Source organism: Prunus dulcis, chromosome 7 (genome assembly GCF_902201215.1).
Source record: "Prunus dulcis chromosome 7, ALMONDv2, whole genome shotgun sequence".
In the NCBI taxonomy this organism is placed as follows: Eukaryota; Viridiplantae; Streptophyta; class Magnoliopsida; order Rosales; family Rosaceae; genus Prunus; species Prunus dulcis.
The window spans coordinates 13,677,797-13,820,012 of record NC_047656.1 but is presented as its reverse complement, the minus strand read 5'-3'; the positions used below and the strand labels follow the sequence as shown (position 1 = coordinate 13,820,012).

Genomic DNA, 142,216 nt, shown 5'->3' with positions numbered 1-142,216 from the left:
TGATTTCTCACGTTTTACTTGGGTCAATTTTTTTGCATGATAAGTCAGAAGCTTTTAATTCCTTCTATGTTTTGTACAAGTTAATCATGAATGAAAAATATGACAGTAACTCTTGTATCATGAGACTTAGGACAGACCATGGAACGGAATTTGAAAATCAAGCTTTCTCTAAATTTTGTTGTGAAAAAGGAATAAAACATGAATTTTCTGCTCCAATCACTCCCCAACAAAATGGGGTAGCTGAAAGGAAAAATAGAGTCCTTCTTGACATGGCTCGTGTCTTGTTGAAAAGTGCCAATTTGACAGATCATTTTTGGGCTGAAGCCATTAGTACTGCATGCTATACATCTAACCGTGTATTTTTCAGGCCACATACCAAGAGCACTCCATATGAAATCTGGAAAGGGAAGAAACCAAATGTGAAGCACTTAAGGACTTTTGGTAGTAAATGCTACATTTACAAAGACAGGGAGTATCTTGGAAAATTTGATGCAAGAAGTGATGTTGGAATATTTCTTGGATATTCTATGAATAGTCGAGCATATAGGGTGTTTAATAGTCGCACTAAAATTATGATGGAATCAGCTAATGTGGTTGTAAATGACACTTTCATATTACAGGTTGAACCAAGCAGTGAAGATACAGATCTAGAAACTCACGAACCTGTAGGTGGTACTGGAACTGATTTTGAGGATTGTAACCAGCATTTCAATCCTGTGATACGCAGACCTGGTGCTAAACAAGTTCAGAAAGATCACTCACCCTCTGATGTTATTGGAAATGTTAATGATAAAATGAGAACTCGACAACAAGTTTGTAATGAGGTAACCAATTTCTGCTATGTATCCTTTATTGAACCTAAGAGTGTAACTGATGCTCTTGCAGATAATGACTGGATTCTGGCTATGCAAGAGGAATTAAATCAATTCAAAAGAAATGATGTGTGGTACCTTGTTCCACGTCCCAAAGACACAAATGTAATTGGTACCAAGTGGATCTTTCGAAATAAGACAGATGAGAAAGGGCAAATCATGCGCAACAAAGCTAGACTTGTTGCCCAAGGTTATACTCAAATTGAAGGTTTGGATTTTGATGAGACCTTTGCTCCGGTTGCACGTTTAGAATCTGTTCGATTGTTGCTATCCATTGCATGCTATCTTCGGTTCAAGCTTTATCAAATGGATGTCAAGAGTGCGTTCCTAAATGGAGTTTTACAAGAGGAAGTCTATGTGGAACAACCTGCAGGTTTTCAAGATCCTATCCATCCCAATCATGTATATCGTCTGAAAAAGGCTCTCTATGGACTCAAACAAGCCCCGAGAGCATGGTATGATAGACTGTCCACACATCTTCTTCAAAAAGGGTACACACGTGGTAGCATTGATAAAACCCTCTTTGTCAAAAGAACCAAACAGGATTTAATGGTTGCTCAAGTATATGTGGATGATATTGTTTTTGGATCTACTTCTGACATACTTGTCAAAGAATTCCATGAGGTAATGCAAACCGAATTTGAGATGAGCATGTTTGGTGAACTAAATTTTTTCCTTGGTTTGCAGGTCCAACAATTCAATGGAGGCATGTTCATATCGCAAACAAAGTATGCCAAAAACTTAGTGTCCAAATTTGGTCTGGAATCTGCCAAACCCATTCGGAATCCTATGAGCACAAGCACCAAACTTTCCAAGGATTCATCTGGCAAAAGTGTAGACCAAAAACTATACAGAAGTATGATTGGCAGTTTGTTATATTTGACTGCCAGTAGACCAGACATCTCTTTCAGTGTTGGACTTTGTGCTCGCTTCCAATCCGATCCCAAAGAATCACATCTACTTGCTGTGAAAAGAATTCTTCGCTATGTAAGTGGCACTACAACCTTTGGTGTATACTACTCATTTGACTCAAATGTTGAACTTGCAGGCTATTCCGATGCGGATTGGGCAGGGAGCATTGATGATAGGAAAAGCACAACTGGCGGATGCTTTTACATAGGCAACAACCTTGTCTCTTGGTTTAGCAAGAAGCAAAATTGCGTCTCTCTCTCCACGGCCGAGGCCGAGTACATAGCTGCTGGGAGCTGCTGCACACAGTTATTATGGATGAAACAAATGCTAAATGACTATGGCATTCATCAAGGTAAAATGGTAACGTTTTGTGATAACATGAGTGCAATTAATATCTCTAAAAATCCAGTTCAACACTCTCGCACAAAACACATTGATATTCGTCATCATTTTATTCGTGAATTGGTGGAAGAGAATGTGCTCTCGCTTGAATTTGTCTCTACTGAAAAACAATTAGCTGATATTTTCACCAAACCTCTAGACAATCTACGGTTTGAAAACCTTAGACAGTCTTTAGGTATCTGTGCTCTAGATTAATTTAGTGTCTAATGCATGCCAAAGCGTCTTCCATGTTTTATGATATATTTATATTACTTTCTGTTTCTATAAATCTGTCCAGATTGTGGAAGGTTTGTTAAGTCATATCAATCTTGTAACTGTCTGAAAGTATTTGATGATCTTAGATTGGGCTCTAGCACTGCATTATCTTGAGAACACACACTCTCAGCTTCACGGAAAGGTTTCTATTGTCTTGGTGCATGATAAACTTCATTAAATAATCTATCCATCTAGCTTTTTTACTTTTGCGCACGCACACTCTTTTCTTTGAAGTACCTTGAATATCTCCTCTCTTGCACTTGTCTATCTTTGGATTACCATCACACTATTGTACGTAAGCTCTTGATCAGTTTAAACAAAAAAAAAATGTGGTGACTTATCATTGCTCAGTAACCAGGCCTCTTATCTAACCAACGTCGAGGTTCGATTCAACAGGCTGTGATGGTTTGCTATCCTTGCTTATCTTTGGAGCCTTCATGATTCGGGTCAGTATTTCCTTGGGGTACCTCATCACCCAGTTGCTTATGGTCATCTGACTTGAGCACACTGATTGACCATCTGCTACATGGATCATGTCGAAAGCTCAATAAAGTGAGCCAGAAAATAAATAAACAAAAAAAAAAAAACAATTCAAATCACAAACAAATTGATCATCATATACTTACTATGCACTCAGTGGATGTGCTATCTTAGGTGGGATTAGTCTTGGGTGGACATATTCTTTGTGCTTAATTGAAAAGAGTTCACTTCACACCTTTGCTTCTTGACGGAAGACTTATTTGGTGTCTTTTATCTTTCACCATGACTGTGGTATGCCTCCTATTTTATTGGTGAGTTTGTGTGTCTCGTGTGATGTCGTGCTTTTGTCCCTGATATGCTTTGCTTCACATGCATTTAAGACAATGATGGGTTTGCTGCTTCTTTCTCTCCTCACTACAAACTTGGCATGTTTATGAATGGAGATTAAGTATATCTACAAGAGAGTTTTGGTTTGCATCTACAGTTCATTTTATGTGTGAATTGTTTTGCTCTTTTTTTTTTCCTTTTTTTTTTTCTTCTTGTTCATTTGTTTTATGTGTTTTTTTTCATTTTTTTTCGTCGCCAATATATATATATATGGTGCGTTTCCACGCTGGTTGTTTAAGTTGTGCAGCCTAGGGTTGTCTTCCTCATGAGTTAGATTTGATCTCCAGCACCCATTGCCACTACTCAAGGGTTCTTGTCTTTCACTACTCACCTTATCTTAGCTCCGTCGCCTCACGCTGGTCACCACACAAAGCCGCCGGCCTTCCTCCTCCTCCACTGCCCCTGACCAGTGACCACAGCCTATCTCATTTCGTGCGCCACCGATATGCTGCTAACCCTCATTCAGTCATCACCCCTGGTGCATCCCGATCACGGCCTTCCTCCTCACGGCGCTCGCGTTCAAGCTCTGCTTCTCGTGCTTCCCACCATCCTCCGATCTCTCACTTCGTGTCTCCGGCGTGCTCTACCCGCTATACTGATGTGGTCTGTCATCGTCCCCTGCTAATTGAATATGACTTCGATCTCTCTAGCTTTGGCTCCACATTCGTCGAGTTTCTCACTCAGCATCGTCTCTTGCCGTTAGTTCGTGGTCTGCCGCTGCCCAACTTCTAGATTTTTCATGAATTTTATGCTAACTTTCCCGATGTCTCCTCTTCCTCTGCCTCTCTGTCTGGAATTGTTGTGCGTGTGAAAGGGATTTCTATTCCACTCAGTTTCCACTTTATTTCGGCTGTCCTTGGTCAGGCTCTTATTCGCTCTGGCAATTCTTGTGAGCCGGTTCCAGATTTCCTTCCTTGTCATCAGCTGGTGAATCGACTCTATGTGAAAGTAAGTTGGAAGGCTGCTCATATTCTCTTCCAGCTTGTGATTGAGCACTCTGTCAGTGTTGAGTTCTACATCCGTGAAAGCCTCATCGCCGTTGGTGCTGCAAATGCCACTGTTCTGACAAGAAGTCTTGTTCTACCTAGGATTATCACATCTTTGGCTACTCATGCTAGTGTCCATGCACTCTCTACGGATGATATTGGCTCTTCCAACACCATCAAAGTCAACAATCATGTTACTTTACATCTCAGCTCTCACTGTACTTCTGGTAATTTCTCCATTGAGCAATAGGCTCTTTTGGATTCACACTCTGCATCCCATCAAGTGACGCATGCACTTCTTCACCGCATCTGGGATCGCCTTGACACTTGTGGTGAGCTGCTGCTGGCACTTGCTAGGCATATTTAGCCACCTGATCCTCCCTGTCCTACTCGGGCTCGCAGCCTCTAAGGTTCATATGTTCTGCTACTGGATTTGTTCATCCTTTGTAGTTATCTCTGTGTTCCTTCGGATTTCCTAAACAAAAAGAGGGAGAATATTTTGTGTTACATATGGGATTTAGGGGGAGTAACTTGACTGTCGAAAGTAGAAACATGATATTTAGGGGGAGATAACTTTTTGTTTTGTTTATGGGATCAGAACGTGTAGTGGCTTGCTTAACCTCCTAACATATGAAGGATTGTTGTTTAATTGTGTCAAGTTCTGTTTCTTCTTTTTCAATTCTATTATGCTTCACTGATAATCTGCTTGTTGGTGTGTAGAAGTTACAAGAACTGGATGTTTATTGGGCATAGCAAATTAGGATGTGTAGGTTCTTCTTGTAAAAGTGTCTGCAATGTAATCTAGTGTTTTGTCTAGGAAATGCCAAAGGGGAAGATTGTTATTAGAAAAATTGTATTGGCATTTCCTAGACTCTAGCATAGGTTGTGAAGTAGTGTGTGAATAATGTTTACTGGAAGTTTTGGCGCAACACATCCGACTCCGAATTTTCGAAGCATGACTTGATCAATATGAGAAACTTGATTTCAGGTAAATAATGACATAATCATGCATTCACAATAGGATTCCTAGTTAAAGTTATTTTCCATGCCATTATGATTTAAGTTAAAATATTAGTGTTTCCTATAATGACGTGCACGGTGATCATCTCATAATTAACTTGTTTTAGGAGATATTATTTCTCCACAAAAAAGTAGTTGTTTGGTGTCATCACTTAAAGTCCATATTGAATCAAAGCTAATATTCATAATTGAATAGTATTTGGTCTCCTGTTTTGACGTCTTTGACTTGAGCCCATATTGGATTAAACTTGATAGTCGTAATTGAAGAGCGTTACGGACTCTTGTGTTACCATCTGACTAGGGAGAATGAGTTTTGCATAAAAGAAGTATGCCTCTCTTTTGAAAAACATAGTTTTTGACATACTGTTTTTTGAGCATATTGATTTTTTAATCAAAAGTTGTTGCGCATATTTTTCTGATAAGTCATCAAGTGCTTCTTGTTTACTTGGTGATTTATCAAATCCTTTCATCATTCATATTGCATTCATATGCATGTCGGTGACTTATACGGTTGAGAGCACCAAGACCGTTGTGGCGTTTATCCTCTGGCGAGCTTGAAGCAATTGCGACTAGTTCAACATAAGGAGTGTCGAAGATCATCCCGTGACAAAAGTTGAGTTACGAAGAAGTCCATAAACTTTATCTAGATTGCGTCTATGATAAGTATGTGAGTACTTATTGTAATCTTCATTCTATAGAGGATTTCTTTTTGGACTAAGGAGTCCCGTGAATTTTTCCCAGAGATGAAAATTTACCACGTAAAATAAACATCTACATGTTCCTTTACTCTAAGCTCTGCATATTTCAGGATTGATTAGCCATATCAATCCTTCTTCAAAAGTCTATTTTTATTTATTGTTAATAACCTCGAATTAGCCTATTCACTTTCTTCTAGATATTTTTAGTCATCTTATAAATAATTTTATATCCAATCCTATAAATGTAATCATGTGAATTATACTAGTTCACTATGACGGTGTGCCTGCGTGTGCCACTTGAATTTGAATCCCTTCCTGATTAGAGAGTCATTTAAATACTTCGCACCAGATAAGCAACACTTGTACGTCTCTACATTCATTCCACGTGCAATTTTTTCATCAAACTTCGCAACAGCTTAAAGTTGCTTCAAAATCCACCAATTCCTATATTATATATATATATATACAGTCCTGATCTCTTGGACCCCTGTAGTCCAAGAGATTTATGGTCACTCACCGTTGGATGTAAATTCAACAGTTGACTTGAATCGGGTAATAATCATTTATGTCATATTGCATTTATATACATCATTTTGAACCATTGGATTAATATCCAACGGTGGGTGACCATAATCTCTTGGACTCCTGTGGTCCAAGAGATCTGGACTGATATATATATATATACCATAATCTCTTGGACTCCTGTGGTCCAAGAGATCTGGACTGATATATATATATATATATATATATCAGTCCTGATCTCTTGGACCCTTGTAGTCCAAGAGATTTATGGTCACTCACCGTTGGATGTAAATTCAACGGTTCACTCATTTATGACTTGAATCGGGTAATAATCATTTATGCCATATTGCATTTATATATATCATTTTGAACCATTGGATTAATATCCAACGGTGGGTGACCACAATCTCTTGGACTCCTGTAGTCCAAGAGATCGGGACTATATATATATATATATATATATATATATATATTGAAGTGGCTGCAGGCCGCCTTAAACTCAGGGAAGACACGTGCCCTGCCATTCTAATCAGCCAAATATGATAAATATGATTAATGACTGTCTAAATAGCGGAAAATTTATTTTAAAATGAAACAAGAAAGGATAGCATAAACATTTCCATCATCCAAAGACCACGTGGTCCCAAACATCAATTCACTCTTTTTCGTGACGACGGCAGCTGCCCTTGTCGTCCTAAAATTCCATCTCCAAAACCACTCATTTAGTTCCTTCAGCGGGACGAAACCAAAATGATAAGAAAGACAGAGAAACACGACAAACAAAATATTTGGATGCAGAAAGAAAGAAGGAGTATGTGGTCATTGACAAATCCCATTTTCTAAAGGCATTGCCATTACGTGGCCAACCATTTTGTTTTCGCCTTGGAACAGATTGAAAATCAAGCTACCAATGTTGATTGTTACGGCTAGCAGTCTGGCTAGACATGGCATGTTATGTAGTTTGTTATGTCTTCTCTGCCCCTTCCTCAAGTTATAATAACGTTTGTAATAATATTAATTGCTGGGGTTTTCTCTCTTTCTTCCTTTTTGTGAACTACCTTCATCGCATTGCTAGCTATGAGTGCTAGATAAAGTATAAAATACAAATAGTTTCAGGGAACACAAATGATTAATTCCAAGGTTTGGTTTTTAAGCTACATGAGAGAAGCAAATACGTGGAGGAATGTCACTTCAATTAGGAAAATGCTTAATTGCTTATCAGACAAGAATTGATCAACTACTCACATTAGAAAGGGCTGAGCCATCTAGCTAACACAGAAAAACTTGCATGGAATTAGTGGTGGGCATCGAGACCGGAAAATCGGAACACCAAATCGCATTGGATGGAAAAAAACTAGAAACCAGTTGTGTTGACTAAATTCAACAAACCAGTGCTGAATCGGATTGGACTGGTTCAAATTGGTTCCTATACCAGTTTCACACCTTACAAAACTGGACCGGCTGTGTATTTTTTAATTTTTTTTTTAAATTATTTAAGTCCAATGCTAAATTTCTAATCTCATAACTAATATTTCATCAAGCCCACATTCAAAGCACCTCTCTTTTCTAGGCCCAATCATCTCTCTTTGTATGAAATTGGGTTATTTGTGAATATTTGAGCCCAAAAAATAAATTTTCAATTGGAATTTGTAAAAAAAAATTAATTTGAAAAATATAAATAAAAAATCGGATCCAAAACCAGAAAAACCAGAAATTGCACCATAATTGGTTTAAACCGAACTGATTGATTTCATAAATATTTTTCACCAAAACTAGATTGAACAGTACCAATTGAATATTACTAGTTTCGATTCGGTTGTAAGGTGAAAACCGGACCGGACCATGCCCACCTCTATATGGAACAGCTATATATGTTCTATTGCCTCTCATAATGTAATGAATCACATAAGGAGAGATAAGAGGAATATAGGCCCGTGACATGCCAATTCCTTCTATAAGAGTGCTTTCACACACTGTATCCTACCTTTTTTTTTCTAGCTAAAGAACTATTTTTTTTGTTAATACAAGGTGATAGTCTTAGGGGTGTAAGTTGGATTGGAAATTCCGCTTCCGATCTAAAAATTTTCAATTTATGGCGAAATCAATTCCAACATCAGAAAGTTACAAAATCCGAAAATTCCACAACAAAAAAAAAAGTTTGGAATTGGAATGTATATCAAGATTCTGAAACTTCCGAATTTCGAAATATATTGGGACTTTAAGTTTGAACTACACATAATGACTAATTTCATGTTGAACTAAATATGACTTAATGATCAAATAGACAATGTTGAGTAATTTCATAATGGATAACGACATATAATAGTTTTTGAGCTTTATGTATGATTTTCAATTTTGAGCCAATTTTAACCTTTCATATCATTGGACGTTTAAAATTTTCAACTATTTTTTGAAAATTTCCAAAAAAATTTCCGAAATATGTTTATTCCGACATTTTACGAAAATTGTGATTTTTCCTAATCGGAATGAATGTTGAAATGCCAAAAAAATTTAGAACGGAATTGGAAAAGAATTTTCACTCCGAAATTTTTTGAATTCAAATTGAAATGCCTTGATTTCGATATGTTCCATTAGAAAACCAGCCCTAAGTAGTCTAAACTACAAATGGAGGGGGTTTTTCACACACAACTACCAAAATCTCATGGGGGTTCGAACCTGAGACAACTATCCTGCAAATCAAAATTATTTTTCACTAAACTAAACACCGTTAATGCTAAAGAGCTATTCTTTTATACTTTTCCACATCAAATTTATTAGAAGGAACGACTCACCATGTTTACTAATTGGTTGAATATGGTCACGAGAAAAGTGGCAAAATTAATGATAAAAAAGATAGGGAAAATGTCAAAGAAACCAATTGGAATATTAACTGCGGAAAAAAAGAGACCACTAGTATGGGTCCATTACCAAATCCCATTTTCTTAAGACACTATCCACACGGCTGTTTTCTCATGTTACTTATCATTTTGGAACACGTCCCAGTCATTTCGTTTTCAACTTTGGATCAATATGGTCAGTATGTCTCGACATGGATATGGTTATAAATGCTCAAAACCAACAAAATGGGAAAGGAATATGTTATCCCAATATTCACTCACAACAAAGATGAAGATGAAAAAGATGAAAAAGATATAGTGTATTCCGCAGCAAGGTGGGTTTGGTGGTCTAATTGTGTTCGGCAGCCAATTCTCGAATGGTATTTGGGTGTTGTGTGATAAAGTGTATTAGGATGTATTATGAGTATTTTTGGTGGCTAAATAGGGTGTACTTAGTTAATTTTACATCTTGATTATAATATTAGGGTGTACTCAATTAATTTTAAAGTTCATTTAACAGAACTCACAATTTTATTCATCTTGTTGACATGAGCTATATTCCTCCTTATTAAGATTATGATTTATTTCATAATTAAGTTTGTACAATTGACTTATTCTGGTGTAACTTATTTCTTTATTGTAAACACAATGTAACTCTATATTTACTTGGAGAATAAATGTAAGAGAAAGTTTTTCCAATCTTATTTCCTTTCAACACATCTTTCAATATTTTCCTAGAATATTGCATGTGAAATGAATGTAGAGACGTACAAGTTTTGCTTATCTGGTACGTACGAAGAACCTTATTGTCATAAGATAAACTAATGTAGACCATTACCGTCTTATCCAAAATTTGGCACTATTAGTTCACGTTTATCATCTTCAGTGTCCTTTTGTGACAATCAACATTACAGTTTGTTTCGAATTTTAAACGACTCTCTAATCAGAAAGGGGTTCAAATTCGAGGGAAGGAGGCTGGCACACTGACATATATCTAACTAGTATAACTCACATTCACGAGTTTAATCAGAAAAGGGTTCAAATTCGAGTGGAGGAGACGGGCTCACCGTTATAACCAACTAGTATAACTCACATATCCACGGGGTTGGGTATAGAATTGACATGACTAGTTTACCTCATTCTCAATCGTGAAGGTGTTTGTATCACAATATTCAAGGTGCATGGATGGATTACAATGGATGTATAGTGTCAGTACTAATCCACTATAGAAATGCAGTTTTCTGTAGTGAATACTGTGAAGAAATGATTACGCAAATACGAATTAGACAGCGCCAAAGATAATGATAATTTGATTGAGCATATTTCAATATTTCAATATTTTTTATTTAAAAAATATTTTAAAAAGTTGCATTAGCAACACATCTAGAGCTACACTGTGAGTGTGACCACATCCATGAATTCTGAATCATTTCCCATGGCCTCCAAGGCCTCAGCCAAAAGACAAACTTCAATATCAATACTGCCTTCTTCAACCCCAGCAAACACTGTAATCTTCCCATGTGACTTATTCCCAGCACCGCTTCTCACCCCAACCGGCCTTCCCCAGCCAAAGTCATTGCCATACACATTGAACCTCGGTGAGCTGCTTGTGACTAAAGCATTAGCAGCCATGTTGTCTTCTGTAAGCAACTTGGGCTCTTGCACCCAACACTCCAAGAAGCTTCTCAGTTTCTCTTCTGTGTGCAAAGCCACCATCTTGTTCATTTCCCATGCCACAAAACCAAGCCCACGTTCCAGAACCTCCCCAGCTTTCATGGTCACTGTCCCGGCCTGAACTGCATTGCCAAAGTATTGTTGTGGCAATGGCGGCTTCATTCTTGGTCTAGCACCTATCAGCAACCGGTAACTAGTTTCTTCGTCACTAGAATATTTGCTGCCACGTACTATGGACCGCCAAAGATGAGCTAAAACTGCTTGCAGAGAAGAGATTTTTGTATTGGTGTTTTCAATCTCAATCTCAGCACTGGCTTTTGCTTTCAACTGAGCAACTTTTTCCTTTGAGAAGCAAAAGACTCTTTCTTTTAGATTATTCGGTGTTGGGATATTGTCGATGAATTTACCAAAGACTTGATCCTCAAGTTTCGAGAAGGGAATTCGAATGGGACGATTGATTTCATCCGGAAACCAACGTTGAAGAACAGGGGATTTTGAGACATGATCAGAAGAACCGCGAGAAATTTCGGACCAAGAATTAAAGAAATGCCAAAATGACGTCCCGTCAACAACTGTGTGGTTGATGGTGCAGCCTATGAAGATGCCATCCGCAAGCTCGGTTACTTGAACTGCAAGTAAGGGCTTGGAAGTTCCTTGGAAATTTTTAACTCCGTTTAGAGGAAAGAAATGGTTGACAAGATCTTGAGGAACATAGAGAGAGTCTTTGACGTCAGAGAGAGTGACGCCATCAGCTTTGGCATGGACAAACAGAACCCCTGCGTTGTTACAATTGATGAAGAAGGACAAAGCGTTGTCTTCGTCGTGTTCAATGGTGGCGAGGCGGCCGGCAAGTGGTGGAAAGAAGTCAAGTGTTCGTGAAAGGGAGGCTTTGAGATGTTGGATATTTTGTGAAAAGTTTTTGGGTTTGTGAAAGAGGAGGCCTTTTTGGATGGGATCAACAAGAAGGAGCTGGAGGTCCCATGGAGTTAACTCAATTGCTCGAGTATTATGACTTGCTGCTTTTACTGTATTTGAGGAGATGATCCTGATGCCTTCCATGTTTTTTTGCTCTTATTTCTTTGTTTTCTCTTGCAGAAACGGAGGGGTAGACCTAAGTTATATATATAGAGGATAAGAGGCACACAGAAAGCCACACATTTTGACACACCATTATAACACAGAAAGCCACTCATCCCACGGTAAAAAAATTCATCTGGCACCAAAAATAAGGATTTATTATTGTCACCAACACATTGTACGAGGGGTTCATCTTTCTGCGCGGGGAGGATGAAGTGAACTTTATTGCCTTGAAATGGACAGGAACTTTGATCGAAATGAATTTCTAGGATGCGTTGTCGTTGACTTGACTTGTGTTTTGGTAAAGTATACGAGCGCATCCCACAAGCTAAAATCAATTCCGTACACTAAAAATAATGTCCACAAGTTAATTTTTGTTTTCCAAATTTTATCCTTATTAAATGTATTAAATTTTTTTTTTTACAACTTTGTTATCACTTTATTAAAAAAATTAAATAAGAAAAACTGCCGTTTTTATTTCAAAGACAATGGTTTTTTTTTTTCCACAACAAAAATGATGTCACTTCCATGATAACAAATTTATAGTCATTTGATGAAAAGATATGTTGTAGTTATTATTTTTCAGGTATTTAAATGTTAAGATAAGCAACAACAAAAAAAAGCATAATAGTAAAAGATAAATATCAATAATACCAATATCCATTGAAAATAAAAAATAAAATTTTAAAATTGAAAGTGATAGAATATTTTATTCGAAACAACATATTCATAGTAATTTTCACAATAGTTAATTAAAAAACATTTGTTTACAAAACTAGTTGTTATATAAAAAAATAAATAAACTAGTTTTATTAAGAACGTCTATTTTCTCTAGGAAAAAAATTAACACTTAAAATATAAAATAAAATAAAACTAACCTTTAGAGTAAAAAGGTGGTAAGAAAAGGTGACTTTTTTTTCTTTCTCTAAACTAACTTTTTTTTTATTTGATTTTTTAACAAGGTGGTAAGAAAGTTTTAAAAAAAACTACCCTTGTAAAAAAGTCAATATATTTAATAAGGGTAAATTTGGAAGACAAAACTTAGCTTGTGTGATGCATTAATGACATTGTTTGAAGTGTAAAGAAAGTTACACATGTCAAGAAGAGAAGGGGTCCAAAGGAAAATGTTAGAGAGAATGTTGTTAGCATCCCCAAATAGTGGTTGACTCGCATATAATATGGTGGAGGAAAAAAAATCACAATAACTTGGGGACAATTTAAAAGCCCCATAAAATATGTTGAATTGTAAATAGGGGTAATTTTGGAATCTGAAAATTACAATAAATCAAAGTTCAAACTTGATTAGGTAACTTGCTGAGTTGGATCCTAATCATTGAGTTTTATTTGTAGAAAAATAAAGGAATGGATTGCAGGTAAAGCAATATGAGTTTGAAGAGGGAAAGCTAAATTTACTATTAAAAAAAAAAGATCAATGACATACGTTGAGCTCATAGAAGAGCCACCTCAAAATATGTGCTTAACCATCTATAACAAAATAGTTATGTTGTCCACCTATATAATAACAAGTGTACAAACTATATCACGTGACCACCAGTGTTTTAACCAAAAAATAATTTATATGACTTTTGCAATGCAAATTCACTTTTATTTTTTTAGATGAAAAAAAAAAAAAAAAAAAAAAAAGAGACTCCCAAGGGTGAAAAAGTGAAAACTATGGCAAGCCAGGCCCTTTGAACTAAGGGTGGAACTCCCTTCAGGGCTACAGTGGGCTGTAGCCCAAGTAAGCTTTTTGTTTTAAAGAATAGACCTATAGCCCATCACCTAAACTTTCTCACTTTGAGCGCTACTTCCTCGCTGGGCCCTTTTGGAAATATGGGTGGCTGCTTTCTTTTTTTATTCCTTTTTTTCTTCTTTCAATATATGCCTTGGCAGTTTCCCGTTTAATTAAGGATTCATAGTTTGAAATGATGAAGTATCCTAACCTAGTTTGACCTACTATGCAATAATTATCCTAGTCAGTCTTGAAAACAAAAATTTGATATATGCGATCAAAGTATCTGCAACGTTTATATTTGGTGCTACCAAAGTATATTCGATCGTTCAAACGCACAATAAAGGTAAAGTTCTTAGCCATAATTCTTCCATTTAATCTTTTTCACTCAATTGCCTTCATTGTTCTTGTGTTTACAACTAATATATATGTGAAAATTAATTATTTTTTTTCATTTAGTTTTTATAAAGTAAATTGTTTTGTTGTTGATATGTGTTATTAGATTATAATGTCACATCAAAATCAAGCAAGTAAAAGAGTAAAAACTATTCATTCATTCTTCAAGAAAAAAAATGATGGTAATAAATTAGACAATGACAAGGCTTCACCATCAACTGAGCCACCTCATCATACATCTCCCGTAGTTGAACCTAATGAGTTTGATGTTACTTCTTTGAAACGAGACCCTAGGAAACGTATTCAAATATATGAATACCATATTAATCAACGTGATGAGGTTCGACGTGCTTATATCAAAGTTGGACCTTACTAACCAAAACTTTCAGAATATCTGAGGTCTCGATTTGGATCGCAGTATCGTCGATTTCAATATTCTTGGTTCTCCCAATTTTCATGTTAGAATATTCCCCTTCAGAAGATAAATTCTATTGTTTCCATGCTTTCTTTTTGGTGGTGGTCATCCTGCACTAACTATTGAGGGGTTTAGTAATTGAAAAAGAGTTAATGATGGAAATAATTGTTTATTTTTGACACACATGGGAGGTTCATTTTTCATCGCATAATACTTGTGAAAGATGTGTGGAGGATTTGATGAACCCATCTCAACATGTCGACAAAGTTATTAATCGACAATCAAAGAAAGAATTTTTTGAAAAACTAGTTGCGGCTCAAGACAACAATAGAGTGTGTTCGGTGGCTTACGTATTAGACATGTGCTTTTAGGGGGCATAATGAATCTTTGGATTCTAAAAACCGTGGAAATTTTATTGAAATGGTAAAGCATACAATGAAGTTTAATGATAAGGTGGCTGGAGTTGTTTTAGAGAATGCACCAAGAAATGCCAAATATACCTCACCCATTATTCAAAAGAGGGTTTTAAATATTCTTGCTAACAACGTGAGAAAAAAAATTAGTGAAGAAGTTGGGCATGCTGCTTTTTGTATCCTTGTTGATGAATCACAAGATACATCAAATAGAGAGAAAATGATTATTGTTTTAAGATTTGTTGATAATGACGGTTTTTTACGAGAACCTTTTTTTGACATTGTGTGGGTTGAAGATCACTTCAAAAATAGATCAAGAAAGTACTTGATTTTCATGAATTATGTATTGATAAGATGAAAGATCAATGATATGATGGTCCTAGTAATATGCGGGGTACATGGAATGGGCTACAAGCATTATTTCTTAGAGATTGCCCATATGCGTATTATGTACACTGTTTTGCGCATCAAATACAATTAGCATTAGTTTCAGCATCAAAAGAAGTGGCTGCAATTTGGTTAGTCTTTTCATCCTTGAATTCAATTGTCAATGTCATTACTGCTTCTCCAAAACATCATAGTGAGTTACAAGTTGCTCAATCAATGAATATTATAGAGTTGTTGGCTGCTGGTGCACGAGAGACTGGTAGAGGTGCTAATCAAATTGGTACATTCCATTGACCTAGAGCTACTTGGTGGAGTTCTCATTATGATTTTATTTGTGATTTGATAATTATGTATGATGCAGTTTGTACAGTTCTTGAGAATACGAAGAAAGATGGATCCACAGGCTCCTTACATGGGGAAGCTACTGGTATCTACAATGCGATTAGGCAATTCAAATTTGTATTCATCTTGCATTTATTGCAAGAAATTATGGGACTCGCATATATCCTTTGTCGAGAACTACAACATAAGTCTCAAGACATCGTGAATGCTATGAACTTAGTCGGTACAACAAAAAGTGTCCTTCAGAAGTTGAGATTAACTAGCTGGAAAACTTTTATTGGGAAAGTAGATTTATTTTGCAAGAAACATGACATTGATATGCCTCATATGAATGCTTAATATAAAGTCGGAACAAGACGTTCTTGTCAACAAAAGGACAATATTACAGTTGAGCATCACTACCATTTTGACATATTCAATGATGCAATAGATTTTCAATTGGCTGAGTTGAATAGTAAGTTCAGTGAATGGGAAATGGAACTTCTTATTCTTAGTTCAGCTTTGGACCCTAGCGATTCTTTTAAATCATTTAACATTGATAAAATTTGCATCCTTGCAAAGAGATTTTATCCTTAAGATTTCACTCCGCAAGAGTTACATATTTTGAGATGCGAGCTGAAACTTTACGAAACATATGTACCTCATCATCTTGTACTTCAAAATGTGTCTACTCTCTCTGAATTATGTCAGGGATTAGTTGAAACAAAAAGGTCACAAAGATATCATTTGATTGATAGATTGATCCGTCTTGTGCTAACTCTCCCTGTTTCTACGGCTACTACTGAAAGAGCTTTTTCAGCTATGAAACTTGTTAAAACAGCTCTTCGTAACAAGATAGAGAATGAGTTTCTAGCAGATTCTATGATTGTCTACATTGAAAAACAAATTTGCTAACAATATCGATTCAGATACAATAATAAAATATTTCAACTCTCTCAAAAATCGCAGGGCACAACTTCAATAAGTACACTTTTAATTATTATTAAATATATAATTTAATATATACTTTTAGCGTGATTTATATAATTTAATATATACTTTATTTTAACTAAAAATTTTAACTAACCCACTCATAAAAAAATTCTGAACTCCGCCCTTGCTTTGAACTTGTTGTAGGTTATAAAAAAAAAAGTTGATGGGGTTTGTATCGTTGTGTCAGATGAGATGAGTGGAGGAGGAGACTGCAGGGTGTGGCCCGTGGTCCTCAGCTGAATGGTGGTAAATGCCACATGATAAAACACCATGGTCATTTTACTCTCTCTCATCACGAGCTTTGGAGTGGACGGGCATGAGCACATTCTGTACGTACTCTCATGTTATTGGCTCAAATCTCAAGTCCCACGTGCCCGTCGTTTAGATCACGTGGTCAGTGATCTGTGGTCTCTCTCTCTCTGTCTCTCACTCATACAACTAACAAGTGATATGCTTTTGCCAACCCTAAAGTCTTATGCTTACCAGAAACAACCATCAATCAAATTACTATATCTACAATACGATTTTAAATTTACTGTCTCAATATTCTCTTCAACTTGCAATTTCTTCCACTTGATTCATATATATATATATATATATATGTCAATTTCACACACCTCATTAAATGGAGCAAGGCTTGTGTTGTTTTGAATGGTGGTGGGATTATTTTATTTGATAGCCAAGATGGTTTCATTTATCTGCATTTGCACCTGCACCTCTTTTGGTCTTTACTGGTTTTCTCATGCACTGATGAACTCAGAGATCCATGTATAGGTGCAAGTGTAAGTGCAGACAAATGCCTTCTTGGTTTTTTCTCAGCTCTAAAGGTGTTTGAAGGATAAAACATTCCATTTTTGGGCTATCATCTGTGCTCCATATCCATCTAAGGTAAGAAATTGATACTTAATAACTCTGTCCTCAATCTCGATTCCGTTCTTGCTGTTTTTGGGTGCTTCTAATATCCATTTGTTGTCATTAAGAAAGAGTAAAAATAATCTTTCCATTGAGATTGTTTGTGTATCTGATGAAATGTTTTTTTCTCTTTTTTCTTTTCCTTTTCTGAATGTTCTCAATCTGCTGTTTCTAGTTTGCTGCATGCCTACAAATTAATATGTCACGCTGTCTGTTGGTCTTTTTGAAACTTGTCCTTATAACAGATGTTTATACAAAATGATGAAAGTTTGAAGTTGTTGCTGTTTCTTTGATCGATCGTGTATAGTATAGTGTGAGTTGTGTTCTTCTATATCCGTACTAGTTTGGTTGGTTAAGCTTTAAACCTATAATCTTTATTATGCAGTTTCAATTTTACGAGCAAAAACATTTATGAATGTATTTTTCAAGATGCTTGTGCTTCCTTTTCTGCAGTCGTTAGGTTGAGGATCACTGAACTACATGAAGCCACAAACACTTCAAATCTGACATTTGATGCCCCAAAAAAGAAAGAAAAAAAGTCCGTGACATTTGAACTAAAATTGGTAAAATATCTCACATATAGACAAATATCAAGATCTTGTCAACAAATCTTTATTGGCGGTTTGCAACATATATATATATATATATATATATACATATATATAATTGCTACAAATACAGTAACAAAAACCACAAACAAGCTTCTCCAACAAGAAGAAAAGGAGAAGAAGAGTTGCATATAAAGACGGATTGGTTTCAATTGCCTCAGGGTATACACGACTTGTGCTTCTCTTTTTTTATTTCTTTCCTGCTAAAGTACATGATGACTTGTGCTTCATGGTGAAAGTTAATTCTGGTTAATTTGTTAGGTTTCTGTCTTCGGACTTTTTACTTGTTTTAGCTGACTTGTTCGATTAATACTGTGGTTTGAGTGTTAGTTTCTAATAACTCTCTTTTGGTGGTAACAAAATGATCTTACACACCAAAAAAGAAGCAATTAAAAACACACAACAAGAAAAAGACAATGACAGGAATTAAAGATACAGAGCTGACAGATGTTGGTTATGTTATGCCCAATGGGGGAGGGTCCTGGTGATGGTGTCCTTTGTTCCCCATGATTTCATACTCATATAACTTTTTAATTAATAGAACAAGGGATTAAACGAGAGTAGTTCTTCAATATCGATCATTGGGTATATTCATATATAACTAGTAATACAGTGAACTACTGGTCAATCAATTTATTATTTGATTTGTGAACTGGGATACTTCAAATTATACAAAGCCCTGCTGCTGTCCCTTTATTTTGTATGACATAATATAATATCTTAATTTAATACCATTTGCATGATAATTAATGAATGTATTCTCAAGAGCTATTTACTAGAACTCTCAAAGTCATTGTTTATGATTGAGTCCCCAAAAATAAAAACAAAAAAAATCACTCAGAATTCTACTTGATCTGTGATCTTAATCAACTACACAACGCATTAGAATGTTTGGTAGAAAAAGAAGATACATTTCTTGATAGTGTAATGTATATATATATATATATATATATATATATATATATATATATATATATATATTCAAAAGTTACAGTAGGAAATAGTCGAAAAGGGAAGTTCATTGTTGGGCTAAATTGTAAGAAGGTAGTATCAAGACTCTACTTGACTATTCATATCTCGTGTAAATCACAATTTGACACATATATATAAATAACTTATTAAAAATATTAATTAAAATAATTTCTACACACGTGATGGCAGATAATTATAGTGGACAATGGTACGTACCATTTCGCAAAAAAGGTATTCTTCAAGGAGTGTATATATACATTATGGTTCCATCCAACAAGAATTCACGCATTCAATATGATTGAATCTATACTATAGTAGAGAATGGTGTACTTTTCACATGTAACGACATATCAATTTATACTCTAGTAGAGAATGGTGAACCATTTGATCACATGTAATGTAATGTAATGTGAATTCGCATTGTAGAGATAGAAACACTGCTTAGCTCCTCCTTATATATCAATCACAGTTTGACACATGCAAAAATAACTTCTTAAAATTACAAAAAGAAAAATTTATGCATACATGGCAGACTGTGATTGATTTGTAAGGAGGAATAACTCTTTACACGCAAGGAACCAAGTATTTTCCGTAAAGAAATCTCATGGATATTATTGGGCCTGAAAACTGGGCTTTCATCCCTCTTAAACACAAGCAAATCTCTTATATCATCTGGGCCTGCAAATTGGGCTCTTATAGGTCACGCGACCGACAAGTCGTCCAGATAAACTTCGAAACGGCACCGCGTATTACGTCCCCTCTTTTACTTTCTAGGGTTTCCAGTGAAGCCAAACGAAATCCCAACTCGCAGTCACAGAAGCCAAACTTCGGAGCCAAGAAAAATGGGAGGCAAGTGCCCACACAGAAGCGTCAAGAAAAGGAGATACTCTCACAAGACTCACCGCCGCGCCAAATTCCTCGTCAATGATATCCTTTTGTTTTATCCCTCAATTATTATTTTTCCTTTTATTTGCATTTTCAATTTGTGAATTGTGAATTGGTTCCTTGACTGAGAATTTGATCACGTGATGATATGGTGTATGATAGTCTGAATAAGGCAGATGAGCAGACGAAGCCATTGCCTCCTGATCAAGATCTCCCTGGGATGGGTCAATTCTACTGTCTTCACTGCGAGTAAGCTTTTCTATTCTTTTTTTTATTTTTTTATAATGAAATGGCCCCAAGAACAGCTTTTCTATTCTTTCGCTTCTTGATTTTCAATGTAAAAAATGTTTATCTGTGTCTGTTTGGTGGCTGAGAACAGAACAGAAAAAAAAGACCCAGCTTTGAGATTCATATCCAATACTAGTTTTTATTAGCTGGGTTTTGTTCCTTTTTCGTAAAGTAAGTAACTTGATGTTGAAATTGCAGCCGGTACTTCAATAATGCGGCGGTGAGGGATGACCATTTCAAGACAAAGCGTCACAGGAGGCGTGTAAAGCTGCTGATGGAAGCACCACACACCCAGCTGGATGCTGATTTAGCTGCTGGGATGGGTATGCCTGATAATGGTCCCAAGCTTATGTCTTTCTGAGCTTTCTTATTTTTGCTTTTTATATTCCTTGTAGCTGAAGATACATGATACATGCTGATGTCGTAAGAATGGTCTCTCTCTATAAGAAGATATAGTTGTTACTTGTTTGTGAAGTACAAGTGCACGATTTTTCACCAGTTTTCATCTTGGTTTTTTTTATGGTCTCTTCTGCTTTTCTGGTATCTTTCTTCCGGAAACTATCCCAGTCGATAGTAGGTTCTGAGGTCGATAGGCATCACTTTCTCAATTTCAGTAAACCTGTGTGAGGGCAGGGGTGGATGTAGCCAAGTGGATCAAGGCAGTGAACTCATTTGGTTGCAAATGGGATCAACAGTCTCATATTGTCATTTTCTTGAGGATTACAGTGCATGATATTTACATTTGGGGGATGTTTTGGCATTCCAAATCTCAACTCCCTCACTCCTCTACCACTCACAAATGAAGAGTGCATGATGTAATTTAAGGGTGATTTGGGCACTCCAAAATCATCGCCCTTTACATTTTCCAGCAAATAGGGAAGTAGCCTTAGGCTCATAACCCACCCTCAGTGCAGACCAAATCCTTTAACTCCTTATTTGCTAGAAGCTTTAAAGGGAGATTGAAAGTATATGGTTTTTAGGTTCTCTGGTTGTAGTTGCCGTAATTTCGAGCATTTTTATCGATTCCCAAGTCCATGAATGCCCCATTCAGATATGGAGTAATATAACTCTTATCTCATTAAGCTGGAAACAAATGCATCCAATTATGTACTTCACATTCCTCATATCTTGTCTTGTCTTGTCTTGCACCAGTATTGTGCTGCGGACTCTCAAGTTTCTATTGCCTCTGTTTGCCATTAGGCAATGTAATGGCTATCGCTATTTCTTCAATTAAGATTCCCTACTTCCCTATGATTATATGCAAAGTATTTGCCCATTGTTGGCCGTTATGAAATGATCCTAAGGTGCATTACAAATTGGAATTTGCATTTGACAGAAATCATCTTTTGCCCATTTTAGTTTCCATCCGAATCATCAGTTTTCTGAGATCTGAGATGCAATTTCTCACTAAATGCGTTCCATCTCTCTGGCCGCCTCTTGCCCTCGAAGTCAAAGCTAAAGGTTTGACCAATTTTAATTGATTGGGTGTCAAATGGTTGGGTTGGGTCAGGTTGGCCTAATGGGTTAGCCCAAAGGTGTATAAATAATAATATCTCAAAGAATGAAAAACGTCCAACTTCTCTATGCAGAAAATCTGCAAGCCAACAACGTAGGCCAATTGAATACACTGCTTTGGAATTGTTTTATTCATCAATGCTTTAGTGAAGCTACACTCTTTCTTTAGACTAACTTTTCACCTAGTAGTATTTGTTTTTCCAATGTTAGAGGATTCAAATTCAAATTCCGAAGCCCGAATCTCCCTCCCTCTCCGCAACAAAATCCCACTTGCTTGTTTTTTATGAAAACAAAGAAATTTACAACAAAAATCCTCTGAGGATCCCAATATTCCAGAAATCAAAACAAAATTAACTGTCAATTTAATCTTACTACCCAAACCCCCTTTTTCTTTAGGATTGATAGGATGGGTAATGTTAGGGACACCAAATTTGAATTTCTGATGATGTGTCAAATCACGTGTCATTAATTTTAAGTAATCAAATTGTCACATGTATTAAAAGTAATTTATCATTTGATATAATAATTATGAAGAAAAAAAAATACGAGTGTAACCTAAAAACCCAAAAATTGATTGTGTTATCAAACCACCAAAGCACCACCATATTCCCAACCATCTAATCTCCAGGCTCATGGCCGTCTCATCATGCATAATGGAATTGGAGAAGGGCTGCCTCAGTTTCATTCCTGCTACGCCACCAGGTTGCTAATATGCCTATATACATGGTCATAGTTCCAAATGAATAGAAGATGGGGCCGCTTGGCGTAGAAGCTGAAGAATTGCAAGCTTTAATCGCCTACACCCAAATGAACAAGTCCACCAACATGTGGCAAAACCCAAAAATTTTGGATGAAGAGGGTAACATATGAAGAACTTTTAATCCAATATGGTTCCTATCAAGGTTTAAAATATCAATGGTTTAGGTCCCGTTTGGGATTGCTTTTTTAGGCAAAAGATTTGCTTCATTTAAAGTTAAGCAATTTAAGGTGTTTGGTACTTTTGACAGTAGCTTTTAAAAGCAGACTCTGGTTGCTTTTCAAAGCTGCTTTTAAAAGAAGTAGAGATGAGCCTTTAATGAATTTTTTAAATTTCCAAAATACCATCATTAATTTTAAAAATGACACCACTTCCACCTCCACAACCACCACCTCCACAACAACCACCACCACCACATCCTCCTCCACCTTCGCCGCCACAACCACCACAACCACAACCTCTTCCACCTCCACCTCAACCTCCACTATCACCACCTCCACCTCCTCCTCTTCAACCTCCAGCACCTCCATCACAACCACCTCCACCTCCACTTCCACAACCACCTCCACCTCCACTTCCACAACCACCATCCTCACCACCACCACCACCATATGATTAACGCATAACGCTTTCAACATCATGTATATTTTAGTCACTATTCACAGGTACAACAGTTTTATATTAAATTTTACCAAACAGTTTTGACACTACTTTTTATATTAACAGCACTTTTAAAATATTGTTGACAGCATAATCAACTTTTTTTTAAAAGTGACTGCAATCCCAAACTGGTCCTTAACCATAAGGTGTGGTGCGGTTGGCAAACTACCACATCTAGCTGGTAAGCTATCTAGTGTCTCAATAACAGGGGTTTGAAATCCGTTAAAAACACTTTATGGCTAGAAACAAGCCGAACCCAAAAGTGTATAAATAATAATATCTCAAAGAAAAATGAAAAAACATCTACTTCTCTATGCAGAATATCTGCAAGCCAACAACATAGGCCACTTGAATACAATGCTTTGGAATTGTTTTATTCACCATATATGAATATTTCAATAGTAAAAAAGTGATCTGTCAATACATAAAGTGTTAGATGAGTGGCTTTAATCAGTCCCAACCACTACCGGTACCATAAGACCTGCGAGGTTGATTATATCAACTGCACCCAATGTCTTTGTCCGACCAGCTCCAACAGCAAATGATGACTTCTTCTTTTTTTGTCTAAACTCTCGCACACTATACGGATGTTATGACTCAAATCCAGACAACACTAATCAAATCCAGACAACAAATATTAGTGGGTCCTTTGCGTAAATGACTATAAAGAATTCTAAAACACAACATATTTAAAAGTAGCTTGACATTATTATGGCTAAGTTGTTTTTGTGAATCCCAGACAACAAGCATGGGCTCATTATTGTACTAGCTCCTCTAGTCAACCAGAATTTTTATTTTTATTTTTTCATTTTCAGAGCAAGATAGAGTAATTGAATTTGAACTACCGTAAGCAGCCCAAGCATTGAAAGTAAAACTTTTTTTGATAAAAAATGAAATCAGTTCACTCGGGTTCAATTCAAATGCTCTGTCCAGTGTCCATAGTCGCACTTGCACCCTTTGTGTGTGTCCTTTCAGTCTGAGCCCTTTTCAGAAATGGAGAACAGCCTATTGTTGTATTTCCAGCTTGAAGAGGATAATCATAAGCTTCAGGTATTTCTGTCTCTTCCATTTGTTTCTCACCTTTTCCATTTCTGTTGCAGACAAGGAATATGAACTTTGCTATGAGTAATAGCAGTCTGTTATTGTTCCCACTATCCCAAAAAGAGAGGATGCAAACAAAATGATTCAGGTCAATAAATAAAGCAAGGAAGACTTTAGACTCCAAAACAAATAGAAGGGGTCACAATATGGGCCACTGCCATCAATCTCTTCTGTGGAGTAATTTTTCCGCGTCATTGTATAGGTGTTATCAATCCATCCATGTTACCCTAAAATATAAACCCATTACGCATTCATATCCTTATTTTCTTTGGGACAAAGAGATTAGGTGTGTCCACTCCCACACATATCACCCATATATCAAAACACCAAAATCTTTCTATGATCCTGTCATTTTCCAATGCCTTATCCTCTCTCTCAAAGGCTTGTCCACTACCAGCCACTGTTTTGAAGTATTAATTTTCCCTCCACCTCCTGGGTCTTTGTCTATTTCCCATCTTTATTCAGTTTTCCCTCCATTGATGTTGTCTTTAAATTAATGCACATGATGGGCAACCACCATGTGAATGAGCTCTCAATAATTCTGTCCCCCACAAGCTCTATCAAATATGCATGCATGCCCTGTTGAGATCAAGACTGGACTATTTCACAAATCCGTTGGACCAATCATGTTCAGAGTTTGGATAGTGACATGTAATATATAATCAAAAGCCTAACATGCCATTCATCCTAAGGTCTACATCCTGAGGCCGTCATACCCATTTTCTTTGCGATCAGTGTCTGAGAGTGATGGAATTCTAACATATCCTTCAGACATGCTCAAATTGCAAGGCAGCTGATCATTGTTGTGACTTGTGTGAATAACAATTGGCTTCCGGGCAATATTGAATTTGGCAATTAAAGTTTGCACACATGTGGGTTTCTAGGCCAAGTTTTCATCATGTTCCCAGAGGTATAAGATTGGCATCAATGTTGTCAGGGCCCAACATCTTTCACCAGTACAACATTGATTGGAACGTGAGGGGCTTATAGCTCAAGTAGTTAAAAGTACTTACCTTTATATCCAAGACCTAAAGTTCGATTTTCTCCTCCTCAAATATCCCTTGGATAAAAAATTAAATATTTAGAAAAAAAAACATTGATCCAAGACCTAAAGTTCGATTTTCTCCTCCTCAAATATCCATTGGATAAAAAATTAAATATTTAGAAAAAAAAACATTGATCGGACCAGGTACTTTATGCGTACATATGTACCTATCGAGTCTTTTCACCTAAAAGCTTAAACCTTGAGAATAATGGTAAATCAATTATCACAGAGGAATTTCACTTTTTAAATCGTTTGGACCACAACAGTTGTCTAACACCATCACTTGTTTGAAACATTGGGTACCATGTTATGATTATTTCTTAAGAGCATAAGTGAAAATGCACAAGGGTGTAAATTATCTATTTCAATCTTGAGGGAAGTATTTGTCATTATCATTTTCTTCAAAGATTCATAGGGTAGAACATATATGGTAAAAATAGGGGGAGTAAAAGAAAGAAAGATAATACATATACTATACCAGAACAGAAAAACAAAAACAAAAACCCAAAAAAATCAGATGGGGTATACGGGATATACTCCTCTTTACTGGCGTGTGGCTTCACCTTACTTGCCTTCTCTATCTTCATCATCTCTGGGTTTTACTGAAGAACTTGAACCTGATGCCATTCCAATGGCCTGGGTGTGTGTGAACCGTTGTAGCTGTATCATGCGCGCGTAACACCCATCCGGGTAATTTTTCAATAGATGGGAGTGAGATCCTTGCTCTGCCACTTTCCCATCATCAATCACTGCAATGACATGGGCATTCCTGATAGTTGATAGTCTGTGTGCAACCACAATTGTGGTTTTCCCTGAGCAAGCACGATCCAGAGCCTCTTGAATAGATCTCTCAGACTCAGCATCAAGTGCACTTGTTGCCTCATCAAGAAGCATAAGCTCAGCCTTCCTCAATAAGGCCCTGGCAATAGCAACTCTTTGTTTCTGTCCTCCAGATAGTTGAACTCCTCTCTCCCCAACAAATGTTTTGTACCCTTCCGGCAATGCAGATATGAACTTGTGAGCATTGGCCATATTTGCAGCTTCAATTATCTCAGCCTCAGTTGCTGACTCGTGCCCATAAGCAATGTTTTCATATATGGTTGTAGCAAAGAGGCATGGCTCCTGAGGAACCACGGCTATGTGCCTCCTTAGGGACTTGAGATTGTATTTTCGAATGTCCTTTCCATCAACCATAACTCGTCCTGATGTCGGGTCGTAGAACCGCTGTATCAGTGCAATGACTGAGCTCTTGCCACACCCACTAGGACCAACAAGGGCAAGAGTTTTGCCTGCTCGGGCACGGAGGGAGAGGTCACGGAAAACAGGGACATCAGGGCGAGTAGGGTAAGAAAAGTCTACATGCTTGAGTTCAACTTCTCCACGCAAACGATCAGGGACAACAGTAGCATCTGGATCATCAGGTTCAATTTCAGTTTTGCGGTCAAGGAGGTCAAAGACTGATCGCATTGCTCGACCACCTTTAATAAAGTCAGGTGCTAGTGTTAGTGTTTCTGCTGCCCCATTAGCAGACACCATCAGGACCATGAAAACTCGGATTGTCTTTGAGAAATCGGAGATTCCATGCTTTACAAGCCAGGAAGCATACCAAAGACCTAGAGCATAGGAACCGTAAAGTGCAAACTGAGCTATCCCAAAACCACTGCCAGCAATCTGGCCCTTCCAAAAGCACCGGCGTAGGGGAATCTGGAGGTTGCTGGAGAAAAGACCAACAATTTTTCCCTCTGAATTGAATGCAGCAACAGTCCTCACATTGGCTATGGCCTCCCCGGCCAGTTGGGTGGCCTTGGCATGTGCACCTTCGAGGTCTCCAGAGAAACCCGTCATGAACATTTTCTGTTACAGACTCAATAAAAGAAACAGCAAATACAGGAATATGTCAATGGATAATCTATCGTACAACAGTAAAATATGCCTTAATTTAAATTTGAGTATCTTGTGTTTTCCCTAATTAAAATTTTCTAGTCTGAATGTCATGGCCAGAGTCCAATTAGTTTCCTAATAATTCTACCATAGATAACAAATAAATTCCCAATCTCTGTACATTGTCACCATGCATGCTTGAAGAACTATTTAGGAAAAAAAAAAAATTACCTGCAACACTGTGGCTGCAACAACCACAGGGAAGACAGCTATAAGGACAAGGGCAAGGCGCCATTGCAAAACAAATCCTGCAGTGCAAGCAACCAGCATGAGTGCTGTGTTCTGTACAATAACAGAAATCCTGTCTCCAATGGCTGATCTGACATTGTTGGCATCAAGAGCCAGCCTTGCTGCAATCCTGGCACTCTCATTTTCCTCCTGATCAAACCATGCCATTTCATTTTTCAGAACTGCTGTCAGCATTTTCTCCCTCACTCGTTTTGTAAGGTTTTCTCCCACAATATCCCAAAAGAAATGTTGCAGTGTGTTGAAGAGAAGTGCAGCTGATGAAAGTCCAATTAACAAATAGCAGTACTTATTAATCTGTTTGATCATGAAGTCATGGTCCGGATTGTAGTAGACACTGAGGACAGCACTTAGAACATATGCAAAGAAAGCACTAAGAGAACCACAAACAACAGACCCAATTGAACCAACTAAAGCATAAACCCATTCAGGAGAGTTCATTTTAGCAAGGCGCCAGAAGGAACTAGCTTGCTCCTTGAAGGGAAGTTTTTCTAGCCGGTAATTGGGATACGAGGCATCAAGGGAGAGACTAAAATCAGAAGTAGAAAAGTCTGATAGCCGGCGTGAGTATGGTGATCGACCATATGAGGAATTTCGGGCAATTATAGGTGAGCTAACAGAGTTTCTGGCACTAGAAGGCCTGAAAAATGAAGACCCACGATAAGTATTGATTTCTCAGCTTAAAAACTATCCATTTACAACAGAGATAAAACAAATGTGCAGTTGCTTAGTCTCAAAAGACAATAAAGACTCCACAATATGTACCTTGCACTGCTCTTTCTGGCATTGTTGAGAGCAGTTTCATGTGCCATCTCTTGCATTCGGATCAGCTTGGCATATACACCATTTTCTCCTTTCGAAATGAGTTCATCATGGGCTCCGATTTCAGACACAGTTCCTTGTTGGAGTACAGCTACAAGGTCAGCTTTGCGAATGGTTGATAAGCGATGGGCAATGACAAGAGTTGTCCTGCCAATCATAAACCGGTCAAGGGCTTCTTGCACCAGCTTTTCTGACTCAGAGTCCAATGCACTTGTTGCCTCATCTAAGAGCAGGATTGCTGGGTTTTTCAGCATTGCCCTTGCTATGGCTATTCTCTGCTTCTGCCCTCCAGATAGTTGCAGTCCTCTTTCCCCTACCTGCCATTTTCAACTTATTATTAAATTTGTATGATAATTTTACTCTCTGATGTTCATTTTTTTCCAACAATTCTTATCCTTCTTATTTACTCCCAAACACAAACTACAGAAAGAGATTAAAATTCAACAGCAGCTTGGGGTTGGACTTTCAAACTACGAATGAATTAAATGAAAAATTCCTTCTCAAACAATAAATCAATAGTCCCCTCTGCAATCCCACTTGTATGTTCAATTTATTATCTATTTTATTTCCATCAATCACCATCATCAGGCACTTCTCATTTTCCATTTTCTTTATATTTTTTTGTCTTTAATCATATAGAAATAGATTATTTCTTAGATTTTGTTAAGTTATAGAGAATAATGGAACCCCTTCTTCCCTTCCTTATATATATTGTTTGTCTTGTACTTCCTGTCATTTAATCTAATAAATATTCCCTTCTCCTTTATTTAGTCCATGTTTCACCATGGATATGCAAAGGCCTATTTATTTCTGCACATGCAGTGTTGACTGCTGCATGTTACTTTCTACAAAATGCAGACATGACCAAACGCTTCCCCACATTGACTTTAAAAAAAAAAAAAACCCAGCCTAAGATAAAGTTAGGTCTTGTTGGTTGACCAAATCAACCAATGCATCTTTAATGACATAACAGAAGCAACTATAGGCCATTAGAATTTCAACTAAATCTGGCCCCCTTCAGTTCAGATTCATAATGAAAATTTGCCCTCAAGAATTATAGTAAATATTTACAGTAATTATAACAAATGGTATATTACTATCTTAATTAGCTAACCTGAGTATCAAAACCGTCAGGAAGTTTGACAATGAAAGAATGGGCATTGGCAACTCTGGCAGCTTCTTCAATCTCAACTTGGTCTGCATCAGGCCTTCCCAAAAGTATATTTTCTTTAATGGTGGTAGCAAACAGAGCTGGCTCTTGGCTCACAAGCCCTATTTGCTGTCTCAGCCACCTTAGTTTCAAGGTCTTTATGTCATGCCCATCTAGCAGAACTTGTCCTGCACAGGTTAAAAGAGCATTTTCATTAACAACACATTTCGAAACGAAAACACAAGCCCACATGGAAATATATGAACTCAGGAAACTTCTACTGGAAATTTGGAACAAAAAAAATGAAATTGGTGGATAATTTACCTGAGGAGGGATCATAAAATCTCTCAATGAGGGAGACCACAGTGCTTTTACCGGAGCCACTGCTACCAACCAAGGCTATGGTCTTTCCAGCCGGAACATTCAAAGAGAAATTGTTGAGGATGCGAACATCCTGCCTTGATGGGTAGGCAAAGTCTACATTTTTCAGCTCCACTAGTCCTGTAACAGACTCTAGTTCCAAGCCTGCTTCACTATTCCGGTCCATGCCCGGTTTGTGATCAATAATTTTGAAAATCTTCCCAGCTGCAACTTTAGCCTTTGCAAAAGCACCCATGCTTGGGGCAGATTGTCCTAAAGCCCTGTTGATCAAAGAGAACTATGAGCAAACAAAATTTAATTAGTAAAACCTTTTGAGAAGAGAACACATGTAACATGGTACTTACAGTCCACCTATCATGACAGCAAACATGGTAGCTATGGCAAGACCTCCATTGGTGAAATGATGCCTAACAAGATAACCCCCATACCAGAGAAGAAGTGCATAGCAACAGAAAACAACAAAGTAAGTTGCTCCAAGTCCCATTCCTTTAGAAAATCCACTCTTGTAACCAAGCCTCTGAGCCACCTTCAATGCTGAGGAGTATGTTTGTAGTGCTCTTGATTCCCCAACGAACGACAAAACAACTCGAATTTGAACTACAGTCTGCAATTTTGTTAAAAATCAGCTAAACCCATAAACAGAAACAGGTCAAATTTGCCACAAATGAAGTGAAAAAAGTTGTATTCTCCTTAGTTTCTAGCAATTGAAACTCAGAGGCATATATGAGATAATAGGAACTTGGATTTACTGACCTGTTCTACAGTGTGTCCTGCTTGTGAAAGAGCTTCTTGGCTCTTGCCTGAGAGCTTGCCTAATGTGGTGGTATGTATGGCTCCAATTACAGCTATTAGAGGAACAACAGCAAGGGTGACAAGAGCTAATTGCCACACAGCAGTGAAACCCACCACAAATCCAGACACAAATGTTGCCATGTAGTGAATGAAATTACCCAACTGCACAAACAAAGCAGAAAAGCAAACATGTTAGCCTGAAAAAAAAAAAAAAAAAAAAAAAAAAAAACCAAATGGGAACCAAGTGACCAAAAAGAAATTTTAAGCAAAGTTCTGGGCTTTGCTTCACCTTCTCGCTAATGGCGTCTTGGACCATCACTGCATCGGTGTTAATGGCAAAAACGACGTCGGAGGTTCGAACCTCTGTATCAAAGTACTGAATATCCTGGTTCAGAGCAGCTTCAAGGTACTTGATCCTCATTTTAGTTGATTGACGTTCTCCCGTCCACATCCAGCAAGAAATCTCTGCAGCAAAATTAGCAAAGGTCTTTCAATTACATAAATAAAACCCAGAAATGAAAAACCAAAATGAGAAAGGCAATTGAGCTAAAGAGAAGAAAAGCTCACCTGCCCATGAAGATGCCCATATTGCAGCTCCAACCACAAGAAAATACAACGCATACTGCAAATTCACAAAGACACAGACAAAAGAGAATGAGGTTTGATCACATTCAAAGTGTTAAGAACATGAGATAGTGAATTATAACAATACCTTCAAAACCTCTTGCATCATCTTATCCATGTCGTTTGCATTTGCACCAAAAGAATTAACAAGATCGGCGAAGAAACGAAGAAAGATAGGCAAAGAGCAACCATGCACGATTGCTCCAACAGACCCAATTGCCATCAGAACATAATCCAACCCATCAGCAAATCTGAAGAGCTGTCCAAACCCAACTGAGGGAAAAGCCTCAGGCTTTTCACCACCACTACTATTACCTCCATCACCACCACCACTAGAGTCTTTTTTGGGCTCAGAGCTCTCCATTGCCTCTCTTCTCTCTGCCTTGTTCACAACTTCTTGAGCTTCCTGGTCCTCCACTCTCGGTTCTCTGTCTAGAGCTGCTGCTGTTGTTGTTGACGGTGTTGTTGGCTTTGATGGGTTGGTTTTAAATGGGTCAGAAGAAGGCTCAGCGTCAGACACCAGCTCAAGGCCTTGCATTTCGGACCATCTCCACTGCTCAATCGTCTTTATCCCCTGAGAATCTTGTGACATTTGCAAAATTCGTAGCTTTATGAGCAAACCAAACTCTCTCTCTCTCTCTCTCTCTCTCTCTCTCTCTTCTCTGTCTCTCTCTTTATTATCTCAATCTACCTGGTGGCTTTTGAGCTCATGTCTTTGCTTCCTCACTTTTCCAAATTTATTAATTTTTAACCCCCTTTTGGTTGTGTTTTCTTCTGCTTTCACTACGCTCATATTTTGTTGTTTTCTGAGTTTTTCGTGTTTCTGTTTCCATTGGTGCTCAGTATATCTCGTGCTTTGGTGTGTTACGGTTGGTGGGATTGCTTCACTTTGCTTCTTCTGTAAATATAAGAAACACACTAAACACCACACACAGTGACAGCTTGGGTAAATTGAAGAGAGAGAGAGAGAGAGAGAGAGAACAGAGGAAACAGAGGAACAGAGAGGGATTTTCCACCCGACAAACAACACTGTGTGAAAACTTAAAGATGGGGTTTTTTGACCAAAACAGATTCAAAGCAGAACACCCAATAGAAAAAATATTTTTAAAACCCCCAATTCTTAAATTTTATTTTTATTTTTATTTTTATTTTTATTTTTATTTTTCCAATTTTAAATCACATTGACAGTTGATTCTTAATTCCCTTCTTGCTTTGGCTTCTTCTGCAAGTTAAATTGTAAAAGCACGCACACGAAAAAAATTTCCCTTTCTTCCAAAAGTTCATACCTGCCCTCCTCTCTGTGTCTCTCCTGTAAATCCGGCGTTTTTTGCTACTCACTGTACCCTTCACCACCATAAATAAATAAACTTGATTAATTATTTAAAAGCAACCCAAACAGACCCTCCACTATAAATAATGAAATTATGGTTCCATTATTATTCATTAGTTATAGCAGTGAAGTGGTACATTTTCTTTGAATGTTGACTATGGAAACTGTGGACGGTGAGCTAAGTTTTTGTCAATGTAAACTCTGCTCTTTTGCCATAAAGCTAGCTGCTTTCATTGAAAAAAAACCTCTGCTAATTCTGCTGAAATGAACCCAATTTGTAATTTCCATGTTTGCCTTGATTTTTGAATAAAAAATCAAAGTGGGATTTCAGGAAATTGTCAGCAAGTGGTGGACAAATCTGAGGATACCTCTAATCTTTTCAGAAATGACAGCGAATTATTGGATTTGTTTAGGTCCAAGTATGAGCTTCTGTTAAGTTTGCAGTCTAAGTAGTGATTAAACTTGAGCCACTGTGTTCAGAGACTTTGAGAATTCAGAGAAGAGAGAATTTAAAAAAAAAAAAAAAAAAAAGAGGTGGGTTGGCTTCTAATCACGCTTTGAGTTTAATAAATGAACTCGGTTGTGAGTCAGCTCCTTTTTTAGCTAAAATACAATAAACTGACTGCCATCTGACACTCTGAAAATACCTTGGAGTTGCAATTTTTTAAGTGTTGTTTTTGTACTGGGATTGTGACCAAATTTGAGAAATTTTATCTTCTTTTTTTGTTTGACTGATGAGAGAAATTTAATTAGAAATGAGAAATTGTTGTGAGGGTTATAAATAAATTTTAAAAAAAAGAAGGCATTTTAAGGAATAAAGGAAAAGTGAGTTTTGATATCTTTCTCTCTTTTCACGCTTACAGTACTGTCTCTGGCTCCCCCCTCTGCAAGGTTCTTTGTGGCAAGCCTAAGTTTTTGCCTCCACCCACGGGCGTTTGTCGAGTAATGTAACTCCTGCCTTAGAAAATGCCACTTGTGTTGCAGTTTTTCACATGTTATGCCATTCACCCATGGATTCTGAGTTTTCTAAATGTCACACACAACAAGGATCCCTTTGATTTGCTTGACTTTTATTTTAAACGTGTCACTTTGTTACAAAATCAGATTTTTGCATGGAAAAAATTTGGTGACGAAAAGATTGATGAGCAATAAGATTTTGGGGCCGGGGGGAAACCTACAGACAAGGAAGGAGGAGATAAAAAAAAACTGCTAGAGACATTAGTTTAGGCGTTAGTTAAGTTAGGGTTTTTTGTTTCATTTTTAATTAAGCGTAAATTGGATTTTAATTTTAAGAATGATATGTCTAATGAGATAACATGCGGGGAAAAAAAAAATCAAGTAAATCATGACAAAGAAAATCATAACAAGAGGATCCGGATCCACACAACAAACAATGATGTCTACTTCTTTTCTTTTGTTTAGTGGATGAAGAATTTAAGTTATTGCTCACAATGAGTTATGTTGCATCTAGATTAGTTATGATTATGTTATACCTTATGATCTTGCAAGAAAGATGATCTCATGATTCTATAAGAATTCATACTTTACATTCACACTTTTCTTGTGTTAAAATTTGATTGTTTGTATCAAATATTAACTTGGCATGTTTGTATCAAATATTAATTTGGGATTTTTGAGCATATGAAGAATCCGATTTTTCAAATAAATTTCTTGCTTTCATTCTACTCTATATGTGTGTATGTATAGTTTCATTTGTGTAATATGTGTAAGTTTAGTATGTTATCACCCATCTCGAAATTTTTTTTGAAAAAAACGAAGAGTTAGGGAGCCGTTAATGCCATGAACTGGAAAAGACTGAAACCCAACCACAGTTTTTAACATCTGGTGAACTACAAATATGGAAAATAGGTAAACTTGATGGACACGCTAACTTTGTCTCATCACGATTGACATTCTATTTAATGGCACACACCTAATCAATCAGTTGGCTCATTTTAATTAATGCGGACCAGCTCTAAGCACAACAAGAATTGAATGTATGAAACATTGTCATATAAAAAATAAAAAAATAAAAACTTGGGTTGAATATCGTTTCGGTTCATGTGTCTTGTTCCAATATTTAGTTTGAGGTCGATAAATTTAGTCGTTGTATTTTACTCTATTAATAATTCTGCTTTTTTTTAAATAAAAAAAATTTTAACGTTAATTTACTTTGATGTGTGTACGTGTCGCACGTGCACATTATATCAACCAAATTGATTAAATTTAAAACACATGGATCCAAAGCCAAAAGCTAGGGCTTGTTCATGAACCCTTAATTATTAGTGTTTTGTGGTCTTGACCATAACACACAATGAATGTATCCTAGGACTAGAATAAGGCAGAGGCACTACAACAGAGGCATTGTCATTGTTATCCTAAAAATATTGATTAGCATCCAATTAGATTCTTAGGACTAAAATGAATAAACAAGGCTGTTAAACTTTAGGTGTAAAGGAAAAGGGTTGGTGAACAAACTTCAATATAAAAGAGAGTTAAATTAAGACTAACTTTGTTGATGAAAAGAGTGCATATTTTATTGGTAAATTTTTGGGGGAGCCCCAGTGAGCATCAAGAAGTCAAATGAAAACCCTCTCTCTCATTGAGAGGTTATTATTATTTTGGGCAAAGGGGATGACCATTTTTCAGTCTTCCATTCCAGCCTTGTTCTGATGGGAAAGGAGATTAAAATTTTAGGAACCCCAAAACAAATTTACTCAAGTGCCCACTCAAATACTCCTCTCAAAAGTGATGCATGTGGCCCTCATTATGCCATTTGCATTGTCTTTCTTGTGGTTAAGTGTGCTTAATTTCAGGATTATTTTTTAATTATTGATATCATGAGGATCTTAATCTACAAGTTAGGATGATTTTCCTTGGGTTGTGGATACAATTACAACCACAAGAGGGTCGTATTGGGAACTTGGCATTTTGAGGGCTCTACATGTGTTAAAAGTGCACCAAACCTTTGGCCACATTGTATTAGTTATTTTCTATTATCTTAAGGCCCTAGCTAATACATCTTTTATTCGAAGGTCCCATCGGCTATTTACTATGGATGCAAACACTTTCTTTGTCATATTGATAATTTTCGAACTTAGATTAATTAGTTGAGTATCATATTTCTATAGTAACGACTCCAAACTCGTTGAATTTTTCATTTATACGAGTGTCATTGGTTAGGGAAAGAGTCGAACAAAAAATCTCTGAGTGTAAAAGTGAGTACTCATAATCACTTGAATTACAAATATTTTACAAATTGCAACTCATTTTCTAGTACTTAGACTTTTCAAAAGACGTCTAATTTTCACCAAAATAAATGAAATTTCCTAAAATAAATGTTATGTGAACTTCTCCCTTTTTTATATAAATTATCACTGCATGTGGACCAATTTATTTTTTTTGGCCGACCCACGTATATCGTCCTTTTTGCATGGAAGAATTAATGAATAAATATGCTCAACTTTATTTTTTAAATTTTGAGCTGTAACAACAAGCCCAGAACTGAGTGGTCAATTGACCATTCGCTTTTCAGTGTTTGAAATTGAAAATAAAGGATAATAGATCGTCCAGTCATATAGAAAAAGAAGAACAAGAAACTTTGAAAAAGTTTTGAACTTCTTGAGCAGTGCAAATTCATTGAAGATGGCTGATAAAAGAGATGGTAGGGAACTCCTTGGGCATGCGATAGAAATGGGGAACAATTGATATTTTTATCTCTTTAAATTAGGAGTTATTTTTATCAATGTGTGGAGGGAATGAAAAGCTTTGGAATTGGAAAATGACTTAATTGGGTCCACCTATCTTAGACTCTCATCCATTCCTAACTCCTAAGTTTGACTTCCAATATACTACTGACATTGTTAATTTTGTGGTTAAATCATATTTATTTTGAATTAAATGTTTATATTTTGAGAAAAAAGAGATTTCATTCATAATTCAAAGAGTTTCATATATAGGACATCACAAGAACAGGACCTCGTTAAAACCTTTCTAGAAAAATCACGTGGAAGAAATCTCAAGATAAAAAAGAGTATCACACATGTCATGAATTAACATAAGAATCCAATCCAACTCACTAAACCATCACAAATAACCAAAACAAACTACCAAATTACTAGAAGGCCATGTTTATATTGGATACCTGTTTTGCACACATTTTAATTTTGTCCCGATCAACTTTTATCTTCAATGATTAAATTTTTATTTTTTATACATAAAACAGCAGTAACAAATGTAAAAGTTATGTTAAAATCTTAACAGCTCAAAGTGGCAATCTAATAAAAAAGGTTTGGTTTAGGTGGCAAATTTTACCAACAAACATTGGCATGAATGCAGGAAAGGTTGGGGGAGACTGTAAAAGTCCAAGTGTTAGGTAGTGAAACCCCTTTCAGGTCATAAATAGACTTTGAATTGGGCGATACAAGACTAGAATTGAAAGAATTTTTTTTTTATTAAAGAAAAATAATAGTTTTATTTATTTTATATTACTTACTTAATATTAATTCCTTAAGTTTTTATTATTGAAACTACTCTTTTTATGTTTCATTAATTTAGCTTAATTTTTCTTCAAAATTCAATTACAATTATAGAAAGAAACACATAATCCACGATGATCTTAGTGTTGATTACGTGATCAGTGTTATAAAAACACAAGTGCATCTACTTAGTGACCAACATCTCTCCGTAAGAAGGGAGAGAGAGAGAGAGGGTTATGTTAAGGGAAAATGGAAATTTAAAAACATACAAGAAAAAAATGCAGGGTATATTGAGCAAATTTTGGTTAAAAGAGAATGCCTTTATAGAAAGAAAAAAAATGCCCTCAAGTAGCTTTCTGTGTAATATGGCATTATAGGACAAATAAAATACATGAAGATGGTGTTTGAAAATAAGAAATGCATGATGGGGTGCATGTCATGATGATAATTTGCTAAAGAGTCCCTCTCCTATAGTTGTGTTGTGCATACGATTATGATTGATTGCTTCCCAACATATCTATCGACAACGCAATATTGCCATATCCACCAAAATTAGTTAAAGCTTTTGAATGTTTTGTTGAAGAAGGACGGAAAAAGAGAAATCTTATCTGCATATATAGCAACTTCAAGTCTTCAAGAAGGTATTACTATTTCTGGTCCAAAACAAATCCACGTCCCACCCGTTTTTGGGGAGAAGCAAACTATAGCCATTTGTTTTGAATTTGTTATTTCTTTGGCAAATACTTTGTTTCTTTGACTCCTCTAAAAAACCGTTGACAAAACACATCGACTATTAGAAGCCTCAAGGTGACTTCACACAACCGACTTATAAGAAAAACGCACCTTGTATATTAGCATTCTAACACACAGTTTACAGTTATATTTGAACTTGCCTCTAGTGGGGAAGTTGAAAATGCAAGCAAGAGAATATTCCAGGTTGTATAGCAAACCAATGGCCATTGTTTTAAGCTGCCTCTAAAGAAGCCCACCATGGATAACTCAAAAGGGGATTTAAATTTTAAAAAAAATATATAACACAAAGATTTTATTCTTATTATGATATTAGAATTGCCACCCTCTACCACACTACCACTCTCCATTCAATAATGCAAAAAGCAAAGATTTTGTATGACAAAAGGATCCACATTATTATTACCAACTCATTTCAGTTGGTTTGTCACCATTTGCAATTTTGATTGGTGACCATTTTGAGCTCATCCCCTTACTTGTATATGTTTATACATTGTTGTCCTTGTATTTATTTGACACTTTGTGGAAATTTCCCACCTCCTTCTAGATAAGCTTTTGATTTAAGATGCCAATTTATTCCCAGTACTACAATTTTAATTTGTTTATTAAAAGTCCCTGTTTGGGGAGTGGGAATCTGACTAGAAAGTATCCCTGCATCACATAAAAGTCTTTCTTTTCCCAAAATAGGAATCCTTAACGGTAGCAAACCTTCATCAAATGAAACATAATTATACTATTAAACAAATTTGATTATTTTTAATTAGCATGTTAAGTGGCTTCCACAATATCTCCTCCATGCTTTCATGGCCTGTCCTTGGCACATGCATTAGGTATCTTAATCAGACTTTATGTCTTAAATAATGGGTTTTAAGAGTAGAATGTGTGTTATTAATATTATTTTGTTGTATTTTTTTTTTGGGGGTGCAGGGAGGGAAATATGTTAAAAATTTCACAAATAATAGAAGTTGCAGATCTGTATTCCCACTTTGACAATGCAGAAATGTAATTTATACTTCAAATAAAGAGAAAAGAAGACTGAGGTGTGCGTATCTTTTTGAGTAGTGTTTAAGTCTTCGACAAAGTATTAATTATTAGTTTTTTTTTCCCCCATAGAAGATGAAGGGAACACACAGAAAACTGGGGAAGAAGTTTACTGATGGAAGATGGATCATGTAGATGGCCATTAGGGCCAAAGTATTTATAGTGGCACACCACAACCAAAATAATGAGATAAAAACCCTAAGTTAGGTGAGGTTTAGGAATTAATGGTATATAATTTGAAGAATGACCAATTAGATAAATCCATGCGGTGCCTTTAGGTTGATTTGATCCAAAACATGGATGAGATGAACGGGTATGATGAGAGTTGATGTAGGGTGGGGATTTGGGCAAAAGACCAAATGACAAAAAGAGTGTGTTGTGTTGTAATGATGAAAAATGATTTGTTCCATAGTGGGTGTTGGCTTGGCTTCCATGTGTGCATGTTAGTGATCATACATGCACAGCACCCACTTTGCATCTTCCATGCTTTGCTCCCTTTGCTCCCTTTGCCCTTTTTGTCATTTTCATCTCTTTCCTTTTTTCCCTCTTTCTCTCTCTCTCTCTCTCTCTCTCTCTCTCTCTCTCTCAATTATTTTCCCTCTTCTTTTCTGAGAAAATTAGCATTGCTTGTAAATTATAAATTTTGAACACATTCTCTTTTTGTCAAAGGCATCACACGCTACCCAATTTTGATTGTACGGCCATGGCATGACTTCTTCATTTGTTTAAGCCTAAGGTGGGCCAAATTGTTCAGCTGGGTGTCACAACCAAATGTTCTGTATAGTTATTAGGCTCTCTTTTATTGATTTGTATTCTGATACACGTAGCATTTTATGATCCTTGGACGAATATATAAAAGGAGGGAGATTTTGGAGCTAGAATTACAGCTATCAAAATCCAACCCAATATCAAGCAATTGAAAGAAAAGAGATCTTCTGGCCCTTTATTCATATGCTGGACATGTGAAATCCTACCTAACCCTAAAATTGGTGAATCACAGATCACCATACAGCAGATGAAAAGAAAGATTCGACTATAGGGGAAGCAAAAGCTTTATTTAGGAAAATGATGTTTGATAATGCCAAAAGCAGACGCATCAATACGTTATGGAAGACATGTCTTGATTGAAAAGTTTGTCATGCGATTAAAATTAGGCAACTGCTGGTACTTTGTACCTAAAGGGATATCAAAATAACATAAATCTTAAATGGGAAATTTTATTTTTAACCAAGGTGGCAAGTCCATAGTGCAATAGCCATCCTAATTGGGTATTGTGACCTCATCAAAATGAGAGTTATTTTATAGGGCTGGACCAGAAGAAATTCTTTGGTGTGACAGTTGATCATATTATCCAGCAATCTACACACACAAATAAGAGGATCCTATGTATTTCGGTCCCACATGGCCCTACATTGGTCCTATTTTAATGTAAGGGTTCTTAGTTGTGTGTGGATTGAAGGATGACGTGATCCATCTGTCGGATCAAAGAATTTCTCAAAATTAAAGCCCCAAAAAGAGTGTTAAATTTTCAACATTTTAACTTAGTAATATGCAATAAAGGAAATAAGTCAAAGCATTGTTGTGAAATGGACCCCAAAGCAAGTTAATCCAAAAAAGAGTGATTAACATCCGTGGAGCCAGAGGGATTAAAAAGCTGAAAAGATTAGGTCAAGGAGGAGGGAGAGAGGGAGGAGTAGGATGATATACATGCCATGTTTTTCAAAACGCCTCAGTGAATGAGAAGAAAAAGAGGGGGGCGGGCTGACTGCTTGGTGCATGTGAGGTTGAATTATTGAAGGTACTTATAGCTTAGAGCATGGCATGTAGCATCAAAACGTCAAAAATGCTAGCATCTAGCATCTGATGTCAAAATCCTATTGAGGGGAAGTGTCACATTTTTTGAGACCTCTCGGACCCCCATTTTCTAGCCTTTGGAATTAACATTTTACCTAACATGTGGTGCTGAATCTCAGCCTCTAAAGACTTGGCCAAAGATAATGGAAAGTATAAATATAATTGAAATTTTCGAAAATGGAATCCAACGAGACGTTTCGAGTTGATTGGTACCTGTGATTAATGGATGATTATGTGCATTGAAAAAGATTAATTTGGACTGAAGAAGATTTTGGAATGATTTCATGATCTAAAAATAAAAACAGATAATTTGAGTTCAACCCATGTCAGGAAACAGACATATATTCATTTACAGAAGAACATGCATGGGTTGACATAGTTGTGCCAAACCCGTTAACATTGAGCCCTTTGTCAGAAGCCCAGTACCTTACACACCAAAATTCATTGAGAGCCCCATGTAAATAATATAGTAGAGGACAGCAAATACTAATCTCTTGGTCAAATTAGGGAGGCCTTAGGAGCTACAAAATTCATATCATGAGCTGTTATTCTTCTATTCTTTTACTAGTTTGAATTATTGTGCGAATCGGTTGAACCAAGGATTTGAACTCTTAACTTATCATAATTCGGACTCATTTTTCCCGACTTCCTCCCAATTAACTCCATAGACTAAAAGTTGAAGTAGCTTTTGTAATTTTCTCTTTTTCCTGGGTGCAGGTGAAACTTTGAATTATTGTCGAACACTCTAAAAAAACACACATACATACGTACGTGAAGAAAGAATTATGTGTGGACAAGAAGACTGGAGACATGGGAAGCAAAAGTTGCTCAATCTTGAAAGTGACAAGAGAGGGCCGAGGTTGTGGAAATTGTCAGAAGAGGAAGGGGGTTGGGTTGATAATGTAAGTAAATATAATGAATATAATGGTGTGGTTGCTAAAGGAGGAGCATTCACACAGTCCGTGCTCTCCTGTCTCTCAGACTCAGCAAAACACTCCCTTCATCTTCAGTCTTTACTCTTTCATTGACCATTTTCAGAGTTTGTTTGCCCACTGACCGCATTGTCAGCTTTTATGCTTGTGAAAATTGAACATTATTCTTCTTCTCCCAAGTCCCAACTCTTCATTTATTTGTACCACTTTTTATTTACAGTGCTTTGGAGGACCCATGCACGGTCCATGGCTTCAAGTTTTAATGGGCTCCCAATTGTCTTACCAGATGGACCTATTTGTTTGCCACAACATTGGCCCAAGACCCGTCGGTCAATTTGCCATAACATCTGTAAGATGAGAGCATGGCAAGAGAGAGCTTAGGGTATTTCTACAGTTACATCCATGAAATGCCAATAGAATTGTCACACCCCAATTATATATATTTTTTTATTGGAAGTGTGAGGTAAAAGAAAAACTAAAACTAAAAGTTTAAATATCAAGAAACATGAGAACTGAATATAAACTTCTATTTAAACCAAAGTAATTTACATTGTTATTTTACAAGGTAAATAACAGGAAAATTAACAAACTTTTAACTTTTTTTTTTTTTTTTTTTTTTTTTTTTTTTTTTTTTTACAACAAAACATCCAAAACTATCCAAAACTCGTTCTTCTTGTTTCACGTCACAAACTAAACTTTAGATTCAAAACCTGCAATAGATTCAATAAGGGGTGAGCACTACATGCTCAGTAGGGGTCCTATGTATGTGATTAGTGAGATTTATAATGTACAATTTATGCAATGCATGAATGAACTTCAATTCTACCAAACCCGTTAATCTATATAATAAAGCAAGCAAGTCTTCATGTCCCATACCATGCATTTTACCACTGTGATTCCGAATGCCCTATTATATAAACTAACACCCATCTCAATTATCCCACAATTCCCCTTTTGCTAGTCATCTTGTCTAAACCATTGATCTCCAAGCCCAAATCACCTAATCAACAATTTTACTGCCGATTTTCTAATCTACCGTGCACACGAGCTCGCCTAAATTTGGTCCCTACAATGGTCAGACTCAACTAAACAAAATATCCTTCCCATTACCCTCTTTTTCATAATTTCTTTATCAACCCAAGAATTCCAACCACCACCAATAACATATGAACATGTTAACATTAATCAAATCATAATGATAATTGACAGCATGTAAACACTCAATATCAAGGATAATAATCAAATAATATTACGTACCAAGTATAATATAGTGTTCACAATATTTAATTAACAGTCCGATCTCTTGGACCACAGGAGTCCAAGAGATTGTGGTCATCCACCGTAGGATATTAATCCAATGATTCAAAAAAGTTTCTTAAAAGGAGTGTAAGAGTGAGTGAACCGTTGAATTTACATCTAACGGTGTGTGACCATAAATCTCTTGGACCCCTGTAGTCCAAGAGATCCTGAATGATTTAATTAAATCAATTTATGTAAAGCCTCCACAGAAAAACCCATACCTCAAATCCAAAGCTATTGTATAACTCCCGGTCGCAAGTTCAAACACTTTGAGCTTCTTCAAAATCACTTTTTTTTTTCTTTTTCTACGAATTTGAGGAAAATAAAGCAATTTAAGTGAAGAACTTATGATACAAGAAGTTTAAGGGAGTGCTATTTATAGGAAGCTAAAGTCGGCAAAGTCCAAGTAATAGGTATAGATGAAAGCTAAAATTGTGCCACACAGCTACTCTATAGTTTCTAGACTACTTGGGTGGCTTGAAAGTAGTCTGCCACACCAAATATAGCCTTGTAGAGTGCTTAGTGAGCACTGTCAAATTAAGGCTATATATAAGAATACACACTATGCTTACACCTCCTGCTTAAATATTCCACCTCATGCTTTAACAAGATTTCAGAACTATATGCTTGCAACACGTCAATTTTGAATAGAATGCTTAGTAAAAATAAGGGCCTTCTAAATGCTTTTGTAAAGTGTAAAAATATATAATAAATATTACATAGGGCTGATATGAGTTAACATAATGAAAGCTATGCAATAAAATTTGATAAGGTAGGCTATCTAGTTTATAGCCAGGACTCATATCACATGGCTTGCCATAAAAAAAAAAAAAAATAATTATTATTATTATATAATATGCAAACATTATATATATATATATATACTTTTTTTTAGTACAGGGTTTCACAAGAATTCAAAAGAAGAAGTAATGAAATCAGTAAGATTATCTATGTTTTGAGTATTTACAATAACTCAACAACACGAGAGAAAGGAATACCAAAAATAAGAAACCATATGAAATTTCAGGAAGACAATAAAATGAATCTATTTGTGTTTGTTTATTTACACTTAAATAGCTTGATTTTGAGTAAAAGACTCATTAGTTTAGTGATTTAGAGGAAATGCTTCACCAAGAAAAATGTCATGGGTTTGAATCCTAACATTCGTGTAAATTTCAGGAAAACAATAAAATGAATCTACTTATGTTTGTTTATTTACACTTAAATAGCTTGATTTTGAGCAAATGACCCACTAGTGTAGTGGTTTAAAGCAAATGCTTCACCAAGAAAGGTCATGGGTTCGAGTCATATCATTCGTGTATTGTGTGTGAGTTTAGTATGCTATCGTCCTTCTCAATAAGAAAGGTCCTAAAAAAAACTTGATTTTAAAATAACATTAGATCCTGCTGAGTTTTCATGTTACTAATTTTATATCTCAATTGACATCATATGATCAACAAAAAAATTACATAATGACCAATGACTAAAGCATGCACAAAATATATGATATTTACAAGAATACTTTTATAACGGGATAACACATGAACAATAGAGTTGTACTACCATAATAGGACCATCAATATAACTAGATATCAAACTAATGTTAACCTTGAGAGCAACTCCACCCGTTTGCCCTTAGCCATGGCAAGGGTGGAGCTAGGGCAAGCACTATTCACGTGAATAGTGCTTGCCCTTGCAAATAGTAAATTGTGTCTCCACCCGTTGCCCTTAGCCATGGCAATTACTATTCATTTTTTTGTTTTTTTCACAAATGTTTTAATAAAAATAATTAATTTAGATAATATTTTTGGATAATATTTTTGGGTTCGTACATATCAATATTTATTATAAAATTCATAGCTCAATCGGAAATTTTTTTGGTATTTATAGAAAAAAAAAGAGTATTTTTTTTAAAAAAAAATTCAATTTTTTTCATTTTTTTATTGCACAAAAATTGGCTGCCGTTGGATTGGAGAAAAAAAAAATCTGATCGGAGAGCTCAGAGTGCGACACGTGGACTTTTAGTGGTACTGTAGCTGGTACTGTAGCACTGCGGGCACTGTAGTGGTACTGTAGCGGGGCACTGTAGCTAGCTGACGTCAGCGTGGCGTCAGCAACCGAGTTTTGGACCTGGGGCTGGTTTGGCCTTCGGGCTGGCCCGAGTTGGTGGGTCCCCCACCAAACTCGGGCTTGGGCTGCACGCTGGAGGGACTTTTTTTTTTTTTTTTCTGCCCTTGCCTCGGGCTGGGCTCCATCAGTGGAGCTGCTCTGAGGAGTGGAGCGGGTGGCGCAAAAGGGTTCTTCTTCTTGAGGGGCGGAAACGCACATCTTTTTTTTTATTTTTTTATTATAAATTTGGACCCTTTGAATAATAGACCCAGGGGGTCGCATTCACTGCTCATGTTCAGGGTCGGGCCTGCTGCTTCTAAAGAAGCCCACCATGAATAACTCAAAAGGGAATTTAAACAAATTAAAAAAATATATAACACAAAGATTTTATTATTACTATGATATTAGAATTGTCGCCCTCTACCATTCAATAAGGCAAAAAGCAGGGATTTTGTATGACAAAGGGATCCATATTATTATTGCCACTCATTTCAGTTGGTTTGTCCCCATTTGTAATTTTGATTGGTGAGCATTTTGAGCTCATCCCCTTACTGGGGATGGCTATACCTAGCAAAACACTCCCTTCATTATCGGTACTGCCTGCAGCTCATCTATATTATTCTCTGACATTCTATCACAAATCTAGTGTTTTCTTGCAGGTGCTGTTTGTGCAAATAATTTCACGGGAGAAGATTCGCTTCTAGATCCCTCAACCTTCGACCTTCCTTCTCTCTCTTCCTCGTTTCCTGTAAAAAAGATTGGAGTAAATAAACCACACCTGAGGGGTGTTGGCCAAAGGCCCTCCAATGCTTAAGTTAGTTCCCAATGCTTAAGTTAGTTCGAGTGTTTGTAGAAAAATAATAGCTAAGTAAAGGGTACGGAGTTGTATGTATGGTGTGAACTGGGACGCCGGAGTCGTGTGTGATGGCCGGAGCCGTGTGGAGAATGGAGAGTGGAGAGGGAGCTTCATGTATTTTTCTCGGATATTAGGAGTAGGTTTAGATGTACCTTGAATGATGAATGAGGTCGTCTATTTATAGGAGCGTCGGAGCTAGGCTTTTGTAGAGAATATGCTGAGTTTATTCTCTACCCAAATTCGTAGGGATCGAGTCGGACTTAGATAATATATGAATTAAATGATATTATCTTCTTTTATGAAGATAATATCTGAATTAATGATATTATCTTCTCTTTATTATGATAATATCCGAATTAATGATATTATCTTATTAAATAAAGATAATATCATATTAATTCAGATATTTATCCAAATTAATTAATTAACCAAATAAACTGGTTCAATTAATTAATTTTAAGAGATAATCTTCTTTTCCACGTGGTGTGCTGTGATTGGAGACGAAAATATTTGCTCCCACAGGTACCTTTCCCCTTCTCACGCATAAAGATAAAGATGGTGTCAATTTGTCAATCTTCTCAAGAAATCTTGTCAAAGGATACAAATTTTGTTTGCACTAACCAAAAATGGTGAATCACAAATCATACATCCAGCAGAATGGAAAGCAAGATGCATCAATGAATCATGTTATTAGGAAAATCATGCCGAAAGCCATATGAATCATTGTAAAGTGTGGTTACCATTTCTGGAGCCAAAGAGATTAAAAAGTTGAAAAGATTCGTGACACTGAATTATTGAAGCTTGGTAGCATTAGAGAGCATGGCGAGTGGATCTAACGTCAAAATCCCAAATGTTCTATGGGAGGACGTCTCACATTTTTGAGGCCTCTCGGACCCCACAACTAGACAAACTTTAAGAGAAGTACCTGCAGTGCTGCTTAGTTTTAGTAGTATTGAAATAGAACAATAAAACCTTGACTATCATCAGTACCTGCTGCTCAATTCCATATCCTCTCTGAATCTAAATCATGAACACTCCAATTGCAATTTTCCTTGTATCCTTTTTCATCTTTCTTGTCAACTTGATCAGGTTGAAAACCAGCAATAGAAACAAAGGAGTCTCTCTTCCCCCAGGCCCGACCCCATGGCCAATTGTTGGTTGTGTACCAGAAATGTGGAGGAACAGGCCAGCATATAAATGGGTGCATAGGGTTTTGAAAGAACTCGACACTGACATTGCATGCATAAAATTAGGAAATGTTCATGTCATCCCAGTGAAATCACCAGAAATTGCCAGGGAGTTTTTGAAGAAAAATGATGCAGTTTTTGCATCAAGACCTGTCACAATGGCAACTGATCTTTTAAGCAGCGGGTTCTTGACCACAGGTGTTGTGCCTTGGGGAGGCCAGTGGAAAAAAATGAGAACAGTTTTGATTGCTGACGTGTTCAATCGTTCTAAGGTTCAATGGCTACTTGGTAAGAGAAACGAAGAAGCTGATAACCTTGTTAAGTTCCTATACAATCAGTGCTCGTCCAATCCCAACGGTTCGGTGTTGAATGTGAGAACTGCAGCTCAATTTTACTCAGGAGGTGTGATGAGAAGGATGATTTTCAACACGAGGTACTTTGGCAAAGGGAGAAAGGATGGAGGGCCTGGCTTTGAAGAAGAGCAACACGTTTCTGCGCTTTTGACTATACTCTTGCATGTGTACGCTTTCTGCGTATCGGATTATCTTCCATGGCTTAGAGTGTTTGACATAAGTGGCCATGAGAAAAAGGTAAGGGTTGCTTTGAAGATCATCAAGCAATATCAAGACCCTCTTATAGATGAGAGGTTGAAAGAATGGAGAGATGGAAGGACGAAGGAGACTGAGGACCTGCTTGATGTTGTCATTTCACTCAAAGATGCAAATGGACAGCCCTTATTGTCAGGTGAAGAAATTAAAGCTCAAATCACGGTGAGATATATTCTTACTTACCATTAATTTTTTTAAGTAGTATGGATCCTTAATTTGTCGATGTTTTTATGTTTATTTTTAGGGATATGATTTCCCCAATTCCATTTTCTCCACTTACACTCCCTTTTATTTTTTAATACTTTTTAATCAATTTGTTCTTTCTCTTTCTTATTTTACCGTTATCCTACATTAATTTCTTTTTACTTCACTTTTATATTAGTTCTTTTTCTTTATACTTAATTTTCCAATTTGCACTCCATTTTCAGTATTAAAAAAAAAAAAATTCTTTAATCGAGTAAGAAATTAAGTTTTTTTTTTCCCCCTTTAATACTGAAAATGGAGTATAAGTTCGAAAATTAAGTATAAAAAAAAAAAAGAAATAATATAAAAGTGAAGTAAAAAAGAAATTAATGTAGGGTAAAGATAGAATAGGAAAGAGAAAGAACAAAATTTATTAAAAAGTACTAAAAAGCAAAAGGAAGTATAAGTGGAGAAATTAGCTCCCTTATTTTTATTTATGCAATAGTAAGGGAACAAAGATTCAAAACAGGACTTCTGTTGCATGATGAATGCTTTTAATCACTTGAGCTATAAGCCGCTTGCTAATTTGTCAATGTTTATTGAGCTAAAGTTGTGCTTATGAATACTGAACTCTAAACTCCAAACGCTGAACTTGAGCAACGAGGAGCGCTGAAAAGAAAAGCAGATGATGCTATTTCTGAATTTTTCATGTACGAAGTAAGAAACCAACTTATATGTACATGTTCTTGTGCATGATCAGGAACTGCAGCTTGCAACAGTGGATAATCCGTTCAATGCAGCGGAGTGGGCTCTATCAATAATGCTCAACCAACCTGAGCTGCTAAAAAAGGCAGAAGAAGAACTAGATAGGGTAGTTGGAAAGCAGAGGCTTGTTCAAGAGTCTGATGTCCCCAAGCTCCCTTACGTAAGGGCTTGTGCAAGAGAAGCACTTAGGCTGCATCCAGTTGCACCATTCAACCTCCCCCACATGTCCAGCACAGACGCTGTAGTCGCAGGCTACTTCATCCCAAAAGGGAGCAGTGTTCTGCTAAGCCGCTTAGGTCTCGGGCGCAACCCGGAAGTGTGGGAAAACCCACTGAGATTCGACCCAGAACGACATCTAAAAGGAGATGCTGATCAACAAGTGGATCTGGAAGAGCATGAGCTGAGGTTCATTACATTCTCTACTGGACGGAGAGGATGCATGGGGAGTGGGCTTGGGACTACCATAACTATCATGCTCCTAGCAAGGCTTTTGCAAGGGTTTACTTGGAGCATGCCACCCAATGTGGATAAGATTGACCTCACTGAGGCTCTCTCCCTCTTCAAGGCCAACCCTTTGTTTGCACATGCTAAACCTCGCTTGCCTGCTTCTCTCTACATGGTTTAGTTTCACCCCAGAAGTGTAGTCAGATTCCAGCTCTACCATCTGGGAATGGATAAATAAAAATAAGGAAAACTTTGTGCTTTGAATAGTTTTCATCTTCAAGTAAGTGGGAGATTTCAACAAAGTATAAGAAAAATATACCAAGACTAATGCAATGTATTAGTAGAGCTCAAAGCTTTACAGAATTAGAGGCTTACATCCAAAAGCCTATCTTATGGGATGAGCTGAAAATGGTCGCCGATCAAATTGCAAATATGATAAATTAATTGACTAGACTCCGGATAATTCAATCCATGACAGAATTCTATTAATTGAAATTGGAGCCAAGCATATTGATTGCCATCGCCAACAAATAGTAGAGAAACTCTAGTGTAACATGTTGCTTGCTTCTTTTTCTCTATCTCTCTCATCACATGATTAATCATGCGATGAGAAAGATAAAAGAAACGGATACAAAATTGTGTGTGAAGATATATAACACTGTCTTCCATGCCGACACTTATCAACATATTGTAAACATGAATTATTCTTGTGATTCTTTGTTTATCTACATCTATTTAGAGCACCTTGTAAGACAATTTATTATCTTAATCCTGGAAATATGATCTTCTAATCCTAAGAGGACTCAAGTGTTTTAATTGATTATGGAATAGAACTCAAGCTTCGTATAATCACCTGTATAAAGCTTATTAAAGTAAAACACAAGTATTAATAGAATTCCTAATACAATATGGATTGAAACAAACCTAGTCTAATGCGAAGCTTCTTGATAGGCAAGGTATTCGAGTGATGCATGTATAGGGGTCCCTTCCTTTGCAGCAAAACGTACTCAAAAACAGACTCACTGTATTTAGAGAAAAAAGAATTAAAGAGCAGCATAAGAGAAGAAGATCCTCTACAGTTGTCATGGATAAGCAAGGTTAGTATTTTAGAATAAAAGCTTAGTAAGGATTTACACACCTTCCATAACATTGGGCCAAGGCCAGTAGGCGATTTAGGTCCAAGTAAGTTTTGGGCATGGTTCTCATCTCACTGGATGATGCTAATGTTCCATTCCATCTTCAATTTAAATCATTATATATTAATTATTTTTCCCAAATTTTTATTTATCGATAAGAGTAGTTTAGACTCGTGACCATTATTGCATTTCCTTTAAATCATTATATATATAAGATATGGCTTTATATGATAAAAAAAAATAGATACGAAAAATAAAATTGCGCAATGATTGGTTGCTTAATAGTACCTTATCAAAGGATATAACAAATTAAAATGACATGATGCAAAACCTTCAAATGGGCTCACGACAATTTATTATTATTATTATTATTATTATTTTGCTACATCCAATATTCTCTTTTGGTGATCAACTTATAGGCAGCCTAAACCTAAATTATTTAGGGTCACAAACTTTATGACATTCTTGTTGAGTTGGCCAGCATTCCTGGTTAATGGCGCAACACCAGCATTGTTGTCGCTGATGAGTTACTGCACATTGTTCTGAGCAAAACGTCAGTTTGCTCCCCCATACTTTCACAACATCACCTCTCACCCTTAAACTCTCAACCACATTGCTTTGCTTGCTGCTAGTCTCCCCAATGCTGCTTTCATTGCCTGTTTATAAACAATGTCACATGGAAAAATTAATTAATACATAAATTAATAAATAAATCTTGATTTGAGATGTTAATTAATCTTGGTTTGACAAGCATGAAAGGGAGATAAATCATGTGCTTACATTCAGAAAGAGCCAAGAGGGCTATGAAGACCATGCAAAACAGAACCAACTGCACCTTGATTGCCATTGATGATTTGTTTGAGAGAGTGATCAAGATGCAAACTTTGTGGTGATATGAGGTCAAAATATTGTTGGGTTTTTATAATAAGATTATTTAAGCCTCAATTTATTAGTGAGGATCCATGGTGATAGCATAGAATCCAACAACACTAGAAAAGTAGTGAGCTAATTGGAACTACTTTAACGTTCTTAAGTCTAATTACCTTTTATAGTCAATCAAATTTAAGGTCCTTGTTTCTTTTACTTTTGGTTAGGTGAAGGGTTGTGCATGCATCTAGTACAAATCCAATCCCCTCCACTTGTAATGGTTTTACCTTTTTTTTACAGTTGAATGCAATATTAGATGTGGATTACATGGTTACAAATCCAATCAAATCTGATTCAGTGTGTTTTTACCAAATCTTTCACATTTCATTCATACATAATTCCCTTATGGCATGTTCACTTATTTATAACGGGAGAAGTCATGAATGAGAGAAATCCAGAATAATGAAGATAATTATCGAGTATGAGATCAACTATACCCTCCTAATCAAACCAATTCCTATAGAAAATTCTAAGAGTAATGGCTTTTTTATTATTAGAAAATTATTACAGTTGACATCAGAAAAAATAAAATAAAATCTGTGGTGCAGCGCACAGTAAAATCTGTGGTTGAGAGGTTGGTGATCATTCTTTTTTTTAGTAAAATTAAAGAAAAATGTTCGTGTGATAAGAACATGAACATACATTGAGCAAGAGCCAAGAGGGTTATGAACACAACGCAAAAGAGAGCCCCTTGCACTCTGATTGATTTACCAGCCTCCCTTGACATACACAACTTCTTAAATCGTAGGGCAGTTTCAGAAGAACTCAGATTTCAGTTACTATTGAACAATCTACAACCTACAGATGTTAGTTTATAATTTTTTTTTTTATTTTCTAGCAAACGGGCATCCATGGTTATATAAGTACAGTACATAGCACTTTGGTACGGCTGCAAATATTTTTAGTTTAACTCCATGCATTATGCATATTGCTTTACATATGGGACATTTTGTCAGGCATGTTATCTTACACGCAACATAACACACAAAATGTGCTCGAAATGTTCTTAAATACAATAAAACACAAATTATTATGATCAATTCCTGATTTTATGTGGGTTTCTTTTACATTTTAATTCCTTAATGTAAAGTAAATGCAGGAATCCTCCAAATTGGAATTCAATTCGTGATTAGTAAACACACCATAAATGCAATAAAACACAAATTACATAGTTTTTTTAGTGCCGCAAACTTATCATAATCCTAATTCATCTGTCTCACCCTCCCTCACCACTTGGACTCAGGGCGGAGAAACATGGTATCTTCCGGAGGTGCTAGAAGCGTATATACTTTAGTACGGAGTGTTGAGGGAGAACATTATATATTTCCCAAAGTTTTTCATGAATTGTAGAAAATGTTCTTAAAATTACCATCCAAATTGCTTGACCTAACCTAAGGGCTTAATTGTAGTTACTCAATTGGCTCCTTAACACAGATAAAGTAAAGCAGAACGATCAAAGATTCATACAAAAAGCCTTCAAATGGGCTGCTGAAAGTTTATTATTGTTTTATTTGTGCAAAAACTGCGCACCAGTACAAGTCTCTGAAATTAAGTTGATAACGAAGAGCAGCTGCCTGAGCTCAGCTAAGGTAGCTAGGGGTGGCAACCTTGGTCACATGCTTCATGAGTCTTCCAGCAGGTGTCACGGTGGAAGGCGCAACACCACCAATCCGACCCTGGTGGTCCGCTCTTACCTACTTGAATGCAAAATGTTAGTTTGCGTCCCCTTATATCATTGCTCGCCATTATATTCTCAACACCATTGCTTTCCTTGCCTGTTTAATTATCATATGTTGTCACATGAAAAAAGAAAAAGTAAATAAATATAAATAAAATCTGTAAAATATAAGAAGTAAACTTGGTTAGGTGTTGATCAATCTTTGATTTGACAAGCATGGAGATGATAGATGCTTACATTCAGTAAGAGCCAAGAGGGCTACGAAGACGATGCAGAACAGAACCAGCTGCACTTTGATTGCCATTTGATGTTTTGTTTGAGAGAGAGTGATTTGATGCAAACTTTGTTGTTGTGGTGATATGATGTCGAAACATTGTTGGGTTTCATAACAAGAAAATTTATTAGCGAACATTCATGGTGAAATATTAGAATCCAACAATACTAAAACGGTTGTGATTGTCTTAGTTCATCAGTTTCTTTTGGGTTACGGTCAATCTGATGCAAATCCAATATACTTGTCGTTTTACCATTTGTAATTGAATGTCTTTATTTACTAAACATTCCCCATACAATTAAGCCCCGTTTGGTAAGTTGGATTATGTAGTTGGATAGGATTCATAATCCTAGTCAAATATTTGATGCCCTAAAAACAACATGGATTGGATTATTTCTAATCTTACTAAAGTCAGATATAGTAAGATTACTACATTAAATTGATGTAAAATGTTATGAAGAATTTCAAAGTTATGGCAATAGACAGTGCTAAGTATTGCTTATAATAGTACAAGGGAATCACAATGACAGCCAATAGCCCTTCAAGCTCTGCATAGGCCAATTGGATTAATGAAACTTGAGTCCATATATATAATAACAACATTAAATCAAATGGATCATGAACTGAACCAAAGTTAGAAAGGGGCAATTCTTTTTCTATTTTTATTTTTATTTTTTTTAAAACCTTCTGTTGACTGAAAAAAGGGACAAATCTAAGGTATAAATGCATGCATGAGTTAGAGTTCTAAAGTTGCATCCGTGAAATGCCAATAGAATTCAAAAGAAAAACAGGGAGTTTCACATCACTATAGAAAAGAAAGTACCAAAAAAATAAGTAACCATAGGAAATTTCAGGAAGACAAAAAAAAATGAGTCTACTTGTGCTTGTTTATTTAAACTTGATAGCTTGATTTTGAAATAATCTTGGATCCCCCTGAGTTATCATGTTACTAGTTTTATATCTTAATTGACATCATATGATCAACAAACAAAGTGACCAATGACTCAAGCATGAACAAACGTTATGATATTCACAAATGTACTTTTATAAGAGGATAACGCATAAATAATAGTTGCACTACCATAATATAGGACCATCAATAACTAGATATCAAACTTATCATAAGTATACATCATCCTTAGATCCATGTGAATCGAACCTAAGACATTCTTTCCAACCAAGTGGAGGCATCAAGATTAGTCGGTAAGCATTTCACCAAAAAATAAAGGCTAGTTGGTAAGCATGATTTATTAATTAAGCTAGCTTATTAGGGGTGAAAAAGAGAGTATATATTGTCTGTACGTATAGCTTTATCACACCACCCCATTGTTTCATTTCACATCTTACACTACCTTAATTAGGGCTAGCGTTGAGATTGAATACCTTCATTAACGTACGGTACTGCCTGCAGCTCACCTATACTATCATTTGAACTATGAATATTCCAATTGCAATTTTCATATTCATTTGCATCCATTTTTATCTTTCTTGTCAACTTCATCATAAGGTTGAAAACCAACACCAAAAACTGTTGAATAACAATCAGTATAAAACCAAATAACAAAATAATAACAAATCGAAATATGCTTTATATAGTTGTCATGTGTGAGAATGATAATGCTGTTCAAAAATTGTCTTTTCTGATTCGGACAAATTGTCAATATATAGAGGTCTCCAATAATTACATTAATAACTGTTTTACAGATTCGAATTTCAGATAATGATTTTATCTTAAAAATAAATTTATAATTAATAAAAAGAAATTATTAATTAAATCAACAAATGCCCAAGGCCCATCTTTTGACAATTAAATATATATATTTATTACCCATATATATATTCCAAGTCCAAACCATGACGAGGCCCAACTTTGCTTTCACTAGGCTCATACCCTATTTAGTATTTTTAAAGTGTTGGTACTTATAAACCATGAAAGGAAATAACTCCCTTCCAATGTATGACTAAATGCAAGTGTATTTTTTCTATACAAACTCTAACAAAAACAAAGTAGTCCCACTCCCTCCAGGCCCAAGCCCATGACCAATTGTTGTTGGTGTTTTCTTGCACGTACCTTCATGCATCATTTAGAGATAAAGATGGTGTCAAACTTATCCAGCAATCTTGTTAAGGACACGATTTTTTTTTTTGCACTAATTAAAAATGGTGAATCACAAATCATACACCCAGCAGAATGAAAAGCAAGATTTGGACTAGTGAAACAAAGGGTTTATTAGGAAGACGTACCATATGCATAATCATGTTATGGAAGACACCATAATAAGCAAAATCATTGTAAAATGGACCCCAAAACAATTGTGGTTAACATTTCTGGAGCCAAAGTGATTAAAACATCGAAAAGATTAGGTCATGGAGGTTGCTACTGGATTATTCAGAGAAAGAAATGGTTGTTATTTCGTCGACACAGGTCTATCCTGGTGGCATTTGTCGGATTAGACCTCTGCTGACGAAATGTCGTTGGGAGAGATCTAATCTGGTAAATTTTGCCTGGATAGACCTTTGCCAACGACATTTCGTCGGGAGAGGTTTTAAAAATAAATAAATAAAAGTTTAGTATCTTTAGGTCCAATAAATTTTCGTTTTAGTAATTAAATAATATCTTAGCCTTATTTAATTACTTTCATATGTAATTATGTTTTAATTATTATTTCTATACTTAATAATTAAATATTTTAATTCACTTCATAAATTATATTACTTAATAAATGGTAAAGATTTTTTTTATTTTTTTATTTTTTGTTTAATCCAATATTCAACTACTAATTATTCCCTAAGTAAATAATTATTAAAACATAACTACTGAAAAAAGTAATTAAAAATAAAGATTTTTCTATTTAACGGGTATAGCCGGGTGGCTATACGTTTAAAATATTCTATTTATAGAGTACAGCCACGTGGCTATACTGTTAAAATATTCTCTTTATATAGTACAGCCGCACGGCTATACTGTTACAATATCTAAGTATAGCCGCCCGGCTATATATGATTAAAATTCTATTTATGAAGTACAGCCTCACGGCTATACTGCTCATTTCTACAGCGATACTCTTTAAATATACTCTTAAATATCCTTTTTAAAATTTTCTTTTTTACTAATTAAATAATATCTTAGACTTATTTAAATACTTCCATTGGTAATCATGTTTTAATTATTATTTCTTTAGTGAATAATTAGTATTAAATATTTTAATAAAAATTCTAGAAATTTGGTTTTGGTACCCCAAATATTTTAGTATTTCAAAAATGGATTTAGCTTTAAGTCACAACGTGATTTAATAATATCAACTACTTGTTGGAGTTTGATTGAAATACATGAACTTGAGTCCCACACTAGGAGAGGTTTTAAAAAAAAAAAAAAATTTAGTATCTTTAGGTCCAATAAATTTTCGTTTTAGTAATTAAATAATATCTTAGCCTTATTTAATTACTTTCATTTGTAATTATGTTTTAATTATTATTTCTATACTGAATAATTAAATATTTTAATTCACTTCATAAATTATATTACTTAATAAATGGTAATTTATTTATTTATTTATTGTTTAATCCAATATTCAACTACTAATTATTCCACTAAGTAAATAATAATTAAAACTGCCTAAGCTTCTAAAACTGCCCGAAAAAAGAGGTTCAAGTCTCCTGCAAAGAGGATTAAATTTTCCAAAAGGAAGGATGGTTCTCAAATTATGCAAAGATCTCAAATTGTGCAAGGAAGTGAATCTTTGCAAGCTTGTCTAGGTTCTCAAACTGGCCAATGTTCTCAACCTGCCTAAACTTCTCAAACTGTGCATGGATCTCAACCAAGTGCAAGTCATCACACCATTTTGACCTTGGTACAAACAAAAAGAGGTTCAACCTTGGAAGGATTTGTTGGATGGTTATCAACCTTGGAGATTCTGATGATGTGCAAGTATTCAGTGTCTTGTTAAAATGCCTCTTATCAAGACCTTTTCATTCAACTTTTATTTTGCAGTCCAATTGTTAAGGACAAGTGTTAAGGACAAAACTTTCAAATGGGGATTTTGATTGAACTATTATTTTGTAAGTCCAAGTATTAAGGACAAACCTTTCAATAGTATCAAGTACTGGTTTTCATTTTGATCATAGGTCCATATTGAAAGTAATGTTATAAAATGTGAGGATTTGATGGATATTATAAACGGTGAGGATTTGATCAATGTTATAAATTGTTACCAACTTGGTGCATTTTGATCAATGTTATGAATTGTTTCCAAGTATTCATTAGATAAGTTGATTTATTAACTATTGTTTTCGTTGTGATTTGTTGATTTGTTAACTATTGTTTTCGTACCTTCTAGGAAGTGTTGGAGGTACTGTTGTTTTGGTAATTCTTTTGATACCATTACAGAAGTACTAGAATCCAAAAATTAACTCCCACACATTGTGTTCAAATACCATATTCATTAGATAAGTAACAATACATTGTTACATACAGTTGCAAAATCAAACCATGTTCATCCGTCATCAGATAAGTACCAATACATGATATTTTGCATACAGTTACAAAATACAGACTTCTAAAATCAGCCTAATTCCTCCATCACCAACCTCTAATGGCCAAATTTTGCAGCAACTTTTACAGAAATTGCCAAAACAACAATATAATTACTAAACCCCAGGAAAGAATAAGGCAACCCATTAACTTTCTTTCTCTTGATTGACAACGCCCAACGTCTTTTTCAAGTTCCTTCAATTTTCTAAGTAGCCAAGTCACCAGAGCCTTCTCTCTAGGTGGAAATTCAACATCCACCCAAACAAAAAATCCACATCCTTTTTTCCTTTTTGCATCAACCATTAATAGCAATTAATAAAAAATTATAACACAATTCACAGACTTTGAATAACAAAACTTACCCCTGATGATTTTGGACAAACATGGAATCTTCAAAGTCGGTTGGCCTTAATCCACGAAGTTTGTAAGCAAGTTATCTTCCCACAAAAGCAACGCGGTGCCGCCACATCCAACTCTTTCCCTCCGTCAATTATTTCAGGCCTCATCTTCAATTTTCGTGGAAACCCAACCTCTGCTTTCTAGGGTTTTATCTTCTTTTATGGGGAGGAAGCAAATTTGGGGGTTTTTTTTTTTTGTTTTGTTCGCGCCAGGCAGCTAAGATCAATTTGGGGTTTTATCTTCTCTGTTTTTAGAGGTGGGGTCCATAAGTAAACGTCACAACCTCAGATTGGTGAGAAAAGTGTCAGCTTAGCTGAATTGACCAATATACCCATGCCACGTCATCATTTTAACAGAACTTGGGATGACGTTAATGGAAAGTGATTAAGTGACACACAAAACCTTGGTTAAGGGGGCAAAGTGGGTCACTTTGACTTTAAGAGGGTTTAGTGGGAATTGACCAATGTTTTAAGGGGTACTGTAGCACTTAAGCCTAAAAATAAATGCAAAGACTATGCACTAGTGCAATTTATTTATTTTATTACAAGCGATAGTCTAAACTATAGGGGAGGAAGATTTCTCATGCACACACAACTATGATGCCATGACGATTCGAACCTAAGATCTTTGGTCTACAAGTCAAGGCCCTTTTTCCACTGGGCTATATCTTTTTGGCATACTAGTGCAATATATTAGTAGAGCTCAAAGTATAAAACAATTTTAGTCTTACGTCAAAAGCATGAGCTGAAAATGGTCGGCGATCAAATTGCAAATGGTGACATATTAATCAATGGGGAATGCTAGCAACTTTCTCTCTAACCTTCTCTTTTGGATATTCTCCCTTCTCTAAAATATTTATTACATTTGACAATGCATCTTTTGTTTCCCAAATTTACCCTTATTAAATGCATTGGACAAACTATCTTTTGTTTCCACTTTGTTAAAAACTTAAGAGAACAAATTTAACGTTAGTTTTTTTTTTAAAAAAAAAAATAATAATTTATGTTTACTCTTTTTTCGGTGAGTGTAGGGGGGATGGGTTTTTGGGTATGGAATCGAAGGAGGAGAGAGAGTGAGAAGTACAATGCATAGTGGAGTTTTGGATTGGAGAGAAATGGTGATGATTGGGTAAGGATGGGGGCGTTGTTTTGGCCAAGGGAGGGGACTAGATTTTGGGAATGAGAGAGAGAAGGTGTAATGGGTTTTTTTTTTTTTTTTTTTTTCCTGTTTCTTTTTATCTTTAAACTTTTTTAATCAATTAGAATGTTCATTAATATAGAAATATATTTATCTGTATTTTTTTTTTAAAATTCCATACTTTTTAACGGTTTTATTGAAAAACTTATTTTTGGAACAAAAAAAGTTTTTTTAAGGGAAGTATAATTCGTTTTTATTTTCAAATATTTATTTGATTGAATTTTTAAAGACTTTATATAAGTAAGTGACTTTTAGGAGGGGTGTATCCAATTCTAACTTTTAAAGACCTTTTGTAAGTAAGTCTTTAAAAGTTAGAATTGAATACACCCCCTTAGTGTTTATTTTTTAAATTTGATTGTTTAAGTTAAGTTGTAAATTGAAGGAAATATAAAGTTAATACATTTAATAAGGGTAAATTTGGGAACAAAAGATATATTGTCTAATGCATTAATATCATTGTTTTAAGTGTAGAGAAAATGACACATGTCATTAAGAGAAATGAGAAGATCCAAAATAAAAGGTTGCTAGCCCCTTAATCAATTGACTAGACTTTATTTAGTACTTTTTTTTAATTAAAAAAAACAATTACAGTGGAAGAAAGCAATAAAGAAGGGAAATTAGTATATATGGTATAATTATCTTAATTATTATATTTTGGACCGAACTTTCTGAATAAGCTCCCTTCTCAAAATCTTTCCTGCAGCAGACTTTGGCACACTGTTTATAAAAGTTACTCTCCGCAATCTTTTGAATGGTGCAACCTGCGGAGGGAAAAGGAAGGAACCCATCAAATATCTAGAAAACTGCTAAAATCTCTTTTCTGATAACTGTTGTAAATATGCTTAGCTGCCTGACACCTTACCTGCTTCTCAATGAATTTCTGAATGTCTTGCTGGGTTATCGAGCTGTTGGGTGCACGAACAACATATGCAACTGGAACCTCACCGGCTTTCTCATCAGGATATCTGCAGCATGAAATGCTGGGTCAAATCTCATGAAGTAGTATTTCAAAGTTATGGCAGCTGAGAAATAGTGCAATAATTGCTTACGGGATCACAACAGCATCCAATATTTCAGGGTGAGAAAGCAACAGCCCTTCAAGTTCCGCAGGGGCCACCTTTGCATACAGTTAAGTAGTTTCATGAAGGTATATATATATATATATATATATATATATCATATATGCACATTTATTTTTACAAAAAGCGTTATTCTAAATTACTCTTAACGTACAGGGAGGGGATCGAACTTGATATAAGAGTGCGAATACGCTGTCTTAATTAACTGGCGTAATCCACATCCACTATGAAATATTCTGAGTAAGATTAAAAGAATACCGATATATAATTAAGTTACCTGAAAACTGTAACACTTGATGAGCTCTTTAATTCGATCCACAACAAACAACTGCCCCTCCTCATCAAAATAGCCAAGGTCTCCAGTGTGCACCCAACCTTGTTCATCTTTAGTCAACTTTGTGGCTTCTGGATTATTATAATAACCTGAAATAGTTAAGCAATTTATTGTTACAGATGCCACATTGAAATAACAAAATAAATGCAGACGGTCAAGATATATATGTTAGGTCAACCTTGCATCATATTGGGTCCTCTGACCAATATTTCTCCCAACTGATTAGGTGGAAGAGACTTGAGGGTATCTGTACTAACTATCTGGGATTCTATTCCTGAAGCAAGAATGCCGCTTGATCCAGAAAATCGAGATCCTTCTCTGAAATTCTCTAGTGAAACAATCCCGCAAGTTTCTGTCAAACCATAACCCTGCCACCATACCACAACATGATTTTCAATAAACAATTCAGGGCATATTTGGTGGCTCCAACTGGATTAAACTGGTTCAATTAAATTGGATAGTGTCATATTCGATGTTTGGTGATCTTATAAATGCTAAGACTGAATTTATTAAATTGAACAACAGTCTAATATATTGAGTCTTACAAGTTTCAATCAAGTTCAAGGGAGCCACAAAACGTTAAATAACACAATAATGAAGAATTAAAATGTTAATTAAAAATTAATCATGAATACAAACAAAAATATTATCATGTATTATTGATGGAGGAGTCCTTTTTTATACAATTTACCTGACCAACGACAGCCTGTGGAATATTCTTGGCGCACTCCTCCATCAAATCCTTCCCCAGCGGCGCCGCGCCAGACGCGATGAATTCAAGCGACGACAAGTCGTACTTCTCCACAACGCTCTGCTTCGCCAGCGCGATCATCACCGGCGGAACGACGAACAAATGAGTGACCCTGTACTTCTCCACCGCCTTCAGCGCCCTGTCGATCTCAAACTTCGCCATCGAAACGACGGCGTTTCCTCGCCGCAGCTGCGAGTACGCGATCACCGAGAGCCCGAATATGTGAAACATCGGGACGATGCACAAGAACACGTTTATCGGCTCGCCGTACCGGTCCTGATCCGCTGTCACCATCAACGACGTCGTAATGAAGTTCCGATGCGTCAGAATCACTCCCTTGCTCTTCCCCGTCGTCCCGGACGAGTAAAGCAGCGCCGCCACGTCACTCTGCTTCACACTAATCGCCGGTAAATTTGAAAACGGATCCGGATCCTCCGAAATTTTGACCAAATCGGAAAAGTAACGTACTCTTGGATTTGGAGCCCCGATTGAAGATCCTAATAGGATCGTCGGGAGATTGAAGCCCTTGATCTTAGGCCAGAGTTCGGGGACGGTGATGACGAGCTTGGGGTCACAGTCGTTGACTTGACTTGAGAGCTCGGAGACGGTGTACTGAGGATTGCAGGTGGTGGCAATGGCGCCGATTGCGACAATTGAGAAGAAGCAGACGGGGAAGTGGATGGAGTTGGGAGCGAAGATGAGGACGACGTCGTTTTTCTTGATGTTGAGGTTGAGCAAGGCGTGAGCGAGCTTAGAGACTAGGGATTTAAGTTGGAGGAAGGTTAGAGTTTCGGCGGTGTCGGAGTCGGCTAGGGCAAGGTTGTTGAGGAAGGAGGTGGAAGATTGGAAGAGGAAGGAGGTGAGGGAGAGGTTGGGGTCTGTGGGGAAGGGGAAGGGGACGGGAGGTCGGGGGGAGGTGTAGGTTTGGGTTTTGGGGTTGAAGGATTTTGGCGCCATGGGTTTTTGGGGGCTGAGAAATTGCGGGAATCTGAGAGTATCTGTTTCTCGAGAAAGTGTGTGGTTTTTGTTGTTATGGATAGAGTTAGACGGTGGGTCATGAGGACGATGAGGTCCATTGAGGAAGGAAAGTTAAACTATTGACTTCCTCTCTGCAATAATAGTAAGAACGTTTTGTGTTTTTGTTTCTTTTTAAAATTTATGTCAACCTTCAGAATAAAAGAAATGTTTAATAGGAATAGTCATAATCTATTAAACCGCAAAAAAAAATTTCTATTATTAAAATGTTTAAATATTCTTCCGAATTTGAGTTTGGCCTGGTGGGAAATCCTTCTCTTTGCTAAGCTTTGATTTCAATTTTGGTTCCTCTCATTCTATGTTTCTTCAATTAGGCAACGTATTAGGGTAATGCAATGCTCTTGTAGCCTTCATGTATTTCAATCCTTCATTCACCAATATATAGCCTGTATAAACACAATTCTGAGCCCCCAAAAAAAAACCTTGTATAATAATTATGATGTCAAATAAGTTTTTTTAAATAAAAAATTTGAGGCCAATTAGAAAAGGTGTTTAAAATTGTTATTAAATTCCAAATAAATCCAAATCATGTACCCAAAATTGAGATAAATAAAATCCGTGATCAAAAAAGAATTTTAATTTTTTTAAAAGAGACTTTCAATCCCACTGCTTATGGAGCTCTACATGGGAGAAATTTTAGTATGTATTGAGTACACCACATAACTGATATACCATCCAATACATATGAATGATACATCAATCACCACGTTACGCCACTCATATAGTGTATTCAGAACATGTAAAAATTACTTCCAACATGATAACCTTACACAACATTTTCTCAAATCTAATACGACCCACAAACAACTTGACACGTATTAAAGTAGCAAACACAGTAACCTAATAATCCAACTTAACAAACCCGAACCCAACTTGATAGGAATTCGGGTTCTGTCAGACCGTTGAAAAATGTGGGTAGCTAGGTTCCAAACAAGCACAAGCATGTCAAGCATATATTTTTATGCATCAAAATTCTCATATCACACCATCTTGCTAGACATAAATCTCTATCAACTTCTCTCAGGCATGCAATTTTTGCTCAACATTCATGTCTTTTAGGGCCTAATTATTAATTCACACCAGACATAGGGCATGTTTGGTATGCCTCATTATGCCTCATTGAACTGAACTATGTTAAATAATACTTAAAATCCATATTTGGCAAGGGAGGTGATTAATTTAAATGAAACTCTATAGTCCAACAGTTAAAAAAAACCCGGACTCATGTGTCTAATATAAAGAGCCTGAAATTGGGTTCGCAAAATAGCTAGCGTGTTATTTTGAACACTCGAGTCTGATGGATTTCCTTATGGCTTGAATCAAAACCACACTACCACAGACACAATCGACGGATTGTGGCAGAACCCAATGCCCAATTTGATGCTTGTGATAAAAATTGGGTAAGTTATTATTTGGGTTGCAAAAGTTGTTCTTTTCCATTTGTAATTGCTTGGTGAGGTCTGAAATTGAGTAAGATTTGATTTCCAAAATAGCAGAGGAGGTATGCATTTTTTCGAGTGGGTGGATAATGAAACTTGTTCAAGAGGAAAACAAGTGGTCCCTGGCTTGCTTAAAAGACTTAGAGCAACGGAGAAGGAAGGTAGAGCGAAGGAAGACTCTGTAAAGGATGGAGTGCAACTTTTATTTCGTTTTGCCACCACCCACCAAGAGACACTTGTTTGTATGAATATATTGACACGATTATTACACAGTTATGATGGGTTGAGATTGAGTCCAGATGATCTTGATCACATTTCAACCTTGTCACTTGAGCCAAAACTCACCAATCTCTCTTTGACAAAGGGACGATTGATTGGGATCACTAGTTACAAGTTTGGGCTCGAGTGGGATTGAATCTCTAAGAAAAATTAAAGATAACCAATACATTATCTGATCTGCAACTAAATATAAGAAATAGGAGGGTATCCGTTATTAGTGGCAATCTACAAGCAGGAGGAACCTATGAGGGTTCATAAAATGCATAAGTAAATTTAGGTTTTAGTCATAAAAAAAATTTTACTTCTGGAAAAAGCCAAATTTTTTTCAAAAAGACAGAAAAACTTTTCAACTTTTAAACTAAAGACATACAAATGTAAATGATTCATTAGGAAATCCAAAAATAAATAAGGGCAATTTTGTTAATTTTGGCTTTTTAAAAAAATTTCTCTCTCCTTTGGTTTTTTCCAAAATCTCCCAAATGCATATTTACTTGAGTTAAACATCACAGTCAATTTGATGAAAATTAAATTGGTTTATTAATGTCTCAAAGGAGAATACATCTTCAAGCTACCTTTGCCGCTGCCGATGCACAACTTACGCTGATGTCTCTCATAGTTTTGCACTGACTCGACTACTCATATCGGAGAAAATTGATCTTTATGCTCGTTGAACATTTCTTCAGCATCTGAATGCATTGAAATATGATTGAAAGGGATGAACTAATGATCAAAACCAATATTCAAAAGATAAGATGACCCAACAATTGGAGCCCCAGAAAGCAGCATATATACTCCTTTTGGGTAAGTTAACCAGACCAACTCAGTTTGTAACTAAACTAATCAATACAACAAAAGAAACATGAAACTGAATATCTAGGTAAGAGAATATTTTTTCATCATCAGCTTCCTAGCAACCAAACATAACACAAACCAAAACAGAAAATGGAAAATACTGATTCTCAATTGCAATTTCTCAGCTTCTCATTAGTTTTGTCTCTGGAAATTCAGATATCAAGGCTGGTCTACACAAATGGAGGTGATGCCATTTTGGTGTTAGCATCAAATGGCATTCATTTTCTCTGGAAATGGCCACAGGACCATAATTCTAGTGGAGTGGTAAACAATGACATGCTTTATAATTCTTTCCTATTAGATTTCTCCTATCTTTCCTTTTGAAATTGAAACCGAAGCGGTAGTTGGTCATTTGATTCTGATGATATTGATTGAATACATGCAACTCCCAAGGTTCACCCTAATTTATGCTTAGCAATCCCAAGATGGGTGACTTACTGGGAAGTTGATCGTGAGTTCCCAAAAACAAAACCGTGAGGGTAGGGGCTCAAAACGGACAATATCGTACTACGGCGGAGCCGATCCGGGATGTGACCCAAAAAATGTCATTCAAGTTTTAAAAAAATCGGCCGCCTAGGTGGGTTTATTTTATTTTATTTTAATAAATAGTATAGCCGCGCGGCTATACGCCTTAAATAATATTTTTAAAGAGTAGAGCTGCGCAGCTGTACTCCTTTTTTTAAAAAACAAAAATAGGAGTAGTTTAGAGCATTATCCATTACTATTAGCCGCCATTACCCGGGTCTCTATTGTGCCCTTTGATTTTTTACTTATTACCCATATAAAGAATTTAGCATTTTCCCATTTAATACTTGTATTATACACGTAAGCATGTATTTTTCAATAATACTTTCATTTTCCGTACACGTCTTAAAGACTCGATAAAATACATATTTTATAAAATAAAAAAAGCAAACATACAATTCACGTACGTATATATTTTTTTTCATGTTTAATACGTATGGTTTTTTTCAAAATTTTCAATGATACACACCAAATTTTCACATATTATTGAATAAAAATAATATATATTAAAATATAATATAGTGGCCGAACTTTTCAGTTGTAACTTGCCAAAAATTTTCCAAATAAATCACATACGTATTTTTCCTGTTCTGTGTTTTACTAACTATGAAAGAATGTGAGAGGCTAAAATTATTTCTTACTTGTTGTAACAAAAAAGCAAGATGGTGATCTTGAAATCTTTTTGCCAACCAGAACAACAATTTCAAATAAAGATGTATAGGTTATAGTAGTAAGAGGCGGTAATAATTATTATTATTTTTTAAATAGAACAAGAGATTAGGCGAGATTAGCTCCTCAGTATCGGTCATCAAATGCACAAACATCCACAACCCTCAAAGAAGGGACCAACACATTCCGGGAGCCCTCCGCCAGTCCCCCTGATAATAATTTTATCAATATAAAAGAAACATATAAAGAAAACAAGAACAACAGAGGGACCAAACAAAAACCCTACAAAAAAGAAAGACAGTGACATAAAGGCACAACATGTGGACTCAAGAAACCAAAACTCTGAAAGAGTAAACAAAAAGAGACTAAGTAAAACGGTAACTGGGCATGCCCAGCTATCCCGATAGCGAAAAGGCAAAATAATTGAAGGTGCAGTGTCCCACCATGTAAAACCAGAGCCCAGAACACCGTGATTTACCAAAGCGTCAGCTCCATGATTATCCTCACGAAATATATGAGAAATCTTAAACAACATGTGCTGGATACGATGCAAGAAATTCTGCCAATCAACCCGCAGGTGCCAGGGACCAAATGAGGAGAGCAAAAGAATTGAGTGACTAATAACGAATCAGTTTCAATCCAAACATTATGCGAAGCATGAAGCCAAGCAAGCTTAATGGCCTTGATGACATCTAAAACTTCAGCATGTACGGCACTAGGGACATCTAAATTGGAGCAAAATGGCCCAAATACACAACCATGATAATCTCCAAATACACCACCTCTACCTGCTTTACCAAAGTCACTTTTGTGAGTGCCATCAGTATTAATTTTGACCGAACCAAAGCAAAGGGGGATGCCACGTAACCTCAATAATTTTGGGATTGGGGCTGGGTCTACAGCGCACCCCAAAAGAATGAATAGTACACAAGTCACGCACCTTATTCGACATATGACCCTTGACCAGAGTACTAGAGGCACACACATGATTAATAATGGTACGACAAGCAGTAGAAACTATAGAAACCTTCTCCTTAAATCCCAAATTAGCCACATAGTAGTTCCAAACATAAGAAGCCACAGATCCATGAGCCAGGGCCTAAAATGAGTAGAGGAGCCGACATAAGAGCATCTCTAGCGTAAGATCAAAACTGGGGGAAAGCCCCCTCTGGCGAGCCCAACAGCGCTCCAGCGCGAGAGAAGCAGCCCGGGCAACTGCTGGGTCCCACCAGCCCCGGCAGGTCCAAGGGCAAGTTCCGCCTGGGCTTCAGCCCAAGTTATGTGACTTCAGCGCTGACGTCATGCTGATGTCAGCACACGGTAACTCAAACTTTTTTTACCGTTGGCGCGTGAATTCCACGCGCCAACGGTAAAAAAATAATAATTTCCGCGCGCTGACGTCAGCCCTGACAGAACCCAACCGGCAAGTGCCACGTGTCGCGACATGGATGCTCGGATGGTTTTTTTCCAGAAATACGACGGTCCTTTTTTTTTGACTAAAAAAATTCGAAAAAATTCTGACATTTTTTAAAAAAAAAACCAAAAAATTATGTATTTTTTCCCTATAAATACCTAACCATTTTATTTACTTTCCACACCAAATCTTCATACAATTCTTCTCCATCCCCAATATTTTTAACTCTCCACTCACATTATTCACTTTCCACACCAATTCTCCGTACAAACTCTTTTCCTTCCAATATTTTTTACTCTTCAGTCATATTTTTCTACTACTTTCCATTTGTATATATATATATAAAAAAAAAAAAACAAATGGCATCTTCTGTCGAAACCGGAGGCTCGTGGTCAACTTAGGAAGATATTGTGTTGTGTCAGTCTTGGGTGAATGTTAGTCATGACCCTATCACGGGCAATGAGATGAAGTTCCATCATATGTGGAGCAAAATTCATGAAGAATTTTGTCAAAGATCCGGTTCCATTCGGACCAAAATGGCCTTGTCTAGTAGATGGAAACTTCTGAATAAAGAGTTAGGAAAATGGAGAAATGCCTTGACAAAAGCAAGGGAGAACATTCGCAGCGGTCAAAATCTATCCGATGAGGTAAAATATTTATAATTGCCATTTTAATAAATTTAATGTAAATTTTTTTTTATTGCATATTCTATTTTTTTTCTCACATAATCTTTTTTTTTTCTTTTTGCATTTCCAATTTGTCTATATTTTCTTGCATAATCAATTTTATTCTTACATTTCAAAATAGTTTATATTTTCTTGCATAATAATTTTTTTTTCTTGCACTTCCAAGTATTTATTTTTAATAGATCATACAAGCAGAAATGTGGTTCGGTGCCATGGGGCAAGGCAAAAAAAGTTTCGTGCATTTCCAATGTTAGGAAGTTGTGAAGGATTGTTCGAAATTCAAAATTATTCGCATCGGTCTAACGGTTGTGTTGAATGAGACGCCGCTCCACGATTCACCATCAACCGATTCGCCATTGGACTCCCCAATGAAAACGGAGTCATCACTCCCACGTCTACCGAGACCTGTTGGGAGAAAGGTGGCAAAGGCCAAGAGAGGGGGCACGAACAATGAATGTGTACAATTATTGGAGCAAATAACTAAGAACACCTCACTAAGAATTGAGAGAGACTTGAAAAGAGATGAAGCGGACAAGGCACGAGAGAAAGCATTTGTAATTCAACAGCAGCAGGCACAAGACAAAGACATGGATGATAGAGAGATGAAAATCATGGCCATGGATACGAGCCATATGTCTCCTGAAACAAAGGCCTATTGGAAGCATAGACGAAGGGATGTGATGAGAAGAAAACTTGTTCATGACGACGGACCTAGCAATACGGATTGGTTAAATGATGAAAACCATTAGGTTGTATTGAAACACCTTTGCCATATGTTGTATTGTTGTATTGTTGTATTGTTGTATTGTTGTATTATCCTTTAATTTGTTGTATTGTTTCCTTTTCATTAAATAAAAAAAGCATTAAATAATATGACTATTTATTAAAAACATTTGAGCATCAAAACAAAGATTAATTAAAAACAAACTTTAATTTATTGCAAACAACACACAACACAAATCATACATATAAGCATAATAATAATAAAAAAGCATAATTCCAAAAAACACCATACACAATATAAAGCATAATTAAAAACAAAGCACTAATCTTGACTTCATCCATTGTGATTGCCTTTCATCTCCCACAGGTGCTCGATCAAGTCAACTTGACGTCTCTCGTGAACATATGAAGACTGCATTTCTTGAAAACGATCAATCATGGGGTTGTTGAATCGACCATCCCGAACTAACAGTTCGGGCTCCATTGGTAGTCCATTTGGTCCCATCGACCTTTCATATATTATTGTCGACGCCGTATTCATGGGATTGGGTTCAAACACCTCTGGAGCATCGTAGTCATACTCATCCTCCACAATCATGTTGTGGAGGATGATTCAAGTCATCATAATACTCCGCAGCACCTCCTCATCTAGCATCCGAGCAGCACCCCTAATAATTGCCCAACGAGCTTGCAAGATACCGAAACACATTTCCACGTCTTTCCTGTAACCTTCTTGAAAGGAAGCAAAGCTTCTTTCCTTTTCAGATTGGGGATTCGGAATTGTTTTCACGAATGTCGTCCACCTAGGATAAATTCCGTCGGCAAGGTAGTACGCACCAGAGTATACGGTATTGTTGATTTGGTACGTGATATGGGAGAATGACCTCGCAATATCTCGTAAAACACCGGGGATTGACCAAGGACATTGAGGTCATTCTGAGATCCGGCAACCCCGAAGAAGGCATGCCAAACCCAACAGTCGAATAAAGCTACGGCCTCCAAAATTATACTTTTTTGGCCCTTTCGATTCCCGTACTCTCTTTGCCAAGCAGTATGACAATTCTTCCACTGCCAGTGCATGCAATCAATGCTTCCAATCATGCTTGGGAAACCTCGAGCCTCTGCTTTTTTTAGCAGCCTTTGCAGGTCCATCGACGTGGGTTTGCGAAGGTACTCCCTCGTATACAAATTTTTCATTGCATCACAGAATCTCACCAAGCACTCTAGGATAGTTGATTTTTCCATCCTTGCAATCTCATCCACCTGCTCTGCAGATGCCCCATAAGCAAGCATCCACAGAGCAGCTTTAAGTTTTTGCTCCGGGATAAGACCCAAAACTCCAACAGCATCATGCTTTTGAATGAAGTATGTGTCGTAATTACAAATATCATGCATGATTTTTTGAAACAAATGTGGCTGCATTTTATATCTCTCTTGAAACTTATGACCAGGATATAACGAATTTGGGATAAAGTAATCCTCCAAGAGATTCTTACCCCGAGACTCCCTACGTCTGTCCACATTTAAGGCACGAGGACGATGGTGTTGCCTTGATTGATTAAGCATACACACCACTGCTGCAAGCATTTGTTCCTCTTCTTCATCGGCGTCCCGATCTTCTTCAGCACGTCTACGCCGGATTTCTTCCCTTTCTTTCAGTTGCCTCTCCAACACCCTCCTCAAGTTTGACATTGAGAGTAGAATGTGTTTTGTAAAATCTGAGAAATGAAGGAATAGATAAGAGATGGTGTGAGAGGTATGAGTTGATGGTGTAGTTTTATAGAGGGATTCAGAAGATAGAGATGACACGTTGCACAATTTTAAAGGGTGAAAATCTTATCTGAAATCTAAGATTATAAATTTAAAAAAATATATGAAAATCTTATTTGACAGAGATGACACGTGACACAATTTTAGATGATGAAAATCTTATCTGAAATATGAGATTATAATTTTTTTTTAAATATACGAAAATCTTATATGACATGGGACACGTGGCACAATTTTATAGGGTGAAAATGTTATCTGAAATCTGATATTATAATTTTTTTTAATGAATATTCGAAAAAACAAATGGAATAAGACACGTGGCAACCGAGATTCTCATCCGAAAATCTTTTCTGAAAAATAATGGACACGTGACAACCAAAAATCTTATCCGAAAATTTAATTACAAAAGATTATCAAAATTAATGGTTTAAAGTATAAAAAAAAATAGAAAATAAAGTACGATGAATAATATTTGCCCTGGACTTGCCCTAGACTTAGCCCTCATGGGTGGAACCACAAATGGCAAGGCTGCCACTATTCATGTGAATAGTGGCAGCCCTTGCTTGCCCTTGCCCTAGACTTAGCCCTTAGAGCAACTCCACCCATTTGCCCTTAGCCATGGCAAGGGTGGAGCTAGGGCAGCCACTATTCACGTGAATAGTGGCTGCCCTTGCAAATAGTATTTTGTGTTTCCACCCATTGCCATGGCTAATAGCAATTACTATTCATTTTTTTGTTTTTTTTCACAAATTTTTTAATAAAAATAATTAATTTAGATAATATTTTCGGATAATATTTTTGGGTTCGTACATATCAATATTTATTATAAAATTCATATCTCAATCGGATAAAATTTTGGTATTTATAGAAAAAAAAGAGTATTTTTATAAAAAAAATTTCAATTTTTTTCATTTTTTTATTGCACAAGAATTGGCTGCCGTTGGATTGGAGAAAAAAAATCTGATCGGAGAGCCCAGAGTGCGACACGTGGACTTTTAGTGGTACTGTAGCACTGCGGCACTGTAGCGATGACGTCAGCACCAAAACGAGGGCTGGAGCTCGGGCCAACCTTGCCCTCGGGCCAGCCCAAGTTGCTGGGTCCCACCTTGCGCTCGGGCCTGGGCTGCGCGCTGGAACACCTTTTTTTTTTTTTTCTCCCCTAGCCTCGGGCTGGGCTGTGCCACTGGAGTTGATCTTATGGGTGGAGTTGCTCTAAAGAATAATCGCTAGAGGCCCCGGAGTAAAGTGCAGAACAAAAAAAGTAAACATAGAACTCCAGATGGAACAAGTAAATGGGCAGTCAAAAAATAAAGGATTAATATTCTCCGAAGTCATCCTGCAAAACAAGCACATAGAAGCAAGGGCAATACCACGCTTTTGAAGAAAATCCTCTGTGAGAAGCCTGCCATGCTAAAAATGATTTACGGGGCTCAATTTCCAATTTAACTTGCACAGGGAACCTGAGCAAACTTAGGCCATGTGAATTCATAAGCATCCTTAGCAGAGTGGTTTCCAGAGGAGGATGGCACCCAAACTAACAAATCACCTGCAACAAGATCTTGAAAAGAAGAAATAGCCACAATATTGTCAGAAATACTTGGAAAATGCAGAGTTAAGAGGGATGGTAAGTGCCAGACCCCATTGCCACGATACTTGAAAAACCAATTCACCCATTTGCGGCCTCAGAGAAGGGTGAAGACCAAAATAATTAGCCAAATGTTGACCAATAAAGATATCCCACCAAAAATAAGTGCTTTTACCATCTCCAAAAAGAGAACGAATGTTGCTTGAGTATATGAGGCTAAACATGCTTGAGGACAGGCCAAATAGAGGATGGGACTAAGTTGAGCGTCCCAACGTTTTTTAAGCAAATGGTGGTAGTAATCTTCATGTAAAGTGTTGTTTGAAAAGTGAAGCAATTACGAAGACTGTGAGATCCCACATCGACCAACGGAGAGGGGGGGATGTGCTATATATGGCACACCTCGCATCCATCTAACGGGAGGCCTTTTGGGGGCTCACTGGCTTCGGATTCTTAGGAACTCCGAAGTTAAGCGAGTTGGAGGCTGGAGCAATCCCAGGATGGGTGACCACCCTGGGAAGTTGCTTCGTGAGCTCCTAGGAACAAATCCGTGAGGGGGGCGTCGGCCCAGCCCAGAGCGGACAATATCGTGCTAGTGTGGAAATCTGCTGAGGCAGTATGGAAACTTAGACGAGGCCTTTTGGGAGCTCACTGGCTTCGGAGTCGTGGGAACTCCAAAGTTAAGCGAGTGGGAGGCTGGAGCAATCCCAGGATGGGTGACCACCCTGGGAAGTTGCGGGCTGTCGAAGCTCCCAAGAACAAAACCGTGCGGGCTGGTGAGAATGTAGCCAGGCCCAAAGCGGACAATATCGTGTTACGGCGGAGCCGGTCCGGGGTGTGACAGAATGGTATCAGAGCCACTCTGCCGTGGGGTGCGAGTGTGCCGACGAGGACGTCGGATCCCTTAAGGGGGGTGGATTGTGAGATCCCACATCGACCAACGGAGAGGGGGTGATGTGCTATATATGGCACACCTCGCATCCATCTAACACGAGGCCTTCTGGGAGCTCACTGGCTTCGGAGTCGTAGGAACTCCAAAGTTAAGCGAGTTGGAGGCTGGAGCAATCCCAGGATGGGTGACCACCCTGGGAAGTTGCTTCGTGAGCTCCCAGGAACAAATCCGTGAGGGGGGCGTCGGCCCAGCCCAGAGCGGACAATATCGTGCTAGTGTGGAAATCTGCTGAGGCAGTATGGAAACTTAGACGAGGCCTTTTGGGAGCTCACTGGCTTCGGAGTTCGTAGGAACTCCGAAGTTAAGCGAGTGGGAGGCTGGAGCAATCCCAGGATGGGTGACCACCCTGGGAAGTTGCTCCGTGAGCTCCCAAGAACAAAACCGTGCGGGCTGGTGAGAATGTAGCCAGGCCCAAAGCGGACAATATCGTGTTACGGCGGAGCCGGTCCGGGGTGTGACAAAGACCACTCCAATTCAGCATGCAATTATCTACGATAAATAATGTATGCGGTAATAGAATTTAGTAGCACCCGAGAGAATGAGGTAGATCAAAGGCGTACATTCTCATGAAAAAAAAAGAAGAAAAAGATTGCCTCTTGTTAGGTAATCTTATATTTAAACTTTAGCAGATTGCTTTTTACAAAATAATGGCTGAGAATGCTAATGCTTTTGTAATTTTTTAAGTTTATGTGAAATTGATCTCAGACATCTGTAATTGTAGAAGAGCTTCATAATTGCAATTCTTGTCTGAAAGTATTCTATCTTTCACAAAAAGAAAAGGAAATAATTCAATATGAGGTCTCTGAATTCTGAGCCAATTGATCTGGATGATGATTTATAGTTTTTTTTTTTGTCCTGCCTATGCATTGGGAGCATATAAGGCCATCTCCAACCATAGGGGGGCTGTGTGTGGAATATTTTGGGCTGATTGATAAAATGGGGTGGTATTTGGCCCCAGATTCCAGTCCGGGTGGAACTTGTCTGGGGCCCAATTTGCGGCAACGAATGAGCCACGTGAATATTTTGGGCTGACTGATAAAATGGGGTGGTATTTGGCCCCAGATTCCAGTCCGGGCGGAACTTGTCTAGGGCCCAATTCGCGGCAACGAATGAGCCACGTGAAGGACCATCAGACGTGGGCCAAGGCTGTCGTCCACTTCCCATGCGCCACCTGTCAAGCCCACAACAAAGTATCTGTAGCAATTCAACTAAAAAAAATTCTCTGTAGTGTCTACAGAATATACACTCCCAATAATCTTATTAGATATTCTTCTGAGTTCTGGCTGGTACAGCAACAAAAGCTTTAATGAAAGGCATATAAACATGGAAGAAAGAGACAATGATGAAGAAGGTAAGATTTTCGCACAACTATCCGGATCCCCTGGGCTATCAATGAGTAGGGTCTGTTACCAACGTACTAACAAGGAATTTGAGGTTTCACTTGACCTTCAGGAAGCAGAAAAGCAGTTGGAATTGGAGTCCAAACGTGGCGGTGAGTGTATATATAGACCAAGTTTAGAGATTATGCACTAACATGAACTAAAAGAAAACTCTAAAGCGCACATCTCCTCTGTTGCAGATGGTTTCATTGCAAGATGAGCAGGTCAGTTCCAAGTTCTTGGTTATCTGCAATTTTGAAGTTGTTTCAGATTTTGTCTTATTGAATTTGTGAACAACTCTGTCCAGGTACCTATATCACACAACATTTACTGGAAGGAGTTATCGATGATTGTGTATGTCTCGGTGGCTTTTCTTATTGTTCACATTGTTAAGGTAAGCTATTTTACTATGTAGTTCTGTATAATTAAATAAGCTTTTCAAAAGATAAGATCATCACTAGAAATGTAGTCAAGTTGGATCTTTCTAATTCCTCTGCATTTGCAGGGGACGCACTATTGCTTTGAATTTTTGTTACTCAATGAATCTATCTGAATCTTTATGCAGACATCACTAGCAATGTAGTCAAGTTCGATCTGTTAGGTTTGCTATGGTCACACATCACAACTGAAATGAAATTATAAAGCTGATTATGGGTGCACTTGGAGTGAAATTAGGGTTTAGAATCGGTTTTTCTACTTTTTTTAAAAAGAAATAGTATAGCCGCGCGCCATACTCGGTTTTTCAAATGTATAGACGATCGGCTATACTCCGTTTTCCTATTTTTCAAAAAAGAAATAGTATAGCATCGCGGCTATACTTGGTTTTTCAAAAAAAATTTTAAAAAATAGTATAGCCGGACGGCTATACTCGGTTCCCCCAATTTTTTTAAGTAATAGTATAGCCGGCCGGCTATACTCGGTTTTTGTTTTATTTAAAAGAAATAGTATGGCCGGGCGGCTATATTCTGCTTTTTAATTTTTTGTAAAAGAAATAGTATAGCCGGGTGGCTATACTGGGTTTTCTAATTTTTTTTAAAAGAAATAGTATAGCCGCTCGGCTATACTCGTTTTTTCCAAAAAAAAAAAATTAAGAAATATTATCGCCTCCGTTTTTTTCAAAGAATTAGTATAACCTCGCGGCTATACACGATTTTTCTAATTTTTTGAAGAAGAAATAGTATAGCCGCTTGTCTATACTGGGGTTTTCTATTTTTTTTGTTTTCTTAAAACACATAAGATATTTAATTATAATTGATCAATTTACAAAGCACTTTACACATGATTTATGTTTTTGCAGGATCACCAACAAATTCTCCTTATGTCCTTCATTCTAAAAAACAGGAAGACAATTATGAGGCAACTGTAAACAACGAGTCGGATGAAAGCGATAAACTTTCACTTTTATCATTCCCTTCAAGTTTAGGATACTTTTCTCCTAGGTCAGTTAATCAAGGATCTTGTTGAGGGGATATTAGGGTTTATATACCTTAGGTTCTTGCCTACGCAATTTCCAATTCATTGACTGGCTATATATGCAGTCAGATGTAGTTTATGTTTTTTTTAATAAAAGAAAAAATTATATGTTTTATGATATAGATTATATTTTTATTTGAGGAGGAATATGAATCATATTATAAATGGTGTGGTTTGAAATTTTCTCCAATTCTCCATATTGCCTCAACATGTTGTTGTATTATTACTTTAAACCTAAACACGAACTGAAATTTATACAATCTCCTGGCCTGTTCCTTATGCTAGACTCATTGTGACAAATATTTCTCTAAATTTTTATTAAAAAAAAGGTGAACAGTTGAAACTCTAAAAAAGTTATCATGCACTCATACTCCGGAGACATCCCACCGAAAGCTCAGCCCAGTTTGTCCATTGATATTGAGCTCAACCCGACCACCTGGACCTAAGCTCAGCTCCGTCATTTGTACTTTAGCCCAGCTCGACCAAGAGGTATTTTACCTCACAAATAGAAATCCCCCAAGTCCCCAGATGAGAGTTTTGTGTGGGGAATTGCATCTTTTGGACAACTCCTTTTTGGGACCTTGGTTCCCTTTATCCCCACTTACGTTTTGTGAATTTGGTATGCCATCTGCATATGCCAAAACTTGTATATGTTGCTTGTGTTTGTTATACCAAATACCAATTGGATCATGTTTGTGAAAAAAAAATGGGCACATCAATGTGCACCTAAACTGAGGCAAAAATCCAATATAATCGTATGCAATTCCATGTGCTTGCCAATCTGAAACTTGACCCATGCATATGCAATGCCTTTGGGTTTCAAAAATAGAAATCCATGAGATTCTGAAGGTGAAAATGAATCTGCCAATACTTCATCAACCAACTCCAACCCCCTGCCTTCATTCCGTGAGTGCCATGCTTGACAAAATTTCATGTATGTTGGCTAGAATTGTTAAACTCTGCTGCATTTAGCTTCATATAGGTTGCTTAAGCTGTATGAAAGATACGATTTTGCATTAAGATTTAGAGTGTGAGCTTACATAAGCTAGGAAGCCTATATGTTGGTCACTGCAATAGAAGCTGGTATTCTTTTGGCCACTAATAATCTCCAATTGCAAGACCCCGAAGCTATAGCCATTAGATTTTTTAGAAAACATACCGCCCATGGCATACTCCGAGACATATAGCCATTGCACAATCAATTGAGAACTGACGAAATTGCTTCTTTGTTTATAGTCTTGAGAAAAATTATACCAGAAAAGTTAAATCTAAACGTCATGCAATGCAACTAATTTTTAGTTAATTATGAACACAAACAAAAAGGAATTGGAGTCAGTTAAAATTGCAAGGTTGTAAATTGAAGTGCTGGTACACCTCAATTTACCAACATGTTAATCCCAATGTTCGCTAAATCACTATGCAGTAAGGGGGCACGAGCTTAGCGCCTAGAGGAGTAATTGGAGCCTATGTGAGTGCCTATGCTTTTTTTAATAAATAATTTAGTATTATAAATTATACATTAAACAAATAGTATAATATTTTTTTAATTTAAAATATTAAAATATTAATTTGTTATTTGTTACTTATTAGTGGTTACTTTAGTGATTTCATAATGCAAAATCCATTTAATGTCGTATTTTTTGAAGCCCAGTCCCTTCTCTCTTGCCCAGGCCCTTTTCTAAACCCTAAACTTAACACGCAACCTCTCGTCTTTTTCAATCTCATCGTCGTCTCTCTCTCTCTCGCCTCATATCACCATCGTCATCTCGTCCCAGACCTTGGAGTTCCAAAATGGCATTTTCTTTCTTCTAGGCGCTTCAGAGCCCGCCTAGACTGCCTAGACCGCCTAGCTCCCGCCTAGCGCCCGCCTAGGCCATTCATTCAGATATGAGTGACAGTGTGTTCAAAGATTGAACTTTTAAAGAAGATTTCCGAGAATTGGAAAAGAAAGAGATGATGCTTACATTGTTCCTACAACCTTGTGAGTATTTGCCAGACTCTGCGTGCCTTAAACAATACGTGCCAATCCAAAATCTGAAAGTTTTGGGTTCATGTTCTTATCCAAGTAGAGAATGTTACTGACCTTCAAATCTCTATGTATTACTTTCAAAGAAGTATATTACATAGGCTTAATTATTTGAATCTGTCAAATGATATGAGTGCATATGCTATGACTAATATTACATTTTCTACAGAGTATACACTCCCAATAATCTTATTAGATATTCTTATGAGTTTTGGGTGGTACAGCAACAAAAGCTTTAATGAAAGGCATATAAACATGGAAGAAGGAGACAATGATGAAGAAGGTATGTATTCGAATATAGTTAAAGAGTATATCCAGGCGGCTATACCTTGTTAATATTTGAGGAGTATAGCCGCGCGGCTATACCTTCTAAATATTTCAATTAATGTATTTAAAGAGTACCTCCGCGCGGCTGTACTTTTAATATATTAGTGTATATTTAAGGAGTATAGCCGATAAATATTCGACTATAGCTGCAAGGTGATACTCGTTTAGTATATTCAAATATTTAGAACGTATAGCCTCAAATATATTATGTTTTAATTATTATTTATTTAGTGAATAATTAGTATTTAAATATTTAATTAATTTCATAAATTACTTCATAAATAGTAATTAATTATATTAAATAATTTTGTAGAATTTTAAAATAGTTTCAATTATTTAAAAATTCCTAGAAATTTATTTTTGTATTCTAAAAATAAAGTTTAGCCTCCAAACCCTAAATCCAAGTCTTGAACCAAAAGCCATAGCTTTTGGGGACTGTTACTATTGGTAATGGAGGTGTTTTGCCAAACATTCATCACCATGTTGCTGTTGAAGAAGATTGGTAAAAGGAAAGGAGACAATTGATCTGCCTCTCAAGAATTTTAGAGTTGCTTGTGGGGACGATTTGTTGTAAACATAAACTTTGGGAATTTTGGCTAAATACAGAATCGTAATGATAATTTTGGTTTAGTAATTATCTTTGCGGAGTGAGATTGACTGGTGTTTTTTGTGAGATTTGTGGCATCATTGCTATAAGAATTAGCCTTGACTCAAATAATTTCTCTTGAAAAAAAAACAATTACAATTATGCTCTGCCTGAGGCAACTATAAATCCATCTGGGCTTGGAGCCATTGTGAATTGTATATACAGTTCAATGTTTCTATCAGTGTACAATTGGTCTGAAACTCAATAACCAAACTTCTTAAATTGACTGCTCCTTCTCCATCTTTTGAAATTGATGCTTTCATTCTTTTGAGCAACTATATCTGGAAGCTTTCTTTCATGTATGTCACAGACTCTCAATACAAATATACACGAGGGAATTGTTTATCAATCCTGAAAAAGATGCAAAAAATTTCATGTTCTTCCCTTCCAACAATGACAGAAACAATAATCAATGGAACCCATCACAGAGCCTTTTTGAGTTCTTAGTGATCATTAAAAGGTTCCCAACCCTTAGCAGTATGCAAAACTGAATATTATGACCCCACTTTCAACCTAACCCTCTTCGTCACGCAAAACCAATCGAAGATCAGGAATGTATCCACTTTCTTTTATCAAGGTTAACAGAGAATTTAAACTTGCATAAATTATGTCTGATTGAAGGTGTGATCTGTCTCCGGCAACGAAACAATGGACCTGGCTTTTAACAACAATTCAACTTACTCCAGGAGGCTTTTCTAAACCCTTTTCCCTGAGCCGTGTTCTTATCTGCCTGACCTCCATCCATAGATCTGCTGCAGCATATATATGGCTCCAGCTAACTTCGTGGCAGAATGAAGTTGACAAGCATTGAGCAAGGCTCTCCACACTGATACATCTGCTTCAACAGGCATTGATTCAAAGCTGGGCCTCTAAATCTAACTCTTCCTCCTCTTCTCCATATCCCTCCAAGACTAAGTTTTATTTAAAGTCAGGAAAAAAAATATATAAAAAAATATAAAAAAAAGGACCCAACCCGCCTAGGCGGAAATTTTTTTATTATTATTAATATTTGTTGGACGATTTTTCGAACACTTGGATAGTAACTAGGTTCTGTTTTTATCTTATCCAAACCCTGAAAATCCACCAAACTTGCGCCGATATAGCAGATACTTTGATTTTTCTCCTTCCCGTTCAACTCAAAGTTGACAAACTCAAAGAGCTTCTCAGGGGAAGCAATGGCGGTGCCTCTCTTCAACCTCGCCCCAATCTTACCGACTCCGAGTCTGATTATTTCACCCTCCCTCTCATTCTCAAATACAAATTCATTCTTCGCGCAGGGGCGATGACTTTCGGCAAGCAAAACACGTTTCTGGAGTCGTTTGGCCTCCTCGACCAAGCTTTCCTGTCCGGCATCAATTTCTTCGACTCTACAGAAATGTATCCAGTGGTTCAGCGAGCCCAGGCTCAGGGTCAAGGGAGGAGCGAGGAACGTCGTTTTGGCCACCAAGGTTGTAAAGTAGATCTGAGAGTATCAGTTCATGCTAACAATGGTGTGCCAGCTTGGTTTTCACTTCTATTGTGTGAAAATTTGTTCTGATATTACAGGTACCATCCGGGAAGATGACTTGGATACGAGATGGCCCCAAGTTTTTGAATGCTAAGAATATCACCGAGGCCATTGACGGTAGGTTTGCTAAAGCAAACAGCGCAAACAGTATGTAATTTTGCTTCTGTTTAAACGCTTCGTGTTATGCTGTGCTGAGTGAAGAGTTTATGTAATGTTTAAATGCAGCTTAAGTGTTTTCGAATTGCAGACAGATTGCATTGATCATTGGCCTGATCGGTTTGTATGTAGATAAGTGTTTTCGGATTTTGCTTTCACATTACTCTAAATTTGCAGATTGACATGAATCTGCCCCTCTGGGGGAGAAAATGATGGTCATACCTTTTCACGGGTTTTGTTTCAATGTCATGTTTACGTCTTATTGGTATGATATGCCCAGTGGTTACTATTACTAATATATTTTTAAAAGTCAATATATTACTTTCGATTAAGTGTATGCATGCATGCTTGGGTGTGTGGGTATATACAAGCCTGTGTTTCTGCATCTGTGCCATAGCAGTTCAGTTAATGAATGTCTGCAGTACTCCTTGTTCTAAAAGGAAAATTATTTTGAATATTATCTCTAGTTCCAGCATTTGGTCTCTTTACTGCATGTTGTATTTATCGAATATTGCCTGTCGCATGTTGATTTACTAATCTGCTTTTTCCATTCACAGGATACATTGATATTGCAGGGAAGTACAGTGTGTGAATAATAGTATTGGAAAGGATGTTTTTGTATTCACTTGATGAGTAATACAATGAGTAGTACAAAGCTTATATACAGAGTATGATGCTAACTAGAGTAAGTAGATGTGTGATTGAATACAAAATCAATTAGAGTTAATAAACAAAGTCAATATAAAGATAAATTAGGAAGGGAAGCCTTTGATTGATTCTGAGGAGTTGACGATGGAGCTACTAGAAGAGCCTTATTTGGCAGCGGCAAGATTGCTGGAGATGAGGCATTGATTTGCATTGATTGCTGTGGTTCCCTTATACGCCCCTGCAAGATGGTGGCGCCATCAACAACACCAATCTTGGACCAGAGAAGTTGAAAACGGTGGCGAGACATAGGCTTTGTGAGGACATCAGTGAGTTGATCAGTGGTGGAAACATGAGATACCTGAAGGAGCCCACGAGTGACCAAATGACGAACAAAATGAAAATCAATGTCAATGTGTTTCATGCCAGAGTGGAGAACAGGATTGGCACAGTAGAAGGTGGCACCAATATTGTCACAATAAATGGCAGGCGTGGAGGAGGGCATAATACCAAGTTCGCGAAAGCAGGGATTTGATCCAAGCAAGTTCAGTGGCGGTGCAAGCAACGACACGGTACTTAGCTTCGGTGGATGAGTGTTTGCAGGAGCTCCAGGAAATGAGATTACGGCAAAGATAGACAACATAGGCTGTGGTGGATGTTCGATCATCACTATCCTAACTCTTTTAAGCCTACCCGGTTGTTGCCTATAAAGCGGAGGTTTAATTGGAGGAAGGCCACAATGACTCCATTTGTCTATTGAAGGGATGGGGTGAATCACTGGTTCATAAGCCTTCATATAAGTCTCAGGCTTATAACAATCATCCACATCAGCAATTGGGTTTTCACATCTTTGAAATATTGATGAGATTGCATGGGGACATGGTATTCCATATAAATTCCACCTCCTACAATAGCATATCTTTGCTCTAAGGTCTACAACAAATTCTCCACAAGAAATGTGGCTCACTTGATACAATTTCTCACTAGCCAATCTAGGAATGCATTGTGATGAACCTAGCTTGTTCTTCTCAATTATCTTGAAGATTCTAGGCCCAACAGAGTATCTCAAATTCTTACATGCAGAGCTCCTACTAGCCATCCTAAGCATCACATACACCCTTATCCTCTCCAAACAACTCAAAATTGTCTTATCACTTGCATCTAGTATGGTTGCATTGAAACTTTCACATAGATTATTCAACAAAATATCACATTTAAAATGTAACTCGAAGTGAGATATGCTCCAATTTTTTGCAAGTCTCCTCTTCAACCACTTCTAAGCTTCCTCATCCTCATTTTCCATCTTCTCCATTTATACTTCCCACTAAGGCAAAGTTGTAGCTCTTGCTGCAGCCCATAATATATGTTTCAGAGCAAGACCAATAAGTGATGCCCTAAAGTTATTGTACAGGTGTCTCACATACATCATGTGCTCTACAGTTGGAAGTATTATCTCAATGATAGGTACAAGCCCTTTTTGTTTGTCACTAATGACTACCCAAGCTCTTCCATTTGTAATCCCTAAATCTTCAATAAGCAAATTGAAAAACCAAATCCAAGAGTCTTTACTCTCAATATCAACCACAGCATAAGCTACTGGGAAATAACCATTATTCCCATCCACTCCAACAGCCATCAAGATCTGTCCAAGATAAGGCCCTTTCAAATGGCAGCCATCAACACCAATAACAGGTCTACAACCCTCTAAAAATCCCTTCTTACAGATAGCCAAGCACACATATATCCTCTGAAACACTGTCTCACCCTTCACAATCCGAGTTTTAATTACGACTGTACTACCTTTGTTTGCATTTTTCAATTGTTCTGCATAATCCTACAACCTAGCATTTTGTTCTTTGTAAGTACCTTCAATTAAATCTCTGGCCAGCTTCTTTGCCTTATAAACTTGAATTTTTGTGATATTTATTTTGTAATCTTCCAACACATCTTCTTAAAATGATTTCAGATCAAACTCTAAGTTGCGCTTGAGCTTGTTTGCATCTGTCACAAAGCCAGTTTGATGTGGTATACCTAAGCTTGTCTATTCTTCCACATTGATGTTCTAGCTCAAAGTTTTTATTGCAAATGTCCCTTCCTCTGTATCAATCTTTGACCTATATACTTGGAAAGAACAGCCTTCCACACATTTTTCCTGAACTCGTCTCTTGTCGTTTTTTTATCAATTTCACTTCCCTACCATGTATAATTGCATGCTCATTGATAGCCTCTATCAGTAATTTTTTTGTTTGCAAACTTCATTCCCAATCTAAACTTAGGATTTTTCAAATCCACATATCTTCTATACCGCTTAAACTTTGGTAGTTTTTTCTTTTTTTCTACCTTTACCCTCATCTTCAGTCTCACTTCCAGTGTCAAATTCTGATGTGTTAGCACCATCTGATGACACCTCTCCTGGAGGCCCATGATTAGTCCCCTCATTTGCAACATTCTCTCCAACAGTTGGCCTGACCTCTGCCTCATTTTCACTGAACTCATAATCATTGTCTTTAAATTCTGAATCATCATCTTCATTTGGCAATTCTGCCCCTTCATCATCAATTGTCACATTTGCCCTGCATCTTCATTTAGTAATTCTGCCCCTGCATCTTCATTTGCCACTTTTGTCCCAACATTCTCAAAAGTCTCCTCATCTTCAATATAAGCCACCTCTTTCACTTGATAATTATGAGTCACATATCACAATTCTCTGCATATGCATCATAGTCATAGTCTTCATTATCCAAACTAGGCCACTTAACATATGCTTGACTTCTAACTCCATTACAAATTTCAATCTCACTATAGTATAACACAACAACCTTATTGGATGGTATGTGACCAACCATTTCAACCACTATAGTATCTGATGTAACAAGCTCCAGTCCACCCTCAACATTTCTACACTTAATTTCCAAACTTTGCTCAACTTGAGAAATGTCAACATCATACCCAAGATTTCTCCCAATTTTTATTAAATCTAATAAGGACAGAAAATCATCTACAATATTGTCCAAATAACAGACCTTACCCTTTTTATAAACCTCATTTTCAAACCAGCCCCCATGATGTAATTCTAGAGTGCACATTCCATTGGTAGCTGCAAAATTGAAACAACAATATGTTAATTTAAAGTTATAGTTTTGTTGTTAATGCTAAGGACAATAATTACTGAGTTGGGTGTGAAGCAGACAACCAAGGAACCACAGACATTTAAAAAAATATTCTGCAATCAATGTAGCAAACGCCAAATCCACATGGAAAACAATCCCTTTACCCTTACTTTAAACATAAAACAACCAAAAAGGCGAACACAAACACAGAAAAAAGAATCTTTTACACATAAAGAAACCACACTTCCAGACAAGGACAACTCATCCATTTCCAAACAAAAACAATATAAAATGCATTACAAAAGCCCTTATCGTATTTGGGAGTCTTTCTACCCTAACTAAATTCGAACTCCACTATCAACAAGTAGTGAATTTCCCAAAATCCCCAAAATCAATCCCTAACCCTAACTCCCAAATTCGAACTCCAAAATTAACACTGAAATTATACACTAACTTCACCAATTCAACGACTCGCATATTACTACAGCATCGACCAATTCAGCAAATTGCATAAGAATCCTTTTCGGTCCATGGTAATCGCCTAAAATGAGAGAAACATCGACCAAAGTGTAGGTATTTTGCTTATAAATGATAAAGCTTCTCAAAAAGTCGCATATATCCTTCAAAACTCAGTTACGTGGCCATCGCGTGATCAGAAGTGACAAAATCTGTCACAGATGGACCATCTTGATACAAAATAAAGAGTTTAAGAATGGTTCAAATGAAAATTTTAGTTTGTGGACCAAAATGATACTGGAGCAATAGTTGAGGAACCATTTGAGTCATTATTTCAACTGACTAGTTACAATTTCTATTTTGTATTCTTGAGTCATTCTTGTTGACTCCCACATCTGTCTCCATCATTTGAGACATGTGAAAAAACAGAAGTATAATCCAAGTAAAACATATCAAGAACTTGATTAATTAACCAAACAATAATCCAGAAATATATATATATATATATATATACCTGATGCAGGACGAAGACTTGATGAAGATTCTACTATTCAATTATACCACGAAAAACAGAAGAGGGAAAAACAAAACCATAACCAAACCATCATAAAACAACCATGCCAAAAAACTAAAATTGAGAAAATCCAAAAAATGCAACATCGAGAAGCAAGAACCAAATCCGAAATTATTAACACTTCAACTAATAATCAAACCAAATTAATCATCAGTTATCCCAAAACAAAAAATCCTCACCTTCTTTCAAATTCTTAGTCCAAATAGACATGAAAAAACGAAAAAAAATCCAAATAAATAATCATAGCCCTAGGTTGAAACCTAAACATCAATTGTCGGTGTATATTAAATAAAGGGGGGGGGGGGGGGGGGATCTTTCCCCCCCCCTTTTATCCATTTATACTCTTTTTTGTTTTTTAATTGTTTTTATTATGGGTAATGCTAGGGAGACCATCTATTTGTACTATATTTGTGTACCATCTGATGTGGCTGTTGAGTTGGCTATGCCACATCATTAAATGAGTTTTTAACATTTTTCATTTTTTATTATGTTTTTCACCCTTCACTTTACAAAAACCCAAGCACGTGAGAAGTTTTGTTTCCCGTATCTTCAACTGGTTCTTTGCCTAACTCCTCCCCTTCCTCCTCCCTTATCTTCTCCCTTATCAGTCACAATAAACTAGGGGTGGTTGCGGTTCGGTAACCGCGAATTTTTGCTCAAACCGCAAAACGACCGACTATTTGAGGTATGGTGATTTTTGAAACCGTAAACCAACCGCTTGCGGTTTACCGCTTACCGTGAATTAGCAATTTAAAACCACAAGTTCTTTTTATGTCATAAAAATCCAATATTCCACATTTTAGGCCTAGTTTTGATACTTCTTTTGAAGCCTTTTGAGTTCAAGCATACTTTAACCCAAAAATATAAATTCACAACCTCAACTTCTCAAGCATATATAAATTCACAACCTCCTCAACTTCTCAAGCATTCACAACCTAAAGAAAATTAAAGTTACAATTCCAAGCATTCCAATTAAAGTTAAACTTCTCAAGCATTCACAACCTCAACTTCTCAAGCATTCCAATTCCAAATCCTTTAAAGTTACAAACTAAAACGAAAATGCAATGCAAAATGAATTAAAGTTACAACCCAAAGGAAAAATCCAATTCAAAGTTAATTAAAGTTACAACCTAAAAGGAAAATGCAATGCACCAATGTTACAAACTCAAGTGTTGGTGGTGGTGAGTGGATTTGAAGGACCCTGTTGTGTTGTTTGAGCACCAATGCTATCTACAAATAAAACAACATAAGTTTAGTACATTTTATTAATAAACTAATTACTTACAAGATAAGTGGTCTTGTTATACAACGGCTATGATTAAACAATAAAATGCAATTTTTATTTTTTAAAAAATATAGTCGCGGTTTGCAGTAACCGCAAGTTGTGAAAATCAAATACCATAACCGCAACCGCAAATGCAGTTCGGTTTCCGGCTATTGTGGTTAAATGTCGGTTGGTTTCTACGATTTTTCGGTCTAAAATGCCACCTCTACAATAAACCAAAGTTTTCCAATCTGCCAGTGACAAAAAAAATTAACCACTATTTTCTATTACTTGCCTACCTATAAGTGCACTCCATCCTTGCACAAACCACCTGCCATGTCCCAATCTTTGAAATTTGATTTCTGAAAAAGAATTCAAAAGTCTAGTTATAATTATGAAATTACAGATTCAACATCTTCAAACATAACCTCCACCAGTCAAATCGTCACCACCAACACAGACAATTAAACCCACTCAAACCACAACCACCACCTAACCACGACCAACACCGTTAAACACCACCATCGTCAAACATCGCCACCACAGACAGACCTTCAAACACGGTCGCTTGGAATCTGAACCACACGCAGAGCTTGAACCACCACATCACCCAATCAAAATCACAACTGCTCCATCGAACCAGATTGACAGCACTGCCACTCAATCGAACCCAATATAATATCTACCCAATTGAACCACCAACGTTGAACTTAATTGCCGAATCTATTTTCATTCCCTTGAGAAGAAAAAAAAAACATTTAAAATAATAATAAAAGCATGAAAAACTGGGACAAGGGGAGCAATTGTCGGCATCCGGGAGACTTCCGGTAAGATTTCCTGTCACTGGCGGATTAGCAGGAGGTAGGATAAGAGGTAGGGGTAGGGGAGGAGGCGTAAGCAACGATGTGAAAAACTAAACGGCTCTTAGGTTTCTGTATCGGTGAAAAAAGTAATTAAAAATTAAAAATGTTAAAAACTCATTTAATGATGTGGCATAGTCAAACTCTACAGCTACATCAGATGGTACATAAATATGGTACAAATAGATGTTTCCCTAGCATTACTCTTTTAGTTATAACAAAAAAAAGAGTATAAGTGGACAAAAAATGAGTGGGAACATACAATTTCTAACAAAGAGAGTGTAAATGAATAAAAAAGAAGTGGGAAAATCAACTCCCTAAATAAAAAGCTTTAGTTTGAATTTTTAATAGAAAACTGCAAGTGGTGTCTCGAAACTTAAATTAAGTGTAATGTTGTAAATAATTAGGTGTGGAGCCCACATGTTGGAAGGGGGCTCACACGTTGGAAGAAAACTTTGCCTACAAAAGGATTCCTTCTCATTGTAACAATCAGATTGAGAAAAACATTCAATATACAGAAACAGATCAATGAATGAGAATACCAGCTTCCTCCATTTCTCTCTTTCAATTCTTCGCTCCATTTTTCTCTCCTCAATACTCCAGATTTATAACACGTTATCAGCACGAATCCGCTCTCAAATATACCAGTTGAATTCCCTGATGAATATCAACCGCCGCATCTTAGCCACCAGCAAGTACATCAGCTACGGTGCGATGCAGAGGAACACTGTCCCTTGCTCTAGGCGTGGTGCCTCCTACTACAATTGCCAACCCGGAGCTCAGTCCAATCCCTACAGCAGCGGCTGCAGCGCCATCACAAGTGCTAGTCTCCTCTTCCTCTCCTTCCAAAGGTCAACTATGAAATCTGGTGGCTTATTGGCTTTGCTGATGTCTTTGGCCACGGAGAGGTTGTGCTTGGAGGTCGAGAGGCTCGGCCTCAGTGCCGACTTTATGGGCAGCCGGGGCTTCGGCGCTTCAAAGATGACCTCCAAGGCCAGGCTCGGCAGTGTCAGTGACTGGTTGGGATAATAGGCTGCCATGCTGCTCCAAGACAGATCCTCATGCTTGGGAGACTCCCACTATACTGCCCCAGCCACCCCTTGCACTTAGGTGGGAGTTCACATGCCGTACAGTGTTTTTGCAGATTTTAATCTTCAATTTTCAAAGAAGACAGCAACCCAGAGGCAAAGTGACAGCTGTATGGCAAAATGCCAAAGCCACCCTGTCAAGTGTCAACTTCATCTCATCAACCCCCACAACGTTCACTTCTCTTTAACTACTGTTCTTGGATGTGAACACCCATCGAAATAAAGGGATAAGTATCCTGCCTCACTCTATCTTCTTTAATTAATTACATTATTAAAATCCATACAGAATTTAATACTCATGACCAGTGTAGATTGCAGGTGGAAAACATTTGATTTGAGAGACAATCATGATGCCGTTCACAAACGATAATAATATTATCTATTATATTATTTGATTGTGGTGTTGATATGAACCCACAAATAATTGTCTTTACTTTATTCATTCCGCAATTATTTTATTTACTGTATGGTGTAGGTTTATTACCCATACAAACACATTTACTTTATCGTAAATTTACTTTAAAGGGTGGTGCAGGTTTATCGTCCACGCCTTTACTTTTATGTATGGAGCAGAATTAGTGCCCATACAAGCACATTTACTTTATCCTAAATTTACTTTTACTTAAAGTATGACGTGGAATTAACCCTCATACTTTATGAATTTACTTTACCGCACATTTAAAGTATGGTGCGGGATTAACGTCCATACAAGTAATTTTATTTTATGGATTAATTGTGCTGTATGATGAGTTTTTACAGTATACAGATCAGGACCAGAAGTTCCTTGATCCTCATCATACAATTACATCAGGACTTGAAGATCCTTGATAATGATATTGATATGAGAGCTGGCAGTCTCTCCGGTACTATAAATGTAAACAAGAGATCGGACTTGAAGATCCTTGATCCTTGACATATAAATAAGGACCTAGAGTTCCTTGATGATGTAACAGTACCGTATTGGTTAAAAGTGCCGTACACATAAATATTAATTGTACTGGCAAATGTACTGCACATATGAATAGATATGTATTCATGACTTGATGAATAGTACTATTCACATGAATAGTGACATATGCATAAATATTAACCATTTTGGAAAAACCGTCACTATATACAAATGGAACCTGCAGTTCCTCAAACTCATGGATAAACAATTAAATGAGATGCCAGAAGTTCCTCAAAATATGGACAATTATGTAAGGGCTTGAAGTCCCGAAATATGTACAGAAAATTATAAAAATGTCCATACCATGAGAATATGTGATTTTGGCCTGAAGTTCAAAATTTAACAGTGTTAAGAACCTAAAGTTCCAACAATCAAAAGGACAGCCCTTGAGGTATTATTGCAAATTGTGGTACACCACATATTTCTTTGGCATAAGAAAATGATGAATTTAATAAAGTTCGATTTTGTTATAATCGACACCTCAAGGAAGAAATATATTTTGTGAATTCGGTTGTTAAGAATACACCGTGAAATGGATAATATCAGTATAAAAATCAAATGATGAATTGAGGCTCCCCACATATTTTGTTATATCTGGGCCGGAAGCCCATGGATCCAAATATATGAGAGATCCTAAAACTTGAAGTTGTGGGTATATAGTAGTTAATGTTCTTAACTACTATATTGAGATATTATCGTAGCTTTTATTCAATTCATATTTCATGTCCATTTGAAAATGGCGAATAAATTATGAGTTTGGGTTTAACCCAGACCAAAAAATTCTGGGCTCACATGCATGGAAATATGAGAGATTTGATGTGGTTATTTGAACCTATAAGGCACAAGGTTCCAAACCGTCATTTTGAAAAGACGTAAAAACCACATATGCAAGTTTAAGAATGTGCGCAATTATTATTATAAAAGGAAAGGAACATATAACAGATAGATTTTTTTTTTTTTTTTACACCTGCAATAAAGGTGCAGGCCCTGTAAAATCTATAAAATTACATTATGTTCTGGAAGCCTCTGAAGGAAGAGGACGGTGCCTCTTAAGCCTAGCCATGAGCCTCTCATGGTCTCCCAAAATTCTTTCATTTGAGACCTGCAGCATGTCTAGCCTTCTCAGTGTATCAACGGAGTACGAACTCACCAGTTTCAACAAGGAATTATTCTCTCCTTTGAGTTTCTCAACCTCTTTTTGAGACTCATGAAGCATTCTTTGAAGAGAATAATTTTCAGTTGTTAGCTTCTGAACCTCGTTTGCTCTAACACGCAAACGATCAGCCAAGTTAGAAACAGAAGCAGCACTCTGAATGCTAGAAGCCATTGAGTCATTAATAGCTTCTTCCTCAGACCTCCCTGTCAACAACATTTCATCCATTGGAATAATGAAATTCCTAGCTACTATGACAGCAGTAGCATCATTCATCATCACAGAATCATTAATTGTGAGATGACGATTTTGGGATACAAAGGATGGACGCCAAACTTTGGCGTCACTGGTTGTTGTGGGAGCATCATTTAAATTGAAATTATTTGGGCAGGAAGAAGAGGAAGCCATTTTAAGAAGGTTTCGAAGAAAGTTTTACAAAAACTAAAGTTTCAGAAAATGAAGGAAGTTGAGTTGAAACGCAGTTGCTCCAATCAAGTTTTGCAAAGGCAATATCTATAGGCGAAAATGTGGCAACATTTCCAGGATCCCAATATCTTCTCGAATCCCCATATTATCTTTTTCTTTCCCAGAGTCCAAAACTTCACGTGGCCTCTAATAATGCCTGTCGGCACTTTCGGCATTTTCAAGTATTATTTTCAAAGCAGATCTTGCTTTACGGATTTCACGGAGCTACTTTTTCAAAAGTATCCCGAGAATCTCGCAATTTTCCTATGGTTAATTTGAAATTCACCGGTTCTACCTATTCATTGTATTTGTGTATAAATGTGTTACTAACGAAATTTTCTTTGTAGAAGACATCCAGTTTTCCCATACAAAATGATGCTATATCTACTTGTTTTTCTTATCATTAAGCACTTAATATGCCTGAGAAGCAAGACTATCTCTGATCATCCATTCAGGAAGTAAGACTATCCCTGATCATGTTTCTGCAAGATCAGGGAATTGTGAAGGCGACCTTGTGCTCTAATCTCCTGAGGTCCTTCTAGACTAGGAGAATTGAGAGCTTGTTTTCTGCTCCCACCGGCTTCCTTCCTTGATTGATGAGCTGCTTGTCTTCTCCCACCAGCTCCCTTCCCTGATTGCTTACCTTACCTTGCAATCAATATCACAATTTTTGTATCTTTTCTTTCTTTTTATAACTCTCTGTTCATAAGAGATTTTATTTCTTTAGAATGAACATCTGAAGAAAGAATCCATGAAGTGATCCTAACTCTGAGAGTTATTTGTTTTTGACAGAGAAAAGAATTGTGATTTTGCTCTTGCAGGATATAACTAGATCATCAGGCGCTACATTATATTTACTGGGGCGATACAAGCATGAATGATACTTGAGAAAAGTTTCTCCCACCTAAGGATGTAAGCAATACTTGTGTTATTTTATGCTTATATACTTATTTGATATTTTATCTTGAAAGGTAACCAAATGGGGAGATAAGTCCGTTCCAAAAGAATGGCTTGTATGTATCCATGAATTATTAATGCAAATTTTACAAATTGCAAGTTGGATACATTGATAATACACTGCACAGATTAAAGTCCCATAAGAACAAAATATGGGTATAGCAGTGATCAATATGATGCATGCCTGTTGCGTAGCAAATGATGTGGATTGAAGTCCCGAAAGGACAATCCCTTGACATGTCAATATTGATATTGTGCACGCCTAATGCGTTGCAAATTGTATGGGTTAAAGTCCCAGAAATCAATTGACATGTATATATTAATCTCTGTGGCATGCCTGCAGCATGCCAGATATATGGTTCTAAATGTTCCAACTCCCTAAATGGAGATTATCCACGCCCTACTATAACATAAAGCTCCATTGGAGGTTATAATCCACATTCTCACATAATAAAAGCCCCCTGCAGTGGCTTGGGTACCCAAAATGCAAAGAAATGCTTATAATTGATGCATGCGCATGCACATGAGAATGGTGGGATCATGAATTGATGAATGACAAATTTTGATTTTGGAGTAGCTACTCAAATCATCAATGGGCTGTGTTGATTGGAACCATGTTCAATTATTAAATGTCGACAATATCATTGGCCAAAATGGAATGAGGCAATTCCATTATAGATGAGAATGAACGTCAAATAACAAACCCATAGTACGAACCCCAAAAGATGTTAATACTGAAAGTTATACTTGGGCGTTCGGAATAAAAGGGAGTATACCTAATTTGTATGACACAATGTTTCTGGCAGAAACAAGGAATGTTGGGTTTTCTCCATATTTATAGATTCCATTGTGCCTCTTTATTGCACATTTACGGAGACCAACATGTTATCTTTAAGGGTTATTAAATGCACAGAGCATATCTCCTGAAGTGATTCCCTAAAGATGTATAAATAGCTGGGTTAAAGCTATATAATGTGTCATAAAGTTTAATCCCTTTAAACAAAATCCTTGAAAGGATTGAAATTGCATGAAGCAAGTCCCTGAATGACATGTTCCTGAAGCACAAAATCTGTACTCAATGTTAATGTACATAAATTGCCTCAGTGAGTATATTGATTATAATGTGTTTGCAAAACATTAAAGCTTCTCAAGAGTTCCAGAAATATTTGTCTCGACTGAAAGATCGAGCATTATGCCAACGAGATTATTGCTTATACTAAGAAAGTATTGAAGCATTTTTATGAGGATTATCCGTTGGACACTTTAAGGATTTTCCGGTAGTATATTGGACCGGACATCATATTTTTCCAGATAGAGCTCAACTCCATCACCATCATTTTGGGATGATGTGAGATATGCAGACTCTGGAAATCTATATGGTCGTTTACTGGAACAAAGTTAGTCATGAAGTTTTCAAGGGGAGATATTCATCAGGGAGGCATGGTATTAATAAAGACATTCATACACTGTACTCTTTTTCCTTCATCAGGTTTTTATCCCACTGGGTTTTTCCTGGTAAGGTTTTAATGAGGCAGTGTCGCTCAAGATTGACTCACAGAAGCAGTGTCCACTATGACATTCAGACAGATGATCAACAGTATGGCTTCAAGATATTCTATCAAGCATCAGGGGGAGCGTGCCATCAATAAAGACCTTTCCACACTGTACTCTTTTTCCTTCGTCCAGGTTTTTTATCCCACTGGGTTTTTCCTGGCAAGGTTTTAACGAGGCAGTGTCGCACGCGTGTCAATATACACAGAATTTTATGTTACACATGGTTATGTACTTTTTTTCCCTTCGACCAGTTTTTGTCCCACTGGGTTTTTACTGGCAAGGTTTTTAACTAGATATATTCCATACCATTTGTGGTCTCCAAGGGGGGAGTGTTGTAAATAATTAGGTGTGGAGCCCACATGTTGGAAGGGGGCCCACACGTTGGAAGAAAACTTTGCCTACAAAAGGATTCCTTCTCATTGTAACAATCAGATTGAGAAAAACATTCAATATACAGAAACAGATCAATGAATGAGAATACCAACTTCCTCCATTTCTCTCTTTCAATTCTTCTCTCCATTTTTCTCTCCTCAATACTCCAGATTTATAACATGTAATATTTTATTGATTTGGGTTACAATTACAACATTATAATAAAAACTTACTGTTTATGTGTCAGCCATAGTAATTTAGGATTTTATTAATCATATTTAAATTAATAGTCAAAATTACATTCAATTAGTAGTGAGTATTATGCAAAATCATTGACCACCTATCCAAATGTCACGAAAACTACTGCCCTTCGTTTTTAGTGACAGTGCCTCCCTAATTGTAATCGTAAAAACATCATCTCAAATCTACACCTCACAAAGAACTTAACACGTATTAAAGTAGCAAACAAATCAAACTAATAATCCAACGTAACAAACCCAAAAACCCACTTGATCGGAATTCGGGTTTTGTCAAGTCGATTCATTGGGTTGGAAAAATATGCCTAATTGAAGTAATTTGAAAAGGCAGGTAGCTAGGATCCAAACCAGTTTGAGGTTGCTCTGCATATGTTCAAAATTCTCATATCATTCCATCTAGCTCGACATAAATCTCTACCAACTTCTCTCAGGCATGCAATTTTCTGTCGAGCAGTCATGTCTTTAATAGCCTAATTCACACCAAACACAGAAAGCCCAAAGCACTTTATATAACAAGAACATTGCAATAACAAGCTCAGCAGCAGCACATTAATCACTAGGGTTTGAGATGTCGTTGCCTTTGTTCTTAGATTCTGAAGTCACGTCTCCAATTGCTCTTTCCCTTGCTTTCATTATTTTTATGTTTCTTGTCAAATTCGTACTCAAAACCCACAACAGAAATAGCGTCCCAGTCGTGCCTCTCCCTCCAGGGCCAAGCCCATGGCCAATTGTGGGTTGTTTGCCGGAAATGTGGAGGAACAGACCAGCACACAGATGGATCCACAGCCTCATGAAAAAACTCAACACTGACATTGCCTGCATACGCCTAGGAAATGTTCATGTCATCCCAGTAACTTCACCAGAAATTGCCAGGGAATTTTTGAAGAAAAATGATGCAGTTTTCGCATCGAGACCCGTCACAATGGCCACTAAAACTTTAAGTAGCGGGTACTTGACCACAGTGGTTGCGCCTTTGGGAGACCAGTGGAGGAAAATGAGAAGGGTTTTGGTTGCTGATGCGTTCAATCCGTCTAGGGTTCATTGGCTAATTGGTAAGAGAAACGAAGAAGCTGATAACCTGGTTAAGTTTCTGTATAACCAATGCTCAGCCAATCAAAATGGTTCAGTGGTGAATGTGAGAATTGCAGCCCAGTTTTACTCAGGAAGTATCATGAGAAAGATGATTTTCAACAGAACGTACTTTGGCAAAGGGAGGGAGGATGGAGGGCCTGGTGTTGAAGAAGAAGAACATGTCTCTGCGCTTCTTACTTTGCTCACTTATGCCTATGCATTCTGCTTATCTGATTATCTTCCTTGGCTTAGAGTTTTTGACATCGATGGGCACGAGAAAAAGGTAAGGAAGGCTATGAACATTGTCAAGAAGCACCAAGAGCCTATTGTGAATGAGAGGTTACAAGAATGGCGAGATGGCAAGAGGAATGAGCCTGATGACCTGCTTGACGTTTTCATCTCACTCAAAGATGCAAATGGACAACCCTTATTATCAGATGAAGAGATCAAAGCGCAAACCACGGTAAACAATCTATTGTTATACTATATATTTATCTTATCGTAAATTTATTAACATATAAAATACTTATATGTTATGTTGTGAGACTTTGAATCGAGATGAAACATGTTCATCATTGCATAAGTATATGTGGATGATATATTAAACACTACACCCAATAAATGCTTCATTCTGAACCTAAAAAGAATTTTTGGATGATGTTAAACATAAATATTAATTAGTACCAAAAAAAAAACCCGACTAATCATAAATGTCTTGTGGATGATCAGGAGCTGCAGCTCTCAACAGTGGACAGTCCATTCAATGTAGCAGAGTGGGCTCTAACAGAAATGCTCAACAAACCTGAGATGCTAAAAAAGGCAGAAGAGGAACTAGATAGGGTAGTGGGAAAAAAGACTCTTGTTCAAGAATCCCATGTCCCTCACCTCCCTTACATAAGGGCATGTGCAAAAGAAGTTATGAGGTTGCATCCAGTTGGACCATTCAACCTCCCCCACGTGTCCATCGCAGATGCTGAAGTGGCAGGCTACTTCATCCCAAAGGGCAGCAATGTCATCTTAAGCCGCTTAGAGCTTGGGCGCAACCCTAGAGTGTGGGAAGAGCCATTGAGATTCAACCCAGAACGCCATCTGAATGGAGCTGTTGACCAACAAGTTGACCTAGAAGAGAATGACCTGAGGTTCGTTTCCTTCTCTACTGGAAGGAGAGGCTGCATGGGCGTTGGGCTCGGCTCCACCATAGTTGTGATGCTCCTTGCAAGGCTCCTGCAAGGGTTTTCATGGAGCTTGCCGCCAGATGTGGACAAGATTGACTTCACTGAGGATCAGATTTACTTGAAGAAGGCTAGCCCTTTGCTCGCACAAGCCAAACCTCGCTTGCCTGCCTCTGTGTACCCAATATAACTGTGGGCTGAGATGTCGCTAGGCCTACTAAGATACTAGATTGGGCTTTTAGGTTATATTGTGATGAAATAACCTACTATGAGCTTCTTTCTTACAGCTGCTATCTGTATGTTTTCTTGCCCCTCTCCTTCCTCCATGATTCATGGAGTTTGAGGGTTAGTTGTGATATAGCATGGCTTGGCTCCTTAATCTATAACGGTTGTTTAACGTGGTTTGGTTGTAATGTGAGAGTATTTATAATTTTTTAGAGAAAATAGTCTCCTTGTATTCATATATGTTGTCTCATTATTTCGACAACAATAAGTCATACATGTATTAAAAATTTGTGTTAATTTAGGATCCATCGAAGCACAATCATGCTTAGGATTAATAAACAAGTCAACCTTATCAATCCAAATAATAACCCCATCACAATGTTGTAGAAAACATTAGGAAAAGCCTCTTTGCACTAACGAAAAGACATGAATGATACTGTAATTGATAAGAAGAAAGCACAAAAGACATAATCAAACCCGTCCCGTCGTTATTGAATAGATCCAACAAACTTCATCTCAGATTCTCAACCCTTCCACATTAGAATAATAAGGTTTCAATCCCTATTGCAGAATCTATGCCACTAATACAGTAATATTAGCTTGTATAAAATTGTAAATTATAGAAAAGAGATTAAACACGTGGCATATTAATATGCTTTTGCGAATCTAACCAAAATATTTATCGAGCTTTAAAATTTTATATGCAGATGTGAGTTAGGCTAATTAGTTAAAATAGTATTTTAATTCTTACATATTTGAGTTCGATCCCCTCCTAATAAACTATAGGATTTAAATAACGTCTGTCGCACACGACGATGAGATCGAGTTTTGAAATTTGAAGCTTCCTTCCTATCCAACAATGTGGCATGTTAACAAGTTAGCAACTAATTAAACGTTCGGTTGTTACACGTGGCCATCCTCCACATGTGGCGTCAAACTCGCCTCCTTTCCCTTTCCTTTTTCCTTCTTTCATGTCATTTCCTTCTTTTCTTCTCCGTTTCTCTCTCTGCAATTTCCTCTTTTCAATGGCTGAAACCTCAGCTGCTCTTTGCTTCTCACCCTTCTCTTCCTTTCCCTCCTTCTCTCGCGCCAAGGACTCATCTTTCTCTTCTCTCTCCGCCGCTTTCCCTCCGAAATCCCCAAATTCCCATCCTTGCCCCTCTCGCCTTCTCCGGTTTCGCGCCAAATCCTCCTCCGATTCGTCCAATTCCTTACCCGACGATCTCTTCGGCTTCTTTCCTTGGTCCAATGACTCCGGTAGGTACCCTTCTTTACATCATGTTCATATCTAAATAATAAAATATCATTTCCAAGCAATTGGGTTATTAATTTAACATTTAGCATTGTATGTGTTCTTTCACTGTTCTACTGTTTGATCTTTTGGTTTCATTTTAATATTTATGGGTTTTCATGTTTGACAGAAATTGAATGGGTTGCTGAGGAGAGAGTCACATTGTTCACTACTGATGGACTCGTTCAGATTGGAGGCTCCATGGTCCCTAGACGTGTCACTTCTTCAAATGTATGTTGATCTTAATTGTTTTCTCTAAAGCATAAAGTTTCTTACTGTAGTAATCTGTCCCTGTTTTTATGTTGTATTTGACCCTTATGGGCTATGATTATATTGCTTACAATGAGTAATTAGTATGAAAGTATGGCGTTTTTTAGGCCTAAATATTTTTCAATCTTCAGACTCCATGTTGAGTACTAAAGTTGTTTGTTAAATCATCTAGTTGAATGTGTCTACTTGACAGAAGAAGCAAGGGAGGTCAAAGGCTAATCAAAGATTTCAGCGATTTCAGGAGAGTGATTACATGGATACAGAGCAGGGTTTGTGTCTAGGTGCTCTCTTTGATATTGCAGCAACAAATGTAAACAAACCTTTTCACTATTACTTCTATTGTTTAAGCTGCAATTTGATCGTTTATATGTTTTTTTTGCTTCTCTTTTGTGCTTTGTCTTATATATGTGAGAATTTGTCATTCTAGGGTCTTGATACGGGCAGGAAACTATGTATCTTTGGGTTTTGCCGTTCCATTGAGATGCTAAGCGATGTTGTGGAAGACACTGTGCTGGAACATGGTGGTGAGGTATGCCATATTTCCATGTCACAAATGTTTACTGTTTAGCTCTTTTTTCCCATCAGAATTATTTCATTTTGTTGATTGTTGTTGAGGACCAGAGGAACATTTTTGTTCTCAATACCCTGTCTCCCCCCTAGCCTTATGGCTTCACTATAAGAAAGTCAATTGATAAGATAATTAAGTCTCCAAAACTTATTCATGTTTTATGGTCTAAGAGCTGCAATGAAACCCATGCCAAATGGATATATTTATTTCTTGTGGGGTTATATTGAATTCTCAATTCTCTATGTATTTGTTGCATGCATCATTACTACTAATTGCTTAGTATTATTAATTTTCAATTCAAGTAGTGGAAATAGAGTTTTGATCGGAATGGCGGTAAATTCAATTTGTTAGTCAAAACTGTATTAGGCCTTGTCTTGTCTAATAAATTGCTACAAACATATGCATATCGGCCATTGACAATTGTCCAGTAATGGGCCAGGTAGGGGTCCATGCTGGCTGGAGCAGAGTAGTAAACAGATTTATTTGAATCCTTAGATTGTCTTCTTGGGAAGATATTTAGTTTATGTAAAAGATGTCTAAATTTGCTGATTTGGAAAGTTCATCGCTTAGATATTTGGAACCCAAGTACATACAGTCCCTTACTGGAGATGGGTCTCCAGAGGTGGAGCCATACAAGTTTTGTGGCAAGCCAGCTTGCTCTTTTCCTGTTGCCTTTCTGAGTGGAGGTAGGGCTAAAAGAGAGCGATGAAACTTGCCAATAAAGCTAAAGTTCCCATTAGTACAAGATAACAGTCCTTGATGGTTGTAAGTTAGATGGAATGCTAAGAGTTTCAAGTCAGGGAGATCAATACTGCAATAGTCACCACTCAAGAAACTCCTTGTCTGGGGGTCAATCCTTCAAAGTCAAGCTTTGTGACTATGGAAGATCCGCCTACAAAAGGACTTCTTGAACTACTAACAAAGCTAGTCTCGTGAACTGAACTAGCCACTGCTTGACAAGGAGAGGAAAGATGGGAACACTTCAATAATGCCAGGATAGGAAAAAAGAGAGATGAGTACACAGAAGGATTGAGGACAACAAAAGAAAAGGAACAAGTGAAAGACATATAGAATTAGGGTAGATGTTGTTTGAACAGGTTAAATGGTTCCACACAAAAAACAAAACAAAAAAGGTGAAATGGTTGCCTTTAGTACGTGGGGATGGAGCAAGCATTCTGCATACCATAGGAAAGAGGTCATTCCAGTTGGCGCATTTCTCCCCTCCTGGTCTGGTCACTGTATCTTGCTTCATACAGTTATTTTGCACATTTGATATCGTGGCTAGTTTACGTGTATCTCGTAGTTAGCTGAGAATTTTTTATGCATGCCTGAACTCTGAAGACTGGTGTCATGGATAAGCTTTTGTGTATTAATATACCTTTTATGTTGTCAAATTCAGGTTGTTGCTGCAGAGAAAGCGATGAAAGGTGGGTTGCATGAAAAGCTAAGAATGACGGTTGCAGTGCCGTTACTCTGGGGGGTTCCTCCTGCTTCTGAAACACTTCACCTTGCTGTAAAGAGTGGTGGAGGAATTGTAGAGAAAGTTTATTGGCAATGGGATTTCTTGTAAAAAGCCAAGATTATACCACCCCTTCCTAACCATTATTTGTGCATGTTGTACATAAAATTGCTGTAATATCCCCATGTACAATACCCAATCATTGTATCGTATCGGTGTCACCAAGTGTCATTATCTTATTGATTACTTGATGTTTACTCTTCCATTTGTCCAAATAATTTGACAACCTTTCCATCAGGAGGCTTAGCAGTAAATTTTAGAGATTGAAATATGATCATAGAGCCCTAAGAAGGAGGAATTAGCAATGTTGAAATCCCTATACAGATGGGGGACCAATTTTCAGCTTTGCATTAATTTTGTTTTTGGACCGAATGTCTGCTGCCAAGTTCATTGCACTAAGAAGAATTGAAAAGCAGCCAAATTTGAAATCATTATTTCTTGGTCCAGGGCAATTTGGCTTTTTCTAAGAACTGAGAGCCACTGGGGGCCTTCATCTTTAATTCCTGTACTTAGAGGACATGGCTTGCTCTGAATCAACGACCGTTTTAGCACTTTACTGGTGAAGGTCAATGTAATTTTATTCTTCCAACTTTTCTTCTGATCTCCAGAAAGGTTTTCTTTTAGAATGAAAGTATTGAAAGCTGTGTGTTTGGGAAAAGGTGAAGGGAACAAAAGAGAACATACCCCACTTAATCTTCTCACCTTTTATTGAGATTCAATTTGAACTTTTTCATTGAAAATATTATTTGATTTTTGCCCCCTTTTAAAAAAAATATTGTGTGGTTGTATGTGTTATAGAAGATAAATCATAGTTATTATGTACTTCAAAATTTCAACATTGTCTTTGATTTTTTTTTTTTCCTTCTTTTTTGGGGATGAATATGTATCTCGAGCAATATGTATAATCGCTGAGATCAGACCGCGAAAATCTGCGTGATTAGCTAAAATCTTGAGTCATTAAAAGGAAAAACAAAAAATTCTTGAGTAATTGGCCAAACAAAGCTCAAGATAAGAACTGATTGGAGGAGAATTATGATTAGTAGATTTGCAATATCTATTTGCCTATGGACAACAGGCTGGTCATAAGCCACATATATCTATTTGCTTACAAACATCCAAAAGTCCATTCTGCACAGCAAAATTTGGCAAAAAGTTGCTTAGAAACTTCATGGGTCAGTTGGTGCCACAAACTTTTACCTTTTTCACTCCACTAGAAAAGACATTCCTAATAAGAAACCTTTCCCCATTGCTTTAAAGAAAATTTATAAATTTTCTAATATCCATTTTATATAATGCCTATCCATTAGTCTAATCTATTGGCAGAAAGCAGACAAAACATGTTGAAGAGGTCAATGCAATGCATTTATCTTCAATCTTTGCTATCTATCTTTCTTGTGGAAAACAAAACAGCAAAACACATCAACCTTCCCTGGCATTTCAAATGGGTTCAGTTTTCCTCTTGAGAATCTCTGTTGTGTTCCCCTTTTTTTGCTCTCTTTTTTATGGTTTTAAATTCAAGCATGCATCTTTCCTCTCACTACCTCTTAAGTCTCCATCAAGCGTGTAATCAATTATTGACAGCCAACCTTACATGCTATATGCTGCTTAACTGCAGGCTCTGATTTAAAAAATCCCAGTTTTAAATTATGTTAATATAATTTATGTTTGAGCCTCAAACCCATGCCACAATCAGCACTAGTTCCCAGGCCTCTAAAGACAAAATAGTGTTCCTATTTGCTCCCATGCCCAAACATCTGACCATGCATGCCACATGCAATGCAATGGTTTGACTAGAGAAAAACTTAGTTGCAACAAAAATAACAGTGTTTTGTTATTCTCAATTAATAATGCTATGTTATGTAGAAGTGTTATCACCCGTGTTATAACGTTATTGGCCGGTGATTGACATGAGTAAAGAGGGAAGGGGTGACAAGGAGAGATAAAATAGAGGAGAGAGAATAAATTGATTTCTTTTTCATATAAGATATAAAAATATATGGAAGATGGGAATTATAATTTTATTGGCTAAAATATTGGGAAATAGATAAAACTATAAAATAGTGAGCACTAGTTTATCAACCATGACAAATTATCATGTTACGTGTGCCATTGGCAGTGCATAAACAAGGCCCTGATGTAACTGATGACGCCAATGAGACGTTTGTTTTGGCATAATATGCCTGCCTTCAATTCTATAATATTGTTGCTTCTATAATTTATTCAGACTGAGATTGGGATTAACATCAAGTCATTTAATAATAATAATAATAATAACTCAAAAACAGAAAAACTCTGAGATGATAATATCCATAAAAGATCTAAGGACCAGATTCAAGTTGAATTTTTTAAGACCATGAAGAAGAAGAAAAGAAAGGACTAAAAAAGGATACTTGGCCATTAAGATTGCAGGTTTCAGTCTTAAAAGATGATGGGTTTTTTTTCCCTCAGATTTTCTTGGCATGCCTGATTAATGGCAGTGCAGTTAAACTGTACTTACATACATACATCATTTCCCAAAAAGAAATGCACAAAGGAAACTTTTTTACCATGTACTGTCAAGAAAGTGCACCCATTATCAGAAACATTTTAACCCCTCCACCCAAAACCCAGTCCAAATCTGAATATCTTCAACCCATCCCTTCCTCCACTTCTTCAAATCTTTTTGATTTTACTCACAGTCAGCATCAGTAGTACATCATGGCCTTTTCCTCTGTCTTGTTTTCATCAAACAAAAAGTTGTTGCAACTACTGGTACTGCTAATTAACTGCTTAATTTCTTCAAGGCCATAATCTAATGGGGCTTGATCTTCCCAAATCCCATTGCCATTCTGCTTCTCTGATCTCCACCCATTAAGCCCATCTGGTAGCATGATTTTCTGGTGCCCTTCCCCACCATTGAAGAAATTGTAATTATATTCATACTCTCTGTCTCTACACTGGCTGATCTGGTTGCTGCAACTCCCATCAGAAGAGCTGCAACTTGCTTCACCCCCAAACATCAAGATGTTGTCTTTGACTTGGTAATTATGCTGCATGGCCCTACCCACAAACCTCTCTTGGTGCACTTGATGAAGAACAGAAGCAGCATTAGTTGAACTTCTGCTCAGAAGACTGGGTGAAAATGAAATGGGCTCCAAAGCACTAGAGAAAGACCTGGTTTGTGCATAATAAGCAGTGCTGTTGTTGCTGCCTCTGTATGATGATGGTGAAGATGATGATAATGAAGCTTGAAGATGAAGAAGAGATGAGAAGGTGCCTGAGTGGGATTTTATCTGGGATGGAAGAATATTTAATCCCATGAGTTTCTTCTTGAGCTTGGTGTTCCAGTAGTTCTTGATATCATTGTCAGTCCTGCCTGGCAACTGAGCTGCTATTATGGACCACCTGCACATTGATGTGGTTAAGTTCCATGAGAAGAAATGTGACTGAGCACAAGAAACTGGTACTGCATATTATCATAAAAGATCTAAACTTGGCATGCAAGCAATGAACTGAAGAAATTAAAATGTATCTTCACATGGTATATTTTCTTTGTACATGTAACTGTTCTTCTGTCCCAAACACTCTTTTTTCTTTATAGATGATGTGAGAGAACAAACATTGAAAACCCAGGTGGGGAAAATGGTAAAGAACTGGACCCAGAAATATATGAAGGAAAAAGAGAAAACTGAAGGGGAAAAAGGGGATATTTGACAACAACAAAGAAGGTGAGAAATTATAAGGTACCTGCTTCCAATGTTAGTAAAGAGGTTGCAGATGATCCTGTCTTCTTCATCAGAAAATTCTCCATGTTTGATGTTGGGGCGCAGATAGTTAAGCCATCTTAATCTGCAACTCTTCCCACATCTCCTAAGACCTGCAGTTGAAAACAACCAAAAGCCATTCAGTAATTATCACAAACAAACTGTAGACTATAGGGACAAAACCAGAAAAGGATGGAAAGAAACCATACAAACACATATGAAATGATTACATGTTCAAAACAAGCAAAATGAAAAATGAAAATCTTACCAGCTTTTTGTGGAAGAGCAATCCAATTCCCTCCAGTCCCATATTTTTCTATGTACTCTTTTAGCTTTGCATCTTCTTCAGGTGACCATGGTCCTTTCTTCACATTTGCCTTGTCACAACAAGGAGCTCTTCCCATATCTCTGTCTCTCTCTCTCTCTCTCTCTCTCTGCTTCTGATCTCTGCCTGCTGCAGAGTGACCAAGAGAAGAGAAGAAGACCCTTTCAAATAGGCTTGTGGTTGAATACTTTGTGTGGAAGTTGTTGCCTTTACCTCTTGTTTCAATGAAGGACTTTTGGTGACTGCTGGGGATATTATTTATTGAGGGAGAGCACAAGTCAAAGGACAGGCTCTCTAATTTCAATCATCACAACTTTTTCTAACCCCTCTTTGTGTTGATTAGGAATGGAGCCTATAAGGCCTAGTAGCCTATCAGAACTTTCCATCATAAACAAATAGAGTAATAATAGGCCTTCCCCTCCCAGGTCTACCCCTCTTACTTGGTCTCTTTCTTCTCCAACACCACAAAGAATCCAAAGCCTTTAGCCTGCTCAGTGCTGATGGGATATAAAATAATGGCTCAGCACAAAACAATATATCATTTATTCTTGTCAAAATTAGGAAGGGAAAAGGAGTTTTCACACACATACTACAAATGTGTTATGAAATGGTTCGAATCAGAAACCACAATGTATTATTTATTTTATGTGTAACAAAATGTACATATGCATAAAATAACTAAATATAACATTTATGCAGGTATTTTTGTGCTGTCTTTATAGTTTTGTAAATTACACAATACTCATTATTATGAGATAACATGCAACTGAAAGCGATGGTCTTTTTTTTTTTTTTTTTTTTGAGAAATAGAATTCATTCAATCAAAAACGTACAAAGAACGACATGATACAGTAGCCTCGTTAAAACCTTCCTAGAACAACTTCATGTGACAAACTCAAGGGAATGAAAGAATACCACACATGTCATAGACTAACAAGAGAGTCCGATTCTGGTCACTTTAGACCATTACAATAAAACAACAAATCAAAAACAAAAACTAACACATAGACCTCCGACGAGAACTATAACTATAGACCAACATAGTAGACTCACATGAGAGGACAACAGAACATCTCAACTATCAAAAGAAGCCTTTTATGAGCAAAATTATAGTCCTTTGACACCGACACAAATTGCAAGGCATACCATAGTAGAAACTAGGAGATAATACGTAGGAGGAACACATAACCCCTGAGAAACACTCTACTTCAACTCATAACTGGACAAAGAAAACCTCTTATGACCAAGCACAATTCTTTGGTTGGTGAAGAGTAGAGAAGAGCATCACATCCCAACAACTACCACCAGCGTCGCTGCTACTGCCGTTGTTGAAACAGAGACAAAACATCAGCAACCAGGTATCACAACTCTCTCGAAGAGAGACATAATCAAGCGTCACCACATAAACAACAATAAAAGGACAACACCAGTCAAACATAATCAAACATCAGCAATCCAGCATCACTACTGTCGTCGTCGTCGAGACAAAGACAACACCAGTCACCTAAGACATTGCAAAAACAAAACAAACGACAAACATATCTAGATTATCTGGGGAGGGGAAGGGGAGGAGAAGAGGGGATAAGAGGAAGGGAAAAGATCGAGAGATGAGGAGAGGAAGGGGAAGATGGGCGGAGGGGTAGTGGCTGCCCCCCTCCCCCCTTTCTCTTAGCTTTCTTGCGGTTGGTTGTGGGCAAGGAAAAAAGGGACTAGAGTGCGACTAGGGTTTTTTTTTTGTTTTTTTTAATGAAAGTGGTGGCCTATTGCTTTGATAATTTCCAAGCCAACTGCCAAGTCATTATTGGTGAACTTTTTTGCAGTTTTTGAAGTTCAATATGCTACCAAGCATTTATTAATGTTGCTGAAAGTCAATCATAAATTACCAAAATAATTACAAAAGAAAAATGAAGGGGAAAAGGAAGAGATAAATATCATTTTTCATTATAAATGTAAATAATTAAAAAAGGATTTTTGGGGTGTGAATGATGAACCAGTAGCAAAATGAGTATGACATAATTCACCCTGACCCATAATATTTTTTTTTAACTTTTTTTTACCAATTAGAAAAATAGCCCAAAGAATTTCGATGTTTCATGGCAAAATTCACGTATCTTCGATAGTGGTTTCAACTTTGAACTTCATGTGGCAATGACAAGCTTTATTTGGTAGAACAAAAACTTACTAGAATTAATAGTCAATTTGTTGTGGCCAACACTTGGAGAAATATAAATTTTTCTAGAATTCCTTTGAGGTCGTTCACTCAAACTTTTGAAAGACCAAAAAATAGTTATATATACTTCATCTATATATATAAAGCAAAAGGTAGAAAATGGTGAAACATTCAAAATACCAGAAAATGTCATTGGTTAATTCAAACATTAAGAATTAAAATTATTAATTAAATGAGGATAATATGGTGAATTCACATTTTTCCATATATAAAAAATTAAAATAAAAAAAAAATCAAATAATAGGTCATACTTTTATGAAACATAACTACCCATATTATTTTTTCTTAATTCTAAAATAAAATATACTAGCCAAGGGGCTAGTATATATAAAGCAAAAGGTAGAGGATGGTAAAACATTCAAAATACCAGAAAATGTCTTAGTTAATGCAAACATTAAGAATTGAAATTATTAATTAAATGAGGATAATATGGTAAATTCACACTTTTTCATATTTAAAACAAATTAAAATTAAAAGAAAAATCAGATAATAGATCCTATTTTTATGGAACACAACTGCCCATTATCTTTTTTAATTCGAAAATAAATTTTAATTTTTTTTTTTAAAAAGCCTCTAACAGATGCTGAAGTGCGTGCAAAGAGACTAGTATATACTAAGTACTAGTAATTAAATAATGTATAATTAATGGTTAAAAATTTGACCAAAGATCCCTTGCAAAAGAAGAGAGTGACCATTGTGACCAACAGGGTACTACTTTGGATGTCTTCTTACAACCCTTTGATTGGTCGAGAGCTTAGAAAAATTTAGGAATGCTTAGAGAAATGGAAAGAGCACATAATCTAATTTCTTTTTTACTCTTGAATAAACATTACCTTTAAATGATGTTGCAAGTGTGTGCCTTTTATAGTGAGTCTAGAGGAGTTGTATCCTTAAAACTTGACCCTTTGGCTTAGGAGAAGTGAGGTGCATGAGGTTGTTTAAACTTAAGATTGTTCAAAATTAAACCAAACAGAAAAAATGGACCAATCTAATCCGATTTAAAGTTTTATTCAATTGAGAGAAGGGTGTGAAATATGAAAAATTGACTTAATTGGATTAGATATCGATTTAAAAAATGTCATTTTGGAGAAGAGGAATTTGTCTGAAATTTAGGTACGTAGCAATTTCTTCCCCAATTATACAAGAAAATTACCAAAGGAAATAGAGACATAGTCACCAAATAAATTTTTTTGGTTATTCGTAGCAATGGTCCCTCAACTATACTCGAAGTTACATTTTGGTCACTCAACTCAAATATTAGTTGCAGAGGTCACTCAATTAGGTGTTGTGTTGTACCATCAGTCCCTACCGTCAAGTCTGTGACTTTTTTCATTTAAAATGATGACGTGACAAGCATCTCTTAGATTATTGATGGGCAAATGTGACTTTTCAGTTATGATTATTTGTAGCAATGGTCCCTCAACTATACTCAGAGTTATATTTCGGTCACTCAACTCTAATGGTGCAACACAACACCTAATTGAATGACCTCTGCAACTAATATTTGAGTTAAGTGACCAAAATGTAACTCTGAGTATAGTTGAGGGACCATTACAACAAATAACCTTTTTTAAAAAAATAAAAAAAATTGAGACACCTAGCCTATAAATGAATGTGAGTCGGTCATATTTGGCAAACTACTTAATGTTCTTCTCGAGGACCTTAGACAAAGTCATAGCTTGTGAATTCTTTTACTATTAAAAAAAGCTTCACGAAAGCTTCAATTTTCCAAAACCATGTACTGGATTTTCTCATTTTCCATCAACAATAAGTCCTTTTGTGGTTAGGGTTCCATAGAATACAGAGATTAGTCCCCAAAATTTCAACCTTGGTAACATTTTTTTGGGGTGCAATGTGACTCTTGGTCCATCACATTTTCATGTATTTTAATTGATGTTCATATTATTATGGACGGTCGCTAGGCCATAGCTAGGGCAAGAAAATTCACAATACTGTATCTTAGAATGGTCCCATGTTGCAAGGTAAGGAGAATTAAGTAAAAGCAATCTAAAGTCTAAACCTTTTCCCTTGCCAGAAAAGCAGGACGTATAAATGAACTTTGGCCTTTCACGAAGGGCTTTTGTAATCGTGCTATAATTGGCTTCCTTTTGCTTTGTTTAAAATTTATCATCCTTTCCACTGAAGGAAGATAAGTTTCTGCCCAAGAGACTTAGGAATTAAATTAAACATACGTACACGTCACATGGGTTTAGATTAATGCGTAGCAATAATCAAAACATTAATCTAAACTCAACCTTTGTTTAAGTGTTCCTAATCTCGCGGCATGGGGGTATTATTGGAACACAATCAGGTTCTAAAACATGTAACACACCTTGAGATTAAGGCTGAAAATTCATATATAAAAAGATAGTAATGCTACGCCTTACCACATTTGTATCCCACATTTTCATATCACCTTATGTGGCAGATGAAGTGGACAATCACATCAATTAAAAAGTGTCAATAAATCATAAAAGATAAGAAAACGTTAAATTAATTTTAACTGATGTGTTATCGATCTCATCTGCAGTATAAGGTGATATGAGAATATGACATACAAACGTGATAAGAGTAGCATTATTTATAATAAAAAATCCATAAACTTCATTATTGTCTAGAAAATCAAAGTTGAAGGAAGAACCCACTAGCTTTACATCAGTCCAATACTTCGGCAAAGATGACCTGAGTTTTAGGCATCATATAAATTTGCCATGGTCATGCATGCAGGTTATATATTTGATAATGACACTTTGAATAGAAACCATGTGAAATTTGCTTTAAAGTAATTCTGAATTTGGACGCATTTGCATTTGCATTATTGCCATAGTCTTCTGAGACCAACTTTTTTTAAATATAATTTTATTTATTTTTATAGGTACACAAGAAAGCAAAGTTAATGGTGTGTTTGACAAACAAGGCTCTCTCAGATTATTTTAATTAAGTAGACAATTAGAAAAATAATAATATTTTATCGCTGACATTGATACGCTTATGATTCGAATATATTTTGCCAAATTGCCAGTGTGGAGTCTTCTGGTAAGGTTAATTGTGGTCCATGGAAAATTATATTCATGGCTTTATAGAAGGGAAAAAAAGGGTCACATCGATTGAATTTCTTAATATTATTGTACGTGACATATTGAAAATACTCTTGTGATTCATTGTCGTTGCACCTTCCTACCTAACATGCAAAAGTTCCTTGACCTCTGTCCCAAACCTAGATTGTTTGAGTTTTATGCTTTCCTAATTACTTTTTTTTCATAGAAAGTTTGGTTTAGGTCAATATTAGATCTATTTCAAATTAAATTAACACATAATTAAGATGTCTGAGTTCATAAATGCATCTTTTGCTCATGAATTTAACATTCCAAAGTCGTCGTAGGTGCTAAATTCATAAATACGGCTCGCAACAGTAAATAATTATTGTGTCAAATGTCACGGTCTGAAAGAGACACGCTAGACATTTGCGAGCCACATTTTTGTTTATTTGACTTACAATATATATGGTTTTCAAATTGTCTATACTTCTCTCCTTATACTAGCTAGTCAAGCTATACAAGTTAGCTTCGCTTATTATTTTTAATATTATCTATGCTGAATTAAATATATACTGCCGTCCAAACTAAATTAATGGGATAGACGAAATTAATATTACAATATTCATTATGAGAACATATATGTAATGAAGCAAGGACGAGCTCGACAGCAACAAGTATTGTTTTAGCTAAAAATAAATGGTAGAACATGGAATACGTATTATTTTTATATGCATGCATGCTTTAGATCGACTTTAGTTGTTATCTATCTTACCTAACAACACATGCATGCAACTCATAATAACCTCTTACTTATGCGCAAATTTTCTAAGATTAGTGATTCTTTGGACAACGCCTAACTCCCAAAGTTTAGGTATTGGTTTAATATGTGATTGTTTATAAGTATGCTAATTAATCATGATATTCCTATATTAAAGATATATTAATTTATCTTTTGGATTTAACACTGCATAATTGATCCAGAAATAAAATAATATGATGTTCAGACATTATAGTTTATTTATTTTAGTGGGGGAAAAAAAAACACCCCAAACCTAATGTCAACGGGCACTTTCCGAATCATATGTTATTAGAAAACATACTAAATAATTTATAAATGGTTTTTTTTTTTCAGACCCAATTATATCAAACGTGCATTTTAAATTGAGCATATTATCATTTAGATAGTATATAATGACTGTTTTCATTAAAAATATCTGTTTGGTGGACACATCCACATAATTAGCGGCATATAAAATTTCAACATTGCGAAGGGGAGTATTATTAGACTAAAAGCTAATTGGCCTATCGTATTATTTTAAAGTAGTCTCTCTGCACGCGCTTCCTCGCCTGCTAGAGGTTTTTTTTTAAAAAAAAAATTAAAATTTATTTTAAAATTAAAAAAGATAATTGATAGTTGTGTTCCATAAAAATAGGATTCATTATCTGAATTTTCTTTTAATTTTAATTTTTTTAAATATGAAAATGTATGAATTTACCATATTATTCTCATTTAATTCTTCATATTTGGATTAATAAAGAACATTTTTTGGTATTTTGAATGTTTCACCATTTTCTGCTTTTTACTTTATATATATAGAAAACATATGAATGTTCTAACGCATTCCAAATATGAAAAATACTTCACAGAATTATATAGCTAGCGTTAGGTCGCAGGAGTCGAACTTTTCTTTTGATTGCTTCTTCCTTGGTGGATTCATCATTTTGAATAATTATGAAAATAAGAACAAACGATAACTTCTTTCATTCTATACAGTCTCGATCTCTTGGACCACAGGAGTCCAAGAGATTGTGGTCACCCATCGTTGGATATTAATCCAATGGTTCAAAATGATATATATAAATGCAACGGTGGGTGACCACAATCTCTTGGACTCCTGTGGTCCAAGAGATCGGGACTGTCTATGTCTATTAGTGATCATTAATACAATACTATACTAATGATAGTGATCGAATTAAAAATAAAATATAAATATGATTAATTCTCCATATCTTACTCTTAAACTAATACAACTTTATATAATTCCACATTCACTTAAAAGCTATTTAAAAATTATGGCTTATAATGTCATTTATATTTGTCTCTTGAGTCCCCCTCATTGGACCTCCTCATGTACGTATGTGTTAATTTTAACGTTGACGTTTATAAAACTCATAGTGTATCAACGATCAAAATCAACTCACGAACTTATAAAGAAAAATTTTAACAAAAAAACAAAAGAGAGAAGAAATAGAGAAAACAACAGTTATGATCACCTACTGCCTAAGAAAGACTTTTATGCAACGAAAATAATATTTTTTACTATTTTCAATCAATAACGTAACCACATATGAAATAAATTTGTCATATATCATCGTATTATTAGTTGAGAAAGAAAAATAGTGCCCGTTATAAGTAAATTTTTCCGTCAAAAAACAAGTCTTGCTGACACTCACTCACTCAAATGAGAATGACAATGTCACGGGGCGCGTGGCAGAAGACTTTTGTTCTAAAATCTGCATCGGGAAACGTTAGTTTGATTTAGGTGGGACCAGGTAGTTTGATCTCGTTCAAAATCGCACGCACCCATTATGATCTGGGATCGTTGGCTCAATCAATCAATTAACTTGATTTGATTGACGGCTGGTGATTAGGTCGTGTTGGCCCCATGGTTGCTGGAAAGGGTCAAAGGCCTTTGTTTGTTGCACGCTCTGGTTTGCGTTTGTGTTCACGTGCTTCACGAGGACGTTGGCCTACTCAAGGGCCTTTGGGCCTAGATCCAATGCAAGCTTGAGTTTCAAACTGAGCTTGGGCCAAAACTGTCCTAAGAAAATTTTACTCCACATTTGCATGATCATGTATATCCATGTATAAGTGCTCGGATATGTCAGGCTCGGTGCAAGTATGATTACACCGACCGATCCAATCCCATTCAAGTGGTTTTTGACACAACAAAGTAAATCGACTATGACATGAAGTTATAGGGTTTGGGTTGATTATTCTTTTACAGGAATACAAAATAGGATAAGATCCGTAAATATGAAGAATAAACAAGTCGAATTAGGGTTATACAAGCAATGTTAGAGATAGGGGAATTCGAATACAAGACCTCGGATGTAAGAATAAATGTTTTTAACAACTTGAGTTACAAACTCTTTTTTGCTGTCGAATATGAGGATCATATGGTGCAGTGTCTCTCTCGATTGGACTTGGACGAGCGGATTGTTGGGGTTCTGAAGTTAACTTGGGCCTTGCGTCGAGTTTTGGACTTTTAACATAATCAAATGGACCGTGAGTTTTACGACCTTTTCATTTTTCGTAAAACAAAATTTACTATCCTCCAAAATCCCAAAATAATAACAGCCAAAAATGAAAACCACTAGAACCATCGGACGAAGCCTGAAATCCTGCAAAAGCCCGCTCACAAAACACAACTTCATCACTGACGAGTGATGCCTGAGGAGGCATGGCGGCCAACGTCTCTCACCTTCCCGCATTCCTCTCCCTCTTTTCTCAGAATCTCGTCTTCTCCGACCCCAAACAACAGCCCAAGCAGCTGAGATGGGCCGCCCAGCAACAACGCTTACCTCCACCACACTTCACGGTTCGTGCCTCTTCAGTGAAGAAGAAGACCAGGTTTTTACATCTTCCTTTTCTCTTCGCTTTCATTTCTACTCTTCTTTCTTCTTCTTCTTCTTCACTCTCATTTTAATTTTGTCTGGGAAAATTTTAGTCGAAAGGTGAAGAGCAATGAGGAGCTCCGCAATGAGCTCCGGGAGTTTCTTACTGCAGTTGGACTTCCAAAAGATCACGTGCCCTCCTTGAAAGACTTCTCGCAGCACGGAAGGTTCTTCCATTACTTTTTCTGATAATTTTTTGTTTTTGTTGTTGTAATTTTACTAGAATTTTATTCAATTTGCTTGATTAGGGTTTCTCTGTAAAATTCGACAGTTACTTTCCCGAGAACTTTCTACAAAGTTTCACTTATCGATTGCTAATTGCTTGTTGCCATAATTTTCTTTTCTTCAAGAAATTTTGGCCTTGGCAGCAACGGGAAGTTTAAGTTTAATATTTATATATTGCTTTGACTTGGAGAATGGAAAAATCAGAGCAAGTTTGACAGATCTGTTTTGTCCAAAATGGTTAATAGGAATGACCTTGCAAACATTGTCAGACGGAGAGGATATAAACTTATAAGAAAGCTTCTTGCGGACTCAACAAAAACGGATATAAATGGTAATGTGGATAATGGCGTGGCTGGAATACAGGATGCAACCAATGATCCTAAAGTAATAATAACAGGTCAATATATTGTTTCTTTTATTTGAGCGTGAAACGCGTTATTAATTTATTATGCAGTTTATGCAACTGTTACTGATAGCCTCTTAAAAATTTAAAAGGTCAGGATCAAGAGGTGAATGATGTCGTTGAGGATTTCTCGTTGTTGAGTGAAGTTTCAACATTGGAAATCAGTTCTGGTAGTTTGATTACTGATCCAGATCCAAACCACGATGACAGTGGTCATGCACCTGTGGAATCTTCAGTCGATTCGGATAATTTAGAAGGTCATAGTGAGCAGGTGAATAATGTGGATGGATATGTTTACGTGTCAACCAGTGTTCCAGTTACGGAAAATCATAGTAATATGCCTTTAGAAATTTCCTCCGATTCATCCTTGCCAGCCACTGTTCCTGTCAAAGAAAACGATTCTTTTGGTTCAGATGTTGGTTGGAATCTGAACTCTGGTGGACATCCTAGTATGCCTATAGAATCTGTGGCTGGTTTGTCATCGGATGGAATGGTCAGAGGTCAGGATGCGAAGCTTGATAATATGGCTGAAGAATATTCCTCGTTGACCGAAGTTTCAGTTGCAGAAGACCATTCTAGTTGTTCAAATATTGAACCAACTCACAACTCTGATCACCATAGTGATGCACCTTTAGAACCTCCAAGCAATTCGTCCTTGGATGAAAAGGTGGCAAAATTTATGCAGAATGGAGACCTGGATACAGTTGAAGGTAACTTACCTTAAGGGACCTTGTTTTCAAAGTTAAACACATTTAATATTGTTCGGCAACATATGTCATTCCTTTTTTACTTCAGGTGCACTGTAAATGTGTGCTTATCTTTCATAATGTTTGTTACTACACAAATGCTTACCTTTCATGATGTCTTTTACCATACATGTATGCTTACTTTTCATTATTTCACCTTTATTTTTATTTTTTTGTTTCTTTGAAATTTATGAGCTGCTTGATGCCCAGATAAAATCTATGGCATATTAATTGGTAATGAGGCTGAAAATATCAATGAAGACAGTAAATTTGGAAACACTGAAGAGGTTCAAATAAGAATTCCTGCTTCAGAGCACTCAAAATCTGCACTTGATGGAAGTGATGCAACTTTGGCATTGAATCAGAGGACATCAGCATCCAAGCAACTTTTGCCTTCTATGACAGTCGATGCCTCTCTTAGGTCGGTAGTTTGTACATCTGCTCAAAGTTTCCTGTTGTTTTCTCTACTGTTCAATTGTTCTTTCCATTATGCATGTTGTTACTTTTTAAACCTAATTCAACGATTTAAATCTCGTTCGTGACAGTACATTATTTCATTTTTCATTTCATAATTTAAACCATGATTGTAGTCATTCCTTTACTAGAAGAGAGAGAGAGAGAGAGAGAGAGAGAGAGAGAGAGAGAGAGAGAGATGCACTTTATACCGTTTTATTTGTTTTTCCCTTGTAATAATTACTTTGATAATCCGTTTGCTTGGTAAAAAGGTAAAGAAGGGAGGATGTGGAGATCTATGATCATTTTTTTGTGATATTCCAAAGAGTTACATTGTCAGAATCACCTATTTTTAGATTATGCTCTTATGGAACTGGAGCTCAAATTGTGATGCATGACTGGACAATATCCTGCATAGTTTTCCACTACTGTAGGCTATTTCACTACTATGGTTTTCTGGTACATCAATGTAACTTTTTTAATATTTATAAAGTAGGGATGACAGTTCATCAGCTGAAGGGATAAGTTCTCTATCTGGAAAGGATTCAGATGTTAAGGTCATTACTTATCCCAAAATTATGTTACTTCAAACATCAATCTTGATTGGTTTGTTTTGATGACAGTATTACTTGTGATTCTGTTTTACAGACAAGTGAACGGGAGGATCAACTTGATATTAATAATCTCAAATTCATGCTGGTAATAGTATTTGTCTTAAAGTTCTGCTTATGCATGGACCTCTTTTTTACGTGAACTGCTGATTATATTTTTGATTATATTCTTTTTCTTAGCATCAGAAGGAGATGGAATTGTGTCGGTTGAAAGAACAGATTGAAAAGGAAAAGGTATATTAGCTATTTCTGAAGGCTCCTTTTAGTTTTTATGGCAAGACCTTGTGCAAGTATCTATATAGAAATATGTATGTCAGTTTGCCTCTGTTTTCTTAAAAATTCTTTTCTGTCGGAAGTTCATAATTGTATGACCAATATGATAACTCATCTGATTTCTTATGCATTTTATTTCTTGCTTTAGCTTGCTTTGTCAAAGTTGCAAACCAATGCTGAAACAGCAATCAGCAAAGCGCAAAAGCTCGTCTTTGAAAAAGATGCAGAGTTACTAGCTGCTGAAGAAAGCCTTTCAGGACTAGTGGAGGTATAACAACCACCATTTCTTTTGGATGTATTTTGTATAAATTAGCCATGCTATTAGAGCATCTTGGCTTTATGTAGGATGTTCTGACCAATGAGGTCTATTAATCATTCCTTGATTTTTCATTATTCATACATACTTTCGCATGGCATAGTAATTTCCTTTGGAAAAAAGGTATGATCACAGTTCCTTTATGGGTTTTATCAATGTTTTGTATACCCTTTAAAAGATTCCATGTATTGACAAAACGAAACTAGTGACAGGATCTTTGGTTGTAATTAATATATGTCAACACCTGCTGACTCCAATTTCCTGATTTTATTAGGTTGAGATACAGTACCGTGGGGATGGTGAGATTGTGGAGGTGACTGGTAGCTTCAATGGTTGGCATCATCAGATTGAAATGGATCCACAACCATCATCTAGTATCATAGGCCCCACTGGATCAAGGTCTTAACAGTCTCTTTATTTTCAAAACTGTGTATAATTTGGCATCAGAACTTTATTTTGTTTAGTTCTGTTGTGCCTAATTTACATTTTTGTTTCCTGAAGAATCATCTTAATCAGTTTGACATATTATTGTTGGTTATTGTCTCGCTATTCCTTCATTTAAAATTCTGAAGTTGTCATGTTGTTTTATCTACTTGGCGCTAAAATAATTGTGGAAAAATGAGCTTACTGATCAATAGGATTACATGTTCTTCCAGGAAAACCAGACTTTGGTCAACAAGGCTATGGCTTTATCCAGGGATATATGAGGTATGCAGATCTAGCAGCTAAAAGATATGAACTTTTTTCTCTTTTGGCAAGGAGAATACAAACTTGAATAACTGTGCCTAAATGTGACATGTTATTAACTGCAGATAAAATTCATTGTTGATGGCCAATGGAAGATTGATCCTCAAAGAGAGTCAGTTACCAGGGGTACCATATGTAACAACATTCTCCAAGTCGACAGATGAAAGGATTTGGCAGGGGGGGCAACTATCTATCACTGGTACGTCTCACAAGAAACCAGTTTCCACATTAAAAATCAAATGCATGAAACCATGTAGTTTCACTTTTCCTGTGATGGAGATTCTTGCATTGGATCAACTGGTGGTTCTTCTATTTGCAAGCCTTTGCTAATATTCAGATTGAAAATTCTCGCTTGATCAACTTAGCTGGTACAAATTATTGCGTGTGTTTGTTGACATCTTCCTGGTGCCCTGATTTTGACTTGTGTATGTTGAATGTGTTGCAGACAAGGAGCAAAAGTATCTACCAATTATTCGGCCTGTTGTTAGGTAAAGAGGCAAAATTGAAGTTGAAGCAGTCTGAGCCTATGCCATCGGGCCAAGAAAGTGAATTGAAGACCACATACACACAGGAGACGAGGCAGGCAAAATCAAGAGTCCCTTCCGCACATTGTTTATATCTGCTACTCACCACAGCTCTATTTTCCTAATAATAATATTTTTTTTCGGAGGATTTTCCTAATAATATTAGTTGGCTAAAATCCAGCATTCATGGTTGGTTGCAATAACTATCGTCCCGGTTAAAAATTGAGATGAAACTATAGTTGAGATGTAAATATTTAAAATTGTTTACGTTGGTGCACGAATGGCCACTTCACACCGTCTGTACATAGAATAAAATTTAAAGTGTAATCAGTTGTATATAAATAGACAATTGTTCTTACTCTTTAGTAAATTAGGTTCATGTACAGAAGTTCGTCTACGATATATTCACGTACTTAATACGAGCATATGAAAATACCATATTTATTGGGTATATCACAGCTAATTAAGTGATACATTAGATTTTATTTTATTTTATTTTATTATTTTTTTTTTTTTTTGTGGCTCGGTTAAAGAGAGAGATTGGTTTTGTGCCTCGTAGGCGTTCGTGTTGAAACCACGTGGAAAGGTCATTACCATACCAAATCATTTGACTTCTGTGTGTGCAAGTCGTGTCTCTTTCTGCCTCTCTGCCTCTTTCTATCTTCTTCACCTTAAAATTCTTTTGGTGGCTTCTTGCTTATTCTATCTTTTCTCACGCTCTCACTTTCTCACTCTCTGTGAATCAAACAGTCTACTCTGATATCTATCAAATGGCTATTGTTACTGCTTCTGCTCATCTTTCTCCGAATCTCTTTTCCCCTCTGCCGCGTGCCTCTGTAGCTTCCACCAAATGCTTCCCTATGGAAATGTCGCCCGCAATATCATCAGCAAACAAAAGAAGAGCTCTCCCATGTCCTCTAGTGATCAAGAATACCAGAATTTCTAGTGTAGATGTTGTTGATGAGGCTGACCAGCAAAAAGAAATAGGGATGGGGAAGAAGCCCAACGAGACCCTTTTGTATTCCCTCAGTCCTTTGCCTCTGCTGCTTGTGGCTGCTCTTCCTGGAGGTATGTACATTTTTGTATAGCAATTGAGTCTTTCAAATTTATTCAATATTTCTCTCACTTGAATTTGTTGTTGGGTTCAGAGATATTGAGATTTAATAAAAGAGTGACAGTGAGGGCCTAACATTAGCAAGCTGAACTCAAGGATATATAGCACATCTTGCAATCTTCATTTTCTAAATTCTTGTGATATTTTGGATATTTAGTAGATTTATATACTTCCCATGCCTAGTTTTTCTGAGTTGCTGAAATTTTTCTCCTTCTAAAGCATAAACAGTCCTTTCATCACATCACAGCAGCTAAATCTTATCACAAACTAGTAATGTTACTGATTTTGTACTCATAATGTACCTGAAAATTTTGATGATAGCTGGAGCTGTGACATCTCTGTTCGAGCCTTTCGTTGAGCTTGTTAAATCATTTGGTCTTCCTGGCTGGCTTGTGCATTGGGGTCACCCAGGCAACATGGTATAATGATTTAACCCCCCTCTGTAAAAGAGTTCTTAATTGCATCTCGTAGTTGTGTTTATCTAAAGCTGTCTATGATTTCTTTCATTTTGTAGGCTGTGGTGCTTTTTGCCATGGGAGGCTATGGAACATATCTAGGTTACCGGATACGGTATTCTGACGATGTGGTATGTAACCCAGCGTGGCATGTACTGTGATTCAAACAACAATGCCAGACATTTTAGGTAGTATCTTGATCAATGATCATGATGTGTTGTTATTGTTGCAGGAGGAGAAGGCCAATGCCAAAGACTTGCACCCTAAGCTTCTAGCTGGCATGTTTTTCTTTTTTGCTCTTGGAGCAACTGGTGGAGTAACTTCTCTTCTCACTTCAGACAAACCCATTTTTGAGAGGTACATTTAGAAAATTATGTTCTTTGAATTTCCCTTTTCTTTGGAATGAATATATATTGTGCTTTGTACTGAGGTTGGAAATTATCTGTATCTGTGTTTGCAGCTCTCATGCTGTCACAGGGCTTATTGGCCTTGGCCTCTTGACCATACAAACCATTTTACCTGCCTTGTTTGAGGTAAATCTAGAGAACCTTTCTTGCCATTTATTTATTTATTTTTTTTTTTTTGTTTATTCTGCAATGTTTCAAGAAACTCAGTATTTATTTTTTTGCTTTCCCTCTATCTTTACAGGGAAAACCTGAATTGAGAACTGTTCATGGGGTCTTGGGTACCGGGATCATGACATTGTTTGTTGTCCATGCTGCCCTTGGGCTTCAACTTGGCCTAAGCTACTAATATATGATTCTTTTCCATGCCTAGCTAGTTTTATTGGATTTTCTACACTTCATTTTAGCTTAATTATTCATACCCTTTTCCACAATTGGTTTCAACTTTAAACTCTCAGGATCAGCAATCTTATTGAGCAAAAAACAAAGCAGCAGGGAGCAGGAAAAAAAAAAGTAGGGAAAATGGTGTAATTCTACAGAAGGAAAAAAATTAGAGGACATTTTTTTGGAATTGCAAGTTGTCTTTTTGTTTTTTATTTTTATAATTTTTTATATTATCAAAGATAAGAACTTCATTGAACTTGCATCAACAAATACAATAGAATCAATTGACGGACCGGAGGGTTAAGAATGACCTCATGAAAACCTTGTTTTAAAAAACTCCCAAAAAAGGAAAATAAAGTAAGGAAAAAAGTACCACAACACCTCCAAAGAAACAACAACAACAAAAAAAGCAAAAAACAGTTAGGACTCCATTCTATCGCTCTCTCGTACTCGCCCCAGCCAAAGTTGTGTTGTTGTTTATGCAGCTCCCAAGTGAGGCATGTGGCACCAACTTGCTCATTCTTGGTTAAAGGCCAAAGATTAACCACTGCTTATCACAAACGACCTAATTTGTGAAGCATCATTAAGTATATGCCTACATCTTGGGAATATTCAACACAGTATTCTGATTACACATATGATCGTGAAATTAGGAGTAGGCAATAGTCAAATTTTATACGCGACAATAACACACACAGCATATCACATAGCCAAACTCCACATGGCAAGTAAGTAGGCCGAGTACCACCATGCGGGAAAGTAAATTATGAGCCAATCCAAAACAACCCAAATGGCAGAGAGAGAGAGAACGAGTCAGACGTAATTGGCGCCCCGCTGCATATCGATTCTTCACGTCTATATATAAAATCAAACTGACCTTCACCCCATCTTCTCTTTCATTTTTTCACGTCTCTCATTCTTTCTCCTCCTCCTCCTCCTCCTCCTCCTCTGTCGCTCTCAGGTTCGTTCTTCTTTTTTCTTGTCTCATTTCCTTACTGCATCTAACTTGGTTTCGAAAATGTCCATTGGATCTTGATCTCATATTTCGCAATTGCTTTAGACAATATAGGGCTAATTGATATCTGCTTTTTTGTTAGCATGCCATCTGTCTGTTTAGATCCAATTCATTCATTGCATTCTTTGGAATGTGTACGTAACGTTTTGATTTCTCTGTTTAATGCTTTGAGGATTTGGTGTTATGGTTTTGTAGCTGCATGATCTCTCATTTTCGTTGTTAGATCTTATCAAGAATTCTGCTGTTTAATTAGATCTTAGATTTATGGTCACAATTTTTTGGTTTGCCTTGATTTGTTGCCGATATCTGTTGATAATTCTGTTCATCAATCTCTAGATTTTGTTGAAATCTAAATTCTCATATCATCAGTTAGATATTGTGCATGATTTAACAGGCAATGAGATTGAGTAAGATGGGAATTGTTTAGACATTACATGTGCTTCTCTGTTGCTGAGATTTCAATATTTTAATGTCAAATTGGAGAATTAACACATATCTTTTGGTCTTTATCAGTTTAGAGATGGACACCTTCCTCTTCACCTCTGAATCTGTCAATGAGGGTCACCCCGACAAGCTCTGTGACCAAGTCTCGGATGCCGTTCTTGACGCTTGCTTGGAACAAGACCCCGAGAGCAAAGTTGCCTGCGAGACGTGTACAAAAACCAACATGGTCATGGTCTTTGGTGAGATCACAACCCAGGCTAAGGTAGATTATGAGAAAATAGTTCGAGACACTTGCAGGGGAATTGGGTTTACATCAGCTGATGTAGGCCTTGATGCTGACAACTGCAAGGTCCTTGTCAATATTGAGAAGCAAAGCCCTGAAATTGCAGAGGGAGTTCATGGCCACCTCACCAAGAAGCCTGAGGAAATTGGAGCTGGTGACCAAGGCCACATGTTTGGTTACGCCACAGATGAAACACCTGAGCTCATGCCATTAACTCATGTCCTTGCCACCAAGATTGGTGCCAGGCTTACTGAGGTCAGAAAGAACAAAACGGTCCCATGGCTTAGGCCTGATGGTAAGACCCAAGTGACTGTTGAGTACCGGAATGAGAACGGGGCCATGGTCCCGATTCGGGTGCACACCATCCTCATCTCAACCCAACACGATGAGACTGTCAAAAATGAGCAGATCGCTAGTGATTTGAAGGAACATGTGATCAAACCTGTCGTCCCAGCCCAATTCATTGATGACAAAACTATTTATCACCTCAATCCTTCGGGTAGATTTGTCATTGGAGGACCTCATGGAGATGCTGGGCTTACGGGCAGGAAGATTATCATTGACACCTATGGTGGTTGGGGTGCTCATGGTGGTGGTGCTTTCTCAGGGAAAGATCCAACCAAGGTGGACCGGAGTGGTGCATACATTGTAAGGCAGGCAGCAAAGAGTGTTGTCGCATCAGGGCTTGCTCGACGCTGTATTGTGCAGGTTTCTTATGCGATCGGCGTCCCAGAACCCCTATCAGTTTTTGTGGATACCTACAAAACCGGAAAAATTCCAGACAAGGAGATATTGGTTCTCATCAAGGAGAATTTTGACTTTAGGCCTGGAATGATTGCCAACAACCTTGATTTGAAAAGAGGAGGCAACTTCAGGTATCAAAAGACTGCTGCTTATGGTCATTTTGGCCGTGATGATCCAGATTTCACTTGGGAGACCGTAAAGATCCTCAAGCCAAAGGCCTGAGAAAGTGAGCTAGTTTTTGCAAATAGCTACCATCGTTGCCGCCATTATTCATCTTGCTAGAGAAGAATAAAGAAACTTCAATGCACACGTCTGATGTTGAGGTCTACACTTTCAAGGCTCAAATTAGAGTTGAGGGTAGGAGATGTGTGCTTTAAAGTTGAGATAGTAGCAAACTTAGGAGGAGCCTGTAGTATTTGTTGCATTGTCTTTTATCGTTTCTGTCATTTTTCATGTTTCCATTTTTCTTACTTTTCCCATTACCCAGCTAATTGATTGTTGAGGGTTCTGGCATTGGACCTGATTGACCAATTTGTGAAATTTATCAGATTGTCTTTTTATATCTCAACGTTGAAGCTCATCGTGAACAATCAAAATCTAGTAATTGCATGATTGTAGGCTCATAGCAAGAAATTCAACAACTTGAGTAATAGCTTGGGCACAAATTATACAAAGCCATACAGATTTTGGGTGCAAACTATACCCACAGCCACAGCTGAATAATTGTTTGAAACAAACAGTTCAGGAGTGCAACCACAACCGATCATGAAGCCGCTCTTCTCCAGCACCAAACATCTCATCCACCCGTTCACCCTCCCGGTAAAAATGGAAGGTCGGCGTGTACCGAATGTGCTGAGTAGTTTCAGGACATTCATCAATGTCTGCATAGATGAAAGAGAGCTTTGGAAAACTATTACTTAGCTGGCAGAATGCAGGAAGGATTTGGCTACACACACGGCACCTGAAAATAAGACCAAAAATAACCAATTCACTCAATTTGTCATTGAAGCTAAACATCAAACACCTTGAGCTCAAAATGAATGTGCACAAAGTTGTAAAAAATAGCCGGAGAATGAGACATACCAAGATGCGCCGTAGTTGATAACAGCCTGCAACGAGTTGAAAGGATAAACAAAACCCAAAACGATTACAACCATAGACACAAACAAGAACCCAGATAAGGGTTTGATGGGTTGCAACTTGCAAAGGAAAATAGGAGCACAAAATAGAAAACTGAAATGTGGGTTATTGGTGATTTGAGTGCTTACAGGGGATTTGCAGGACTTGATTTGGAGAAGGAGGTCTTTGAGGTTTTGGTCGCTGGAAGCACTTTTTAGGTTTCCATGGCGATTCTCTGGTAATTCCAAGCCCGTGCCCGCTAATCCCTTCTTGGTGGTGTTGGCTTCGTCGCCACTCCAACCAGCCCCTCCTCCTCCGTCCATTTCTCTCTCTCTCTCTCTCTCTCTCTCTCTCTCAAAGACCAAAAGGTTGAGGCTTTAAAAATTGATTTTAACATTCGACATTTTAAGAGATGTCCTTTTAGAAGGGAATGTTTTAAACGACGAAAGGTGCTTTGACTCATTTCTTCCCTCCTATTTCTCCCCGTCGTGTGGTCTCACATGGCCAAATGGCCATGGCATGAAGCCAACAACCATACGCGTCATCTTGGATGAAACCATGGTTGATTTTGATTTTTGCAAGTTCAGAAATATAATGTTACTGACCATTTAGTCTAGCATCATCCAATTTTCATTTTGTTTAAAAAGGTCACGAATTCAAATTTCATAAACGAGAAAATAAATATTAACAAGAATAAAGAGGGAATATTGGGACTAAAAAAGGGATTTGAGTGTCAACTATATCAATCCTAACCATATAATTATGTATGACAAAAAAAAAAAAAAACCATATAATTATGTTAATTGTGATTTGACCTCCCACCTAACTTGTTTGCTAATCATATCATGTTCTGATTGACTCACATTTCATAAACGTTGAACTTACTCACATTTCATAAACCAACAACTTAAGCCTAGAGTCCCTCTAATCTTCAATCTAAACAAGTCACATTCTACAAAAGTTAATACATGTAACATGATAAATCAATTTAGAATCGCGTCAAGTAATGGTCAACCTTAATCCATCAGTTTTTCATTGGATTTGTGTTATTAATCAAGATAAAACTGAATAGTTTAAAAGAACCATCCAGTTTATCACATGGAATAGTATTGTGATGGTAGTGAACTGTGAGATTCCATCTAGTGCAAAGTACATTTGTATTTAACATAGTTGTTCATAATAACGTAATTCTTAACATTTCCCTCCAATTATAGGGGGCTTTGCCCAGTTTCTTTTCCTCATCTCTCTCCCCTTTCAAATTCCATTGCAATGATCTCCTTGTTCCATCCAACAAATACATGGGGAGGATTTCCTCTTGTTCCATCAACATTTTCATATAAGAGAGGCCGGTTCAAGTGTGGAATAACTCAGCAATTTGAAGCATGAGAAGACCACTTGAACAATGCTGCCATTAACTGGAGTTGATTTCAACGAAAGCCCCCGGACAGAACTTCTTGTTCAATGCTTCTACAGCTGATTCAATTCGATCTTGGTCCTGCAACCAAAGTTCTCAAAGGGTTAAATTCAATAGAACAACTTGCATAACTTAATTGCATATTTGGAACCTGGGAAATGTTCTTGTACCTTGCCCTTGAAATAAAGTATAAGAGGCTCCTTTCTGGATTTGCGATGACAACCTTGATATTTCACATGAAGATCAAAATTGGAATAAGATACTAGATATCACATTCTCCTAGGAATGTACAGTTTTCAAAAGGCACTTACCAATGTAAAGGTCTGGAAATTCAAGGCAAAGTTTTGACAGAGGTCGAGCAATTTCTACCTGCATTGATCAGGTGGCTCATTGTTTAAATGTGTGGTTCAGATTAACACTTAGCAAATAATATGGAGAGACTTCTGGAAAGAACATTACCCAACATATCAATGTGTGTGTGTGTGTACACACTCAAAATTTCAAGACTTAATATATTGACAATATCATGGAAGACAGAATTACATACATCTGTAAGATTTGTTGTCAAATGCTTAGATACAAATGATTGCATCATTAGTAGCACATCATCGGATCTCATTAGTTCAATTAGACAGTTCCACTCCTCATCCAGCTCCAAGGCATTTGTTGCAGTAAGGATTATTACATTTTTACACTTAATCTGCAAGAGACGATCATTCGATGCCATGCTATATAAGATTAGCACTTTATTGATTGCAAGATATCTATGCACAGAAATTGGCCAAGAGAAAGACATTTAAGCAGTTTTTGACAGTGGAAGCTTCAGTACAGTATCATAAATTCTAGCTGACCAGATACAAAAAACAAAACTATCATATGTGACCTTCCAAATACATACCAAGGGGACAATCAGCTTTTCATGATGCAACAACTCAGTAATACCTTCAGGCAACAGAGCCATCTGAGAAGGAAAAAAAACAAGAACAAGATTAAATTCATGCCGTGAAGACTCTGGCACAGTAAGCTATGCAAAATAAAAAAATTTACGGGAACACAGTACGCAGAAAGTAACCACCAGGAGATGAAAAAAAAAAACACAACGAGACCATATGCTATCTGAGAAATTTCTCGACATCTAAGTACCTCATTCCGGTCACCAGTGCATTGATCACCTATAAGATGCCTCAGATATTCTTCAAATTCTTCATCAGGAGCCTAAATTAATGAAAATTGACCAACCTTGATCAGTTAGAGACTTTGAGGACAACTAGAAAACTGGCACAAATTAGGACATCTCAATGATCTTCCTACGAACACCATTTTACAAGTCCCTGAGGTTGCAGGGTTAATAGAGATTTTCCTTTTTTCCCAAAATGAAAGACTAATAGATTCAATGAAATATCACTGTTTTGTGATTGAGAAAGTTCAACAAAAACAAACGTTGAAAGTTTAACAAAAACAAACGTACCAGACGAACCCCAAAAGCCTTTGCAACACCTGCCGTAGTGACATCTGAGTGCAGTGGGCCTACCCCTCCATATATAAATACCTACAGTCATGAAAAGTAAAATTGCATAAAGAATAAAAACCAAGAAAGGCAAATCCCTCATTCATTGCATCACTAAGAAACCACCTAAATAACTCTCAAACAGATTGTAATGATTACCATATCATCAGTTGATTGTCGTCGCTCAACTTCTTCAGCCACAGAATCTATCTGTTGGTTACCAAAAGAATGTCATAGAAGATGAAACAGTAAGGTGATGTGAGTAAATGCATGTTTCAAGTTCCATATGTAACAGCACATCCATCATTGCAGTGACATAAGTTGGCACATAGGTACATTGTAACTAGGCCAAATTGTGGTTTAAGAAAATTAATTCTGCAACAGTAACTCACATCATTCCGAACAACAGCAGTTTGTGATACCAACCAGCCAAAAGAATGGAGCTTTCTACACAATGAAGGCCCTATTTGATCCTCAACAGTGCCAAACCTGAGCTATCAAACAGATACAAAGAAAACAATAAACTTCAGTAATAAGTTATTACTAATAACACTGGGTTGAGAACTAAAAGGCTACAACATTTGAAGCTCATTTCATTCCACAACACTTTCTTGTCCTTTATTTTTTGAAGTTACCTGATACCATGTCAGTCCCCAACACTACTGACTGTTTCTGTTTTCTTTTTGCATACGTGATAATTGAAAATAAAAGAAAAAAAATGATCATGTAACGCGGCTTGATCACTACAAAAGCTAACTCGAAGTGCTAAAATCCAATTTCGCAAGGGTATAACCATAATTTTGAAACAATTAGTGATTGTTTAGCCTTAAACCACGAGATAATGAAAGATATTTACATGTAAGAATCATGAATCCAGGAAAAATACAACAAAAAACAATAAATCTGAAGATATTGAACAAAAGCACCAAAAAGAAAGGACAAAACCTAGATGGCTGGCTAATGAAACTAAACCACCCTGCCCCCCATTTTCTTCAAGAAGAAAGACCCTTTTTTTCTTCTAGATGAAGGTTACTAAATACAAAAGAAGATCAAGAGTTGAATAAATGGAAAAAGGCCTGAAATTTAAACGAGTAATCACTCATCATTGATATCATGGCACATCCAATGTATATAGGACCATTACACTCAGAACAATACAATTATGGATATTGATTGCAACAAAAGTAAGTAATACCAACAACGACTTACAAAATCTCATCTCCCACAGCAATGGCTGAGGCCGTGAGTAGGCTACTATTATGCAAGTCCATATTGTCAAGGCCATTGATAACAGCAGGGTTATGCCCACTAACTGACGAAGGAAGTTTTTTAACTCTCCCAGCTCTCTCTAATCTTCCATCAGAAAGCAAATATGCAGGTCTAAATACTTCTTTGCTGCCGGAGGAATTGTTAATGCACAATAATGCATTTGGAACTGTGTCATAGATGCTTCCAATTGAAGTGTAACTGTGAGAATGAAGAAAATAACAGAAACCAATTAGCCGAACATGACTAAATGAGTATAACAGAAGAGTAAAATCAAATGACACGTGACAATATCTGCATCAATAACCAACTTGTAACACTCAAAAGTATTGTGAGCACTGAGAAAAGCCAAGAACCAAAGCAACAGTTCAAGCCACATAGAGAAAGTATTACCCTTGATCATATAGACTGCAGTAGGGAACTTTGCAAGTTAAGAGAAAAGCCCACACATCTCTGCAATGAAACACATGGAAGTCAAACCCCTCGAAAGTTCAGATTAAGTGGATAACAACCATTTCCTCTACATTACAATCAGCATAAACATTCATGGAGATATAAAAACAAAACAAATTAGTCCAGTGCAAAAGGATCAATCTTAGCATGGAATTTAGGCAAAAAGTTAGGTATGATGCGCTCAGAAGCTGAAGGAATTTGACAGATATATGGTATTAGAAACACTTTTAAAGCCCCATTCTGATTGTCGTGAAGAGATGATGATTCCTCCAGCCATATTGAAAACGACAGAAATGCACTTTTCGAGTAGAAATGAACTTTTTCTCTAACAGCCCTTACCATTTGCCAAAAATAAGGAAAATAGAGGACAGAGCATATGGTAAATGAATACCTGTATGACCAATCCAATATAGGATTCACCCTCATGAAAGGTGGCCATCCAAGTGAACTAGGAGAGAACTGTTCTTGACCAACCTACAAGATTGTAAATCTCACAAAAGTTTAGACATCTTTGTCACAAAACTCTGGAAGATAATCTGATAGCCAGAGATATGTCTACGATATGATTGTGACTTTGCCGATATAGAAAATCAAAGTACCGCAGTAGGATCACCCATTCGGACGCCAAGGAAAATAGCTTTGATTGGTTTCGCATTAAGTAAAGCCTCCAAGCCAGACTTGAAATCTGAGCGAATGATATCCAGTTGCAAACCATAGCTGCTTAAATAAGAATGTCAATTGAAGGCTACAACATTTCATAGGCTTAAAAGTTAATAAATTTAAACAAAAGCATTCCTATAATCTTGCTAAAACTAGAAATTTTATGATCATACAATGACATTTAAAGACAGAAATAAACAAAAAGGGAAAAAAAGGTAAGAAGGGGAGCATCTCTCACGTAGTGGCCGTATCATAAGTAAAAGAGTTGATCTCGGGGAAAGCAGATGGGGACTCAAAATATATTGTTCGGATTGGAAAGTCTTTTACATCACCATTAGAACAGCTTTTCTCCCCCTTATGCAAAAAGTAGCCAGCCCTAAGTAGGTGCAGCAAAACCTACAGAACGAAGTTATTACTATTTATCAATGACACAGAAGGTAACTGATAGATAAGCCACGAAAAATCACTTTAAAACTTACAGTTGAATCCTTTCCCCCATTAAAGCTGAAGGCGACCTCCTCAATTCTGTTGATGAAAACAATTTAGTACTTGCATGCAGACTAAGGAGCATGACTAATCAAATCTTGATGTTTCAACAGCAGAGTTCGAATGTGAAATTCCAAACTCTAAGGTATCAAGAGAGCCGGAGCACCTCAAGGGCATTTACTTATTTGATTTATAATATTATTATTCTCCCACAATGTTTCATTTGAACCATCTTGTATGTAATAATGAAACATCTAATGGTCTTTAAATTAATGTTTGTCGTCAAGCTAGGAAAGAGTATTTTGCACAAACAAAAATTCAAGGGTGGTGTAATTTAAGACCTTTTGGTAGGAATATCTTTCCAGATAAGAATGAGATATATGCAAAATCCATAAAGAAATTTGCAAGCCTAGTCTGGCTCATAGTGCCCAGATTGCCATTAACACGTGGTGTATACATCTAAAGAATCTTAAAGGGATAGCGACAAACCGGACAAGTACCAACAAGGAAAAGCAGAGTACCGTTAACTGGGATTCAAATCCATCTCAGATTCAAATAAGTATTTACAAGATACTTCCACACATCAATATCTAAGTATTTGCCAATCAAGACAGTATCAGGAATCAACTAACCAACCAATTTGATTTTGTCTTTTACTATATTTTAGGTTTAAAGCACCTCACAGTAAGAGCATTACATGATGCAAACCTAAACATGTTAAAAATCAGAAACAACACTTCAGTAACTGCATTGAGTTCAAAATGAAATATATACAGGGGAGAGTAAACCAATTATAGCAAACTTGAGAAGGAGCAGAAATATTGTCACAGTGTAATTGATACAGTGGTTTTAGCTCAATTCATTTAATGTCAGAGAAAATGTAGCAAAAATAAGAACAAAAAATGATTTTGATCAGTTTCGTTTATATGGAAGATGAAAAAGAACAAAACCCACCGTTAAGCTGGTCCTGCTTACAACTAATTGATTCAGTTTGAACGGCCTACATATTACTTAAAATCTAAACAACCCGAAGCATAAAATTCAAAACTCCATCTCCTTTTCTAATCCCTACAATATTAAGCTATTAAGATGAAGGCATTGACCCAAAAAACCACAGCATCCAGTTTAGAACAAATGCAAGAAGCTGGAAAAGTTACAAAAACAAACAATGCCCAGAAGGGAACACAGAAGAACTTACGAGTACAGCGCAAGAGTTCTCTGAATAACATAGATAGCGTTGCTGTACTTCGTCTTGAGCCTTCGATCATCACACTCTGTGATTGCCTTGTCAATCTCCATCTGCCCTGAGATACAAAATCAAGTACAAAATTATCAAACACTTAAACCAAACAAATGGGCTTTCACAGATTTAATAAATTTCGCTTCTTTCTGCAAAACCAAATAAATGGGTGCTTTCAAATACCAGAAATTTGGCTTCTTTAACTAAATTTAGCAAAAGGTTTCACAGAAATTTAACAAGAATTTGCTGTATTTGCTTAGCAATCAAGAAATCTGACCTGAGAAGACTAGTCTCAAAAGCAATGGAAATCTAGGAGGAGAAAGCTAGTTACAAAGCTGAAGCTCAATGAGACTTAGATGTTATTAAATATTGAAGCTGTTTTGCATCAAAACAATTTTGGGTTTTGGGAGTATTACGTGTTTGATGGATGCCACAAGTTGTTTATCTGTGAAACGGGTTTTGGTTTGGTCTATATGCATATCAAGGGTACAACGCTACGCGCACTTCCAAGGCAGCTGTTGAAACTGAAATCAGTGAACCGGATCGGGACGTTACCGTAATTATAATATTCCTTTATGCCCTACTAAAACGCTACTTTTGGAGGAGGCATAGATCCCTATATTCATTTGATTAGGGGGAAAAAAAGAGACGAAAAATCTATATTGTGAAAATGGTAAGGAAGATGTAAATTTTTTGAGTGAGTCAAAGAAATTTATGATTTGCCAATAAGAGTTTCAAATCTTTTTTGTTTTTTGTTTTGTTTTAGTCAATGGGGATGAGGACCTATAAAATTAAAATAATTAAGACAGATCAGCTTATTGTGTAATTAGGCATGGACACAGCCACCCAAATTGGGGTGGGTGGTGCGCTGAGCCATTTAGGTGGGGAGGGTAGAGGGCTGGGTTGGTTTTGAGCCATGGCTATTTAGTAGGATTTTTTTTTTTAATTTCCAGGGGCGGGAGGGGGTGTTAGGGGCACCCCATCCGCTCCTAGAAAATGAAAATTTGATTTCCTCATAATTGTATTTGTTTTAGTGTTATGAAGGTCTTATGATTAATTGTTTAAAAGGTAAAACCGTAATTTTGCTTTATTGGAATGGAATTGTGAGTAGAAAGACATTTTGGATATGCAAATAAAAACTAAAAAGATAACAGACAAATACATTTGCGGCATTGAGACTTATGGTTGTCTTGGAAGGCCTCTCAGAAGTCGGAGCCACTGCATTTCAAGACTCCCAAATGGCATCAAGCATCATCAATGGTACTATGTTATTAAACAAAAGATGGAAATTCGATTCTTATATGCGATTTCCTGTCTTCAACCGTGTAAATAAAAGAAACCTTTGGGTGGGAAAAATTCTCTGAGTCCAACCATACTCACACGTGGAATCAACTCATCCGTCCAACCGTGAGATTAACTCATCCGTCCAACCATACTCACACGTACATAGATTTCTGTATTTGAGTCTTATATGTGCTTGTGAATATGGTCACACAGATGAATTGGTCGGACTGTCGGACACAAGAACCACTCCTTAGGCGGAGCATCAAATAAAAAGGTATAAAATGCAGTAACCTATTATTGTCAACAGCCGTTATTATTCATGGGATGATTGTATAATATTCTTGATTTGAAATTTAGGGGCTTGGCGGAGGTGGCATAAGACAATAGCCAAAAGTTTCCACATATGCTTTGACCAAGGCCTATAGAAATTTCCAAAACGTAACGCAAGGTTGCTGATTGCTTACAAGTTACCACATCATAGCAATTATTCTTATTATTTTTTTATTCATTTTCTCCTCCACGTTCTTTATTTCTCAAGGGAAAGATTAAAATCTCTATTTTACTATTACATATCAATTCCAACAAGCATTAAAATTTGTAGTTTATTCTTCTAATATATCATGCAAATGGTTGGTTAATAGGTGAAACAGGGTATATAAATTATGAAGGGAATCATCACACTATTTGTTATTCCCCAATTGTTCCTATTTTATGTGTTTTCAAAACTAGGAAACTTTACTTTGATCTTTTCAAGAGTTTGAAAATTTTTCCATTAGTATTATTCTTGTTGTCGTCGCTGTAGTTCATATTTATGCGTATTTCTATTTTTGTTGCTTTTTTTCTTTGAGAGATGCTATTTTTGTAGTTATACTGTTAGACGAAATTTAAAATTCACTCAGTACATCTTATTACCGAATTATTTATTGAATTACTAATTTATTTTAATATAAAATGATCAAAAATGATATATTGAATTGTGAAATAAATTTAATTTTAATAACTACACCCTACTCACCATATTCAACTCTAATAAAACGTAAGTGAAATAATTGATCCTTCTCTAATCATTGATTACACTAATTGAATTTCGCAAATTTTACATTAACTAACTATCTATCTATCTAGGTCTGGAGTGTAACTTATTCAATCAACTTTACATGCTCCGGTTCAAGTTAGAGCATCTACAATCATGTTCTCTATTTTTTAGTTAAAATTTAGCTAAAAACACACAAAAGTTATTTTATGAGCTCTCTATAAAATTTCGACTTCAATCATACTCTCTAGTTTAGGGAGTCATAAATGCTAGAATTATATTTTTATTTAACATAAATGGTCCATCTCTATGAAAAAATATAATATTGATTAAAGGTTTTAAAATATTCATTAAATAGGGTAGCATTAAATTATATGGAGCCACTAGGAATTCATTCTCTCTCATCAGATTTAAGAGCTCCTAGAGGTCTCCTTATTTTAGGAGCTGGGTTTTCTTTTCCCTAAATTTTATCTAATGAGGTGGTTTTGGGAGTCCATTGTGGATGCTCTTAAACACAAAGAAATGCACCCACAAACACTTCTCAACTCTGATATTATGGTTGTCGAAGCCGAAGTTGAACTACTGCAAGAAGAAGACACCACGATCTTAATCCCCGCTTCCGCTTCTAATAAGGAAGCTTACTTGTTGTGCTTCTCCTCCCTCCCTCCCTCCCTTAATTTTGTACTGCTTAGGACATGTGGATATCTTGACAAAAAATTATATTTCTGTGTTGCTTCTCTAAGGGGGGACTTGTTCATAAAGTGGGAATTTTTAGAAAGTTGTTGTTATAATTCATAATTTAATCATGTTTGCACTGTCATTACTGATTACGATTATGTAACTCTGAGTTTAAATTCTCATGCATATTAAAAAGAATGATCTTGCTGATGAGAATCTCCCTCCCGGACATGTGGATATCTTGACAAAAAATTATATTTCTGTGCTACTTCTCTAGGGGGGAACTTGTTCATAAAGTGGGAATTTGTAGAAAGCTGTTGTTATAATTCATAATTTAACCATGTTTGCACTGTCATTACTGATTACGATTATGTAACTCTGAATTTAAATTCTCATGCAGATTAAAAAGAATGATCTTGTTGATGAGAATCTCCCTCCCTCCTCCTCCCTCCCTTATCCATTCGATTTCAAAAAAGGATTACTATCCCTCCCTCCCTCATCCATTCGATTTCTAAAAAGGATTACTAATCCTTAACTTTTCGAGGAATCCTTCATCAGTGGTTGTGAATCCTTCATCAGTGGTTGTGAATCCTTCATGTACGATCCCGTATAATCTTCTTCAACATCTTTTTCTTGGTTTGAAAGAGCTGATTTAAAATCTGCTTGGACGACCCGATCATGTTGTGTATGATATGAACATGCTTCATAAGATCCGATCCAGTAGAATAAGTGATTGCCAGTAGATATTGATGGTATTCGTGAACTTGTTTATGGATCTTTACTTTATGAAAATAATATTATTTCTAGTGCCATTATTCCTACCTCTGCAGCTATAGGTTTGCACTTTTACCTCCCTCATTGATGGTAATTTGAATATTTTTTTTAGAAATTATGTGATTGTTATTATTGACATTGAAAATTAAATATTTTTTTGTTGTCAGTGGTAAATGGACAACATTGTTTCCCCTGAGCTGTTGAAACAAAACAAAGAATTTCTGGAAGAGACCCTGAGCTGTTGGACCCGTTCTGTATCGGTTCTCCCTGTTCTTGGTGGCAATTTGAATATATTTTTAGAAATTATGTGATTGTTATTATTGACATTGAATATATTTTTTTTTTGTCAGTGGAAAATGGACGACATTGTTTCCCGAGTTGTTGAAACAAAACAAAGACTTTCTAGAACTGACCTGAGCTGTTGGACCCGTTCTGTATCGGTTGAGCTTCCAAGCCTGTTGTAGTTTTGAGGGTGAGCAGCTGTTGTGCGGGCAGTAGGGGCAGCCTAACCCAATTTATCCAGCATTGATAAGACCACTGACAAAATTCGTTTTACATCACAGGGAAGTAATTGAACCTGCACACACACTAAGATATAAACATAACTAACCAAAATTGAAACAAAACAAAGAATTTACACAAAAACTATTACCTGCAAACGTTGAATTCTGAAAAAAAAACAAGGCAATTGATTTAAAGGCAATGGTAATGCCCAAAAATAGCCAGACTACGGCGAACAACCTTCCTCAGAACGTGTAAAAATGATCATCACCGTAATCAACGGTGCTAAGGGAGGACACTGTCAGATAAAATGAAGCACCAATTGGCCTTCTCTCTATCAAGAACATGAATGCCCAATCCTCCAATTCCTATGAGAATAGGAACTGACAGTAACGCACCAAAAAACTTAACAAGCCATTTGGTTGCCTCTGTGTGAAAAAAATAATCTAGAAGATAATGTCCGACAAGATCTAAAAAACGTCCAGTAACAGGTGCTCCATAGTAAAAGCAGATCAGTTTCAGTACAACAAGAAGTACTTTATTTTTAGGAACTAAGTCCCCAAAACCGACGGAGGTTAGAGTGATAACCACAAAATAGGCCCTGTCTATGAGGCCTCTATTCTCCTTGGTTATGTTGGAAGTCGTATTGTGGTCAGATATCTTCAGCTTGTAAAAACGATCAAAATGCAGTAATAGTGCCACAATACTGAAAAATATTACGAACTCGACAATATAAAATTTGTTCTTCGTCCTGGCTGTATATGTTTATGATTCTGCAGTATACATATATGTTTTATGTACAAGTCTTTGTTAAAATAGTTTCTTTCTGGTATTGTGCTTATATATTTTCAAGGCCAAACATGGATACACACATCCTCACTAATTTCACATCCATACACATCAATAAGGGTCTTACCTTTTTTCTGTTTCCTGTCAATCAGGTATAAAAGAGATCAAGATATTGCCTTTTTGGCAACATGCAGTCTTCACAATCTCTTACATGCTTCGGTACTGTCAGAAAGTGGTCCTGCCTATTGCTTCATGGTCTTTGACCACACAGGTTTCTGTGGTTTTGTGCTGATGTCGATGGCTAACAGTTTCAGTAGTCAATAATTATGTTACTTCTTTTCAATGTTTGAGTTCTTCTTTTTCTTGTGGGTAGACATATAATGAAGTTCAACGTTGCTTCCTGACAGTTGGTTGGGTATTCCCTGGGGATTTATTTGTGTTCCTTATTAATGTGAGTATCATTTTCTTCCCCAAGTGTTTATTCTCATTGCTAAGGATTTATCTAACGTACAAATGAAGTTGGTGTTCTTTTTCTGTATTAGTTTTCAAAGTATAACTAAAATTTTAGTGGTGTCTTTTGTTTTGTGCATGTCTGATACCAGAAATGCAGATTGAAGGAAGAACCTTTGACGTTTGGTCCTCTACATGTGTTCTAAAACATCTATTGCCAAGGTTTCTTTACCTTCTGTTGCTTTGTCAGTGGCCTATATTTTGATTCTCTTACATGATCTGACATCCTTATGATTTTATTTGGAGGCTATCTGAAGCTTGGCACAGTAAACGGCATAATCTTGTAGAAGCTGTACAATTCTTGCTAGGTGAGCAAGATTTAGGTGTCCGAAAGGTGCTTTCAGAGGTATGTCGTATGAATTGATTGTTGTAAGCCCTAAGGCACTTTTTTGGTTTTTCTTTTCTGCAAGACTTTCAATAAAACACTTATGTCATTCCTGTCTCCTAATTTCAGATTGCTTTGCTTTGGTGTAGTTGATTGTCGTTGTGGCTTCACATTGTTACTTAATTTTGACAGTAAGCATATCATAATCATATTCCTTTTTAGCATGTTTTTAGGCCTGGCAATGAGCTGTTCTTAAGCTTTTGTCTTAAATTAGAAGGTTTGGAGGAATTTCATGCTATTGTTTATGCTATTTCTTTTCAAAAAATAAATAAATGATATTGGAATAGTCTGTAATTCTTCATATATTGCCTTGCAGGTTCTTTGCTATCTGGCACCTCTCTTTCCAAAAAGAGGTATATCATCATCATGCAGCTGAAAAATTACGTCTTTGATTTACATTTGGAAGGTTTTATGTTTGAATTGATGTACTGTCATGTTCTCATAAACTTCATTGCGTTAAAAGGTGGTAATTACCCTTGTGACAAAATCTTTTCAGAAAGAGACGAAAAAGTAGTATCTGATGATGATCCGATTTTTCTTCTGTTCTCTCATCATATCTTTCATGTGAAACCATGGGTGGACAAATGTAAAACTACGGAAATCTTTTGGTTCTTCCATATTCCCAGGATGCTTCTATAGATCCATCTGAGGTTTTCAACAGAATTATTTCCTCTGTGTGCATATTACTGACAAAGAACAAGGTAATTGCTTTTTTGATGAATATGTTTTTTCAAAATTGAAACCAAAAGTCTAACAACTTCATCTTATTCTCGAGGAATCCTTGCAGCCTGTAGCTACTCTGCATGGTTGCACATCAGCTATATGTGATAAGATCAAGCAATCAGTTGAAGGGGCCATTCAAGCTGTAATTGAGTTTGTCACAAGAAGAGGGAATGAACTGAGTGAAGCTGATGTTTCAAGGTTACCAAATAATCAAATTTTAAATTAGTAACATATTTCAAAAGGGAATACAGAATGTAGAGAGCTTTTCTCCTTTTGATTAAGAAATAGATTTACATGTTCTCTCACTTTGATAGTATATATTGTGTGTGTGTGTGTGTGTATAGGATGACCCAAGCTCTGCTGATGTCTATTGTTGCCTGTTTTAACCTCAATTCTGGTTGTGTCAGAAACTCATTTTTCAACTCTCTTTTGGGGGGGAGAGGGGTGTTAAGAGACCAAAAAAACTTTATTGTAATTTATAACGGGGATAGTAAAACAGTGTTATCTCCAGTCGGTCAATAATGTAATGATACGTGAAAAAATTATTATGTGGATCATTGCACTATTGGTCGAAAATTGCAAAAAGTGAAATCTTCGTTGCATGAAAGTCTCTCTCATTAAAGACACCCCAGCCACCCCTAGTTATGTGCCATGGCTATCAGCGGAAAAAGAAAGGAGGAAGGAAAATGCTAGAAAACGAAAATTTGATTGCCCTCCTAATTGTATTTGCTTTGGTTTTATGAAGATCTTATGATTAATTGCTTAAAAGGTAAAGCAATAATTTTTCTTTATTGGAATGGAATTGAGTAGAAAGACATTTTGCATATGCAAATAAAAACTAAAAAGATAACAGACAAATATACTTGTGGCATTCAGACTTGTGGTTGTCTTGAAAACCCCCTCAGAAGTCAGAGCCACTGCATTTCAAGACTCCCAAATGGCATCAAGCATCATGATCAAAATATATTACAACTTTTTAAGTTTATGTTGGGTATTAATTTTTAAGGGAATTTGTGTCTATTTAGGTAAGTTTTTGATTATTTTTGAAGATTTTTATAAAAACTGACATTTTTGAAAGTAAGGGGTAAATTTTAATTATTATTTTTTATAAAAACTCACGCGTAAGCTGGAGTTTGATCTGCTTGAATGTACACATTTATCATAATAAACGAGATCTCAAGGACTTCCACTAATGTATTCCTGGCTGGGCCTAAATATTTGAAAACGGAATTTGTAATGTCATATTGATACCATATGAGCTCTTGGACACATTTTCTTGGAAGCTGGTTTCATAAGAAGTTCTGCATGTGTACCATATCATTTGGAATGAGATGGATTCAACGACCTATACCAGCAGTAGGAATTGAACTGGCGGTGGTAGCACAGGACATCAATTATAATCACACTACACTTCCAGTCCACAACTTTCATATATTATTGCAGTAAGAAGAGTAGTCAAAAGGCAAAAAGTTAATTGATCCAATCCAATATCGAAACTGAAATACAGAATTTGTTTAGTTGATTACGCAAATTCTTCGCTGTCATTACGAAATATGCTAAGATTAATGGATCTCTACATGTAATCTATATCTCCACTGCAAAGACAATGGTTTACACGATCAGGAACGAGAAAACCAACTCTACCTTGAATGACAAATTTAAAGCACAAACAAAACTATGCAAAATTCTTACTGCGCAGAAAGAGCACAGGATATACATCACTTAGTCATAAAGGCCTTCTTCATGCCAGATGTCAACTAAAAAATCCACCATCTCCTGCATAACCCACCAATTTAAATTGTTCACATCAACACCATCTAAAAAAGGAAAGAGAAGGAAACTAATCAGAGAAACTTACAGCTAAAGGTATGGACTCCTGAAAAGGTTCAGTAGATAAAAGAAGATCCTCATACGTTGTGGTCCAGCTGAAAAAGAAGATCCCTTCATTACTTTCCTCTGGAACAGGGAACTAAAAATTTGCACACCCACTACAAGAGGATATCACAGAAGGACACATAGCCAATAAATTGATAGCACCCACCAACTGCAACTCTAGGAGCATATGATTCTTTCACTTACATTGCAAATTCATTTATTTCAGATATTAGAATACAAGTGAATTGTCTTCAGCTTTTTTATTTTTATTTTTTTTATAATATCATTTTTGCTTCTTCATGAGCACAAATATTGTCAAGTAGAGATGCTAATTTAATCTCCTCAAGATCCATCCTTTACATAAAATCATGTCAAAAAAAATGCATACTGCAACTCCCATGCCAGATTTGGAATTCAATTGTAGAACAGCTAACGAAAATAAAAAATAAAAAAAGTTAACAGCAAGACAAAAATAGGCTTCAAATGAGACCATGGTAGTCAACACTTCAAAACATTAGTGATAGGGAAGTCCCCTGCCACTGGCCTTCTCTTATTTAAAATCAAAGGCAGTACCACGTGTGGGCACCCCTGGGCTGTAGCCCAGTGCAAAGTTTGGCACAAAACTTTTTTACCTCAATAAATTCATATTTTTTTCACATTTAAGTCTAGCCCTATTTATCCCATATAAAACTTAGTTCACCCATTTATAAGCAAAAAAAGCCCAAAATGCAGCTTTAAAACTACAGACTTATTTTCTTGGTTACTTCAGACCACAAACTTAGTTGTGTAAATATATATTGTACTAGTTTTTGGCTCCACAAAAACTTGGCTAATATTTTTTATGTCAATGGTAGCCCACCCCTCCAAAAATCCTGGTTCCACCCTTGTTTAGAGGATTCCCAGGTCAACACACAGAGACACAAATGTAGATCACTGCTTCACTTTTCCCCTAGTCCAAATAAAAAAGGAGTACTTTTTGGTAGAGCTAGTGAACAAGTGACCAGAAGAAGTGATGCAGCCTATTAGTATCTAGATCATCAGTGTGACAGTAAGTGTACAAAAATGTACCTCATAATTGGTTCTCTTGGCGCTCTTCTCAATTTCTCAGACTCATCACCAACCCATTCTCTTCTCCTCTCATGCCAAGCTATCTCAGCTGCACCGTAAGGTCATCCATGTTATTGATAGAATAAGATACTACTTCAGAAGATTCTAATCATCCAAGGGGAGAAAGAAAGAAAAACAAGTCGTAGAGTACCCAAAAGTAGATTAGATAACTTTCAAGCAGCAGTCTGTCTGAATCTCGATGATATTAATAATTTACTGAATAAAATTCTTCAACTAATTGACATAATGACTTCTTTCAAGTGTGGAGGAAAGATATTACCTTTCATGCTTCTAAAATGTCATATATCATGCACCACATTAATAACACCAATTGAAACATCCACTCTTATTCACACCACAATTCAGAGAAAGACTTGGAAGAAAAGAAAGAGTTCTGTTATAAGGTTTGGCCACACTTATACCAACCTGTACCGACACTAGACTCATTATTGGCCAGGAAAATAAATTTGGTCTTCATAATTTTAAAAAAAAACAGCTCCTTTTATTTTTCTGGCTGGGGTTGATTCTGGGGAAAGAGGCATACCATGATTAATAAAGACTTCTTTCTCAGTACGCTTCTCCCTACCAACAATATTTGAAGCATCTGAAGGTTGCTTTTCTTGGAAATTAGAATTGCTACCATTAGTTTCCATTCTCCCTAGACTGAACAACCATAGCCTTCTAAAACACTGCTCCAAAAAAGAAAGTAAAGATGGAGAAGTAATCTCCAGCGAGAAACAGCATCAGCTTCATAAGAGTAAAAAGAAAGAAGGAAAAAAGAAAGAAAGGAAGCAACCCATGCAATCAGATGAACTTTTAGCACATTTTTCAATCTTATCATATTCACCACAACATACAGAATTCATAGCTTCTACTGTTCTACATGTTGTATTGAAATTATGAATGTACAAACAGTACTCATGAAACCCTTATATTCGCTATATGATTTGTCCAGCTAGGCCCCTTCTCCTTTTCTGTGTGATTCTGTTCTGAGACATCAAGGGTTATGTCTTGGGCCCTCCCCTGTCCATATGACCTTCACTCTCAACTGAAGCTTCTTTGCCTTTTTTTTTTGGGAGTATATTACTCCCTAATAGTGGAGGCAACAGCCTTTAGAATTATAACATTACTGTTTACATACACAACTCAAAATTATGCTTCATCAGAGGATGGATAAAGAAAATTAACCCTTCCCCCAGAATCCAAAATTTTAAATCACACCAATAATTGGGATTTTGCAACAGGTTTTAACTTTTAACCACCGCAAATTCAGACATTAGCTGGTCATAGCAGAGATGGATGGACCGAGACGGTAGCTAGCTTAATATGTCTCTCTTCTTGCATCTTGGACTCAGCAGCTATTACATTGTCTAATTT

General features: G+C 36.7%; 14 protein-coding genes across 21 annotated transcripts in view; 7 read left to right on the top strand and 7 right to left on the bottom strand.

Annotated features, from left to right (window-relative positions):
• Window positions 1–10,653: 10,653 nt before the first annotated feature.
• LOC117633559 (protein ENHANCED PSEUDOMONAS SUSCEPTIBILITY 1-like) lies at window positions 10,654–12,164 on the bottom strand. The gene has a single exon (XM_034367205.1). It carries the CDS (start codon window positions 12,102–12,104, stop codon window positions 10,761–10,763), a length of 1,344 nt encoding a protein of 447 aa, XP_034223096.1. The 5' UTR covers window positions 12,105–12,164; the 3' UTR covers window positions 10,654–10,760.
• A 7,843-nt stretch (window positions 12,165–20,007) lies between these two features.
• Window positions 20,008–20,942, top strand: LOC117634704 (zinc finger protein 593). The gene is made up of 3 exons (XM_034368895.1): window positions 20,008–20,198; window positions 20,297–20,405; window positions 20,643–20,942. The coding sequence occupies exons 1-3, from the start codon at window positions 20,114–20,116 to the stop codon at window positions 20,803–20,805; spliced, it is 357 nt and encodes a 118-aa protein (XP_034224786.1). The 5' UTR covers window positions 20,008–20,113; the 3' UTR covers window positions 20,806–20,942.
• A 4,931-nt stretch (window positions 20,943–25,873) lies between these two features.
• Window positions 25,874–32,209, bottom strand: LOC117633840 (ABC transporter B family member 1). Its single transcript, XM_034367649.1, has 10 exons — window positions 31,567–32,209; window positions 31,422–31,476; window positions 31,144–31,319; window positions 30,816–31,016; window positions 30,407–30,666; window positions 30,006–30,322; window positions 29,646–29,869; window positions 28,475–28,848; window positions 27,635–28,349; window positions 25,874–27,376 (listed from the first exon to the last, which is right to left on the bottom strand). Exons 1-10 carry the CDS (start codon window positions 32,068–32,070, stop codon window positions 26,087–26,089), a joined length of 4,116 nt encoding a protein of 1,371 aa, XP_034223540.1. The 5' UTR covers window positions 32,071–32,209; the 3' UTR covers window positions 25,874–26,086.
• Window positions 32,210–47,154: 14,945 nt separating this feature from the next.
• On the top strand, window positions 47,155–49,495 carry LOC117635145 (tryptophan N-monooxygenase CYP79A68-like). Its single transcript, XM_034369488.1, has 2 exons — window positions 47,155–48,084; window positions 48,866–49,495. Exons 1-2 carry the CDS (start codon window positions 47,155–47,157, stop codon window positions 49,493–49,495), a joined length of 1,560 nt encoding a protein of 519 aa, XP_034225379.1.
• Window positions 49,496–59,922: 10,427 nt separating this feature from the next.
• On the bottom strand, window positions 59,923–62,735 carry LOC117633499 (4-coumarate--CoA ligase-like 7). The gene is made up of 6 exons (XM_034367127.1): window positions 61,561–62,735; window positions 61,048–61,237; window positions 60,813–60,958; window positions 60,506–60,573; window positions 60,319–60,421; window positions 59,923–60,217 (listed from the first exon to the last, which is right to left on the bottom strand). Exons 1-6 carry the CDS (start codon window positions 62,575–62,577, stop codon window positions 60,104–60,106), a joined length of 1,638 nt encoding a protein of 545 aa, XP_034223018.1. The 5' UTR covers window positions 62,578–62,735; the 3' UTR covers window positions 59,923–60,103.
• A 32,565-nt stretch (window positions 62,736–95,300) lies between these two features.
• Window positions 95,301–97,521, top strand: LOC117634481 (tryptophan N-monooxygenase CYP79A68). Its single transcript, XM_034368614.1, has 2 exons — window positions 95,301–96,298; window positions 96,565–97,521. Exons 1-2 carry the CDS (start codon window positions 95,333–95,335, stop codon window positions 97,195–97,197), a joined length of 1,599 nt encoding a protein of 532 aa, XP_034224505.1. The 5' UTR covers window positions 95,301–95,332; the 3' UTR covers window positions 97,198–97,521.
• A 607-nt stretch (window positions 97,522–98,128) lies between these two features.
• On the top strand, window positions 98,129–101,117 carry LOC117636123. Its single transcript, XM_034370590.1, has 5 exons — window positions 98,129–98,489; window positions 98,654–98,754; window positions 98,987–99,103; window positions 99,221–99,322; window positions 100,761–101,117. Exons 1-5 carry the CDS (start codon window positions 98,204–98,206, stop codon window positions 100,929–100,931), a joined length of 777 nt encoding a protein of 258 aa, XP_034226481.1. The 5' UTR covers window positions 98,129–98,203; the 3' UTR covers window positions 100,932–101,117.
• A 2,069-nt stretch (window positions 101,118–103,186) lies between these two features.
• LOC117634844 (transcription factor RAX2) lies at window positions 103,187–105,261 on the bottom strand. Its single transcript, XM_034369100.1, has 3 exons — window positions 104,892–105,261; window positions 104,607–104,736; window positions 103,187–104,264 (listed from the first exon to the last, which is right to left on the bottom strand). Exons 1-3 carry the CDS (start codon window positions 105,025–105,027, stop codon window positions 103,565–103,567), a joined length of 966 nt encoding a protein of 321 aa, XP_034224991.1. The 5' UTR covers window positions 105,028–105,261; the 3' UTR covers window positions 103,187–103,564.
• An 8,322-nt stretch (window positions 105,262–113,583) lies between these two features.
• Window positions 113,584–118,553, top strand: LOC117634605 (protein PTST homolog 3, chloroplastic). Of its 6 annotated transcripts, none has more exons than XM_034368775.1 (13): window positions 113,584–113,850; window positions 113,948–114,061; window positions 114,365–114,503; window positions 114,620–115,232; window positions 115,479–115,689; window positions 116,215–116,278; window positions 116,370–116,420; window positions 116,513–116,566; window positions 116,754–116,873; window positions 117,196–117,320; window positions 117,578–117,629; window positions 117,734–117,867; window positions 118,114–118,553. In XM_034368775.1, exons 1-12 carry the CDS (start codon window positions 113,681–113,683, stop codon window positions 117,830–117,832), a joined length of 1,812 nt encoding a protein of 603 aa, XP_034224666.1. In that variant the 5' UTR covers window positions 113,584–113,680; the 3' UTR covers window positions 117,833–117,867; window positions 118,114–118,553. The 6 variants fall into 6 exon arrangements, with proteins under 6 accessions (XP_034224666.1, XP_034224665.1, XP_034224663.1 ...); XM_034368774.1 differs by having other exon boundaries at window positions 114,365–114,516; window positions 114,615–115,232; window positions 116,218–116,278; window positions 116,519–116,566; XM_034368772.1 differs by having other exon boundaries at window positions 114,365–114,516; window positions 114,615–115,232; window positions 116,218–116,278.
• Window positions 118,554–118,668: 115 nt separating this feature from the next.
• LOC117634607 lies at window positions 118,669–120,564 on the top strand. Of its 2 annotated transcripts, XM_034368778.1 has the most exons (7): window positions 118,669–118,808; window positions 118,943–119,260; window positions 119,628–119,725; window positions 119,821–119,892; window positions 119,994–120,118; window positions 120,222–120,294; window positions 120,410–120,564. In XM_034368778.1, the coding sequence occupies exons 2-7, from the start codon at window positions 118,963–118,965 to the stop codon at window positions 120,512–120,514; spliced, it is 771 nt and encodes a 256-aa protein (XP_034224669.1). In that variant the 5' UTR covers window positions 118,669–118,808; window positions 118,943–118,962; the 3' UTR covers window positions 120,515–120,564. The 2 variants fall into 2 exon arrangements, with proteins under 2 accessions (XP_034224669.1, XP_034224668.1); XM_034368777.1 differs by having other exon boundaries at window positions 118,669–119,260.
• A 786-nt stretch (window positions 120,565–121,350) lies between these two features.
• LOC117633942 (S-adenosylmethionine synthase 3) lies at window positions 121,351–123,603 on the top strand. Of its 2 annotated transcripts, none has more exons than XM_034367811.1 (2): window positions 121,351–121,510; window positions 122,078–123,603. In XM_034367811.1, exon 2 carries the CDS (start codon window positions 122,085–122,087, stop codon window positions 123,255–123,257), a length of 1,173 nt encoding a protein of 390 aa, XP_034223702.1. In that variant the 5' UTR covers window positions 121,351–121,510; window positions 122,078–122,084; the 3' UTR covers window positions 123,258–123,603. The 2 variants fall into 2 exon arrangements, with proteins under 2 accessions (XP_034223702.1, XP_034223703.1); XM_034367812.1 differs by lacking the exon at window positions 121,351–121,510 and adding an exon at window positions 121,559–121,698.
• Window positions 123,604–123,618: 15 nt separating this feature from the next.
• On the bottom strand, window positions 123,619–124,575 carry LOC117633944 (thioredoxin-like 3-3). Its single transcript, XM_034367813.1, has 3 exons — window positions 124,304–124,575; window positions 124,119–124,144; window positions 123,619–123,996 (listed from the first exon to the last, which is right to left on the bottom strand). The coding sequence occupies exons 1-3, from the start codon at window positions 124,475–124,477 to the stop codon at window positions 123,777–123,779; spliced, it is 420 nt and encodes a 139-aa protein (XP_034223704.1). The 5' UTR covers window positions 124,478–124,575; the 3' UTR covers window positions 123,619–123,776.
• Window positions 124,576–125,158: 583 nt separating this feature from the next.
• LOC117635642 (FAD synthase) lies at window positions 125,159–131,650 on the bottom strand. Its single transcript, XM_034369977.1, has 17 exons — window positions 131,458–131,650; window positions 131,139–131,244; window positions 129,934–129,979; window positions 129,693–129,850; window positions 129,394–129,511; window positions 129,186–129,268; window positions 128,735–128,794; window positions 128,285–128,542; window positions 127,468–127,564; window positions 127,235–127,285; window positions 127,037–127,117; window positions 126,712–126,783; window positions 126,467–126,529; window positions 126,116–126,268; window positions 125,880–125,937; window positions 125,739–125,791; window positions 125,159–125,649 (listed from the first exon to the last, which is right to left on the bottom strand). Exons 2-17 carry the CDS (start codon window positions 131,237–131,239, stop codon window positions 125,566–125,568), a joined length of 1,536 nt encoding a protein of 511 aa, XP_034225868.1. The 5' UTR covers window positions 131,240–131,244; window positions 131,458–131,650; the 3' UTR covers window positions 125,159–125,565.
• Window positions 131,651–139,312: 7,662 nt separating this feature from the next.
• Window positions 139,313–142,216, bottom strand: part of LOC117633443 — a 3,614-nt gene continuing 710 nt past the window's right edge. The window contains exons 2-5 of the mRNA XM_034367057.1: window positions 141,384–141,528; window positions 140,801–140,888; window positions 139,716–139,782; window positions 139,313–139,633 (exon numbers count right to left, since the gene is read on the bottom strand). Of these exons, the coding sequence (XP_034222948.1) occupies window positions 139,580–139,633; window positions 139,716–139,782; window positions 140,801–140,888; window positions 141,384–141,492 (318 nt within the window). The 5' untranslated portion in view covers window positions 141,493–141,528 and the 3' untranslated portion in view covers window positions 139,313–139,579. The remainder of the gene's footprint in view (window positions 139,634–139,715; window positions 139,783–140,800; window positions 140,889–141,383; window positions 141,529–142,216) is intronic.

Bases quoted from the DNA above. Each gene is read 5' to 3' on its own strand.
- LOC117633559 (XM_034367205.1), bottom strand. From the start codon at position 12,104: ATGGAAGGCATCAGGATCATCTCCTCAAATACAGTAAAAGCAGCAAGT.
- LOC117634704 (XM_034368895.1), top strand. From the start codon at position 20,114: ATGGGAGGCAAGTGCCCACACAGAAGCGTCAAGAAAAGGAGATACTCT. The intron at 20,199-20,296 runs ATATCCTTTTGT...GAATTTGATCAC, and splicing joins CGCCAAATTCCTCGTCAATG to GTGATGATATGGTGTATGAT. The intron at 20,406-20,642 runs GTAAGCTTTTCT...TTGAAATTGCAG, and splicing joins TTCTACTGTCTTCACTGCGA to CCGGTACTTCAATAATGCGG.
- LOC117633840 (XM_034367649.1), bottom strand. From the start codon at position 32,070: ATGTCACAAGATTCTCAGGGGATAAAGACGATTGAGCAGTGGAGATGG. The intron at 31,017-31,143 runs GTGAAGCAAAGC...TTGTTTGTGCAG, and splicing joins AAGACGCCATTAGCGAGAAG to TTGGGTAATTTCATTCACTA. The intron at 28,350-28,474 runs GTACATATTGTG...TTCATTTTTCAG, and splicing joins GCCAGAAAGAGCAGTGCAAG to GCCTTCTAGTGCCAGAAACT.
- LOC117635145 (XM_034369488.1), top strand. From the start codon at position 47,155: ATGAACACTCCAATTGCAATTTTCCTTGTATCCTTTTTCATCTTTCTT. The intron at 48,085-48,865 runs GTGAGATATATT...GTGCATGATCAG, and splicing joins AAATTAAAGCTCAAATCACG to GAACTGCAGCTTGCAACAGT.
- LOC117633499 (XM_034367127.1), bottom strand. From the start codon at position 62,577: ATGGCGCCAAAATCCTTCAACCCCAAAACCCAAACCTACACCTCCCCC. The intron at 61,238-61,560 runs GTAAATTGTATA...GTATGGTGGCAG, and splicing joins CACAGGCTGTCGTTGGTCAG to GGTTATGGTTTGACAGAAAC. The intron at 60,218-60,318 runs GTAAGGTGTCAG...TTCCCTCCGCAG, and splicing joins AGAAATTCATTGAGAAGCAG to GTTGCACCATTCAAAAGATT.
- LOC117634481 (XM_034368614.1), top strand. From the start codon at position 95,333: ATGTCGTTGCCTTTGTTCTTAGATTCTGAAGTCACGTCTCCAATTGCT. The intron at 96,299-96,564 runs GTAAACAATCTA...GTGGATGATCAG, and splicing joins AGATCAAAGCGCAAACCACG to GAGCTGCAGCTCTCAACAGT.
- LOC117636123 (XM_034370590.1), top strand. From the start codon at position 98,204: ATGTCATTTCCTTCTTTTCTTCTCCGTTTCTCTCTCTGCAATTTCCTC. The intron at 98,755-98,986 runs GTATGTTGATCT...TCTACTTGACAG, and splicing joins GACGTGTCACTTCTTCAAAT to AAGAAGCAAGGGAGGTCAAA. The intron at 99,323-100,760 runs GTATGCCATATT...TGTCAAATTCAG, and splicing joins TGCTGGAACATGGTGGTGAG to GTTGTTGCTGCAGAGAAAGC.
- LOC117634844 (XM_034369100.1), bottom strand. From the start codon at position 105,027: ATGGGAAGAGCTCCTTGTTGTGACAAGGCAAATGTGAAGAAAGGACCA. The intron at 104,737-104,891 runs GTAAGATTTTCA...TTTCAACTGCAG, and splicing joins TGCTCTTCCACAAAAAGCTG to GTCTTAGGAGATGTGGGAAG. The intron at 104,265-104,606 runs GTACCTTATAAT...ATCAATGTGCAG, and splicing joins TTTACTAACATTGGAAGCAG to GTGGTCCATAATAGCAGCTC.
- LOC117634605 (XM_034368771.1), top strand. From the start codon at position 113,681: ATGGCGGCCAACGTCTCTCACCTTCCCGCATTCCTCTCCCTCTTTTCT. The intron at 114,517-114,614 runs GTCAATATATTG...AAAATTTAAAAG, and splicing joins TCCTAAAGTAATAATAACAG to GTCAGGATCAAGAGGTGAAT. The intron at 116,874-117,195 runs GTATAACAACCA...TGATTTTATTAG, and splicing joins GCCTTTCAGGACTAGTGGAG to GTTGAGATACAGTACCGTGG.
- LOC117634607 (XM_034368778.1), top strand. From the start codon at position 118,963: ATGGCTATTGTTACTGCTTCTGCTCATCTTTCTCCGAATCTCTTTTCC. The intron at 119,893-119,993 runs GTATGTAACCCA...TTATTGTTGCAG, and splicing joins TACGGTATTCTGACGATGTG to GAGGAGAAGGCCAATGCCAA. The intron at 120,295-120,409 runs GTAAATCTAGAG...CTATCTTTACAG, and splicing joins TTTTACCTGCCTTGTTTGAG to GGAAAACCTGAATTGAGAAC.
- LOC117633942 (XM_034367811.1), top strand. From the start codon at position 122,085: ATGGACACCTTCCTCTTCACCTCTGAATCTGTCAATGAGGGTCACCCC.
- LOC117633944 (XM_034367813.1), bottom strand. From the start codon at position 124,477: ATGGACGGAGGAGGAGGGGCTGGTTGGAGTGGCGACGAAGCCAACACC. The intron at 124,145-124,303 runs GTAAGCACTCAA...AACTCGTTGCAG, and splicing joins TCAAGTCCTGCAAATCCCCT to GCTGTTATCAACTACGGCGC. The intron at 123,997-124,118 runs GTATGTCTCATT...TCTTATTTTCAG, and splicing joins ATCAACTACGGCGCATCTTG to GTGCCGTGTGTGTAGCCAAA.
- LOC117635642 (XM_034369977.1), bottom strand. From the start codon at position 131,239: ATGGAGATTGACAAGGCAATCACAGAGTGTGATGATCGAAGGCTCAAG. The intron at 129,512-129,692 runs GTGAGAGATGCT...TTATTTAAGCAG, and splicing joins ACTTATGATACGGCCACTAC to CTATGGTTTGCAACTGGATA. The intron at 126,784-127,036 runs GTACGTTTGTTT...TCATTAATTTAG, and splicing joins AGGCTTTTGGGGTTCGTCTG to GCTCCTGATGAAGAATTTGA.